General features: G+C 46.3%; 3 protein-coding genes and 3 non-coding genes across 6 annotated transcripts; 3 read left to right on the forward strand and 3 right to left on the reverse strand.

Annotated features, from left to right (window-relative positions):
* The first annotated feature begins 26,301 nt into the window (after positions 1 to 26,301).
* LOC146187313 (venom allergen 5-like) lies at positions 26,302 to 85,495 on the forward strand. The gene is made up of 9 exons (XM_084608188.1): positions 26,302 to 26,408; positions 27,417 to 27,636; positions 43,156 to 43,243; positions 47,158 to 47,327; positions 56,591 to 56,688; positions 60,706 to 60,830; positions 63,334 to 63,471; positions 72,108 to 72,382; positions 85,409 to 85,495. The coding sequence occupies exons 1-9, from the start codon at positions 26,302 to 26,304 to the stop codon at positions 85,493 to 85,495; spliced, it is 1,308 nt and encodes a 435-aa protein (XP_084464314.1).
* On the reverse strand, positions 34,614 to 34,685 carry TRNAC-GCA (transfer RNA cysteine (anticodon GCA)). The gene has a single exon. It is a non-coding gene; the product is annotated as a tRNA-Cys (tRNA).
* On the forward strand, positions 52,459 to 52,530 carry TRNAC-GCA (transfer RNA cysteine (anticodon GCA)). Its single transcript has one exon. It is a non-coding gene; the product is annotated as a tRNA-Cys (tRNA).
* LOC146187316 (uncharacterized) lies at positions 76,035 to 77,589 on the reverse strand. Its single transcript, XM_084605767.1, has one exon. The coding sequence runs from the start codon at positions 77,540 to 77,542 to the stop codon at positions 76,058 to 76,060; it is 1,485 nt and encodes a 494-aa protein (XP_084461893.1). The 5' UTR covers positions 77,543 to 77,589; the 3' UTR covers positions 76,035 to 76,057.
* An 11,082-nt stretch (positions 85,496 to 96,577) lies between the features above and the next one.
* Positions 96,578 to 102,384, reverse strand: LOC146187317 (uncharacterized). The gene is made up of 5 exons (XM_084608189.1): positions 102,142 to 102,384; positions 100,456 to 101,083; positions 98,222 to 98,911; positions 97,569 to 98,107; positions 96,578 to 97,510 (listed from the first exon to the last, which is right to left on the reverse strand). Exons 1-5 carry the CDS (start codon positions 102,382 to 102,384, stop codon positions 96,578 to 96,580), a joined length of 3,033 nt encoding a protein of 1,010 aa, XP_084464315.1.
* A 30,203-nt stretch (positions 102,385 to 132,587) lies between these two features.
* Positions 132,588 to 132,659, forward strand: TRNAC-GCA (transfer RNA cysteine (anticodon GCA)). Its single transcript has one exon. It is a non-coding gene; the product is annotated as a tRNA-Cys (tRNA).
* Positions 132,660 to 144,179: the final 11,520 nt, after the last annotated feature.

The raw sequence follows: 144,179 nt of genomic DNA on the forward strand, positions 1-144,179 counted from the left end.
TAGTCATGATCCGTCACCAGCCATAGTACGAAGAAAGAAATCCGTCTTTGAACCAGCTAAATTCTTTCTATCCAAGAGCTGGCCGACCATTACGAATGATTCCTTAAGTGACATAAATATCATAACTGCTGTCTAGAGCGAGAGAGAGCACGGCGTTTTATTCAGACCAGCGGATGAAGGAGCTCCGGCGTTCCGTCGCATGGGACGGACGCCGTGGGGCCCCGCCTCAGAAAAAAATTATAGGGTAGACACTGTATATTAATCTCCTTATACTTTTGGTTCAAGATGCAACAAATAAGGTCTACAGTGTACGTTAATTGCTATATAAACTTTTTATTTACAAAGACAGTTCGACACGCTTGCCATAGAGGGCTGCTTTCGATGTATGTCTAATCAATGAGCAAGACGCTGCGCAGTCATCTGTCATGATGACAATTAAGTCTGAAATTCGCTCTGTGCAGTTTGAAAATACGTTATTTGTTTCGTGAGCATTAGTCATTGTCCCTATAGACACGGTCCCATATCATCACCTATATGTATTCGAATTGCATTTGCCATCCTACAATTTAATCTTTTAAGAGCCTTGTTTCTTAAAGCGGTGGTAAAATACAACGCATTCTTTCATACATTGAATAGTCGCCCGCGAAAAATATTACTTTTTATAACATTTATATTACACAGTCCCAGCATGAGTGAATAAATGAAACTTTTATTGTAAGGAAAGCGATGTCTCTTTCTTGGTCGCTGTTCGGGAATTAGAAGGGATAAAGTTGAAGGGGAAGAAGCTACTTCTTCTCGGCACTTCACATCCTTCAGATCTTCGCGCCATAAGTGGTAGGCCTTTCCCTTACACTACACAAACCAGGACGTTTTCATACCACATGCCGCCATGGTACTTTGCGCCGTGGTGTTAGACCGGGTATGATGTACTAGGGTAGACATGTCGTCATGTGACATGTGCTGGATTTTGCGTTTTTGTAGTGAAAAATATGTGCAACTCTATATAAGATGTTGTAGGCCCATTCTACACGGCTTTTGACTGTGGTGCGTCTGTTTTGCATCAGGGCTTCATGTCTCCCGAGAAACCGCTTGTGAAGTATATTCGCCGTGTTCGCTGCGTTTGCCATTACTTGGTTTAGAAAGATCTCTTGTGATTGAGTGAATTCACCCTTCCCTGCCTTGGTGTTGCTTTGGTTAGATTACGCCTGCTCTCTTTTATTTTAGTGCACCAGTGTTCTGACCAGGAGAGTCTTCAGTGAGCATTCTTCGGATGGGATCTTCTTATCTAGGGTTAGACAGGGAGTTGAGGTGAGGGCCGTTGTACCTGTGATAAAGACACTTGCTTGCGTAGCGGTATTTCGTCAATCCGTGCCTGTTGTAGTCCTGGTGTTCATATCATTTGAATTTTCCTTCGTGAGTTTAGCTATCACCTCAACCTTTCCCTGGTGCCATGGTAACTGTTTCCTCCGTCGTTGATGCCCTGGTGATCAAGAACCCCTTGTGATCAAATTTCCGGAGCCCTCCAGTACGGCGTCTCTCATAGCCTGAGTCGCATTGGGACGTCAAACTCCATAAACAAATCAAAACTAAACCATATTTCCTTATTATCAGTAGTATTAATCAATGTTGCCAGGTATAATGCTGCAGGCCTACCGTATTTATCTCAGTAATTTGTGGCAATAAAGGCTATCTTTATTATTATTACATCAGCAACCCATACGGTCGTTTTTATTTTGCTACTTAATTCAGCTCCATTTCACCTCATCGACGATGCTGCATTGTTAACGTCTTTATTATACTTGCAAACGGTTCGAGTACCAAGCCAGCTCATTTTCATGGCAACTTATACCTCTGTCACACGAGCAAATTTAATGTCATTCGTATCGAATGAGATTAGCATCTAATGTCATTATTCCCCGGCTACACAAGAAAATTAAGTTTCATTAGGTTCGAGTGAAGTTCTTCATCGAATGAGTTTGGGGAACTCATTCGCGTTCGATTGCGAACCGAATGTGTTCTCTTGACACCAGATATGCAGCAGAAACAAGTAACGCAACAACATATTCTGCGCACAGTGAAATTAAAAAATTATATTTCTACAGTTTTGTTTTAAAACTTGTTAATTTTGGTGTAAAATTATTCGCACTGCAGGCTCTCGCGGAACGGCATTACTCTCGGTCACAGCAGTGGTCCAGTCATGGCAGCGACTCACGATCATTTTGGGCTCTTCGTTCTTTGGTGGCCGCATTTCCCCGTATTTATCTCGGAACTATTTAAAGTTGTGCCTGAGCTTCTCACAGTTTGGACGTCAATTACATGCTCTACGTGTCTCCGAGCGTCTCCGCACTGTGTATCCGCGCTCCGCGGTATTCAGCCATATTGTTTGTTTACATTATCAAATTTGTGGGTGACTCGATACTTGGCTTGGATTTGTATGGCTAAAGTGCTACAGCACAGCCAAAAGTAATGTTTTTCGCTTGAATTATCGTACAGAAATGTTTTGATCAGCTTTAAAATGTTACACAGTGATTTCAAACGCCTTTTATGCGCACTGATGTTCTTTACTGCCCTTAAGAGGGCAGTATTTTTTATAGCTGATCGTAATTGCCACCATTTGCGAATGACATTATATTTTACCGTGTAGCACCGAAAGAAACCGAATGACATTGGATGCATCGAATGGCATTCGATTCGAATCACATTAAATCTGCTCGTGTGACAGAGGTATAAGCTTGGTGCGATAGCCCTGAAAAGAGAGCGTGAATAACAGCCTGAATCCCACTGGAAAGCCAACTTATGTACCTTCTTTAACTGAAGGGTTGAATGGGCATATTAAAGCCTTTAATGCCTCATCGTTGTCGACAGAAGGTCGTCAGCCGAAAGTTGTCTGCAGAGGTGTCACGCTTTCGAGAGCGATAGTTAAAAATAAATTAATAAACCTTATCTCCACTGGAAACCGAACCTCCCTGCGACACGACCCGGATTTTTTTCTTTATTGCATGGAAGTACTTCGAGCCATTTCAACCAGGTCGCATTCCTCAACCTGCCATGCACAGTTACACCGGCATCGAGCGCTTACGTCCCGGATCGTGAAATGCTCTTCATAATTCCTCTTGTCTACCGTGAGGGTGATAGTGGGATTCCGCGAGTGACAGATACTGCGCCTTTTCTTTCCTGTAAACGAATTATAGAACGCCGCGGTGAACTTTGATGCGTTCAATGAAATTCTGGTTGTGTTCGACAAGGGGCGCGCGATGTACCGTCACGACAGGTCATGACGACCCCAGGCGATTCATGCATATACGAAGCTGACCCTGCCGGGAGTCCGATCCAGGCGTCCGTGAGGCGCCTTTCATTTTCCGTTTCCTAGAACGCCGCACCACACAGAAGCATACAAAAGCAGACCCAGATGTTTAGGAGGCGTTAGTACAGCAGACAGCAGCGGCGTTTCAAATTTACAGGATAGAAAAGGCGCAGTATCTGTCACAATTCTACGCGGACACGTGTGCCATGCCGTAAAGGAAGGGAGGAAGGTGGGAGTGAAAGAAGAGAACGAGATTGAGGTGCCGTAGTGGAGTGCTGCGATCCTCCGCACTATAATGGTTTTCGCCTTATCGCGCACACACTCTAGAATTTATTTACAAGTGAGCGTGATAGCGACTTTCGCTTTAAGAGAGTGGCTTAATAAAATTCGACAGTCTGTCGCCAAGTTTTGAAGTCTTTAACTACAGAAAAGAAGAAAAACAATAATTAATTTTCTTTCCAAGTGGTGCATAAAATTCAGAAAAATGCGATCGTAAATATAATGTTAAGTATTACTGAAGGCAACGACAAATTATAAAAAAAAAAATTAAAGGGCTAATATCCTATGCTCACGAATACTTATAATCCCTGGTGTGATCCCCTGTAAAGAAGATAACGAGGATGGGCCATCGGCCAGGGTAAGCCTACTTTGAGTCTCTTTTTCCTTCGGTGAACGACGCCGCAGAACCTTGTTTAGGTGACGTGCACACCGGCGCCTAATATACGCTCTTAGATTAGAGCACCGCTTGCTGCGAGGCATTTCTTGCAGCGCGCGGCGAACCAGTTTGTGCTCAGGTAGGACGTCTGCCGCATGGGACATTGCATGCTCTCGCTATTTTGCACCCCAGACTATTCTACGGCGGGGTCGAACACGTGCCTGTTCTCGCTCTGTATCCAGCGAGTGAGAAAAATGATCTGACGCCGTATTACACGACTCTGCTTGTGTTTATGTGTGTCCGCGTGTGGGCTGGAAGGGTGGGAAGGGGGCCAAGAACGTTTACACGAGATGCGATGCAAAAATAACAACCGGCTACTTAAAAAAAAGCATCGATGATATCCTCCTGCTGATAAGCACCCCAGCCTCGCCGGGCCGGGGAAAAGTTGTAAGACTGGTTGTTGCCGTATGATGCACACGAGCATTTTGCAGCCGTAGGTCCAGCAGTGATTCTTCTGTATGTTTTTTTTTTCACTTTCTCTGCTGCGGATCTCGTGCCCGAAGAAATATGCAACAAGTCTAATGACGTATATTATGCACGCGCTACAGAAAACGTGTTTAAATCAAAACTGTACAAAGGCTTTCCTAGTAGCATGCGAGAAGCTCGGGAGCTATATGGCCGCCGATAGTAGATATATGGTTTAATCAAATCAACCAACTTGGAATGTTCTCAGAGTTCCGCTATAGTTACGCAGTTCTTGAAGTGTTGACTTCTTGTTAGCACGTCCTGTACACTCTGAGTTTAGAATTGCGCTTAGGCTGCGTAGGTGACGCGTTTCTTTTTGATTCTGCACAATACAAATATGCATTATGATGTGTGCGGGTCAGGTAAGGCTAGTTCTGTCAAAAGCATTCCACAAAACATACTGTAAAAAAAAGAAACAAGGGCAACACCAATGCAAACGAGAAGGGCGCTTCTCTCAATATACATAACAAGAATTCTGTCTGAGTTACATATTTGTGGTGAAAACACTGATAACGTTACATGCCTCTATTCAAAACGTCCTTTATGCGCAACTCGTTTGTTTGCACTCAGTACAAACCAACTTGCCCAACAACACATCCTGCTGAACAGCCTTTGCAAAACAGATCCACGGTTGTTAACTTTTTTTTTATATTGGCAATGAAAGTATGCATTGCTGTTAACTGCGGCGATAACTATAATGAACGCCAGTGTGGACAGCACAATGGTTGAGAAGGTGTTCGTCTTGAAGTAGCCAGGCTTGCGTGGCTGCGTCAAAGTGTGCCACCTGGAAAAATCATTTCCTTAGAACCGAGAGCGTGGGAACGTGATTCGCTATGCGAGGCATGTGCCTCTTTGCTCGTTGCTTCTATAGATATAATTATGAATCTGCATTATTGTTTGTTGCAGACGAATCAAACGAAACATGCATTTGTTTCTTCTGATGCATATATTGCGGGGCGGGGGGTCAGGAGTGTCCATTTTCCATGAGTAGAATATGCATTTACAAACACCGACAACTCTTTCGCTTTTATTGCTTCAGATGGCCAGTAAGTAAGGCTGAGCACGATTTGAGGGAATGTAGTTCTCTTGGGGCTTGGGATCTGCTATAGAATACAAGCTTCGCAGAAAGCAAGAAAGCGCTTGATGAGCTGTAAAATGCAGCAAGGAAGCTTTTGGCATAGGCACTACATTGGGCCTTCAAGAACACCGTTCAGCGTGTATGACTTACTCCGCCTGTTGAAGTTTTGCCTTTTTGTTTTGAAAGGAGGCTTGAAAACGCAGCAGTTTGGCACAACAATCGCAGCACCTGTTTCCGTAGTATGGGGTAACATTGCATTAGAAGCCACCGAGTGTGCACCCGTCTTTATACATTCAAAGCAACAATGAAAATACTCATCCGCTACAGAGGCAATGGTTTCAGCATTCTCATGACACTGCATGTAGTGACGTACAGCTTTTCCCAATGTAATAAGAATGAAAAGCTGATCATGTAATGTGGCCTCGTCACGTCACACAACCCGCTGACCAATGATTGCGCGTCCATATCAGAGGGATGCTTACAATAAATTATTTAAATGCAGGCAACATGAACGCCAACGCCGTATTTTCTGCAGAACGGGGCTCTTAACGATGTCGCAATAATAAATCATAAATGTATCGGAAACCGGCTCACTAGGACTTCAGCTTTTAGTCAGCATTCTATTGGACATGGGAAAATCGCCGCTGCTAATGTGACAAAATGAGGCAAGATCTAACGGACAACAGACCACTGGGCATATTTGCAGGCTTGGTTGTAGTATCATAATACCAGAGAAATCAAGCTAACGATTATTCCGTACACTGAAACGAGCGAGGTGCTTTCACGAATTGTCTATGCAGATTGCTGACGTGCCTGTGAGAAAGTTAACGCAACAGTTTGTCTGATTAAAAGGCCGTCTACAACGCTCAAGATACCGTAGCGTGCTGTACAATGTGCAAGATACCTTGTCAAGTCAGCGACGCTGCGTCTACATCTGTGAAGCTGTAATGGAACTTTTAATCAAAGTTCAAACAGCCGCAATATATCACAGGAATGGCTGCTATGGCATCTAATGCTTTGGCTGAGTGAAGTGAACTAGCAGGCCACATCGCGAAAATCAGTTGTCGTTGATGTTGCATTCGTCAGTGAAGCCGTAAGGGAAATTTTGATCAAGGTTCAAAGAACCCCAAAATATTGCAAAAACAGCCGCTCTGACATCTAATTCTTTGACTGAACACACCGAACGCATCACTCATTGGCACAAATTATTACTGACAAAGAAAGAAGTTATAATTTGCGCTTCTATTATCTTACGTACACTTTTAGCATACGTCCGTACGCTACCACGTTACCGCAAGCTTCCACCTCCAAGTGGCTGCTCGAGTTGGTAGGTACTGCCAATCCGGGCAGCCCCTTTGAGGTGGGAGGGTGAGATGTGCTCCCGTGACGTCACACAGCCCGTCGACCAATCAGCGCCGGGTCATGTAAATGCCAACTACAACACAGGATACCGCGCTGCGTGGCTTTTCGCTCGCAAAGCTTGCACCAGATTTTAAGGAGAGCGGGGCCTTTTACGCTGTCACGTTAAACGCGAAGCATAACAGGAAACTTAGCACGAGACATCATCATCATCAGCCTGACTATACCCACTGCAGGGCGAAGGCCTCTCCCATATTTCTCCACTTTACCCGGTTTTGTGCTAGCTGCATCCATTTGACCCCTGCGAACTTCTTAACCTCATACGCCCACCTAACTTTCTGCCGCCCCCTGCTACGCTTTCCTTCCGTTGGAATCCAGATTGTTACCCTAAGCGACCATCGGTTATCCTCTCTTCGCACTACATGTCCTGCCCATGCCCATTTCTTCTTCTTGATTTCCACTAGAATGTCAGTAACTTGAGTTATTTCGCTGACACACTCTGCACGTTTCTTATGTCTTAATGTTACCCCTACCATTTTTCGTTCCATAACCTTCTGCGTTGTCCTCAACTTAAGTAGAACCCTCTTCGTTAGCACGAGGCACATCATGTGAAAAGCTTCCAGAGAGCATACAGTCGCTCTATGCGCAGTTCGGACCGTCCTTTGCGCGCTCCATGTTGGAACGGTCTTCGCCATTCGGTGAATAGTTTCGTGTTTTAAAGGGACCAATGCGGCCCCCAAAACGTCGTGTACCTTTTGACCTGCGTTTGCGAGAGTGTCTTTCTTCCTTGCAACAAATCAGGGATGTCTAATGTATGAGACGCATTGTCACCACATGGTTTAAATGAGCTAATAATTCTCTCCGAGATCTTTGTTGAACCGTACGAACTCATCATTCCTTTTTTTTTGGATATGCATAGTTCAATATTTACGGGCGTCTAAAAGAATGCTTTTGCGGTGATTATGTTTCCATCTCTGCTTTCCACCTTTTTTTTTTTCTTTTTTTGTGCACTCTCATTCTGGTCATGCTGTAAATAAGTAACCCACTTATGCACGCAGACACGGGGTGGTGGTTTGAGATCTTTCCAGCGCTGAGGACGCGTGATCACGAGTTCAGTGGATGGTCGCGGAAAGTAAACCTCGAAGAACGTGAGAATGGAAATTGCCCATATGCTGAGGTATACGGGCAGCATAGCTTGCGAACGCAGTGAATAAGGCACGGTCGTTCTATTTACTTTTATTATGCTACACCGCTACAAGCCGTGTTATCCAGAAAATCCGGCGCAGACGCTGAGCACCGCCTCACATCCTTAAAGTGTTCCTCCCATTTTTTTTTTTATTAGCGAAAGTATTTCAAACATACCTTGAAATGGCGCCGCCGGGATAGTGCAGTGGTTACGGCGCTCGACTACTGTTCCCAAGGACGCGGGATCGAATCCCGGCCTCGGCGGCCGCTCTTCGATGGTGGCGAAAAGCAAGGTACCCGTGTGCTGTGCGATGTCAGTGCACTTAAAGAACCCCAGGTGGTCGAAATTTCCGGAGTCCTCCACTACGGCGTCTCTCATAACCTGAGTCGCTTTGGGACGTTAAACCCCACAAAACCAAACCAAACCATGCTTTCAAACGCAACGCTAAATAATGGCCAGGCCACAACCTTTCATAAATGGAAATGTGTGAAACACGAAGCTCAACGACGGACCCGGCACAATTTGTCAAATTCATGACCTGCTCGAACGCAAATTCACGACAAGCACGGCGTATGTTTACATTCGTAGCACTAATCTAGGTCATAATCAAGCCTTGTGATTGTATGATTTTATCTCAGGCCAGTTTATGCGTGCACTGAGTGGCAGTGATTTTTTTTATGATCCAGCTCACTCTATCATGAACGCACATAAGTAGGGCGCAACCAGGATCGCATATCTTGCGCATTTTGCGCGATTCCTTATTTCTGGAAATTGTGTCTTCTCGGTACATAGTATCTCGTCAAAAACTAACAAGCCCACGTATTGTTATGGCTGCGCCAATTCGTCATATGAGTACGCGCCCAATGTTCGATGAATTATTGCCTCGAGATAGCGGCACCAGGCCTTCGTTCATGTGCGACGAAAAAAAGCTAGGAAAAAAGAAATATAGGCCAGTGATTGTCACGTAGGGGTCAGGGTGACTTGCTACGGCTAGACAAGATGTGTGCTTCCCCACTGCAAGAATTGAAACGGGGCCAGAGAACCTGAAACTGATATCCCAGTTTAGCCAGCCCCGTCGCCAGACTGCGTCGAATCGCTGGCTCCGGCTTCGGGTCGACTGATTGGGTTTCGAGGCTAAGTAAAGGAAAGGAAGACCAGCTCCTCTGTTGATACAACAAAACAACAAATGTAGATTTTTGTTCTTCGCTATCTTTGTTTTCGGCAACGCTGACAGATTTGGCATGGTCGGTGCTTCAGTACAGCAGCGTATACATGCGCTCAGTGCTGACGTTAATCAGCCATCAAGCCAGAAAGCAAACGATAAAATCTCGCCCATGATATGCGATGTGGTCCGCCCTCCCCAATTCTTTCCATGTCCCTGCGTACACGTGAGTGGCACGTGGAGTAATTTCTTGTGCCACTCACGGACCAATTCGTCATAACTCCTCGAGACCATTAAAGTTGAAATAGGTCACGGTGAGTGAAATAGAACGGTGCAGGGGGTTCGTGCGCCGTCAAAATGTTGTACCGACCAAGAAAAGAATTCGGTTTGGCTCCTTCATCACACATAGACCACTACAAACTGATAATAATTGAAAGAGGGGTACTGAAAAACTTCGTTAGGAAAACGCATACTTGCCTTTAAGTAGGCATTCTCTCCTCGGTTGGTTTGGCTTGGATTATGTGCTTTAACTAAGGCTATGATAGACGCCGTATAGTGGAGGACTCCGGAAATTTGGACCACCTGGGGTTCTTTAACGTGCACTGATAACGCACAGCACACGGGCACCTTCCTTTTCGCCTCCATCGAAAAACAGCCGCCGAGGCCGGGATTCGATCCCGCATCCTTGGGAGCAGTAGTCGAGCGCCGGAACCACTGCGCCACCCCGGCGGGATATTTTGATTGGTTCCAAGCTGGTGATGTCGCATCCTATTTGACAGATGTTATTTTCTGAGCTACTTTTTTTTTTTTCTGCACAACAGCGCCATCGTGTTTTTGATGCTAATGAGCCTTTTAAGGCTTTCGACTTAAAACAGCCGTGCAAAACATTTCAAGTTCACTTCGAGCGGTGCACGCAACCCTTGCATAAGCAATACGTGCGCTAGTTAAGAACACAACACATAGGAACGGAAAGCTGGGCTCGCCGATAAATCCAAAGCTTTAGCGCTGACAGTAGTTTCCTAAGCGAATATACAGCGCGAGATTTAAAGCCAGCAAATTCTGCTGTTGCCGCGTAATTAATACTTTTATTTGCATTTTCAGATATGAATACCGCGGCTCGAATCACTCATAAACAGTTTATTAAACGGCTCATAAATGCTTTTGCAAAGTGTGTTATTTCGGATGACCTGTCACTGGTCGTCCAGTAATAAACGAATGAAAACCATACCTCGCTGGTCGGTTCGGAAAAATAACTTTAGATGCGCCGATGTCAACAATGCCGAGCCACAGTTACGAGTCTTGCATTCAGGGACCACAAGATAAGAGTCGCCACCCTCAAGCCCCCATGAGCTCACAAGATACAATAAACACACAACAGAGTTCAGACTAATGACGCAGCGAACGACATTTGTTGAAGGGCAAGCGAACTTTTATTTCTTAGCGCTGAAAAGACGAGAATGGCGGATACACTATATGAACACTATGGGCAGCTGTCCTCTGTATACTAGCAGAAGAGGCTTCTTACATGGGTATTCGTGGCAGTATGTCGATTTTCATGTGCCAGCCATTTTAGGCTTATATTTGTTTTCATCTGGCGATGCAGCACTTCCTCTCCTTCACTGGCCCTTTATTTATTTACTAATTTATTTGTTTGTTTATTTATTTTACCTCAAATGCCATGGTTGGGGTATTACATGGAGAGTGGCTTGTTACAGTTCTCTCATGAGTCTTTCAATGCATACGTTGAAGTGTGCTGGATGGACATGTTGAACTGCGTCGGAAGAAAGGTGATTCCGTTCCATTGTTGTCTGGACGAAGACATTGTCCAGATGCGCAGTGGTATTCGCAGATGGTGGATATACTGTTTTATTTTGATAAAGTTCATAGGATAGGCGGTGACAAGGCATGGTGACACAGTTTTCAAGTGATGAGTGCTGAAACTTCAGGAAAAGACATAGCTGGGCTTTTCACGACGCGATTCGAGGGAATGAAGATCAGATTTCGTCTTCATATCAGGGGCACTTGAATAAAATGAGTAGTCTGAATGAACCTTGCTGTACAATTCTGGATGGATTCGAGGGGGAAGGGAAAGCTATACTAGTGAGGGTCCCAAAGTGCGCATGCGTATTCCAGTTTGGGACGAACAAGCTTTAAATAGGTCCCAGAAAGCATTCATCTGAATTTTTTTGTGTGATCCAAGCATGTATGCTTCTTGCTGCATCCAAGGTCCTTTGATACAATTGAGGACCCTGCTTCCAGACCTTGCCTGGAAGTGGACCAAATCTGGAAGCTGACCAGGCTTAGAAGCTGGCAAGATTTGGAAACTGGCCAGACTTAAAGGCGGACCAGGACTGTTGGCTGCTCAGGCCCGGCATCTAATAGGCCTTCAGGGCTTCTGCGTCTAGCCGTCTTTTTCCCACGGCCGCATGATGACAGCACTGCTCTGAAACCCTGTTTACCCACAAAGTTCTCGGATAAGACAGTTAACAATGAATGGAAGTCACAGAGCCTGAACTGATCCCTTCGTACCCCTTCGTGCAGAAGCTACTCCGTGTCTCCTTTCGAGGTCATGCAATGTCTCCGGTTTCGAGGCCCAGTATACACATGCATGGTTGACTTGTAATAAACAAAAGCAAGGTCTCCATATAGGCACGCACACTGTTGCCGCCTCAGCCCGCAAGTGCCGTGCGCCAGCAGCAGCTGCAAGCCAGTCTGCCTTGACTGGAAAAGCAACGTAACCGTAGAAGCCGACAACATGACAACAACACGATAGCGCGCTATCACGTACGCCTTGCCGGCGAGACGTGTGTGTACTACGCCACGCCGGGCACGTTTTAGTCTCGCGTCGTTTCCACTCGGAAAAAAGCCGGCCACGAAAGCGCGCTGATCGCGAAAAAGTGTTGTAGCTTCCATTTGGAGGAGATTCCTGGACCGCCGACAGAAAGGGCTATGGCGCGCTGTTCTGACCTAGGAGCGGACGTCGCTCGCCAATCGTTTGACGCTGTTTCACTTCAGATTGTCTTTTTTTAAATTATTTTAAGGCATGCGAGGAGGAGGCTCATCATTAGGCTCATCCCTTTTTTCTCACTGATCACTATTAATTGATATTGAACACGATGTTTAACCGCAAAAACCCAAAAGGGCAAACTTGTATTTGACCATTGCAGTGAGATGAGGGTATCGCTTGTAACGCAGATTATACCTCAAGACGTTTTCTACATAGCGACATGGCGTCATTGAACTGACGTAAAGTTGGCACTAAGGCATCAAGCCGCTACCCACGCTAATGACGTCGCGCTGAACTGCTGTAGCGTATAGGGTGCATCGACGCAGCGGCGCTGGCCATCGAGGCACCTTACTGTTGCGTGTTTCAAGTGGCACTTGTGAGGTTGGATGAATGGTCTCGGGGCAGGGGCTTAATGACGGAAAGCAGGACGATTACAGATGCGTAAACGCTGAACATGTTTTTTTTTTTAACTTTACTTCCCTGAGATGCCACAACAGCAAGGAGATTGAGAAAATACTCTAGTAATTAGTTAAGTACCTAGACATCCATTGAACATGCATCAAAGTATCCATGTACATTTTAGACTAAACATTATCCCTATTCAAAAGAATGTATATATCCATAAACATTTTGGAATAAACACTTACTTGCGGGAAAAAAATCAAGATTGTAATCACAATAGGTCACAGTTTGTAATAATTGCGCCTTAATTAAGCAGTATACTAATATAAGTAAAAACTAACAAGCGTACAGCCACAAGAAATAAGAGCGACCAAATAGCACATAGGAAGTATTATCGACTTTGTGTTCAGTCAGTAAAATAACAATATCGGGTCATGAGCTGGTAGCAATGCCTGTGTTTAAATTGTTCCATTGTCGTCGTAGTTCACGTAAGTAATGAAGGAGTGTCGGTACAAAATGGGGACTGTAATTTAGAGCAAGCGGGAAAATTCTGAAATGCTGGCCTGTCTACGATATATATTATCATATATTATCTTTGGAACCAGAAATTTCAGCGTGTTCTGAAAATTTTCCCGGGAAGTCTAGTTAACCTGCCTTAAATATACACTCGAATGTCTTCTCTACTCCCTCGTGATTTTTGTGAGCTTAGTGAGTATCACACGTGCATACGCGCTTGTGCTGAAATATTTGTGCCAGTGCACTTTGAGCTTTTTCTGCTAAAGTGCCTCGTGTGCGTGCTTCCGCGTTTGTGCCGGCATGTGTGTTTAGTAACAAGTGGTGCGTATACAAGACATATGCGGCACATTGCGTTTGACAAGTGTGCATGGTCTCCTCAAGTGCGCGAGTATCCACACGTGTATGTGGTTTTCTGGTGAGTGTTCTTGCGTTTGTGCTGGCATGTGAGAGTGCAGAGTTCTTTGCAATTGGTGGCGGTGTTTGTTCAGTGACAAGTGGTGTGTGTCCAAGACATGTGCGACATGTTGCGTTTCACGAGTTCGCTAAGTGTGTGCATGGAGTCCTTAACAGCTCGGACCACAAGTGAAACCTCACTGTGGTCATCATCACCCTTCATTCACACCCTAACTCTCCTTTAACTTCCTCTTCCTTCCTGCTCCAGTATGTAGTAGCAAGCCAGGGCCTCTTTACCACCGGTCGACCTCTCCACCTTTTTTTATGAAATTACTCTCTCTCTCTCTTTCTCTCTCTCTCTCTCGTGACCTGCATAATGAAGGAAAACCAATATTCGCCGGCGCAATCTAGGGAGAATGTGAAGAAAACTATGTTCTTCACATTCACAACACCTTCGAAGAGATCAAAGAAGCCCAACTGGTCACGCGGATAGCCAGGCTCCAGCAGACTCCTACGGGGCGCTCGCTTCTTAGGCGACTGGGGCTAGGTGCAACTGCGGAAATCGAGAATCGTACTGCGAGCATACCGGACGCAATTCGCCAGACGCTAAAGGTTAGCGTCTTCCCCGGAATATGGACCCCAACTTGCATGTGGCCCGTAGGGCAGCCCGGGCGAAGTATGTACAACTAAATTTAGCTACAAGATCCACAACGGTATACACGGACGCGGCTCCGTATACAGGAAGCTCCCATAATAGCGCAGTGGCGGTAGCTATTGATTCCAACCTAAAGGAACTAGCTAGCGCCTCAGTCAGGGAATGCACGGTAACCGAAGGGGAGGAGCTGGCCGTTGCTCTTGCGGTGGTAGCCGGTGTATCGAAGCAACACGTCCCTTACCATTCTTACAGATTCTAGAGAAGCGTGCCGTAACTACATGAACGGCCGCATAGGTCGCGCCGCGCTCAGGCTCCTCCAGAGCGCGACCCCATCAAATGTCAAACACAACATCTACTGGGTGCCAGGAGACACCGACATAGTGGGGAACGGACGCGCCGATCAGGTAGCTCGAGGGTACACTAGCCGAGCTTCCTCCCAATCGGACGATCTACCCGAGTGAGTCGGCCCTACGTACTCAGATATTCTAAATTACTATAAGGGGGCACGGATCCGCTATCCGCCGCCTCATCGGGATCTAAAACAACAAGAGGCAGTGTACTGGCGAAGACTGCAGACAGGAACATTCCCTAACGTGCATATCCTAAACAAAATTTACCCGTCACAATATCGGGACACCTGCCCATGGTGTGGTAGCACACCTTCGTCATACCACATCACGTGGCAATGCAGAAATAACGACAGCTTTCGTAAAGACCCGAGTGCAGAACAGTGGGAGAGCCGGCTCTCCAGCGGCGATTTGGATTGCCAACTAGGTCTAATCCAGCACGCCCAGCGAGCAGCGAAGCTCAGCGGAGCCCTGGAATAGGGGCACCGACCCTGTGAGAAGGCGGAAGATGGAACTCTTCTGCTACTAGCACAAGACCCTCCTAGAGAAACTAACGTATTTCCTATCCTATCCTATCCCATCCTATGTGAGCAAAAAAACTTATTTTTTAACCGGTGTTAAATTGTGTTAATTCTTTAACGAAGGATATGCAGTCGCCCACGGAACATAGTAGAAGCCAGTAATATAGAAATAAGTTCGGACCAATTCTCCATCGACTTCCCTTCGAGTTCTGTAGGCGATAAAAGTGGAAGCCCGCGTGGCAAAGAGATCTCCTGAAGATCCTTTTTATGCCGAAGTTTTAACAATTATGTATAATGGAAAGCCGGGCTCATTGATACATGATTATATGAAAAAACGCAGTGTCAAAGGAAGGGGTACGTGAACAAGATCCAGCACGGTCGGTCCCGTGTTAACTTGTAAACTAAACCCAGTTTTTACGCCTTGAATTCAGGATGAGAAACCGCACAGCTCTATATGAAGGGCGCCACTACTCACGATTTTTTTTCTTCAGTCGTATATATGTTACGTGATGTATATACATGAGGCCATGTGAGCGTTCCCCACAAAGTTGTGGCCCATATTACGTGACTCTGTCTTACGGCGTAAAGAAGAGACAATCAGTGCACAGTGTTGGGAAAAAGAAAAGAAGTGCATATTGAAATTTTGGTGCCCAAGCCGCACCATACATGCACTGGGATGGCAAGGTGTTCGTAAACGCGTGTCGGAATGTCAACACACGGTTGGTTGGTTGGTTGGTTCATAGGAAGGGAAAGGCGCAGTATCTGTCACACTTGCTCTGTGGACACCTGAACCGCGCCGTAAGGGAAGGGATGAAGGTGGGAGTTAAAGTGGATAGAGAGAAAGGGGAGCCGTAGTGGAGGGCTACGGAGTAATTTCGACCACCTGGGGATCTTTAACGTGCGCTGACATCGCACAGCACACGGACGCCACTTCGTTTCGCCTCCATCGAAACGCAGCCGCCGAGGCCGGAATTCGATCCCGGGAACTCCGGCACAGTAGTCGGGCGTCTTACCACTGCACCACCCCGGCGGAGTTTTCACTTTTTGTTTTTGTCGTGTGTCGCTTCTGCAACGAAAAAAAATAAGGTGTGCTCAACCTTTATTGCTGCTAGCTCGTTTCGAGGTGTTTTTCACAGTTTCGAGGACAATTTTTTTACCCAGCAGTTTTTGCATCATTCAGATTTGATGCAAACAAAGAGAGAGAAAAAAAGAGTGATGCCAAGGCATATCCAAGGCAGTAGTGGTACTTCAGTTGGTTCATTTGGCCTGTTTGCATTCATGTCGAAGGGGCCAATGTTAAAGCTGCTATTGCGAAGCTTGGGTGCTCCCTCGGCTTCTTCACATATTGGTATACCTGTGGCCTACAGGGCACTATGAACGAACATAAGTGTATGTTTCCACTATAGATATGTAATTTAAATTATATCTTCGCATGTAATGTGAGTGTCAGCTTCTACGCAAGAATTTAATCGTATGTGATAACGTGTTTGCGAATATTTGGTGTCCGCAATTTTATTTCGAAGAAGGGATATGCCATTTATTGTGCGTGTGTTTGTGTGAATCATTTTGAGAAGTATTCTGTTTTAAGTTTGCTACATTTGTGTTAAGATATTTTTACCTATTATAGAAAAGTATTAGGTAAAAAAATTATTCGGTTGCAGCGATGACTCTTCATTATGCTGTATGCTTGGTGGAAATGCTTTGGAAGTTGGAGCTAAGGGCACATTTTTATAGGCACGCGTTGTTTTTTTCTGCATTAATAGTGCTGTGGAGGGATTAGAAAGCGGCGATTTTAACCATACAACATAACAATAAACATGTGAGTCAAACATTGTAAAGAACTATAGCGTCCAACGAACGACACACAAAGAGAAGGACGCGCAGCAAGGCGCTGCACTGGAAAGGGAGTTTTCAGGGTGACAGCACCCACACGATTATCAGAGACAATCAGAAACCTTGCTTGTGCTTCGCTGGTTCTCATAGCAACTGCAATGCCAGTCGTCTACTCATTGCAGTGGGTATATGGTGACGACCCGCTCTCCCAATCGCCTCTGGTGCGACATTTGCACAAACGGCATCACTAATGAACCTCCATGTGGCGTCTGATTATCCCCTTCTTATTAAAGCTTGGGCGCAGATGTTCGTCATGCAGCTTTCCGATGGGGTCATAGCATTTCACTTCTCAATTAGCATCCATCTGCTGGTGAAGTTGGCGGTTAGGTCGCGATAGCGGTTCGAACTAACGGTATGTGTACCTCTGAGCCGGGCAATAAAACACTGCTAAACTGTGTGCTAGGCTCTCAAAGGCAAACCGCCACCGGCTAGATTTTATTAAAAAAAAAAAAATATCTCATCCTTGTGCATCCCAAGCGGCTCATTACACACAGGGTAACGCTTAGAGATTATAGTAATAAATTCGAATTCTTACTCATACAAAATCAAGGTCGTCGTGCTGACGCATGTGGGACACTTATGAACCTGTAGAGATCGCCAGGCAGGGGCGACCGCAGCCACATTTATTTGAGGAGAAGCTGAAGAGGTGACGACGGCAGCCGAAGCGAAGGTCGCGAGCATTCCTTAGCTCTCGTGCCGGCGCCGCTTCCTTCTCTTCGGCACGTGCCGGACGCATGCCACGCGAGTCGCAACAGGGCTCTTCCCCTAGACGATAATTCGAAAAAAAAAAGAAAAAGGAAAAGAAACTCGCAGTCTAAGCAAAAGGCACTGCTCTAAAAAAAAAAAAAAACTACCAAGAAGGCTATACACATAAGTGCATGTTAAGTTCGTGTCCAATTCGTAGTCCAAGGGGCAAGCAGGTTTCATCAATGGCTGTTTAGGAGGTCGCGGCTGAGTGTTATCGGTGTTATTGCTGAGTAACGTAGCGGTAGAGGAAGCGGGACTGTTGAGGAGAGTGCGGCAGCACCTTGAATCCTCCGCTTATCAGAACTGAAGTTGTGACTGGAAAAGTTAGGACGCTGCGCGCGTATCCAAGATCTGATACAATTCAGCAGGCTGTGTCTCCCATGGAAGTTTGGTACGCTGAGTCGCTTCCGCCTGCTGCGAAGGTCGGCTGAAAAAGACTGATTCTGAACGGGGCGGGCTAGTTGCAAGTTTACCAGGGTGTCGGTGGTGCATGCGACGGCGCTGAAGGCAGGCTTTGTGCTCACAACTGCCCGAATGGATGCTGCAAAGCACTGCGGCGAGCCAGTTTTGGGGAGGGAAGGTGACGAAGAGCTATGTACCGTCCTAAGATTGCAGTACGAGAGAGCAAAATTAACCGTGATGAAGACAGCGATGTACGTACGCACGGGTCACTTGTGGTAGGCATAAGCTGACATGTTGCTGCCTGATAGGGTCTTGGAAAAGCGGGAGGTGCACAACAAAGGCAAAATGAGTGGTCATAGGCTCTGTGACACGAACCAGAGATGTTGCGTCGCATAGCGCGTGGTGTTCGAGTGAGGTGGCTGCGGAGCCCAGTGATGCGCAATCGCGATGGAGGGTGATTGCAGACGATGAGCAGAACGCTTGGTGCGAGAAATCGAGGCACGTGCTGAAGTCCGGTGCTGCTGCCTCACACGACTCGCATGGCAGCACTTGAATGATGGCAAAACTTGCCACTTGTATAATGGGAGTGTAAGTGACAGCACAGGAGGACTGAACAGCTGAGGCTGCGCTTACTGTGTCGTAGACGATAGATACGTGTGGGAGAGTAGCCAGGCCGGACGCGCTAGGCAGGAGTTGCAGGGAGCTGTCCGGAGACAGCTGCGGCGTGCTGTGTCCCGAGAATGCAGCTGTAGACGGGAGTGATGCTGGTGAAGTTGCGGATGCTGGCGGCGGCGATAGCAGGTCTACCGCGTCGTAGAGCGGCAGAGGGCAGTAGCTTTCGCTGAAGTACGCCAGGACGGCAGCACGCAGCTCATCGTATGGCCGGCAACTCGAGGCAGGGCAGGCAAGCCGGCAGATGATGTCAGGTGGCAAGATTTCGGAGAGGACTGCGTGCTGTTACTACTGGATAATGATGCAGTTCTTGTACATCGCAGCCTCCAGTTGAGCGAACCACACGCCGACGTTTGCAGGCCGGAAAATTGGAAGCGGCGGGTCGAAAGCCGGGCATTATCCTAGGATGCCACCGGGGTGAAGCCACGGTGCTCCGGGTCACCACAAATGTAGAGATCGCCAGGCAGGCGCGACCGCGGCCACATTTATTTGAGGAGAAGCTGAAGATGGTGACGACGGCAGCGTCCGACCGAGGCGAAGGTCGCGAGCGTTCCTAAGTTCTCGTGCCGGCACTGCTTCCTTCTCTTCGGCACGTGCCGGACACAAGCCACGCGAGTCGCTACAAACCCTTTCTAGTCGACCGTTCACAAAACGTAGCTGAACATTGTTGAGGTTCACGCAGAGGGCGTTCGCCGTTCCTACATTTGGCTGTCGCAATGCTTGCCCTTTACTCTACATTTAAGGGCTGAAAGTGACCTGGCGTATCTACAGCCTTCCCTCTTTGTGGTGGATAGTTCTCTTTAAACGGGTAATTTGTTTCTCGCTATTGTAACAGGTGCTCGGCACATATTAGAAGAAATATTCTGAATCACTCTTTCCTTTTCAACTGCTCATGCATGTTTTTCTGCCACCATTTCGGTTCCCGCCAAATGTTTTGGTGCCAACTGCATTGCTCTCACCATTGCTGTGATTTGTGCCTTTTGTTTCCAGCCCTTAGTTTTCTGTGAAAAGGAAACTAAAATGTTGGAATGAACTAAAACATAAGCTCAGCTGAAGCACCAAGACAAGCCAGGAACAAACGAAATCATGACACGTAAAAAAAGAAGAAAAGCGATCGACGCATGCGTTAGCAGCCCATTGACTCTGCACGAAAAGGAATTTGCTTTGTTTTTGCAACTTCTATAGATGAACTGCTAGCAAGTGTTTTCCAGCGCGCTTGACATGCAAAAGAGCATCTTTTCCGAAATTTTCCTGTGTCCTTTCCTTTGTGTGTCGTCCTTGTGTACAGGCCCTTTCTACCGATTTGCCTATAGACTGCAGCCATGAAATTAGGAGACGCCTGCTTCTGGGAAAGAGAGCGCCATGGTTAGCCTTGACCGCCTAGTAAAGAGCAGAGACATTAGTCTGTCAACCAAGATCTGTATAACTCGTGCTATGGTCTTTCCAGTTGTGATGTATGGATGCGAGAGCTGGACTGTGAAGAAGACTGACCGCCGAAGAATTGACGCGTTTGAATTGTGGTGCTGGCGGAGTCTCTTGAGAGTTCCTTGGACTGCCAGAAGATCAAATCAGTTAATATTGTCGACCATAAACCCAGACTGCTCATTGGAGGGTCAAACTCTAAAGTTAAAGCTCAGATACTTTGGTCATCTGATGAGAAGAGAGGAGTCACTGGAGAAAGATTTGATGTTGGGAAAGGTTGAGGGTCACCGGAGAAGGGGTAGGCAGCGAACTCGATGGTTAGATGGCATCCTCGAGGCGCTGCAGATGAAGTTATGTGATGTTAGGAAGATAGTGAGAGACCGGAAAGCGTGGCGTGACATGGTCTATAGGGTCACGAAGAGTCGGACACGACTGAACGACTGAACGGAACTGTAAACGATCAGTTCTGCTAACGTTGGTATAAGAGGTATCGATTAGGCGGCTTTGTTCCCGATTATAAACTCTCCACAAGCGTCCAATTGCAATGGGTCAATAATAATAATTGATATTATTATTGACGCATTGCAATGGGAAGTAGAATTACTGAGCTAGAAAAACATGTATTCTCTGTGTTGCACAATATTGTGAAATGGGCTGCACCTTACTAGTGTGAGTTTTCTGGCATTACATGGCGCACAGGGCGCTCATTTAAAGGCCGGTTCTCTCGACCCCCCCCCCCCCCCACTCCCCCACCCCTGTACCGTGTTAAACACTTCTATAGATACAGACATAACACTGTGTGGTGTGAGTCCAGATCAATAAATTCTTGCACTGTTCACTGTACAGTCGAGCGCGATTTGAAGGTTATCGTGCGAGCGTCGACCAGCCTAGCACTCCAGGCACCTGGCGGCCAGGTTTGGAACAGGAAAAATCATGATTTCGCAATCTTCTCTCCCTCGTTCGCTGTTCCGTATAACAGCCATCACCCCCGCGACAAACTCACCACCCTTTCTCTCTATTCTAAGCTTTCCATTTGTTGCGACAAAGTGTCCAATTTCAGATAATACTGAAGACTACGTCATGCGCACAACAATCAATGCCTGTTCGCAGAATCAAAAGAAAAAGAAAAGGAAGTGATGTCCCAGCAAGGTGTGAAGGCTGCTGAAGAAACAGCAAAAAAAGCGGGGGAAGCTGGCTTGATACCTCACTCGCCTCGGCAATGAAATCTGGGCCATGGAGCTGTTCATGTTCCCGGTCGATGCTCGCGTGATAACCTTCAAATCGCGCTCGACTGTACAATATAACAGTTGCGACGAGGAAGTCGGTGTTCTTAGAAATAGGGTTCACGTTAACGCTGTTATGCTGAGCAGACAGATCTTCTCGTAAACACCTAAGTGTGTAAAGCTACACGTATGGGACGAAATAAATATTTTCCCACAACTTAGCCACGCACTCCAAAATTGTTGAATGTGGGTGTTTTTCAGTAAGCGGCCATCCTGTAAGTCTACGGCAAATAACGAAACGGAGAAATTGTCAAAGCGTTTATTATAACGCCACTTTTTCGATGGAGGCGCAAAGAAAGATGTCTGTGTGCTGTTCGTTGTCAGTGCAGATTAAAGAATCCCAGGGAAAGGAATTTCCTGAGCCCTTCACCGCGGCGTCTCTCACAGCCTGACTCTCACTGGGACGTTACTCCCATATACTAAACCAAGCCAAACCATTAATCTTTTTGTTTCCCCTTCAGAAGTGCATGCCCGTGTCATCCTGTTACGCTACTCAAATATAAACAGATTCAACCTTGCCAGCTTTTAATGCGTCTGCTTACGTTGACTCCACATCATTCCTCTGTTCTGTTTGTTTATTCCCTCTACTTCTCAGCTGCTGCCTTCGTCAGCGGCGTCCCACGCTCCTTGCACATTTCATTCGCATAAAAATATAGCAGGTCGTTTGAATTTATTTTATACTCCTGCGTTGGCCTGCTTCCTTGTGTTTCCATTTCTCATCACGCAGCACAAAGTCGTAACGTGTAACGGGCTCTTGGTGACCTTGTCGACCTGCAGACTGCATGAATGTTGTTTCGTTTATTATCTACCGGGAAGAGCTACGATATCTGCTCCCTGGACAATGTAGAGAGGGGCACAAGTTCAGTCGTCTAACCGAATCGGCTATTTATTTGACATCTCTAAAAGATAGAAAACGTCTCTTCTCATTGAGATATTTTCGTGCAGCCACAACAAGCGGCAACCCTTTGTTTCGCAACCAAGTCTGTTCACAACAGCTCTATCTGGCAGCAGCCCAAGGCGGACAGATAAGGCGCTGATATCTATCTGATGCACAATGCCAAAGAGACTCAGCTATCTTTGAATCGTAAATGCAGCATCGGGGTATTGCAGTCGATCGCTGAGTGAACAAGATGCTTTACTTTCTACGTTCAACCATGCATTGCTGATGAAGGCATCGAAATGCTCGAGCTTTCCGTGTTTAACAGCACGAAACAAGTCAGCGCAAGAAGTTGGCGCGTTTGTTTCTTGCCTTCTGGCACTCTTGTTCATGGCGCTTAATGGTGTCTCGTTGATCTGTGAATCGTTTCAATCAATCGGTCAACTTCGATTTTCGCCGGAAAGGAAGGTAGAGGACGTCCCAAGAGGAATCTCCATAGATGTTGGGCTTTTTATATAGCAGTGGCTGCAGTGATACCGAGGAAAAAACAACAGCACGAACTTTGCCGCCCTACTTAGGTTTAATAAGTTTGCCTCGAAATCCTAAGAAGAAAGAAATCTATACACGAACCCTCCCGCGTAATGTGAATTGATTGCAACATATTGATTGAGCATTGCCCATTGTACGATAGTGTAGCATCGAAATTTCGCCCGAATCACATCCACAACTGCGCATTAATGAGTAGCTAGGCATAAAAAGCACTCGCCGCATGCATGAAGGGAGGCTTCGTGTATATTCAAACAACCATTTTGCGTTACATGGGTGGCATAAATTGTCTCTGATGCTGTAACCATTTTCTCTGCGAGTGTTCTTTCGCTAGAGCAGGGGTTCTCAAGCTGGATTCCGTGGAACCCAGTGGTTCTGTGAGCTGTTGCTGCGAATTCTGCGAACTTTTGCGGCACTGCTCCAACCCCCTCAACTTTACCTGTCACAACACCGGCACGTGTCTGCCTTCTTTGTCCGATATCATTCGTCTTGTGCCCTGAACATCGTGGCCTATAGTTACGTACAAAACACACTTTAAAAGGTTGCCTTCTTGTACTGATAGTAATAAAAGTTGGATCGGCGCTGCTCTTAGGGGCAGTTTTATGAAACGATACATTTTCATCGACGGAAAACCGGTATGTGAAAAGTTGACAAAGGTGGGGTGCTTCCTTTTTCTTTTTTTGCTACCTGAGCGGAGCAGTTGACTTCTGCACTCGAGTTATTTTCTGTTTCATGCTGGGCTCCCTCTCACATGACCTGCTTTTGTTGGCTAATGGCAGATTCCAGTGGGCGGGCAGGAGCACTCAAGAGCACTCTCAAAAGTGCTCTCACAAGAGCGAACACCTCTAATGGAAGGAAAAGTACTGGGCCATTTTCATCCAGTGGCAGCTCAGACATGGTTTCGCTGCGTCGAGAGCAGTCGAAACTACTCCGGTCTGCTTCTCCTTCAAACGCGAGTGTGAAGTCACACGACGTTAAACGTCGTAGTTTGGATGTTTTCCCTGTCTTTCTTATTTTTTGTTAGCAGCCGCAAAGTGGTGGTCATCGGCAGGCTCTGCGCTTAGTATCCCGCTGAGACTACTGCCTCGGCTAACACTGAAGCCGTGGAATAAGCTTCAGCGTCTCAGCCAGGATAACCGGGCAGAACGAAGGTTAGCGTCTCGAAGGCAATTACTTCGGTCACGCTATAAAGCTGTGCTTAACCGATACGAGGATAATGATAGGAAAATTAACAAGCATGCTCACGTGATCGCTGCTATCGGAGCACGGCATTTGTTCTAGTGGCAGAATATCACACCCTCGCTCGGCGTGCGGCCGAGGTAGATCTATGTAGTACACTCTTGACGAAGGCTCCATAGATGTTGGAAACGTACAGTTTCTAAGCCTTGCATAACGGCTCATGGACGCCCTAAGTGCTGACGGGGCCAGACAATATGGTTTGGTTTTGTTTCTGGTTTAACGTTCCAATCCTACTCGAGCTAGGAGAGACGCCGTAGTGGAGGGCTTCGGAAATTTCGACCACCTGGGGTTCTTTAACGTGCGCTGACATCGCAGAGTACACGGGCGCCTTGCTTCTCGTGTCGGGCGCCTTAACGGGGACAGTTTATCACCCGATGTTGAATGACGTCACGTGTAAGTATGCTATGGGCGCGAATCATAAAATGACATTTTTCTGGATCCACCTTGCGTATTTACGAAATCGCAATTTTCTGGGGCGGGGCTTCCAGCGCTCGAGAGCTTTCGCTATTCAAATGTGCTAGAGTTGGCAATCCAGAAAATTTGGGTGATAAAGACTGCCCGTAGATTTGCCGTTCTACGTGCTAACACCCCGAAGGCTTATTCCGCCATTGCTGCATGCTTATTGTTTTGTTTTTTTTTCTATACAACGTTTGGCACTTATGAAACTCAAACTCGTGGAAAATCTACGGGCTAATAAGACTGGGAAGCATCTATGTTCTAAATAGCAATGACTGAGGAGCAGCTAGTGAGCAAGACGAAAAACTCTCAACCGGCGCATTTTCAGATAAACTAGTTATCTATCCCGAGAGAACCAGAACAGTCACTGAGACGGCAGCGATAAGAAACTAATTCGCTGCATGCTTCGCAAGCACTTCAGCAAGACCTCTACAGCCGGGCTGACAAGGCAGAGTTATAAGGAGAAACCAATAAATCATCTTAATATATATATATATATATATATATATATATATATATATATATATATATATATATATATATATATATATATATATATATATATATATATATATGGAAGGCAGACGCAACATCTTTAGGAAACCACTTACATGATCCACAAAATGAAGTATTTTACATTCAATCTTGTTTTGTTGGAGCACGGACATATAATTAGTAGTTTAATATTTTTCTAAGAATGTTAGGCCACCAGCCTGTGTCTATGCTGCAGTCGAGCTAAACCGCTTTTGCCTCCAGCCTTTTCTATATTATAAATTGGCCTTTGTGGAAAGGGACTTTTCCTCCTTGCTCGGCGTCTTCTCCCCTCCTCACCAGTAGAATGCGCCATAAGGGAATGGAAGTGTATTCTTGCCTTCAGAGTTTCATCCATCGCCGCTTATCCGGGACTGCAGCTGAACGTCTCACAGGGATTTCACGATGTCTTTTTTATTTTTTTTTTTGGGGGGGAGGGGGGGAGGGAAGGGGGCTATTTCCTACCGGTCGTGGTTATTTCTGAGCCTCTTTCTATATTCCTAACCAGCGACTAGATAACAGGATGAAAAAACAACATTTATTTTGGTTGTTTGCTGCTTTGTTTCATGCGGCAAATTGTTTCCCAAAAAGTAAACCGTAACTAGTCAAGAGAATCAGATAACGAATCATGTCTTTATAGTGGGTATTTATAGCTTAGGTATGACGTACCCGATGTACTTGTCGTACAGCCTGCGATCACTTATAACCTTACAAGCGCCACCCAAACACTAACTATGCAAAATAGGTCCACACAAACCGCAAGGTATGCAGGCCAGTCGTTAGAGCGAAGCGCACTTGTTTGGCGTCAAGGAAACTTGCACACGTCATGCGATGAGATTGATTGTTGGGTAAGAAGACGCATTCTGAAATTCTAAGATTATAAAATGCAGTCTCTAGGAACTTTTAGCGTTATCCGTTGGCTTTTTCACGCAATACTAACGGGTGTATATCAGCCACGTTATTCCAGCGAACTTGCTAAGTTTGGTGTTTTACCTACCTTCCAGCGCAAACTTCGGCTTACTAACTGATTTCACGAAAGAGAATGTTAAGAGTGTATGCGTACCGACGACTCTATCATCCTCACAGGCGTCGGGGCAGTGGTTGCCGACCTCCCTGCACCCCAATGGCGGCATGGGCAGCGGCGTGGCTCTGCCTGGTGTCGACCGCCTGGCTCTCGGCGGACGCGGCCGAAGCGTACTTGGCCTCGCTCTTGCTGCCCAGCCCTGATGGGTACGGCTCGCCGCCTCCATTTCTCTTTTTTTTTCGGGTGGGGGGGGGGGGGGGGGGGGGGAATGTAACACCGTAAAGTGACATCTGCTACAAGGGACTCTGTGGTGAAGACATGGACTACTTTGTATCCAGATCCACAGGGGTTCTTTAACGTGACCTGACACTGTGCAGTACGCGCACGAGTGCCTTGTGTTTCGCGAGTGCCTTGTGTTTCAAGAAGATCCCCAGTTCTCTCTCGGTGGCAGTTGATAACGGCCTCTGCGAAGAAGCTGTTCTACTAACTGATCAAACTAGGGCTGACAGCAGCTGACAGGGCAAGGTATAATTTAACTATCACCGATTCCAGGCGGGAGATGATTTTATCCAGTGGAATAAGGGTAACGTCAAAGAGCAACTAATTTTGTCGTTAAATAAATATATCCATACAGGGTACGTGCAGACCGCAAATCCGGACCACGAAAGTAAAATACTTAGAAGGATGAGAATGGGATATAATGAATATCGCAGCATGTTTTCAGGCCATGAGTAGTAGTAGTCCGGTGTTCGCCTTGAGCAAAACATGACGGTATTTTCTTTCTAGTGCTAGCCTATGGGGCAAATTTTGAAGCTATACAAGTGCGGAGGTTTAACTCTAATTAAAACTGGTTATAACGAGCGGAAGGGGTGGCCTAGCTATCTCTGGAGATCCAGAATGGCGGGGTATCACTGCGATAGAGACGAAAATTAAGGCGCCCGTGTACTGTTCGATCTCGGTGCCAGTTAATTAACTATACGGCGTATCTCATAACATGGGTCGCTTTAGAAAGTTATACTCCGTAAATCAAATCAAGAATTAAAGAGCACCACAGAGCACCGACACAAATTTGACGCACACAGCAGATACTTTCATGGAATACATGCTGGAGGTCTTCAATGCGCGTACTGCACTTGTGCGCTAACCCATTGCGAAGTGACCGATATCGTGTGGAGAAGATAATCGTTTCTGTTCTGCACGGTCTATGCACACAGCGACGTGGACTCGGCGGCCTGTCCGGACCTGTACCGGCGCTATAGCCGGCGGCATACACAGTGCCTCCGTCCGCCGTCCCAGTGTCGACCGTTGCAGCAGGGCGTCTCCGAGGCCGACAAGCGGCTCATCCTGGACCAGCACAACGCGTTCCGCAACCGACTCGCCTCGGGAGCTGAGGGCGCCAGCGGACTCCCCGCCGCAGCCAACATGATGTACCTGGTGAGGTTTATTCACGGAACGTCATCAGCTAAAAGCACGCTGATCCACGCGTGTAAAAAAAAATGTTTTAGAACCCGCTTATTTACGCTAGAAGGCGAACGACTGCAGAGGAGGCGTGTCAGAATTTGAATTTCTCCCAGTGCCGTTCTTGAACGATAGCCTTTGATTTAGTAACTGCTTGGTAATCCTGTAATCTACGGCGGAGCGGGGCAAGTACTTTACGCTAAAGTACAGCAGGGTGTCTGATCGAGATGTCTTTACACTAGGAACTCAGTGGCATGATGGCAGTGCCTTCCCACACCGCGGTGCGTGTAGAGAAAGCGATAAATTCTGCCATTTAACGAAAATTTCGCGCGGCTTCAGCCGCTGGCTGCTGCAGTGCATTGACGGAGTGTTACAATTTTAAAGCTTCATGGTCGCACAGTTAATTGCGGTTTGGCCGCATAGAGAGCTGTAGGCCGAAGATGTACAAAGCCCAAGTCGGTTTCGCTGCGCCTATTGAGAAGACCGTTTTAGTGCGTTTGAAGCAGCGGTTGCAGCTCTGAGACCAACCAAGACTTTCCAATGCATCAAAAGTGTGCAAGTATACGGAGTGAAGGTCGAATAACTCCAGGGAAGACGGAACACTACTGTCAGTAAATGTCTGCAACCAATGATGACAACAAAAGAGAACATCAAGGTCATCTATAAGGTAATCTATGAAGTCATCTATGGGGCAGTTTTAATAGTTTCGATTCCATTTTATGGGTTTAATGCCCTAAAACACTTCCGACTATGAGGTACACTACTTGCTTGTGAGCCATTTTGCATGGCATTTACAAAACTTCCGAAACTCATCACCTCTATAGGAGGTATGAGAGGGATCATTCGCCAATCTACATAACTTTGTGTCTTAACAGCTACCTTGAGTGCCTGATATAACGACCTAAATGCGAACCCTGTGGTCTGGGAATCATTGACGGATCCTGTACATGTATATCGCATAGTAGGCGGTCTCCTTGAATTTCGCCTCCTTCGAAAAGCGGCCGCCGCGGCCAAGATCGAACTTGGACATTTCGGCTGTCGAGAATTGAGCTACCACGACGCGACTGTACTGTGGCTATCTTCAAAAGGTACCACTGCGTCCGAGCGCATTAACCCCCATGGCAGTAGGTTGTTGTCAATTGTAGTCGGCTGTAGAAGTATGGCAGACAGTTGGACGATTAAGGGCATGCTCTGCATTGAAATGGAATTAAGACAACGCATGAAAGTTTCTTGCGCTGGACCCATATCTACGATCTTCTCGCGTTCGTTATGTTCGTGATGTATAAACCATAAACAACAGGGGCAACAAATATACGTGCTTCGTTGCACGTTCCCTTCAATACTATTTATGGACTCCTAGTGTATTTCCGCTTTTACGTGGTAGCGTTAGGGCCTCGTGTCAAGGAAAAGCCGGGGTCGGCGTTATTGTTTTCTGTTGTTGTAATGCAAAAATAAACGGCGGCATGCGGCTTCTACAAGAAAACCCGCGATCGTACTGCGCTGCCGCACTACAGATGACACGCATACAGTTTAAAAGATAGACCTATAGTCCATGCTTTGACTGCGGGCTAATGAATAGAGTTTATGGAGTTTAACGTCCCAAAGTCACTCGGCTATAAGTGACGCTGTATTGGAAGGCTATGAAAATTCCGGCCACCCGGGATTCTTTAACGTGCACTGACATCACAGGGCACTGACATCACATGGGCGCCTTGCTTTTCGCCTCCATTGAAAAGCGGCCGTCACGGCCGGCATTCGATCTCGCATCTTTGGGCATAGCACTCAAAAGCTCCAACCACAGCGCCATCGCGGTAGAGCACGCGGTTAGTGGACAGCTGTGTCTTTACAGAGGAAATTCGCGGAATGAACAGGCCGTGGCGCTATTGCGTCTACTCCAAAGGCGAAGCTTGAGGGTCCCCCAATTTTAGTTTTGTATCCTTGTTTAACGCTTTTAATAAACTCTTGTGCATTAGGAGTCTCATTGGGAGGAAAGGGCGACGTCTCCCCAAAAGTGGCGTCGTAAAACTGCCTGCAAAAACTGGCATATTCCTCAGAACGTGGCGCCATAGCGCCGGCTGCCAAAAGTGTCGTAATCGTCAACAAATTAAACTCAGCCTTATGCATGGTATGAAGGCGATAGCGGCCTGTGCTCGCAGATGATGTAGTGACAAAAGGAAGGACGAAAGCAAAATGGTCGGACCTGCAACACGGCTCTGGTTGAGTCTCCACCACTGCCCCGTGCGGACAGAAGGGAGTTGAAATAGATGTGATAAAAGGGAATCAAATAGGAGATGCGCGTCGCAACAGAAATTGTCTTCCCAGCAGTGAGTACCCCGGCTTTAGCGAGATATCTCGATGATGCCATCTGTTGAAGCAGCAGCATACATCAGGTCGCGAATATCTTAGTGGTCACCGCATGCCACCGCCGCTGTGCCGCGTCCGGCAAAGAGTATAAATATGCAGCAGGGGCACTTTTCTACACCCTTATTTACTACTCTCATTGTTAACTAACTGAACGCGTACTCATTTGCATACAGTCGTAACATACTACTTTATGTCCCACACAGCAAGACGTGTATATCGCTATTTTTTAACCGTTTACAGATGGTTATTTGAAACCCCAAGGGGAATACGTCGGTGCAGTCTGTGCGAGTAGATTCTACAGCAAGGCGGACATTACGAACGTGATAAAGCTCAGTGAGTAAATAATAATTAATTAAAATTACCTTATCAACTTGCCTACTTTTCATTTCAAGGGCCAACATTTTGTGTTGAAAACGAAGCCCGTAAACATAAAAGTGAGTCCAACATTTAAGTTTGCTTTATCGCCAATGTATTTCGAAATATTTAATGCCATATAATGCCCATTTAAAGGCTCAACACAATATGAAGAAATCGAACCCTGTGAATATAGAAGCTTAGTACAATTTTTAAATTTTCTTTATCGGCTTTTTATTTCGGAATATATAACGTCAAAAATACGCATTTTAAGCTTGTAATGTTGGCTTCCCGCAAAGCACATATTTAAAATGACGTCTCAGGGCCTGCTGTGTTAACTGCTTCCACGGCAAGAAATAGACGTTCGTATTTACTGCATTAGACATGCGAACGACGACATTTTCGCATTGCGGTGTGCATTGCGGTGTGCATTGGTGTGCATTGCGGGAAGACAACTTTACGAACTAAATATTGCTTAGAAAATTCCAAACTGCAGCCAATTTCCTGTTGGGGCCTTCTGTTTCTTAATACATGACTGACCGCTAAATCAAAAGTAAAAAAATTTAATTTGTTAATTTTACATGTTTCACCACTCAGCTCTGTCACGTACATAACTTACTTCTCGCTGTAAAATCCACCTGCACAGACCACACCGACCTCTCCCAAGCAGGGTTTAAAGTAACGATCTCTAAACAATTAAAAAAACGCCCAGTAAAGACTGTCCCTTGCTCCGAAATCGTACGTTTTCTCATTTACTTAGTGGCCTATAATCGATATCGTGTCAGGCTCGCAAAGGAAAGGTAAGGTCGTGGGTGCGAATCCCACCTAAAAATGTTAAAGGGACAGAACACTGGAATTTAGGTCTCAATTTTTTTCCGCCGCAATGGGAAGATTGATGTCTCAAGTGTTCGATTCCATAGCGGTTTTGATAGAAACACTGTAGAAAAGTTTTACGAGAATGTTTCGATCATAGCATGCGCCCGCTTTTATGTAGTCTTATGCTGGAAACCATGAGCAGCGACCGCGATGACGTCTGGTGGCCGACAAAAAAGACGTACCAAAAATAAATGTAAATTTCACTCTCCAGGCAGTAATTCATTTCTTTTTTTGCTTAGAGTAACGCCCTTTTCAGTTTCACACTCAATGCTGTTACGGAACAATAACGTACGCCTCGTCGACGAAAGTTTTACTGGGTACTATCATTGCTTCATTCACGGAATATATGGATGGAATGGATGGAATACAGGAGCGTCCCCTTTAAAACGGGGTGGTAGCAGTAGCTATCATGCTCATTTTTCTCCCTATATCTTAATTATTGATTTAGAATGGTTAACTAAACCATCATTCTATTTAATAAATTTTTGTTCCTACAATACTAACATTATGTCACTCCTCTGCTTTTAAGCCACCAATCTTCCAGTCATTTTTTGCTAGTTTCCACCGCCGGTTTATTCACCCGGCCACTGTTATCTTTAAACCCCAGAGGTTCAGGAACAGTGATTGCGCCTGCATCAACTTCCGGATGGATACCATTACATTCGAGTATAATATGGTCAATTGTTTCACTGGAGTTTCCACGTACAGCACATGCGTCATCTCCATTGTTAAACTTCTTTTTGTAGCTGCATGTTCTAAGGCACCCTGATCTAGCTTCAAAAAGTAGGGCACTGCCTCTTGAGTTATCAAAGAAATCTGCCTTCCTGATCTGCATTTTCCACTTTCGGTGTAATTCCACGATCTGTTTCTTTTCCATCGAATTTATCCAATTTTTACCTTCTGTGTTTTTCACCTGTTGCTTAATGCTCTTTATTTCTCCGTCCTTGTGACTAGCATATACTTGCTAGTTAGTTTCCTAGTTCTTTTCCTCCATTGTGAGTCAACGCTTTTTAAGTAGAGGTATTTAAATACTTTAGCTGCCCATCTGTTACTGTCCAATTTCATTAGGCGTTCCTCATATAATATTTTACTCTGAGCTTCCCGTACTTCGAAAGATGCCCAGCCCATATCTCCCTGTACCGCCTCATTTGTAGTTTTGCCGTGGACACCTAGCGCTAATCGTCCAACGGATCCAATCGTCCAATTCTAAACAATGTGGCGCCATCTAGTGGCAAAACGTGAAAGTATGCCAGAGAGCGCAAAATATAATGAAATATGCCAAGCACTCCCAGAAGAAAAAAGAAGTGTGCACTTGTGTTAATCGGCGATATTTTGCTGACATCTAGTCACGTGGGAGACTACACCGAAAGTTATAGGGTTTTTCCGCCAGATAGCGCCTCAGTTGTTTTTATTTGATTTTCAATGGCAAATTAAAATTATAAAGCCTCTTTTCTTCGATATTGGAGTGCTCGATGTGTACTATATGAAGAAAGGTCTTTTCGTCTCCTCCATAATCTCATGACTTACTTTGGACAGCGTTCTGTCCCTTTAGTAAAACTAATTTGACACAGTTAAACCATCTGGGACATAAGGAGACCTCTATTTCGCATTTTCGCGCATTTGTTTCGCATTATTCCACGTGACGACACATTTAACCTGATGGCTGTTGGGTGTTTGAAATTCCCGCGCGAGGTCATCTGGCTGTGATGTCATGACGCTGTCCACCATTCAGAATTATGAGCGCACAGTTAACTACGCTGACGGTGACGACGCTGGCTTTTCTGCGATACGGGGTGGTTACGCTGTCGCCTAAGAAGTGGTGCCATGAAACTAGCTGCCACAATCAATTGAAAATATTAGTTGAAGTGAATCTACATTGAATTAAATTTAAAGTCAGCTACCGACTCTCACCGCTGGCATGCAGTTCAGCTGAAGGAAATCCACTTATGGCAGGGTTTCTGGTAGGTAACATGTTCAACAAAACTTGAAGTTGGGCTAGATGGTGCATTGTAAATTGACTGAAGATAAAGCGCACGGGAAGACACACACAAGAGAAGAAGACAACAGGACACGCGCGTGTCCTGTGTCTTCTTCTCTTGTGTGTGTCTTCCCGTGCGCTTTATCTTCAGTCAATTTAACATGTTCAAGCTCTGATTGGCTACCATGGTGGGATGGCGTGAGACCATTCCTCGTGGCAAAGTTCGCAGGTGCTGAGAGCAGTAGCAATAGTCTCGATTCGAGGCTCCTTAGAAGTATTTGAATAAAACAATTTTTGAATAAAAGTTTAATATATTTAAATAAAAAAGTGGTAAAGAGTTTAAAATAATTTAGAGAGGCGATAGCGGGCAAGTGATCTGCAAAAAAAAAAAACATATAACAGCAACATTGCTTCTAATGCAGCCGCGTTCCACCCTTCCGGTGACTTAAGCGCCCCATGATTTTGTTCCGCTACTGCTTCCGTTAGCAAGCCCCACAATGATTGGCAGGTTATATTGCATCATAAGATTATTTTATGTCAAGACAGGCTAGCCACAGTGGACCATTTTCAGCCGTAGCTATTTCTATTTTTGCAGTGAAGGGCATTAGCTGTTTTAAACATGAAAAAAAAAAAAAGGTTTGCTACGGCACACGTGCTCAGCGCCAATTAAATTACTCGCTTACGACGTCAGCTCTCCTTTTTTAACAACTTCATTGTTGAGAACAAAAGGTGATCCATGTGGCACATAGTACGGCCAAAAATATGTTTCAAGTCATTTGACGTAGCTACACGTGGATATCAAGCGCTAGCTCATTAAACATTAATTTTGAACGCACAGCTCGATGATAACATTACAGTGTAAGTTTGGCAACTTGGAATCGTTTTTTCTTTTTAATTTTATGATGTTCTGATCACGGGATATTCATGAGGTCCGTGGTAGGCAAACTGCCTCGATTAACGCTCAGGCAAACACATGTTCTAATGGTAATGCCAAGAGTCGATTGCAGCATCACCCCAAACGCGCTGAGTGTGCGCAGTAGAACTAACGCCTAAAACGTCAAATCACCGGAGTGCGGTTGTTTTCTCTACATAAGCAAAATCAAAGGTGGGCGCAAAAGGCAGGCGCCTATCCTGGAAAGTGTGTCGTGAGCAGCACGCTAAGCGAGCGGCTGAGCGAAATCGGGGAGGAAACCAGAATCTGGAGAATGTCGGTACTTCAGTGATTAAGGGTCTCATTAGAAGTAACTCGATCTACAGCGCTTTTCCTGATGTAGGGAGTACATTCAGTCATGTGCATTTGACCATGTGTTCAAAGCATTGGCTATTACGACACGAAAGTAGTTACTAGAAAAAAAATATTGTATTGAAGAAAAATAAAAAAAGGGGGCACCCGGGTTTGAACCGGGGACCTCTCGATCTGCAGTCGAATGCTCTACCACTGAGCTATACCCCCGAGCGATGAAGTGCTTTTAAAACAGCGCACACATCTTTAGTCCCGCGATATTTTTTGTGAAAGTTATTTAGATCTTCCTAGCGCCGTCGATGAAGCCGAATCCTTAACAATAGCAACTTTCATTCCGAAAACACGGCTACCATAAGTATTGAGATTTCGCAGATTTTATGTAAGAGCGTGGGGCTCCATCTGGACTCAGTGGGGAAATGGATAGGCATGGCTACGCAACGGTGCACCATTCCGCAATGGCACTGCGGAATATGAATGACAGTGCATTGTATTAGTACATTGGACATGTCTAGGAGATTTCATGGCCTTTCCGAAATTCGACCTCGGAATGACCTTGGCCGAATTTGAGCGTCGATAAGTCTAGTTGGGCTCGGGTGAGAATTGGCTTGGCCTATGCCCAAAATTAGGTTAGGGTGTTGTCGACAGTGCCTTGGTTCACTCCGAAATTGAACTTGGCCTGTCTCCAAACTTGGATGACCCGCCCCCAAAATTCGATCGTGCCGCTCAAGTTGACAACTGAGGTGTTCAAAGCCGACTTCGTGCACTCCCAAAATGGAATTGCCTACCCAAAAATTTGACCGGCCCATAGCCAAAATTGACTTTTTTCAATTTGAAAATACAGTTGAACCCCATCCACAACTGAACTGGCCCTCTACCAAAATGCATTTGGCCCGCTCCCTAAATTTCATTCGACATACTCAACAATTGTGTGGATCCCTGTCCTGATTCGACTTGGCCCATCCCCATAATTACGTTGGAAAGTCCTTAAATGTGCATGCGCAGTCGATATTTGGACGCTTTCCAGTATATTTGGTCAGCCTCAACAATTGGTCCCTAGACCCCCAAAACTTGACTTCGTCCAACTTTCACCAAATATACTGTAATAGAAGAGACATCCGTCATTTCCATCATTTCACCAAAATTGGTGTGCAACCTAATGTGACTATGGTCATCGCAGTGGTGCCTTCCGAATTTAGGTAAGCCAACCCCGAAATTTCGCTAACTGGAAGGACTTCAAAAACTTCACTTGGTCTGAACATGAGCAACAACGGAGTTGATGAACATAATCCGACTGTGTCCAAATGAGTGGTAGCTTCCAAATTTAGGTGTGGCCCCCAAAAATTTGGCTGCTTTAACCTCAAATTTTAATTCGTTCAAATTTCACCAAAATCGGTGTGCAACCTAATGTGACCTAGGCCATCTCAGTGGTGTGCCTTCCGAATTTAGGTAGGCCAAGCCCTAAATTTCGCCCACCGGAAGGACTTCCATAATTTCATTTAGTCTGAATTTAAGCAACATTGAAGTTCAACCTAATTCGACTGTGCCCAAATGAGTGGTGACCTCCAAATGTAAGTGGGCCGCATCCAAAATTTGGTCCTTGGACTCTCAAAATTTGATTCGTCCAAAGTTCACCGAAATCGGTATTAAACCTAATGTGACTATGGTCATCTCAGTGGTGCCTTCTGAATTTAGGTAGGCCAATTCACCGCAATTTCGTCTATCGGAAGGACTGTCAAAACTGCACTCCGTCTTAATTTGAGCAGAATTGGAGTTTGACCTATGACTAAATGAGTAGTGACCTCCAAATGTTAGTGGGCCACCCCCAATATTTGGTTCTTGTAACCCCAAAATTTGATTCGTCCCAATTACACCGAAATCGGTGCGCAACATGATGTGACTATGGTCATCTCAGTGGTGCCTTCCGAATTTAGGTAGGCCAGCCCCGAAATTTCGCCCACGGGATGGACTTGCAGAATATCACTTCGTGCGAATTTGAGCAACATTGCAGTTCAACCTATTTCAGCTATGTCCAAATAAATGATGACTTTCACATTTAGGTGGACCACCTCCAAAATTTGGTCCCTGGATCCTCAAAGTGTGACTGCACCCAAATTTCAACGAAAGCGGCGTGCAACCTAATGTGACTATTGTCAACTCAGTAGTGCCTTCCGAATTAGGCGAACTCCAAAATTTGGCCCCCCGGACTTCCAATACTTGTCTTTGTCTGAATTTGGCCAAAATTGGAGTTGGACCTAATTGAAATATGTCCAAATGAGTGATAGCTTCCACATTTAGGTGCGCCATCCCCAAAATTGGTCCTTGGACCGCCAAAGTTTGATTCGTCCAAATTTTTCCGAACTCGGTCTGCAACCTAATCTGACTTTGGCCATCTCAGTGGTGTCTTCCGAATTTAGGTAGGCCAGCCCCGAAATTTCGCCCACAGGATGGACTTCCTGAATATCACTTCGTGTAAATTTGAGCAACATTGCAGTTCAACCTATTTCGACTATGTCCAAATGAGTGGTGACTTCCAGATTTAGGTGGACCACCCCCAAATTTTGGTCCCTGGACTCCCAAAATTGGACCGCGTCCAATTTTCAACCGAATCGGTGTGTAACCTAATGTGACTATGGCCAACTCAGTCGTGCCATCAGAAATAGGCCAGCTCCAAAATTTGGCCCACCGGGCTTCCAAAACTTGCCTTCTTCTTTATTTGAGAAAAATTGGAGTTCGACCTAATTAGACTAAGTCCAAATGAGTGGTAGTTTCCAAATTTAGGTGTGCCACCCTCAAAATTTGGTGCCTGGACCCAAAAATTTGATTCGTCCAAAGTTCATCAAAATCGGTGTACAACCTAATTTGACTGGCTAATCTGTGGCGCCTTCCAAATTTAGGTAGGCCACCATTGATATTTCGCCCATCGGAAAGACTCAAAATTGCACTTCGTCTTAATTTGAGCAAAATTGGAGTTCAACCTAATACCACTATGCCAAAATTAGGGGTGACCTTCAAATTTAGGTGGGTCACCTCCAAATTTTGGTCCTTGGACCCTCAAAAGTTGATTCGTCCAAAGTTCACCGAAATTTGTGTGAAACCTAATGTGACTGTGTCCATCTCAGTGGTGCCTTCCAAATTTAGGCAGGCCAACCCCGAAATTTCGCCCATGGGCTGGACTTCCAGAATATCACTTCGTGTGAATTTGAACATTGAAGTTCAACCTGATTCTATTATGTCCAAATGAGTGGGGACTTCCAAATTTAGGTGGACCACCCCCAAAATTTCGTCCCTGGACCCCCAAAATTTGACTGCGTTCAAAGTTCAACAAAATTGGTGCACAACCTAATGTGACTATGGCCAACTCAGTGTTGCCTTCCGAATTAGGCCAAGTTCAACATTTGGCCCACCGGAGTTCCGAAACTTGCCTTCGTCTGAATTTGAGCAAAGTTGGAGTACAACCTAATTTGACTATGCGCAAATTAGTGGTGAATTTTAAATTTATATAGGCCACTCTCTAATTTCAACCTATTGAACCCCCAAATTTCATCTCGTCCAAATTTGACCAACACTGTTGTCCAACCTAATTTGACTATGGCCAACTTGGTCGCAATTTCCAACTTTTGGTAGACCAACTCCAAAACTTGGCATGCTTACACATTCTCCGCGCGTAGGAGGCTATGCACCCGTGGAATCTTTATTGGACTCAATGTGCCCGCAGCACAAAATTCTGGCAATAAAACGCCTCAAACCTAATAAATTGTTTTGAATTTTGCACAGCTGCTAGCTCTAACTAGTAAGCGCTGTTCTGTGAGGATGTCGAAAAGCGTGGGAGGTTCAAACAGTTTGTATAGAAAAAAAAAAAAAAAAACGGGGGGGGGGGGGGGGGGGGGGGGGCCTCCAAGTTTCGAATTTTGCAAAGCACGTTGTTCTTATATTTATTAGTTCTTGTTATTCTGGTTCAATGAAAAGAGAAAACAAAACAGATCTGTGAAATGTAGTGTTACATATCAATTTTTACAAAAATGGCGCTGCACGTGGTCAACGTAATACTGATACAGCCTGAAAACTCTTTGAAAGCTCTCGTGAGCACACACTGGAAGGGCCACCTTACTTATCGCGCATAGCGCCTTTAAGCTCATTTTCGCTCTTCAAAACCTCTTCACTGATATATGAGGGCTACATCGAGGAAATTTCGTTCCCCACGTGCAAAAATCTGGAATATATCAAAAAGAAAAGAAATGCAGGATTAACTCACAACGGCGATTATTTTAGGTGTGTAACAGCGACAGCTTTGCAGTTAGGTAAATAAAAGAAACTAAGAAAATTATTTGGCCTCGGAAATGAAGGGTTTCTTTTTTTTATTCACATAAATTACTCTTCATTTATGAGCACACTGCTGACTTGAGGTACAACAATGCTTAACACCGACACGGTAAGCAATATCCCGCGTTAGGCATGGTGGCGGTGAGATGGTTGTCTGTCATCCTTGAGTGCACAGTAGCATTACTTCCTTCCAATGAAGAGATGAGGTGCTTGCAGAAGTATATGGCTCCAAACATGAGAATGATTCGTGATCGCAGATGTCTGCGAAATACAAGAAAATGAAACCACTTCTTATGTGACAGCTCAGCGACCGGGTCATTTTTCTCCTTCAAGAAGCTGTTAATGTCCTCTCTAAGGTCCAAACATCATTTCAGCGTGGTTCCTCGGCTCAACCAGTGAACATTCATGTAGTACAACATCTCTTGATTGCAGTCTTTCTCTTATAGAGGTTAAGTGGCAGCGGTTGAGGGCTCTTGAACGAATGAAGTTCACTGCGCTAAACACGCTCTCATGACAGATTTCATATTCAGTGTACATCTTGCTGCATAGTGCTTGTTCATATAATCTGCAATACACCACCCTAAACTGTTCAGTGACGCCCTTCAAGTTTTCTTCTCAAGCATATTAGAAAACTGTTCCTGCTTTCAATTATTAATGGAGCACCGTCGGTCGCCAGACACACCACCTGTATCAACGTGGGGCATTCAACAGCTCCCAATGACGCGGGATCGAATCCCGGCCTCGGCAGCCGCTTTTCGATGGAGGCGAAAAGCAAGGCGCCCGTGTGCTGTGCGATGTCAGTGCACGTTAAAGAACCTCAGGTGGTCGAAATTTTCGGAGTCCTCCACTACGGCGTCTCTCATAGCCTGAGTTGGTTTGGGACGTTAAGCCCCACAAACCAAACCAAACCAAACCATCAACAGCTTCTTCAAACACCAAAACGATGTCCAATCTTAAAGTGGGCCCTTTAATCTGGATTATGTCCTGTAATTCACCTCTTACGTTGAGATTTTCGCCTACGCCTTTAATGACGAAGGCGCACGGTGCGTTATCTGTAATGTCGTTGCTTTCGTCAATGGCAAAAGGAACAGGCCTCGAAGTACCGAAATCGTTTAAATGAGGCGGTTTGAATGTCGTGGCGGATCAGCTGTTCCTCTTCACAGCTGTATAGGGTAAACGGCCTTTTTGAAATTTATTTTCATGCTGGAACATATAGCTCCGGTCAGGAAAGCAGTTTCTCATAAATAACATCTAGGTGAAAGGTTTTGCATATTTTGCAGTTATATATGAGAAAACAATGAAGCTTGCTTTCACCGTTTTTTCCGCTGTTTTGGCAGATGTTTGGAAAAAGGTTTGCTGTTTTTCGAATAACGCGAATCAGTTAATACACCACGCTCGTCACGCAACGTGTCTTTGCAATTAATGCGCACCGTACTTGTCATGGCAACCGGACATGTGGAGGCGTCGCAGGTTGTACTACATTGACACAAACACTGTCTGAAGGCACATAGAACGCATGACAGGTTACCGCAACTCAGTTAAGAAATACGGCTGTTCCCGTCGAGGTGGAAAATATCGCTTTTTATCTTTAACATTTCGGTTCCTTGAAGCCTTCGACAGATACATCCTACTGCTTAATGCCGAAAAGACAATCGAATTAAGTTGAGATATACGTGGAAGAGGTGAAATATAAGTCAGAGCGGGCTGTTAAGCGTGGCACCCGATATGGTTACGTCACTTATATAGTTTCGCAAACACTGTTTCAAGAAGTGAGAAAAATGATGGCGGACACTTAAGCTCCGCCTTTCAATGTATGACGCGATAGCGTAGGCGACCACTCGACATATAAAGCCCCGCTTTAACCAAGCCGTGGAAACGTGGGAGTGCCCCGGGAGACGGGTGACGGGTCAATTTACAGATTACGCATACATGTTTCCGGTTCAATGAAACGAATTACAGTAATTTGGAACTCCGTAAAAATGTATTGCAGTAAGAGGTCCCAAAGTAATACTGTTTGGGGAATTCCAATTTAAACTGCAAGATAACAAGTACACAAGAGAGGCATAATATTTGCAAAAATAGGCAAATTGAAAGTTTTATTATATAATATGGTAATGAGTCAGTTACACAATTCTTAACGGTGGTAGAATATTTCAGACACAAATTAGAGCTCGCAGCGGTAGGATGACAAAAAAAAAAGCAATAACGAGGAAAGTTTAAATCTAGAAAAATACAACATTACAAATGAGAGGGATGACTATGAACCTTCACTGGTTAAGAATCTAAGATATAAAAGAATAAGGGAAGTTCATATACGGCGTGAAATTGGTTGAGTTTAAAAAAATAAGCGCTTTGTTTTTTGAGAAAGGTTTTCCCTTTCGCTTGAGGCAGCATTAAGGTACGTGTTGTTGCTATTAGCACGGAAAGACGCTGAGAAACAAAGAATAGCAATGTGCCATTATGGACGCGGAACATTTAAGGCCTATCCTCTGCTTCAGTATATGTTTATCGACAAAACTTCAGGTTTGTGTAAAGAGGCGAAAGTGTGACAATACCAGAGTGTAAGGACAGTGTTGTGACAGCAGAGCGACCTCAGAATTCTGCATGGCATTTTCGTGAGAAGGTCTTTCGTTTAAAGCTTCCGCCTTAAAGGAATTGAAAGGGTGGGGGTGTTGAAAGTGGCACACAGTGCCTTGTTTGATTGAGCGGCATTCTTATTGGTTTCTAAAATTTTTAGACTCAGAAGTAGGCAACTGATGTCAAATGTTCTTGGGCATCCCTTTTAACTTGAGCCAATATCGGTGTGATGTCTGTGGTTTAATGTCAGCCAATAAAGATGATCTAGAGGCATCTGCAGTGAGTATACTGCTTGAAACTAGCAGCCGAATTCACAGTGCTAGAATCACTCGCAGAAAGCATTGAACGGTTTCAATATGTAAACTATGCGTAAAACTGTTCGCGCACGCTCGACTTAAGCTCAATTCCAAAGCTTCTTGCGCCATGAAACAGAATAGCACGTTTAAACGGGCGATTTGTGCTCAAATACTGAGGTGTGATTGTATCTCGGTGGCACGGTTCATAGTCTCCCAGACGTGTTGGCCTTTCATGAATTCGGAGAGGGATCTGAATCGCCAATTAGAATGTTTGAGAGTTTGTTCTTTACAAGTCGGAATAGCATACTCAATGTACACGATCACTATATATAAGCGACCTGCAGTGCCCGGAATACGCTGCAATCGTTCCGATGCGCATCTAAGCATACAGTGCTCTTTCTCTTCTGTAGCCTCGTTGGCTGCAGGAGGGTAAAGGCACAATTATTTCATGCTTGTCATCTTATTGTTCCAGGCCGCCCTTAGTTTTCGCAGTGCTGCACTCAGATTTCGAAAGGGCGGCGTACAGTCTGTGGAAGCTCGCATACATGTAGTTTTGACAGAACGCGTAAACCTTTATCTACAAGCGTGAGTTCTGCAAAATACTCACTACTTACGTATCTAAAAAGGGTAACTCGGCTCGCTATGTTTCGGCACTGCGATAAACAGAGACTTTCATCGCAGATTGCGTATATCGATCGCAATAACCGAGATGCTGGCTTGAAAGGTGTATTTTCCACTGAGTCAGGCAGGTGTTGACATGGTTGGATGGCCGGATAAATCTCTTTATTTGCTTCCAAAAGACTAAGTTGCCGTGAGCGCAGCTTCAGCGGTGTTCACCAGTCGTCCCTGGCTTTTTTTTTTTTTTTTTGGTCATAGCTGCACATAATGGTAACTCCCTGATCATGGGGCGTATATCTGTGATTCGGTCCCTCTGATTACAATGAGGGCTGAATATACCACTGATGTAATATAGGCGGTGTGGGCAGCACAGGTGTTTGTATCTGCCGAAGCGCACGTTCCTCGGCTTTAGTTCGCGGTCGGGTAAACTCACCTAGTCCCCCTGTGTAGACCCAGTTGATCCCCGTATACGCCGCTGTGCTGAAGTCGGCTGCATCTGAATCCTTCTCCATTTCTATCAGAAGAAGAGGGGGGGGGGGGAGGGGGGCTACAATCGGGTGATGTTTGATTCGGTTCAGAAGTGCCCGATCCATGAGGTAAAAATTAACATCGATGCATTACTTCATCAGCGTTGGTTCACAACATAAGCGCCTGACTCTTAGAAGCGTCGCGCTTACAAATAACAGAGCATCTTTCATGCACGTTGCACTAATTCCAGAACTTTTTTCCTCACCTTTGCCTGTCACGAGCTAACGTATGGTTTTAACATCTTCATATGTTGCGTCCTTTCCTACTCCTAGTCACTTTCTTTTATAAAGCCTTGTGACTACTGAACTGTTGCGTCCACCTTTCTTTCTCCGCTTTCGCAGGAGTGGAATGACGAGCTGGCGACCATAGCTCAGAAGCTCGCCAGCATGTGCTCCACCAAAACGGACTGCGCGGACTGCAGACGTGTCGGTGAGCGACTGTGTCAATATGACAACTCTTTTATGCGAAATAAATGAACGGATTGTTGACATGTGTCAACCAGACGATATAGTTTTACCTCATCTGCCATGGAACTGATCTCTCTCTCTTGGGCGTCACTGTTCTTCGACCTTATTGATTTGACTTGAAGCTGAGGAACATTCCTCCATGCAGTGTTCCTCCGCCATGCAGGAGGAACACTCGTAAATGTGTCTATGTGGGTCTTCTCGGGCTCCATCATGCTAACTGTGCTTGACACGAAAGAATTTAATTTAGTGCCACACAATGAGCTCCTTGATTGTTTTATTTCGTGAGAACCTTTGCACGTCCGGTAATGTGATGTGGCATGAAATGGTTGGTCATTTCAGTCTTTTTATGATTTCTCAAATATTACCTAAACTCTACTACTGTAAGTTTTTCGCAGGAACGTTCAAAATACCTCTCCATCAGTTCAAAATTACTTCGTTCAAGACGTTCAAAATTTCTTCTTAAGTCAGAATTTCTTTCCAATTTGCAAATTAGTCAATTAGTTTGTTGCCCCACATTTGCAACACATTGCAAAGTACGCAAGCGGGGGTTAGAAATTAAGACAACTGCAGCCGGACTCTCGGCAGATTATTTATGGACAGTTTTTTTTTTTTTTGATGCTGTGAATCCCATCAGGGATTGTAACAGGAAAGGCTGTGAGCATATTATACTAAAGCATAAAAGCATACACAATAATACATGGTGTAGAGTTTTACATGCAGCGTACAACAATCGAATAACACAGATAATATTCCTTATATTAATTACATGATTACGGATGATACAGCGAGGAGATCAGTATTAGTTGTAATTGACAGTCAAGGCACAATCAAGGTTTAAAATACTAAAAAAGGAGAAAATCGACTATAATGAATTCACAACTTGAATTAGGCCCAACAAGCAAGTAAAAATATCAAGAGAACAAGGAAGCATAAAAATAAGGAATTCAATTGTTACTGCAATGGGTATAATTCATCTGCAACAAGGGAACAAAACTCAGCTAAGGACGTGCTGTTAGTAATGCGCGTGGGTAGATTTTTCCATCCTCGTGTTGCCCTTGGAAAAAATGAGTATTTGAAAATATCAGTATGAAATGAGAATTCGCCTAATGTGTGCGTAAGGTTATGACGGGTTAATCTGTTCGAGGACGTCGGCATGTACTTTGTAATAGGCAGTTTTAGTTGATTGTGTATTATCTGGTATATGATTTTAAGTCTTGCAAGATAGGCTCTGTTTTCTAAGGTTAGTAGTTATGCACGTTTAAGTAATTCTGTTGGTGAGTCTGTAATGGAGTGCTTATTGTATATAAATCTTAGTGCCTTTCTTTGTACTGCCTCCCGATTTTTAATCAGCTGTTTAGTAAACGGGAACCAAACTTTATTAGCGTACTCTAGTACCGGTCTGACAAGTGTTTTATATGCAAGTAACTTTGTTTCAGGTGGTGCTAGTTTAAGACGCCTGTTATTAAAGAATAGCTGTTTTAGGGCGGTTGACGGGATGTTAACGTGAGAGTTCCACCGGAAGTAAGAAGTTAGTGTCACACTAAGATACTTGTTCTTATGAACAGATCCAAGGGGAATGTTGTTAGGGTGTACTGAAATGCTGATGAATGCTTTTTTCTTGTTATAGATAAAAGAACAGACTTTTTTAAATTGATATTCATTTGCCAGTCCTGGTGCCACTGATATACTGCTGTTATGGCGTTTAAAGTTAGATGATCATCAATGGAGTTAATTTCCTGATAGAGAACGCAATCATCAGCAAAAAGTTTAATATTATGTGAAGCGTAAGCTGGTAAGTCATTTATAAAAATTAAGAATAATACTGGAGCTAGGACACTTCCTTGGGGTACACCTGATGAAACAGTAGTTAAAGCGGATTTCTCGTTGTTACTTTCAACCAGTTGTGTGCGATTACTAAGATAATGTTTAATCCAATCTAGAACAGGACCAGTTCCCAAAGTTAGCTCAAGTTTTACAAGAAGTTTTGTGTGTGATAAGCTGTCAAATGCTTTAGAAAAGTCTAGAAATATGAGGTCTATTTGTTTCTGGTTATCAATGCTCAAGGATATATCATGTGTTAATTCAATTAACTGAGTAATGGTGGAAAGGCCCTTAGGAAAACCATGTTAGCAGGGAGTTAAAATATCATTTACTTCTAGGAAGGCATTTATGTGTTTCAAGATAGCTCTAGTAGCTTGCATACTGTGCTGGTTAATGATATTGGTTTGAAATTCGAGGGGTCAGATTTATTCCCCGATTTGTGTGCTGGGGTCATTTTTGCTGATTTCCATTCCCTGGGAAGGGTGCAAGTAAATAATGATTTGGTAAAGAGTAGAACAAGGAATTTAGCCACCCACTCAGCATATCGATGCAGAAATATGTTAGGAATGTTATCTGGCCCTGGTCCTTTCTTAGTGTCTAAATTTAGTAATAGATTTAATACTCCAGTTTCTGTTATAATTATAGGTTCCAACTTCATACCTGTTCTAGAGTTCATTGTGGGCAGTTTTCCATTATCACTTGTAAAAATGGAGCAAAAGTAGTTGTTCAGAGTAATCGCAGTGCGTTTGTTATCTTCGGTAGATGTTTGTCTTTCATCTCGTTTTTTAGGGTTTAAATAACGCCAGAATTTTTGGGGAGCATTCCTCAGGAAATTGGGAAGTGTTTTTGTAAAGTAGTATGGGGGGGGGGGGGATTGAATGACGACAGTTCATGAGACAGTGTATCAATGATGCTTGTATCGTCAGCTCTGCTGTAGTCTTTGTATGTTTTTGTTGATTGTGAAGTTAGCGAATCGTGATATGGTACCGCACATAATACTAGTGCGTGGTCCGACAGGCCAGATGACACTTCGATATTAGCTTTATGACTGGGAAAATGGTCACTTAGAAATACTAGATCTAAAATGTCACAGCTGGATCCTTGCACGCGAGTGGGTTCAGTTACTATCTGGAATAATATGTAGGAATAATAAATGCTAATTATGCGGATTGCTTAAAAGAAGGGCGACAACTAATGAACGGCAAAAAAAAGGTGCGACTTTAAAGAAAAACTGTGAAAATAAAATTAGAACGACGAGAAAAATTTTCATAAAGACGTCTTCAGCTTATCCTTGAAGGCATGTAACGATGACAACGTTTTTCGAAAATGAAGGCACCAATGTTTCAAAGCATTTTCTTTCCAGCCTTCATTAAAGACACTGATTGAAGCGAGCCTGTCCGTCAAACATTCGCAAGTCGCAAATGAAAATGACTCTGCGTAAATTATGGCGTCATAAAATGTTCCTACTGTAAACAATTTTTTAACATGTCCACGAAGCAAAAATGTATTCATTGTATTTAGAGTGGTTACCAAGGAAGCAAACTGTTAGGTCAAATTTGAAAAATGGTGAGTCTTAGGAAAGATAAGGGAAATCGTCCATAAAAAGAAAGTGAATATCCTATCTGGAATTTATTTCGCGTGTATCGAAAAACCCGAATTTATCTCCCAGTCGGTAGAAAACTACTTTCTTAGCTGGTCCCTTTCTTGCGAATACCAGGAAAGGCTCAAGGGAACGAAAGTTTAGCGAGTAAAACATGAAGCAAGGAGATCCTAGTGTGAAAACTTCCCATTCATCATTTATTTACCTTCATTGTGCCATATGAACTTTTCTTACTTTGTATAGCTTGCAGACAACTATGACGACCGTCACATAGCTTTCAGTAAAGTATAAAGATTTCTGTCGTCTGCCATTAAGATCATACCGACTCACTTCCGTGTTCCTGTGACCGCAAAGCCCGTTTTGAGCAGTTTTAAATGCGAAAGATAAGTTTTCAGCAACCACGACGTATTAATGGGCGTTACTGCTTATGTGTGGGTTATGGTCCGTGCCACCAGAGAGCTTCACCGTGGGCCAGAACATCTGCAACTACAAGATCCGCTCCGAGACAAGGCCGCCGAACTATTGGAGGTCCACCGTGGCCTACTGGTACGAAGGCATCAAGCAGTTCCCGCCGGCAGCCATATCTCCCTACATCTACCGGCAGTACTACGGCACCTTCAGCCAGGTACGCGTCGGGATTACGAATTCGGGATTCACTGTCTGTAATGCGCACTGCACTGCCTGAGGGCATCACCCTTACGACTAGCTTCGCCATGGTAAAAAACCGTCCAAATGCATTGACATGCTGGAGTGAAGCTTTGTCTAATGCTCTATTATCGAAGACGTGTTTCTTATTTCTGGTCCAGGGTGATTTACTGATGTTTTTTCTGCGAGTATAATCGTACATGCTAAATGCCCAAGGCATTCTGAAGTTGTTCACCTAAATTCGTCTTGTTGTCAGTGGTGCCGAAAAATTACAGAAGGCTAAGCAGCTGAAATTTCCAGCATGAGGCAAGAAGAAGTTTGCTAAGCGTGCACTGTCCGTGAACAAAAAGAAAGCCCTGTCATCACACTATTCGGGATAAAAAATGATGTTGCAAATGCGAAATCACGACCCCTGACCTCAAGTCTCTTCTTTGAAAGTCGAAACACGGAACCGCTGTACTGGACATTTCCGAGCAGGTCGGTAAGTTTAGTGCAAGCAGCTATTGCAGGAATTTATTCTCTATAGTGTATGTAAAACGTTTTAGCGACGGCTGAAGAAATGTGCGATGGGGAACCAACGCGTGAGGCAGAGCTGAAGACGACACTGACGCCGAAAGTTCACAAGTCAGCGCATCGCTAGGAAGGTTGGCAGTGCGGCGTCAATGTAAGAAGATAGTTCGATACGGACGACAGATAACAAAATCAAAGAAAGACAAAGAAAGGACGGAAACAAAGGCCTTTTCATGAAGTATTTACTGGCTCATTGAACCCACGCATTGCCATTATGATGCACAAACTGCCGTTATCTTCTAGACGGCAATATATAGGGGGAAGCGAGCGATCGTTAAGTGTTTGTCTAAAAAAAAAAACAAACACAAGTATTCACTAAAATACGATCTTCACATTCGTCTTCGTTTACTGCCGCAAGCGTTATCCGGTGTTCTCATTCGTGTATCATCTTCAGTCGCAAGCACCACTTGGCACTTGAAATATTTGTCACTTGCTGCCTTTTCCATTTTATACTTTGTACTCTCATTTTCACTAATATTTATATTGAGTGTTCTTAACGTATGCTTTTTCAATAAAATTTTTTGCTATACTCATCGCGGTTGCATAGTACCCTCCGCTTCTTCTCTGTCGTCCAGTTCTTCTCGTCTCCTAGGTTCTTCTCGCCTCGCTGTTGGATAACGCTCAGTATGTGTATGCACGGGTGGTGATGGATTTGGCCACTGTCGACATGTTTCTGAATTCTACTATTGAAGTAATAAACACAGAAAAGGTTTAAAAGAGATTCTTTATGGTCATGGGCTTGAATAAAATGGCGGCCGTATATTTGAATTGGTCACCTGGAATTCTCTTTTCCAATTTCGTCGTTGCCATCTCACCCTACATCATCGTCTCCAAATATATGTAATTTCCTTACTCTTCCATCGTATGAAATAAAGTTTTAGCTGTATTTATGTGTTTGTGTTACTTTGGCTACGTTATTCAAGTCTGTTATAATAATGTTATGGATTGGGTACAACTTAAGTAAGCAAAATTAACCTCCCCTTGTACGTCACCTTCTTGAATGGAAGTCCTTGCTCTCATTAGAAAATCAGTTATATATCGCCGCCTTTTTTTGCCTTTGGTAGCGTAGACTCCAAAACAAGCGTGCTTGCGTACTCGTCCGTTATGCCTGACGACATGCTTACAAAGTCTTTCGTGTGTCATGCTGCGCGCACACAAGCTTTTCTCGCGAGCGATCATACTTTGATTACATAACTTTCTCATTTTCGCGCCACGTGTCTTACCGCTGCCCGATCCGGTGCTACACGTCTTGAATGGCACTGCCGCTTTGGGAGCTGCATTCTCCTTTGGAATTGGCGCTGAGCATGCTTCGCAGCACACCTTACCGCACTTCTTGGTCACTGCTCTCGCTCAACGGACACGCATTTGTGCGTTTCCATTGTGTGGTCATGCCTGTGATTTCGCTCTCCTCATTGTTGAACGCGTTCAAGTATTAAAAAATGTTCTCTGTTGTTGCGGCCCATGCGTCAGCTGCCTGTTGGTTTCATAGTCGTCTTCATTGTCTAAGACGCAACATCATTTAATGTGATTAGTTTTGTCTCCTATTGCACTATCTTTAATTTCAATTCAAGCGATCTGATATGATTCTCAAACGCCGACTGAGATAAAGCATTACTGGGACCTCATACCAGGCTACCTGTAAACACCATTTCAACTCCTTTTGCTCCATTCATTTTGCTTCAAATTTTCTCCTCCCAGTTCCCTTAGCAATAATTCTCAAATCCCCAGTGCTTTAATATCACACGTGCCAACCAGAGATCCAACGGGTACCTGCCTAGCTACCGAAGCCTTGTTGCGTTGCTGTCGGTGCTCCGGCTGTAATAGATTACACTGGAAGGCTACCAGACCTCATGGTAGGCTTTCAAGCCACTGCCTTCCCCGCTCATTGTTCTCGTTTCACCTCGGTGAAGTTTTCCCCATCAGCCCAAACAGACCCAGTCAGCTGCGCGACTGACACATTTCTAACGTGGTTTCTATGATGATCATGATGATGATATTAATAATAATAATAATAAGAATAATAATAACAATAATAATCCTGTAATCCTTTGCCACGGGTATAAGGGTAAATACAAACTGGAGTGCAGCCAATATGGCGACAAAGACGACGCCGTCGATGACATCTGGGACTGCCCGACCGATCCTCCCGCCCCCATATAATCGCCCCAAAGGCTCGCTCACGCGGGCCCGTGAAAGGACTTGCTACTCAGCTCCGACTTGGAAACCCAAGGTCACGACGAGAGCCCAACAGAACTCCGCCAGTCTACGCTGACGGCCATCTAGCAAGCCAAAGACCCCCCAACCCGTTAAACCGACAATAAATGTTTCCCAATTCAGTTATTATCGCCGCCGACACCCGCTATTCGGGACAGGGTATACATTACTCTCTGCTGGCGCCACCGAAGCGCCTCTAGACTGCGATGATGGTTTATTGCGTTTAATACGGCAAACCAACCTAGACTATGCAGGATGACGTAGTGGAGGACTCAGGATAATATTGACCTGCGTGGGCTCTTAACGTGCACTGACATCGCACAGACAGCGGGGCGTTTTGCATTTCCCCTCCATCGAAACGCAGCTGCCGCGGTCGGGTTTCAACACAGATCTCCTGCCTCAGTAGTCGATTGCTATAATCATTTAGTCATCGCGGAGAGGCGCACACTGCTATCGGTCAGTGCTCCTGCGGCCTCCTCGCCTCCTCTTGAATAAGAGAGCTGCCAAAAGCCCCACCCAGATGGTTCCGATGCGGTAGCTTTAGCACAACACTTTTTAAACAGAAAAAAAAAATGAAAGCCTGCGAAATTTAAAACTTTCCAAATGAAAGCGCTAGCACCAGCTGTAGCACCCGAAGGACGAGGCGCCGTCAGCCGCAATCCGCAAACCTCGCAGCCCGCAGCACACAAAGCTCGAATCAAGCGGCGCTTTGATAGGCCGTGGGTAAGCGGGGTCGGAACGCAGTGCATTCGAACCCTCAGAGCACGCAGTCACGTGGCACTATTAGCGCTAAAGCACTGACACTATCATCGGAACTGAAAAAAAAAAAATGGTTGTGGTTTAGCTTTGCTTAATACGAGTACAGGTATGTCGCGATTGCTTCACGCGCATTTACCTTGACCTTTGACATGTGACCTTGACCTTTGACCTTTGACTTTTAACATGACTGTGGTTCAGGACCTGGGATACACACTGCGATCTGAGACACACGAAACACGGCGAAGTCCAGCTTCACATAGCGGACTGAAGATCGCTTCAAAAATTAGAGGTCCCTGCAGAAACCACAATGAGAGAATGAGAAAGCATTAGATTTGGCCGACCATTTTGTAATCCTTACTTTTTTTGCTTTGTAATGTTTATTTTTATTTTATATTATGTTACTTTTTATACATTGCTTTGTATAGTGATGCTATTTTATTTACTTTTTAATGCTTATTTCTGTTTTGTTTATTGCTTTTCATTTTAGTGTTTTCATTTACCGGTGCAATTCCTTGTGAAGACTAATTATTACTATTATATTATTAATTACCCTCATCACTAATAATTATGATGTATTTTTACACAGTGCTTTCATTAGTAACTGGCTTGCAGCAATGTTTGTTTACACGAAATAAAAGGCCAGCAGATGTCACACTTTCTCTGTTGGTACCTGGGCCCGTATTCCGAGTTTGTGTAGTTATCGAAGTGTCGCTATCTCACTTGACCTAGAGTCATCTAATTGGAAGAAACACCCGAACATGATGATGCCACCTCTTCCGGTTCCGTATTGGCAACACCCGGTTCCGGCGTTTTGACCAATCGGATGTCTAGAGGTCGCTTGAGATAGCAACACTTTGATAACAACGCAAACTCGGAGTACGGGCCCTGAACCTGATATTTTGCGTCCACTTTTTGAGACCCCGTTTGGCCTTACTAACATGGCCTATTAAGCTCTCGCCTGAAAATCCTCGCTCTACGACGCGAACCGTTTTGTAGCCACTGAAGCGGTGAAGGGGACGACGGCATGCATAACAATTATACCCATATGGTAGGGATTCGAGCCGACTACATATTTACCTCAATCTAATTTGGTGCAATAAAGGCGTTTAACACTGTAGCAAACTCTTTGCCAGTCTCTCATTGCAAAAGTTCCAAACAAAGCCGCGACGACCGGTCCTTTCGCATATGTTATTCGGTAAACTTCTAAAACTTATTCGCGGGCTATCATTTGCGCCGAATAAATGGGGCTACGGTAAAGCTATTTCATCCGAAGCCTCTCGATGGGCGATCTTTCGTGGAGCTCCGCAACCTTGGAATTTATGTCACAGCATTTAAAGCTGTGTTTAAAATTTTGTTAATGTGTGCTAATTATTCAAGGAGACAGAACAAATAGAAAATCTGGTCGACAGAACAAAAAGAAAATCTGATCGACACTCTAAATAACCATAACAGCGTTTATTTTATCTCACTGCAGAAGGTCAATGAAGTGTCTTTCATTTTAATTACGATATGTCGAGGCTACATGCTCCTGTTTTGAATACGGTCTAATTAGAGTTGCGGGCGTGTTCGGGGGTATAGCTCAGTGGTAGAGCATTCGACTGCAGATCGAGAGGTCCCCGGTTCAAACCCGGGTGCCCCCTCTTTTTTTTTTTTTTTGAGATGGCGCATGCATTTTTTATATAGCTACAGAACTGATAGTATTGTTGCAATATGCCAAAACAAGAAATTTTCGTTTGCCTTTGTCAGGCAGGACTGTTTGTGAGTGCACTTACAGTGTCACCGGTGCGCTGTACGTTAACTTATGCCTTTCATTTTGCCAAATTGTTAAAGAAAAAACCTTCTCGCAAATTTTTTTAAGCATTCTGCTATGTCCTAGTATGGCCGACATTCACTCTAATGTTGTTCCTCTTAATTCGGCGGCCAGCGATAGGGCAGCAAAACGGCGAAGCGTAAAATTTTGGCGTTAAATAAGTCTGCCCACTTGGACCGAAAAAGCGGCTAGATCAATGCATTTCCTGCATGATAGCGGAAAGCGTCTTAGCCTACGCCAATACACCAAACTGTTTTTAACATTCACGCCTACTGACTCGATAACGTGCAAGCCACAAATTGAGAGCACTGGAACAGAAATACTAGCAGCACTATTCTCTGATAAGCCTATATATAGTCTTATCTGCGCGATAGGCGCTTGCCCAGTGTGAGTTGGACGGCTGAGATGATCAGCGGCGTGCACGCTACATCTGTGTTAAACACAAAGCAACAATTGCGCTCGCAACTTCGTGACAGCTGCCGGCGCCTAGATTAAAAAATTAAAAAAAAAATGCTGCTGACAATAAAATACGCGTTCCAAACGCGATGATGGCTGGTGCCCTTTTATGATATCGGAGAGCGTGAAATCGCTCCCGCGTCATCGCTACTAGCTAGGCTCCTGCATAGGGATCTTGACCGTGTGTTTTTGCAAAACTATCGACATGGCCGAGTTGTAAAAGCGAGCTCTGTCCGGGTGATTCATTTCGGTTTTAAAACGTATGAGATGCACTTGCGTGCAGTTAGCGGAGGTACTTTGAACAGCAAGGCGGATATCATGAGCGTTTCAGAGCATTATTATTATCGGACGATAAAATAAGTACTATTACATTTCCTAATTTTGTGTTATTTTGTAAAAGGAAATAATTGAGAAATCGAAGGCCGTCATTATCCGAAGTGAGCCTTATATATTAAGCTTTCTTAGTCGTCAAGGTGGCTGAAAATCTCGAGCGTCAAATTTGCTCATCTGGAAGCTCACTGAGTTGACTTCCGCGTATCATACATATATAAAATAATATGGTTGCATGTGATATTGTCATCAATATCTTGTTAACGTTTCTGTATAACCAAATTCTCAAATGGCGTCTGTATTTCATAAACAAAAAAGGAATTGATGCCATATTTTGAATGCACAATGCATGCACGCCAGCTCCACGGGCTTTCAGATGCGCTTTCTTGACGGTCTTTACTTCGGGCCACGTCGCTGGTTGACACAAATTTGAAACAATCCTACCTTTGACGTTGACAGCAATCAGTTTGGCGATATAATATTTCAATTTAATTTAGGCGACAAAGGTTAATTGGGCACTTGTAGTTAAATATTTAGTAATTCAGTCGGATAACATGCACGATATCCTCATTGCTGGCAAAACGAAGTGCACTGATCGTACTGAGGTATCTCTACTACTTTCAAGGCGAATGCCTTTCTTGGCACATGGTCAAAATCTCGCGGGCGCAAGATGTGTTCTTGTCCAGTGTTCCTGCCATCTCCGTGGCAACGTAGGGGGCGCGAAGACGAGCTGTGCTGGGCTGCACCGCCAATCTCACACTTGGAACTACAGAATATTATAGTTCACTATATTTCGAATGGACGCATGACAAGGAAGCCACGCGACAGGCGCGACCGCGTATCGTCCCATCTCACATTTGCAGGACCACTTCAGCCAATGAATGCCAGCAATGATAATAAAATTGGTTTGGTTTGGTTTGTGGGGTTTAACGTCCCAAAGCGACTCAGGCTATGAGAGACGCCGTAGTGGAGGACTCCGGAAATTTCGACCACCTGGTGTTCTTTAACGTGCACTCACATCGCACAGCACACGGGCGCCTGGCTTTTCGCCTCCATCGAAAAGCGGCCGCCGAGGCCGGGATTCGATACCACGTCCTTGGGAACAGTGGTCGAGCGCCCTAACCACTGCGCTACCCCGGCGGGGCAAATAATAATTGGTTGTCAGGAAAGGAAAGGAAAGGTGAGAGTGAAAGCAGAAAAAGAGAAATGGGTGCCCTAGTGCAAGGCTGCGGAGTAATTTTGACCACCTGGTGATTTTCAATGTGCACTGACTCCCCTGATGGGGCTGGGACAGGTAGGTCACCGCCGCTCGCGGCAGGGGCTAGCCTGCCACCGAATTTTTATCTGTTGTAGGCTGTCATTGCACCCGCCACCGCTTCGGTGGTGGACGACGGCTGTTGTTGCGGCGCGCGCTTTCTCTCCCTCTTTCTTTTCTTTCTTCACTATTTTCCTATTTCTGTCTTTTCACTTTCACTCCCATCTTTCTCCCTTCCCTTACGGCGCGGTTGCGGCGTCCACAGGAAAAAAAGTGAGACAGTTACTGCGCCTTTCCCTTCCTATAAATAAATCAGTTTTTTTTTTCTCTTCTGTCTGCACGAGGCAGGGAGGTGGCTCAGCTACAGAGCCAGTATCAGGCCCATGCATTTTCTGTTCCTTCTTCCTACTGCCACAACAACAACAACAACAACAACAATAACAACAACAACAACAACAACAACAACAACAACAACAACAACAACAACAACAACAACAACAACAACAACAACAACAACAACAACAACAACAACAACAACAGACATCGCACAGCACACGGGCGGTTCTTCGTTTCGACTCCATATACAAACGCAGCCTCCGGCGGTCGGAACAAGAAAAGAAAATTTACACTGTACAGCACCAGCCCTGGCCTTGCTAGCAAAAGTTATACAAGAGGCGCGCGATGTACCTTATGCAACAACGCTCAGGCCTTCGCATTGCTCCAGTGCAGATTCTGCAGTGCTCTCGCAATTTTTTAAGGTGAATGTTTTTCTGTGCTCATAGAACGAAATCCCGTGTACGAGAATTGTGCGCAGGATCTATGCATGGAATCTGGTCATCGGATCTGTGCGCTGATGTGTCACTTGTCCATCATCCTGATGACATCAGAAAAAATATGTCTCCACCTGGAATCGAACCTCCATCCCTAGGATCACCAGCCGAACCATTTACCCACTGCGCCACGCCCGAGATTTTTTCTTCTTCATTACCAGTCACATCAGTATAGAACAATAAAACAGAAAACAAGATACATTTCCTTTTTGTAACTTAGCAGACACACTGGTAATAAAAGAAAAGCAATGTTGCGCGAAAACTCATGTATTAGGAATAAAATTGTTTGAGGGGAGCCAGCTGGTCAAACGCTGGTGACCAGTCTGGAGGCACACTTAGTGATTTCAAAAGCATCACGGAAGTAACGTCTTAGAGAGGGTTAAGAAAATGCCAATTCGTTCTTCAGCGAAAATTTTCTTCTTCCAGCTTCACACTAACACGTCGTCGGTTGAGCCCTCGCTGGAAGAAAAGGCGATTTTTGTAGCATGGACTGTAAATTGCTTGATCTGTCGTAAACCTGAAACAATAAAGCACATCTTTCTGGAATGTTGGAATGCAGTATATTTTTGGGATATACCGCAGAGAACTCTAAAAAAAGACCTCCCTTTAACGTGTTTCAGTATCGGCTTTTTTTTTTTTTTTTTTTTTTGCCGGTATGAACCAGTAGGTTCTGTACCGTATGACTTGATCATGCTGGTCTGCATGCACATTTATGGAATACGAAGAAGGCAGTTCGTATTGAAGCTTTGTATTTCAGGCCTGCTAGGCAGCATTTCATTGAGCATATTATGTACTTTCATAAGGCGTCACGCCCGGGATCGTAAGACGCACACCACAATTCTCCTTGTCTACTGTGAGGTGATATTACCGATTAGAATGACGTTGCATTTAGTTGATAATGACAATGAGAGCAAAAGCACAGATATATAAGCAGCGAAGTCAATCGCTGGTATATACACTTGCGTTGCAGAACTGTGTTAGAGAAACATGAATGCCTTATTTTTTGTTTACTGCCGCAGATGGTGTGGGCTAAGACGTGGTCTATCGGCTGCGGATACTCGCTCTTCACCAGGGGACACTGGTTCGTCCAATCCTATGTCTGCAATTATGGCCCAGCGTGAGTGCACTACGTCGGGCTGTTAAAAAAAAAAAAAAAAACAGGCACGAGTCACCTGCGTGAAAGTATCAATTAAGGGCGCTTCATGGACTGTGCCCTCTTCTAGCATTCGATTCAAATGCCTTTATGAGTGAGAGTGAGCTGCATGCACTCTGCCGTCCTCTTCGCAGTAGCGATATTTATTAGCATTTTATGTGAGAACCTTGGCGGACGTTAATCTTGTAGTGCTTCTTTACATAGCCTTATTAGTGTGTACGAGATTAAAAATCGCATTTACGCAAGCCCTGCGTATGAGCCAGCAATCTTGCTCGGTGATTTATCTCACAACTTCTTTGTGCAAACATCCTTCTAGTCTGTAATTCTGTCTGTTCCCACTTCACCATATACGAAACGTAATGTAGTACAGCACATATATGCATCGATTTTTCAATAGAAAATGTCAGAAAGTTTGACTCCGCCAGCCAATGCAGTATCGTGCGAAGCGTCCTATCTCGACTGTCCATCCGCATTTAAAGACTTTCCAGTTCAATTTTGGTGGCAGTCCACACAAATTTTGGGGGTGAGTCACGTCGGTCTAGAACGTGAGTCAACTCAATCTTACAAATGCCCGAACTCATTTCGCAGATTGCGCACCCAAATTTTGAGGGTGGGTAGCCTCAGGTGGGCAACCCCCAGAGGGTGGACGTCTGTCACACTTAAAGCATCTTAACAGGGGAATGCGCTAGCGGCCTGTTTCGATCTATGCGCTGGATGGAGGTTGATGAAGACGACGAAGTGCACGCACAGAGCGAGAGTTTCCTTCTCTCTTCCCTAGCAATTATTTTATATTTGGCAATGTGAATATACATCTCTAAAAATCTCTTTGCACCCTAATTCTCGGCTGATCACCCTGTGCGGGTATGTGTCATCAGTTTAGATGTCAACAACAACAAGCAGCACGGCAAAAGCAGCACGGCAGTTCTATTCCGCTCTCTATCAGGCTCCACTTCAAAAACACGGCTACTTTCCCATTTGAAACTTCCTCCTATTCAGTTCACTTATCAGGGGCTCTTTTGGATAAGATTGAACTTAATGCTGCGCTTAAGTCCTACATACATAGAAATCGTAGCCTAGGTTCAGACGGCCTGACTACTGCGTTTTATGCCAAGTATTGGGGTTCGCTCGGGAAGCCTTTCACCCTACTTGTGAACAGGCTTCTGAGTGAGGGAATGCTTTCAGATACTCAAAGGGAAGGGCTGATAACTCCCTTGTAAAGGTGAGTTGACACGCACTGGCCTGCGAGCCTGGCGTCCCACCACGCTCCCTAACGTCGACTACATAGATAAGTGCCTATCCTCTCGGTTAACTTCGTTCCTTCAAGATATTATTGGTCCTTATCAGGCTTTTTGTGTTCAGGGTCACTCTCCTCAGCTCCACGGTTTCGCCCTCAGAGACATTTCTTTGGGCTCAAGGCAGAAATCTTTCGGGTATCATCTGTTCTTTTGATCAGGAAAAAGCATTCGATGTGGTTAGCCATCCATACTTATTCCAAGTCCTCTAGGAAACTGGTATAGACTGACTTGAAGCACATAGAGTTCTATATTCCAGGCCAGGTTCAGCCGCTACTGTGTTAGGTCGTACCTCAGAGGCTTTCGACGTGGGCCGTGGAGATCGGCAGGGATGTTCCCTATCACCTGCTCTCTACGGTCTTGCGTTTTAACCTGTTTTGCAAGGCTCTCTCGGGACAGTCAGATATCTTCTTTTCCATTACCATTAGGTTCTCCGTCAGCTCCCATCTTACCTGTGCAGGTGACATAACCATTCTCGTCCCGGATGATGCTTCTGTCTCCTCCATTCTGGATGTCGGAGATGAACTGTAAGGCGGTTGGGGCTAAAGTCAAAAGGTTGAAGAGGGCCACCCTCTATTTTGGTTGTGCACCATCCAGTCCTCAGCCTGCTCAGGGTTTTCGCGTGAAGGCTGATGTCCGCCTCAGTTTTTACTTCACATCAGGTTTTTCAGGCAGAAATTGGTCCTCTGCTCAAGAGAAAATCGAATCATATGGAGCAAGAGGGCTTTTGTGTCCGGTCACGGCTCGGCCCTTATCACGCGGCCCATCCTGTACTCGGTGCTGACCTATGTCGCCGGCATAACACATCTCTCGGCACGGACGAAGCTCTGTCTGGAGCTGATCCTTTACCATTTATTGTGAAGTTGAGCTCCAGACAAGGCCAAAAGAACTGTGGGGAAGCTGCTTAGGAATAGGCGAGGCCTCGCCATCCCCGACCTGGGCATCGTAGCCTCGGCCTTGTGCGTCAGGTTGACCCAAGTGGCAATGAGCTCGGACATGCCTTGACTCGAAGCCTGACTTCGTTTTTCCTAAGTACTCGTATCCGCCTCTTTGTCCAGAGCACTTATTCTCATTGCGTGCCACAGCCGGGCTCTCCATCGCCCTTTTACGCGCCTGCCTTGAGCGCCTTCGTAAGGTTGAGGCGGACGTCTATGTGGTTTCGGTTCCCTTCAAGAAATTGGTCAGCCTCTTAACTTCAAGTCATCCTCCTCACTTCCGCTAGTATGATCTTGTTAATGCAGGCCCAGCTGGCGCTACATCACGACGGATGTTTTGTAAGCATGTATCGCTTCACCAGGGGAGTCCTCCCCGTTAAGGCTCCAGCGTTTACATGGCCCAGCTTGCGACCAACTTGTTCGTTTTGTCATAGTAGAGAGGACACTGCACATGGTGTCGCAGTGAATTCTTCCTGAACTGCTTCTCCGTCGTGTAGCTGACCTCTTCCGGCTCCCGAGTATACTGTATCAGGCTCTGCGATACTTGAATCCGTTGCCAGATGCAGCCGTTAACAGTTCATCCTCCGGTTCGTGGAATACACTTACCAAGTATAGCTGGCACGCGGCGCGACCGCATACAGCAGCTGGGTTCCGGGCTTCAATTAAGTAACTGCAAAGATGCTGAAAGATGTTGGTTCCACTTGCAGCGTAAACGTCTCATTCTCGGCGAGTGGAGGTTCTCCGAGATTTGGTGTCGGTCGTCTGGGAATTTTCGGTTACCGGTGGAACACTTTCTGTGTAAATATGATTCCATTACAAGGAACGGTCGTCCTTGGTGACATATGTTGTGTGGTCATGAAGGTCACCTCGTTGGCTCAATGCCACGAGGGCGCTGCAGGCCGTTTTCGCGTTTGATGCAGCCCACTCCTGTGGTGGCATCGCGCGGCGGCCCCTTCTCCGGGTAAGGCCATCTCGAGTAAAGAAAAAAACGCTCCCCCAGACCCCACTTGGCCATGGAGGGGGAGGGCTACCGGAAGTGTTGAAAAGGTTATGATGGGCTGATGGGTTATGTGAGACTCTGGGGAACGGTACTTTTGGGTGCCAAGGTGCTGAAAGAGCAACGGTAGCGGCAACGGTAGTGGCAACGGTAGCTGTTCGGATTAGCGAAGGAAGGCGGATTCTCCCAACACCAAACGGCGGAAGATAAAAGAACGGCGGCTCCAGGCTTCTCCTGGGACTAAGGCAAGGAATGCGGAACGAAAGCGTTTGCTACGACGCAATGCTTCGCCTGGGACGAAAGCAAGGCCATGTTGGCAGTCATTGGCAGTTCAAGTGGCGCGGCCAAGGCTTTTGCCTAGTGCACTTTAGGCTGCCAAAGTGCCCCCATAGTTTTTATCCTTCGACTTTTGCTATGGTGTTGCTTTGTTAGGCTGTGCATGTCATTTCAAGGTCAGATCTCACAAATGGCTGTGATTATGAAGATTTAGTAGTGAAGTAGTGTTTTCGCAATAAACAAGTAGGCTTCTCAGGATTGAATAAAAAGTAATAAATGCGTCTGAAGGTTCGCGTCAGATCAGTCGGCCAGAAGGAAACGTCCCGGTCCGATCACATACGCATGCAAAATAAGTGTTGCTTCTGTGTGCACATTTTCAATCGTCTTTCTAACAATAAATAGCGTAATCGCACAGCGTAGACAGCTTTGCACGGTTATCAAATAATCGGGGTCCTCACTGATTGGTACTGGGATCATGCAGGGGCAACTACTTGAACAGCCGCGTGTACCTGCCCGGACAGCCATGCTCCCGCTGCCCACCCGGGACACGGTGCGTGGGCAACAGCACCTTCGGCAGACACGACGCCGCGTTCGGGGCCCTCTGCAGTAAGCACCGCTCTATCTCACATAAAGGCATCCATCGTGCATGCAGTCTTGGTCAAAAGTATTGTCTTTTCTGCTTCGTATACCAGAGCGCATGTAGCTCTTCTGATGCTCCGAATATCTTTTGTCGAGGAAAACTGTGGTGCTTACGTTTCAATGTCTTCTGTTGTTTAGCGGCACATAAGTGGTCCATGGCAAAATAACCGATGGTCGCTAGAAGTAACAGATTGAATTCAGATGGAAGCCGAAAGCAACAGGGAGCGGAAGGACACGGATGACGTTAGGACGTTTGCGGGCATCACCTGGCCTCAGCTGGAACAGGGCCCGGGTTAGTTCGGGAGGTATGAAAGATGCATTTGCTCTGCAGTGGATGTAGACAAACTGGTGATTATGAAGTGCTCCAATTTCAGTCCATAGGCAGATGTTTTATACCGCAGCATGAAGAGTCTTCACCCTGTGTATACGTGGTGTTACAACTAGGTTTTCTTATCGTCTCCCCTAGAGGCGTTTGCAGAACCACCATAAGGCGTGTCAACACCGTAGGCCCTTGCTATAGAAGTCAGGTGACTCCAGCAAAGTATAACTAGCAACCTATTATTTAAAAAGTTATTTTGAAATACGTCATGGGCCTGAAAACCGTACAAAAATATTCATAAAAGGAGTACGTCACCGAAAAACGCGGAGACTAACGAAAAGGGTTCTACTTAAGTTGAGGACAACGCAGAGGGCTATGGAACGAAAAATGGTAGAGTAACGTTACGAGATAGGAAGCGTGCAAAGCGGGACAGAGAAATAGCTCAAGTTGCTGACATTCTAGTGGGAATAAAGGCGAAGAAATGGGCCTGGGCAGGACATGTAGTGCAAAGAGAGGATAACCGATGGTCGCATAGAGTCACAATCTAGATTCCAAGGGAAGGAAAGCGCAGCAGGGGGCGGCACAAAGTTAGGTGGGCGGATGAGGTTAAGAGGTTCGCCGTGGTCAAGTGGATGCTGCTAGCACAGGACCGGGTTAATTGAAGTAATATGGGAGAGGCCTTCACCTTAGAGTGGGTATAGTCCGATGATGATGATTACGTTGCCCCGAGTACATAAAGAACTCATTACTACTTAGCTAAACCCCCACTACTTCGCTTTTCTTAGCGGGCTCTTCGTTGACAATGTGGGGTCGTAGCGCAGCCAAGTAGCGATGTCGAGCTCCTCGCTACCGGCGGTGCCTTCCCACAGACACAGGATGTGGACTACAGAAGGAAGGCGGCAGCAGCACTTTCGAACAGCCTCTGCGCATCCTTGTTAACCCCGAAGCGACAACTATTATGGTTAAGCCTCTTGATAAGCAGCCCTCGTTATTTGTACCAGTTTCCGGTCTGCTACAACGAACTAATCTGGCAGCGTCGATCTTCTATGATCACATTCGGGTCTATATTACAGTGTCACGACAGATACGCCTGTTAGGTGTGCGGCGCCATTCTTTGTGAACTCCATAGATTTTGAATAAAGAGTGTTTGAAAGACAGAATAAGGGGAATTACTTTCTGGACATCCCTCGAAGCTAGGACACCTGTTATAAATATAAAGACGGTCTAAATAGCAGCTCATGTCATCGAGCCCTCTGCTTAAAACTGCATTGGAAGGGGGACATGACGTTACTCGAGCGCAAAAGTGGAGAGAACTAAAAAAAGGAGCGAGAAATAGCGGGCGCAGATTAGTTTTCTGCATCGTTTTGTACGAAGAAGAACAATTGGAACAATTGTTTTAATGGTTATTCCGTTTTTCTAAGTTTATCACAGAGACCTTATATAAAATTATTTGTATTTGTATTTATGCAGCCTCACGGGGGAGATGGCGTCGGTCACACACACTACAAAAGACTGTAACTGTTCAGCTAAGGTATTCAAAGTTACGCTATTAAGGACCTCATAGGCCACACCATAAGCTCTGCAGTGCAAGAGGCTTCGCGTAAGGACTCTTGGCCGACATAATATTAAAGTGCTATTTCAAGCTTCCTCAATTTTTTCCTTTTGTCCCCCTTCTTTTCTTCCTTTTTCTTGTTTTTTTTTCTTCTTTTCTTTCTTTATTTTAAACTGGATAAAGCGCCGTGCTGCTCTCGCCATTGGTGGATTTCAGCCAGTTACGAAGAGGTAACATAAGCTGCAACAGAGTGAGAAGAGCCTAATGACAGAGGCATAAAAGAAACGTCGTTTTGACGTCAAATTCTTCGTTATTGACGCCCTGATTCGGACTGCTCAGACGTAGATCGCACATGGAAGTCTGATTTGCACGAAAGAGCAATTCACGAATGTGCTGCGTGTCGGGTAGACAGGCAAGAACCACACCTTGTTAAGCACGGCCGCTTTGCAGCGGACGACTTCTGGGCAACGTGATTCGATGCAGCACATTCGTCGCTGGCAACGGTGGCCCATTTGACAGCGAAACTGTCTTGCCAGAAAGCTGTCAGTGTCAAAAGGTGCATCGCCATTACCCGTCTCTATTCTACGCTTCGTCCTCAGAGTCAGAGAGTGCTGATGGACCTCAGGTGGCGCTACCGTCGGGCACCATCTTCTACTGCAACTTCCACAAAGCCCGCCTCGACTGTCCCATCAAGGAGGAACCCTACGGGAGCTTCCAAGTGCGTCGCCTCATCGGCGGTAAGCCGGCTGTGGTCGCGAAGTTAGATGTGGCTCAGTAGAAAAACGTATTGTTTAACTGTGGTAAACCTATGTCATCTACCGTGGCAACAGCACTGATAGAATATGGGAGTGGTGTTTTTGCAGTCGACGAGCTTTTTTATTGTTACTGCACATGGTTACGTGGCTGTGACAATGCCGTGATCACAAAAGAACACACAGGCGTAGAAGCACTGAAATTTACTCTTTATTGGACTAACTTGCACCCTCAAAAACAGAAAATAACTGAACAAAATAACTGCGGCGAAGACAGCAGCAAACGTTCTCGCTGGTCGTCGAAATACAAATGCCTGTCGCACCCGTCAACGCTCAATTTAAAAGGTGGCGAAGAAAGATGGAGATAAAACCGCAACGGTGACTGCCCTGGAACATTGTAGAAACACGCCCGCGGCTGCAATCTTTCGTGATCCCGAAGCACCTTCTGCAACAAAGGAAATGATAAAGTCGATTCTTGCGACAAAGATCACGAACAAACAAAGAGTACATAATCTATCCGTACACTACAATCCCGGTGATAAGGCTGCAAGCCGGCGGCTTTCGAAAAATAACAAATAAAGATCTGAAAGATTCGCGGCAGTATCTATAATGTCGATTATTAAATCTGTGGGGCACTGCTTGAATGTAATTTCAAGAAAGTGGTTGCTGGCGTGTGCTTTAGCTCCCCTGAGACGCATCCTTTTGCGATAGCTTTCATGACTGCTTGAATAAGATCATGGTTCGCTATCTCAACGCACAAGTCATACTCGTGGCCGAATTCAATTATTCCAGCGTTGTTTGATCGAACACGTGCCCTTATTCTAATCCATTGACAGCTGAAGCCGACCAATTTATCATCATCTGCATAAATTTCAGTTTAGCATATATTGTCACTTTACACACATTTCCTCTTCGCCTCTTGGTTTAGTTACTAACATTATCTAAGGTTTCAAATCACTAGTAATACATATTCCCGGGCTGAGTGATCACGTTATCTTGCATTTCCTGCTCGATTTATTGCATGCACCTTCATCGAAACTCTCCAAGGAAAATTACCGCGGTAATTTTCTTTTGTTATAGTTGCGACTATAACAAAGCTGATTTTCTAGCCATTAATACTTAATGTGGCTCCTTTTTAGATTTTTTTTTCTTACCAGGTTATCTCGAGCGCTCAAAAAAAACAGACTGGTGCTTATACCTAAATATAGTGTCCCGAACTGACCTATATTCACTCTTCGGCGATTGTACTCCAATAGTCATTCACCATGGTGCAACAGATATTTGTACTGATTTCGCGCAAAACAAATATTTTTTCGATTAGCTAAATATGCAATAAAACCTGCTCACATCAAGAAATACAAAACAGATTATTCAACATATCCCTAAATATTAAAATTTACTAAAGGCACCTTCTTTAAAGTAACCATCCCGAACATTCTAAAGACTAACCCAAGGCGCTTTTGGAACATGATAAAACATAATAACACCAGTGAGGTGTCGTTACTTGCACCCACCAACGATCCTGCTCCCTACCACCTCTGTGCTACTATACTAAATCATAGTTTCGTCAAGTCGTTTTCTTCTTCATCGAATATTATCCAACGTACCGATCTCCGATTGTACTATCATTCCTCGATGGATTCCGCCACGTTCGACTCGTAAGGCGTCATAGCGTTTATCGATAATTTGAAACTAGCGTCTTCTAACGGAATTGATTGCATAAATGGCAATATTTTACAGAATCCCAGAGAACATACTACTATAATCCTGAAATGCTTAGTTTCATAATCGTATCATCATGGCATACTACCGATGAAGGAAAGCTGTAGTCATACAAGTACATAAAGCCGAAAACAAACAGAATCTATCCAGCTATCGATCAGTATCTCTCACATCAATACTATGCTAAATAATGAAACATAATATTTACTCACCTTGCAATTTTCATCATAATTACAATTTCTTCTAACAAAGTATGGCTTCCGAAAGCTTTCGCAGGTCACACTGACTACTTTCTTTTACTAGCGACTTCTGCTTCCACCTGGACCACCCCTTTTCACCTGATTGCACAGTTATCGTCACATGTTTGCTTCAAAAGCAATGGCCACAGTTCACCATTCACTATTTAATTCTTGCCTCAAATACTGCAATTTAGTTAACATCAGAAGGAAACCAAAAAAAGTTACATATCGTACAAAAAATCTTTTTAAGGATAATCGAAAATATCCCAGAACGTACAACACACTCTAACTTTTTTCCTAAGCATAAAATACTTCCGAATAATAAACTGTAATGCCGCCCTTTAAAACGCGAGATTACTAATAGCAAGTTTTTTTTTTCATAACCTGGCTAACACTGAACTCGACTAAAGAGTTTACGAAACAAGAAACAATAAGTGGCATAATAAAGCGTACAGAACAAAATACGGCTGTCAAACATTGGAAAATACACTGCCACGTCTCATGAATTCCCTTCATTTCAGTAATGCCCCACTAGAGAATACCGCTCCTACAAGAAACTGAATATTTCCTACTGAATGACAGTCCATTCTGTTTCTAAAGGAAAGTAAAAATTCCCCATGCTGATTTTATTTTGCATGTGAAAAAATTATGTATGGGGTTCTACTATTGTTTTTGAGAGAAATACCTGTCATGTGCTTATGCAGTTTTCTGTGATACATATATTGTCTTTTTCCAAATATGATGTACTACCAAAGTCAACGGCTAGATGCCTGTGGCTTTGTCAAGCTGCCCAAGAGGCAGCTTTTACAGTAGGCACCTTGCCACCACGTACTTTGTGGTGGTGAAAAATAGACCTAATGTTGCCTTTGTTAGAGCATTTGATAAAATTAATCACTCATTACTTTTGTATACATTAATTATTCTTTACGCTGCAATTGCTAATTCTACCTATGCATTTCTTTGTTCTCGTGCTCATTGCGTCACTACTGATGCCACTAATTCCAATACTGTGCCATTCGGCATTGGTGTTCCTAAAGAATCATTACTTTTCCCCCTACCCTGCTATTCCTAACCGATATAAAATACGTGTTACTATTGCCTCCAGAAGTTATTTATTTGCTGATGATTTTGTGATTTGTCATAAATGTTTTATTTATTTCGGACATACTGCTAGCCTCTTTCGAGGCTGTTGCAAGACTAAAGTGTATCATTATGGTTATAATCACGTCACGCTTTATACAAGTGCTAAAGAAATCATGCACAACGGAGATAGCTTTTGAAATAAGCAATCGCCATTTTTGGTAATAATAACGTCTATGATGGGGGGGAGGGGGGGGTGGTATACAATGCAAAATGGGTAAAAATGATACAAAATGTATTGACAAGTAGCACAGAAATGCTAGCCTTGGATTTAAATAAATGACTACGGCAAGCTAGAGAGAATACTGTTTAAAGATTCAAAACTAACAACATCCTCAGGTATACAAGTTCCATTTCCTTAATCACATGCGGAAAAAATGAACAACGAAAGGTGTAGCTATGAAATTTATAGTCAACTCAATCCTGTGAATGTTTGGTTCCGGCTTTTCTTTTAGGTACAGAAACTAAGTGAAACGTAGAATCTATTCTTTTAAAGCATCATTTATCAGAAGACGATGAGCTTAAGGCGCGAAGTTTGGGAGTGGTTACTAATAGTAGCCAGGTTCGCATTGTTTAAAAGTTTATTTTAGGAGGCACTACGGTGAAATCTTATTGCCTTCCGCTAGGCACTTTCTGACTTACTTATATGCATTGCTGTGTATGCGGAAACCAACACAAAAGGTCGTAATCGAGCACATACCGGAGAAGAAAACAATATACTAGCAAATTGGTGTCAGCGGACGGGGACGGATTCGAACTCTTAAGGAAAATATTGTATATGAGTTTGTGTTTATTTAGTTTTAGATAAGGAAATATATTAGTCCGAGATATTTGTAAACTTTAACTGCTTTTATTGATTTTTCGACAAAGTCATAAAAACGGATGAGATTCAAAGCCATCTGCCACTCGCGACACCATTTTGCTATTTGATCAACTGCCTCGTTTATATTTACCTTAACATGTGACTTAATTAATTTCACAATAAATAATGCAATAGTTCGCCAAGATTCGGACTGTTTGGTTAATATTTAATGTTAGGTCGTTAATTATAAAGAAGAAAGATAGGCACTAATACCGTTACATGGGTTACGCATGGCAATAACATGCTGCGATGCATGACTGTTATATCACGCGTAATGGTAGTGGTGAGAAAGATAATATTTTGTGCAGTTTGTTACTTTATTACAGCCAAGGATATGATGAAGCTTAAACACCAGTTTCGGGTGCAATTCGCGATCAAACGCTTTTGGTAAGTCATACAATAAGACGTCAACCTGGCTGCGTTTGTCAAGAGCCGATGAGAGATCGTCTTGTTTCTAATAGCTCAGTTCTGGTTGGTATTTTTTCCTTAATCTTTACCTAAAGGCATGTTGGTTATGACTGAGTAGTTTTTCTTTTTTATAAGGGAATGTTAAAATGTGCTGCAGAACGATATGTTCAAGAATATATCTTCAGTACCGCACATGGTAAATGAAATACGGCAATATCTAGACGTATTCGTGGCGCCTCCAGATTCATGAACGAGAACAATTTTCGCGATTTTCCAGTTTCTCGGTGGTTCTGCGTTTTCAAGAGGCTTCTTATAAACCAGAAACAATTATTTTGATACCCACATCGCATATTGTTTGAGGAATGAACCTTGAACATTATCAGGGCCACTAGATTTCTTTTCTTCAACCTTATGAAGAGGAGCGAACTTCCTGATTCACTTATGGTTAGTTCGTCCTGTTTGGTTGTAATCTTTAAGTGCGAAAACTGTTTGAATATACTGATTAAATTTATTAGCCTTCCTTAAGGCTTTATGCGGTGGTGCATGACTTTCTCTGTGTTCTCGAAAGTTCACATACCAGCTAAATGTTTCTGAAGCAGTTTTTATGAAGTTGGTAAGAATAATACTTGTATACTTATGCTGTGTAGATTTATTTGCTTGCTTTAGATCATATGAGAGATTGCGAATCTGTTCAGTATGTGTTGCCAGCGATATGCATCGTGTCAGTTTTCTCACTCGTGAATGTTCGCGCCTCATATGTGCGATGTCCCGTGTTATCTAAGGATTAAGCTTATTTACAGTTTTACTCGTGCCCTAATATTAATTGATAGGCAGCATTGATTTCAGCATTGATGCTGAAACGTCAACCATGGATCATCACATGACACCGATGGGTCAGCATGCATGGCAGCAAAGCCTGTATAGAATCAGTCAAATACATCAAGGACGCGAACATCATCAGCATTTTTTTTTTCAAACGTGAAATCGTTATTGATTTTTGTTTTTAATGAGGTGGAGCAGTCGCCGATACGGAACAAATGGTTGCTTTGTGATCAGATATTCCTTCATGTATTGCCTGTGAAAACGCACTCAAAAAAGATGTTATTCATGAATGGTAAATAAAGGATACTGTTGTTCGCCGCTATAACACAGGTGCGTTTCCGCACGATTTTTAAGGCCGAAAACAAACGCAACGTCAAAAAGCGCTTGCGCACTGCTTTGGTCGGTGGGTACCGTATCTAGATTTTCACGCTATTTACTTGGAAGATTAAAATCTCCATTAGCATTTTTGTTTTTATTGGTTAATGTAACATTGCATGTATTCTGACAGAGAGAGCAAGGCTTCTACACTGCTGCTTAGTGGTCGATACAATGCGACAATTTAAACCGGAGTGTCATTAGCACGACTCTTGTACCAAACTGCCTCTGTCCCATCGACATCCGCTAAGGGGATAATATATATGCTCCTTAATTAAAATTATGATATCACCACCAAGAGAATGCCCGTCTTCGTGCAAGATAAGATAACCTGGTGGAAAGTCGATACTTGCGAAGACAGTCACGGTTCAGTTGTGGTGACTACATTTGGACGGTATTCAAAAAGAAACGCTTCTAGCTTCACTACTTTATTTACTGTACTCCTAGCGTTCAAGTTTTCTATGACTATTCGTCTGGATCGGTCATTTCGTTGTCACTCTTGTGAGTGGACGCGTTTTTGATGAGGATATTTTTTGTTCTTTAATAGCATCCCACGATTCCAGCTGTCCATTAATCTTAACTTTGTCATACACGTATGAAACTTTGTTGCGCTTGTATCGATTAGACTTGCAGCTATCCCACAGCATGTTCCTGATGCTGCGTTCTGACTGGAAAAAGTCTTCTTTGACCGAAAAATTCGCGGTCTTAAGCTTTTCACCACCGTTTATAATCTTCGTTTTATCTCTATAGTCGAGTATATACAGTTAGAAGACGACAGAACGCGTTTTGTTTTTCCGCCTTGCTCCCAGGTGATGCTGTCTACGCCAAGTTTATCTTGAATGATGTTAACGGTTACTACTTCCAAGGCCTTCAGTAGTCGCGTCATCATATTCTGTTGTGCCAAATACGTTCAGATTCGACCGCCTACTTCTGTTTTGGATGTCATCTCCCTTACGTTCCGCATACGTTACGCTCCTTTAAAGGTGTTCAATTTTCCCCATTCTTAACCCTGACTTCGAGCTGCGCAAGTGTCCAACTTATTGTTGACGGCTTGCAAAGACTTGTGTATTTTCTTATTTTCGCTGTTTACAGCTTTAAGGTCGGCAGCCATACATCGAAGTTCAGCTAAGACTTCCTGCATGCTAGAGCCATGATTGTTTTCTATGTCCCCAGCAAGCATCAAAAGACGTTTCAAGGATAGGGCATACCTCTGAAGGGCCATCTACACCTGGCACGATCACGGCAGCACCATATGAAACGGGCCGTCACTACGAAAGCTTTCGCCAAAACGTTTGCTGAGCTCACCTGGAGCAGAAAGACGACTGATTGGGGGACGCGTGTTATGGTGGCTATAGCGCGTTTTCGCTCCTGTGCCGCCATGCCTAATGGCATGGTTGAGTGCGCTCATAAAGGAAGGAAAGTACTTAGGAGAGGCCCTGACATCACTTTTTTGAAGCCGCCATGGCCGCGCTGCCGCGCCGCGACCGGACGCTGCAATGTCTCTCCTCCTCTTTTACCCTCCGCATTTTCTATCTCCGCGACGCACACGTACCTCAGGCCCTTAGCAACGCTGTTGCTAGTGGCCTGAGGTTTCATAGCAACAGCGCTGCCGTTGCTAATGGCCCGACTTGGCTAACCCTAAATTTTGACGTTACCTCCGCCACACTTTCTCCAATGTAAGGGCTTCTCCTAAGTTGTTTCCTTCTTCCATGAGGGCGCTACACGCTTTAATAGCGTATGCTGTCGATGCCATTGTGGATGCGCGGTATTCGTTGGAAGAACCCACGTGGGCTTCACGGTGCCTCGTTCTCTAGACTGCCTCGTGGTAGTGTGCAGCAGTCTACGCGTGCCGCTTCATTCCTGGGCGGGGTGTAGAGATAAACTGGGTAGCCCACGCTTGTGCCGCAGATATCAGCCAGCACCAAATCGGGAAGAGCCTGGAGCAGGAAGGCGAATGGATGGGTGATGCGAAAGTTCACTTCGGTGCCGCTGTGCCCAATAACTAAAGGTTCCGATATTCAGTCTCTCCAGTTCGATCTAAATAATGTACTTGATTGCTGTCATGTTTGGAAAATGCAACTAAAAAATAAAATGAAAGTCTGTGAGGAAGACAGAAAAGGGGAGCTTTCGGAACTTCAGAGGTGAAAAACTAAAATTAGGTGAGGAAGGTAAACATATGGCTAACTTACAGTGCACAATTCAGCCGCGCTGTCAGGTAAGGAATCAAGAATTTAGTGGACGAAGCGAAAGAGAAGCATGGATGGTCTTCAACTGTCTTTTCTTTTTTGGTGGCTTATAGTGTGTGGCTTTAAAAGAATATTACACCTAATTTTTGTGTTCGTGTTTTAATATTTGTAAGAATGTGTAATAAATTTTTGTACACAGGTCCCCCGTGATACACGCCCACGACCGCTGAGTAATTTATCGCCTATTTCAGTTTCGCTTTCAACAACAGTGTGTTGGCTGTGTCGTCAAGGTTAAGTCTATGTCACACGAGGGATGAGAAAAATAGCGATATTATCCTTCCTTAGTAGTGTGAATATATTACAACATTAAAGCCAGCCTGCCTCCAGAACAGGAACCAGAATAAGTTAAGAGTCAGCCATATATCGCCGTTTTCTCACCCAGCGCGTTGTCTATCTTGATGTGACATCACAGCCATCTGTCGCTGAAACCAAAGCTTGTGAGAAAAAAAAAATTAACTTGAATACTACTTAGCGGTCATAGGCAAACAGCACCTGGTACTCAATATCCAGGAATGTCTTATGCATCGTTAAGAAGAAGAAGAAAGCCACAAGAATTTGATGTCTGTACCCTCTTAACGTCCCAACGCTGCACATAGAAGGGCTGAAGCCGGTCACACGCCCAGGGGCGCATGGATGGTCCCTATAAGATATTGGGTGTCGCGGCACAACCAGCCTGGGCACACAATTGAACGCAAGTCTTGAGAGTAAGGTGCACCCGCCAGTTCTGCTTACCGCAGCTACACAGAGGCCGGCTCAGATAGTGTTTCTTATCGGGTCGTTCCTTCCCGCACCGCACATCCTAATAAGGGGGTGGCTACCTGACCACCACCGTGGGTGCGAACGAGACGGCGGCCGTCACCTTGGACCGCGTGCTGGCCGTGCCCAGGAATGAGTCGACCTCGTGCTGCCTACGCTTTCGGTTCCGCAAGGGTCCCTTCCGTGACGGCGCGGACGGGTCTGCAGAGTTGCACGTGCGACTGCATGTGCTGGACCGGAACTTGATCAGGAGCAGTGCCCTGACGCGTGACTATTCCCACTGGACTCCCTACAGCATCACCATCAACAGGCCCATTCAGGTGCAGGTCAGTGAATAAAGAAGCGTATGTTCATACTGAAGCTCGAACTTAATTATGCGCGTAGCAGGTTCCGTTACTCCTTTTGACCCGGTCCTAGGACAAGATGCCAGTCACAGAGTGTTCATGCCTTCGTATAAGTGGCTCAGTCGAGCATGCGCTCACCAAACCTCGCAGTTTATTGAGGTACCTAGTTATCTTATACCCCTTTACACGGTCATTTTCAAAGGCGATTGAGTCGATAGCCTTCGAGATTTTCAATTGCGATCATACTCGGAGTTGTGCCGCTGCTATACGGCAAAACTTCAAGGCTATTAAATAGTTCTCGAGTTTGTCGCCAAAAGTTTGTGCCGTCACTATCTTTGATTTCGGTTTTGCTTAAAGAACTAAAATCTCTCTATAAATGCAAAATAAAATATAATTGTTATCTTTTTCTTTTTGGTAACTGCAGGTGTTTAGTTGTTATTCAAGGACAACTTTTTTTTTTACCTCTTTGATGTTCATACGGCTGTGCTTTTCATTGTGGTTGCTTTTCTCGGCGGCGCATGTTACAGTGATAGAGAGTATATGAATAATGCGGCTTAAAAAAGAGCGATGCTATTTAAAATTATTACGTATATTAATATTGTAGCGTGTGCAACAGCAGCCGCTAGGCGGCTGCTCATCGAGAGTCTCGTGCGCGTACTCGAAGAAGTGGCCCCGTGGCGTTCGAGAAGAAGCTGGAGTCTGCTGCTGTCCCTCAGTGTTCAGTTCAGTTCAGTTTATTACCTTAAGGACCCCCGTGGGGGTATTACTTAAGGGGTGGATTATACAAAAAAAAATAAGTACAATGGTTGCCATGTGGGTTCAACATACAATATGATCTGTTAGTGCTTTGGAAAAGTTGGATGGGCAGGTGATAGCGGCGATGCTGTGGGAAAGGCCGTTCCAATCTAATGCTGCTCGGGGGAAGAAGGAGGCAGCGAACGTGGTCGTATGGGTCCGAGGCCGGGCAACTTGAAGAATGTGACCAGTGCGATGCGATATGCGAGCTGGTGATGTGATATAGCCTGCGTAACCGTGGGTGCTGTAAAAGAACTTATGAAACAGGTTTAGGCTGGCAATGCGGCGACGAATAACAAGGGTTGATAAGGCGGATTCTGCTTTTAAAGACGACACGCTGGCTTGGTATGAATAGGTATTGTGGATGAATCTAGCGGCACGGTTCTGGACAGATTCGAGGGCATTTATGAGGTATATTTGATGTGGATTCCATATGGGGGATGGATATTCTAGTTTCGGTATGATTAGCGATTGGTAAGCCAGGAGTTTAACTTGTTGGGGAGCGTGACGTAAGTGGCGTTTCAAAAAACCTAGTGTTTTATTCGCGGATGATATTACATTAGAAATATGTGTGCGCCAAGATAAATCATGAGATAGCGTGACTCCTAAGTACTTAAATGACTTAACTGCTTCTATTGGGATTTGAGCTATATTGTAAGAAAAAATAAATGGTTTAGTGCGACGGGTGAAGGATACAATCTTGCATTTCTGAGGGTTAAGTGTCATCATCCACAGGTCGCTCCATTTCTGAACGTTAGTTAGGTCAGTCTGGAGGGCTTCTTGGTGGGAAGAGTTATTAATAGTACGATAAATGACGCAATCATCTGCGAACATACGAATGTGACATGATACGTGAAGGGGCAAGTCATTAATGTATATTAAGAATAATAACGGTTCGAGCACTGATCCTTGGGGGACGCCTGAGGTTACTGGAATGTAATCAGAAAATTCGTTATTAACTATGACTAATTGGGTTCGATTTGTTAAAAATTCCTTAATCCAGTTTAGAATGCTAGGGTGAATATTTAGGTAAGAGAGCTTAAGTAGTAATCTCTGGTGTGGTACTTTGTCAAAGGCTTTTGCGTAATCTAGAAAAATAGCATCAGTCTGTTGGTTGCAGTCAAGGTTGGCATGTAAGTCATGAACAAATGTAGCCAGTTGTGTCTCACAGGAAAGGTTTTTACGGAAGCCATGTTGTGATGAATGAAAGAAATTGTTGGAATCGAGAAAGTTCATGACTTGAGAATAAATTACATGATCCATGATTTTACAAGGAATGCTTGTTAGGGAAATGGGTCGATAATTTAAGGGCGAGTTTTTATTACCGGACTTGAAGATTGGGACGACCTTTCCCACTTTCCAGTCATGCGGTATGTTACCTGAAGAGAAAGACTGAGAGTACAATAGTGATAAGTAGGCCGCGGAAATGTGCTTAGTATTTTTCAGAAATTTCGAGTTAATTTCATCGATCCCGGCTGATGACGTTAGCTTGATGTTTTCGATACGAGATGATATACCATCTGCGAAGAAAGAAACTGGATCCATTGTTGACGCTGTGATGGAACTTATGAAGGCGTTAGCAGGTAAATCACACTCTTTCGCAAAAACAGTTGAAAAGGCTCTATTGAAAATGTCAGCACATTCACAATCGCTGATGGTTTGACCCATATCGTTAGTAAGAACAATTGTACGTGTATCCTTCGGGTTTACTACGTGCCAGAATTTTTTAGGGTTGTTTATGAGCATTTTTGGCAAGTCAGAGTGGAAAAAGGTGTGTTTTGCGTTGCGGATAGCAGCAAGGTAATCAGCTTCGGCAGTGTAGTACTTTTCCCATGATGCTTGGCTTCCGCTTTGCTGCCCGATAGTGACGCTTTTTCTTGTTTTCCAGGCGTTTCAGGGCCGTAGTAAGCCACGGTTTTTGCTGGTTAGCACGGAAACTAGCTACCGGAATGTACTTGTTTGTTAGTTCGTGAACTTTGTCCCTGAAAATCGTCCAATTTTCGTTAAGAGACTTTGTGTGGAAATCGGTTTCATAAGTTGTAAAAAAAGCAGTTCTTCATTTATTGCTTGAAAATCACCTCTTTCATAAAGACGAATTGTTTTCCTGGAAACTTGACGAAGCATGGGTGTAAAACTGAAGGTAGCATGAATGACTTTATGATCACTTATTTCCCTTAGGTATGTAATACTTGTTGCGCTATCAGGGCTGTTGGTTAATATCAGATCTAGAGTGTTGGCGGAATTCTGCGCAATGCGCGTTGGCTCTAATATTAGCTGGGTAAGGTTGAAGTTAAGACAGACCTGGACAAAATTTTTTGCTTCTGAAGAATTTGTCATGGAGGTGTAGTTACGCCAGTCAATAGTGGGAAAATTGAAATCACCAAAAAGAACAATATCTGCGTTAGGATACGATGATATCAGTTCACTCAGCACATTGTTTAGTTTGTAGGAAAAGTCCGGATCATTTTGCGGTGGCCTGTAACAGACTCCTACCAGCACAGTTCGGGGGGCAGCGTGGCAGAGCAGCCATAGCAGTTCTAAGTTAGAATCTACATTGATTAAGGATGCTGAAAACTGCTGATGTACGGCTATGAGCACGCCACCGCCACGGGCTATTTCCCGGTCTTTACGGTAAACTTTAAAGTTGGGCAGCGCAGCTAAAATTTCAGTATCACTGATATGGTCTGTTAACCACGTTTCTGTAAGAATGAGAAGGGTGCTGTTGGTTGATAAGACAAGACTAGATACGATTTCCCGTTTCGGTAAAAAGCTTCGTATGTTAGTAAATACTGCAGATAAGGTAAGATTAGTTCGGGGGGTGTGCTGTCGAGGAGTTGCTTTAGAGCGAGCAGAGTGTGATTGCTATGGCACTTCTTTTACCGTTTCCGTCAAGTCGTCGAATATATACTGCTTGGGGCCTATGTACAGTGTTTTAAAGCGCAGTGCGTACTTATCAGATGTTTCTTTCGCGAAACGTAGTAAATGTTTGCGTGCCTTACGGACAGAATGTGAAAAGTCTTCTCCTATGCTGTAGTCGGTGTCTTTTAGTTTCCGGGCGTTTTTTAGGATGGATTCTTTTGTCTTATGGAAAGTGAATTTAACGATAATGGGTCGACATCGTTCACTTGAGTGACGGCCAAGACGATGTGCTCTTTCTATTTCTTTTGGGTCTATGGTGATGTCCAAATTTTCACTGCAAAGGCGGGTGACCAGTTCTTCAGACTCAGAGGACGTTTCCTTTGAGCTAGTATCAGGTAAGCCATAAAATAGCAGGTTGTTACGGCGCGACCGGTTTTCGGCATCGTCTACTCTGGATTCGAGGTTACTGATTTGGCTCGCCGACTTGGCGGCATCAGTCTTAATGGATTCAACTTCTGTTTTAAGTGATGCGAGGTCCTGATAGGGGGTTTCTAATTCGGTAATGCGCTTACTTAATTCGGTGATCGATTTGTCTGTCGCTACTAACCTGCTGCTGAGGTCTTTTACTTCGCTGATTAACGTGCTTTGGCCCGATGTTAGTTTCTGTAGTTCTGCAAGTATGGCGGCAGTGTCAGGACCAGGGTTACTTTCTATGTCACCGGATTGCATAAGCAACGAATGGACAACAGCAAAGCATTCAACGACAATACAAGTACAACACTGCGGGCTCGGCAGCTGAATTAAGAAGTAGTTGCTCGATTTCTTTGCAAAAAGAGAGTATGATTTTCTAACCTGCATGGCGAAGACAAGAGGGTTACTTGTCCGCGCAGTGGCACAGCTGCCGAGCCCACAAGGCGCCGCGGTCCACGGGCGATCTTTTATAGGTGGCGAAAAACATGATGTCTGCGGCGATTGTATTTCCCACGACGAACGGATGGTCCCAGAGCCAGGTGGTGGTGAAATCCAGGTAAACGTGACGTCAGCCGCTGTTACGGAATTGGTATCAGCTTCATGACTGCCGTAGTGATGACGATAACGTGGCCGCACGTCAACGCAGGCAGCAGCCAGAACAGGCAACAGCACATGTGTGAACACAGGAAGGAGCACCTGCATGGCGAAGACAAGAGGGTTACTCGTCCGCGCAGTGGCACAGCTGCCGAGCCCACAAGGCGCCGCGGTCCACGGGCGATCTTTTATAGGTGGCGAAAAACATGATGTCTGCGGCGATTGTATTTCCCACGACGAACGGATGGTCCCAGAGCCAGGTGGTGGCGAAATCCAGGTAAACGTGACGTCAGCCGCTGTTACGGAATTGGTATCAGCTTCATGACTGCCGTAGTGATGACGATAACGTGGCCGCACGTCAACGCAGGCAGCAGCCAGAACAGGCAACAGCACATGTGTGAACACAGGAAGGAGCACCTGCATGGCGAAGACAAGAGGGTTACTCGTCCGCGCAGTGGCACAGCTGCCGAGCCCACCTGTCTCTGGACCTGCTCTTTTATGCTTACTAAGTCAACCCCCTATTAAAACCAACCTTCTGGTTACGGGCCTGAACGGCTACGTGACACTGGTGGAGGTGAGGCCTTGAATCACATGTCTCGGGCCTCTCGCAGCCGCTCATCGAGTCCCAACCGGCTTCCGCTCGTGTCGACACCCGTTCATCGCTGCAGCCGTCACTTCCGAGGTCTGGCGCCGGAATTCGCTCCTCTACCTGAACCGACACCGGCTGACCAGCAGTTCGAGGCTTCTGTAATGGCACAGGCAAGTCAGCATCAGTTGCTGCTTCAGCAGCCTCGTACGCCCCCCAGTTTCCATGGCGCTACTGTGGAAGATGTCGACGACTGGATCGACCAGTTCGAGCGAGTGGCACAGTTCAATCAGTGGAGCCCTGCTCAAAAGCTGCGCAATGTATATTTCGCCCTTGAAGACTGCGCAAAAACGGGATATGAGAATAGGGAAGCCAGTCTTCAAAGCTGGGATTCCTTTCGCCAGCAGCTGCGGGACACTTTTGCTAGCCATGACCGCCGTGATCGCGCACGCCGCCTCCTAGAAGCTCGTGTGCAACTACCTAATGAGAGCGTGGTCATGTTCGCTGAGGACGTGACCCGTCTCTGCCGACGGGCTGATCCCGACATGACAGAATCAGCGAAGTTGCGCCACCTGATGCAGGGCGTAAAAGAACCCCTCTTCGCTGGTCTGGTTCGCAGTCCACCCCAAACCGTCGCGGACTTCATCAATGAAGCTACCCTCATTGAGCGAGCCCTGCAGCAACGATACCGGCACACGGAGTCTGCCTGTCGTCAACCCTTCAGCAGTGTGGCCACATTGAACGGGTCCACTGAAGATCACTCTCTGCGTGAGCTGATCCGCGAGGTAGTTCGCGAGGAGCTCCTCAAGTTCAGTCTTGGATCACCTAACCCGACTGCCGCGGCTGTCACCGAAGCCGTGCGTGACGAAATCTGTCAAACATTTTCACCACCTGAGCCACTGTTGGAGCCACGTTCTATGAACTACGCAGCGGCTCTTCGTCGGCCTGCAGTGCCTCCTGCACAACAGCTTCGTTTCGAAGCACAGCCGCCGCCCACTCTAGTCACCGTTCTACCAACCTTCCTACCAGCCGTCAACCCAGCAGAGCCTCATCATGCAGCCGTCCGCTCCTCAGCCACTATCCTACCAGCCTCCCTACCTGCCGCCATCCCAGCAGAGCCCCGTCATGCAGCAACCGGTTCGGAAGGCAGACGTCTGACGCACTCCTCGACAACGGCCGCTGTGCTACCACTGCGGAGAACCCGGCCACTTGTACAGTCGTTGTCCATACCGTGAACTCGGTCTTCGGGGTTTTGCTCGTGATTCCCCGCGTCCCCGGGTCAGCGAACGCCCTCCAGAAATCGAAGAATATCTGGCAACCCGTGCAACCTCTTCGAGCGACAGTACACAGTCTTCTCCCGTGCGCTACTCGTCACCCGGCCGCCATGAGTTTAATCATGTGCCGAGGCGCCGGTCGCCAAGCCCACACCGGGGAAACTGAAGGCGGCGACCTCAGGGGGCAGGTTGCTGACGAACGGAATCGATGTCCCGAAGACCCTCCCGTGACGACTCAGCCCGATGCTGTGACTACGATGCCTCCACCGCCCCATGAACCTGAAACTCCCAGTCAACCTCAAGCCGATCACGTTGTTAGCGCCGACCTTTCCGTTCTCGTTGACGGACACCCAGTAACCGCTTTGGTAGACACCGGAGCAGACTTTTCACTAATAAGCAAGAATTTCGCAGATCGGCTCTCCAAGGTGAAAATTGAATGGCTGGGGCCGCAAATTCGTACTGCTGGCGGTCACCTCATGACGCCGATCAGACGATGCACTGCCAGAGTAACCATCGCCGATTCAGCCTTTGTAGCCGCTTTTGTTATCCTGCCGCACTGCTGCAACGACCTCATACTCGGCATGGACTTTTTACGTGAGCATGGGGCCATTATTAATGTTCCTCGCCGTACTGTAACGTTTTCGACGCCTGCAACGACGACCGCTGACTCCGAACGACGCCACGCACCTTTACGCATCGTTGACGCGGATGTATCCATGCCGCCACGTTCGTCTGCTCTCGTCCCAGTCAGGTGCGACGACCAGTCCTGTGCTGCCGGTGTTGCCGAACAGAACACAGAGCTTCGTTACATCATGGAGTCTGTGTTGCACGCGGCATAGTTCATCTGACTAATGGTCTAGCTCACGTGCTGATTACGAACTTCGGAAACGAACGGCAACGCATCGCTAAAGGCACCACGGTAGCTTACTTTGAAGGTGTCGCAGAAGCTGCCCACGACTGCTTTGTTCTTGAGACCAACACGTCTGCCAGCCAAACGCCCAATTTCGACCCTGATGTGAATCCCGCTATATCACCGGCAGAGAAGGAAAGACTCGTCGGGCTACTCTTTCAATTCCAAGACTGCTTCTCATCCGCCTCCGCGGTTAAACAGACGCCCTTGACCAAGCACCGCATAATAACCGACGACCGCACCCGACCAGTCCGACAGAACCCCTACCGAGTGTCACCGCGGGAACGCGATGTCATTGCTCAACAGGTCGACGAGATGTTAAATGACGGTGTCATACAGCCATCGAGGAGTCCCTGGGCTTCGCCTGTTGTCCTCGTTAAGAATAAAGACGAAGTTTAAGGTTCTGTGTGGACTACCGTAAGCTCAATCAGGTCACAAAAAGAGACGTCTACCCGCTGCCACGCATTGATGACTCATTAGACCGGCTGCGCCACGCGCGCTACTTTTCATCGTTTGATCTTAAGAGCGGTTACTGGCAGATCGAAGTCGATGAACGTGATCGCGAGAAGACAGCGTTTGTCACGCCCGATGGACTTTATGAATTCAAAGTCCTACCTTTCGGATTGTGCTCCGCTCCAGCGACATTTCGGCGAATGATGGACGCAGTTCTATCTGGTCTTAAATGGCAGATGTGTCTAGTCTACCTGGACGACGTTGTTGTGTTTTCACCAACGTTCGAGGAACACCTCCAACGTCTCTCCCGCTGTGCTACGGGCTATCAGATCTGCCAGCCTCACGTTAAAACCACAAAAGTGTCACTTTGGCTATGACGAGCTCCTGTTCTTGGGCCACGTCGTCAGCCATCGAGGAGTTCGTCCCGATCCCGCTAAAACAACAGCCGTCACCAAATTCCCCACTCCATGTAACAAGAAGACAGTTCGCCGTTTCTTGGGCCTCTGCGCCTATTACCGCAGATTTATTGAAAACATTTCACGCACTGCCGCTCCTTTGACGCGTCTCACCCGGGATGATGTCACCTTCACCTGGACGGACGAACAGCAAAAGGCATTCGACGAGTTACGGCACCGCTTGCAGACAACACCTGTGCTTGCCCATTTCGATGCGAATGCCGAGACTCTGGTCCACACAGATGCCAGCAACGTGGGGCTAGGCGCTCTACTCGTCCAGTGGCAAGACGGTGCCGAGCGAGTTATCGCATACGCCAGCCGGACTTTGTCCCGTGCCGAATCGAACTATTCCACCACCGAAAAAGAATGTCTGGCTGTTGTATGGGCGGTGATAAAATTTCGACCCTATCTTTATGGCCGGCACTCTCGGGTTGTGAGTTACCACCACTCTCCGTGCTGGTTAACGAACTTGCGAGACCCCTCCGGACGCCTTGCATGATGGAGCTTACGTATACAGGAGTTCGACATGACCATCGTGTATAAGTCTGGACGTCAGCACAACGACGCTGACTGCTTGTCCCGTTCACCTGTCGAGGCTGCGCGGGAAGACGAAGAACCAGACTTTCCCCTTATCGCAGCCGTCGACGCGCTCACTGTTTCGCAGCAGCAACGTAACGATCCGGCTCTCTCACCACTTATCGATTTTCTGGAAGCGCGCACTACAGAAGTTCCCCGTCTCTTCGCCAGAACGCATTCATCGTTTTGCATGCGAAACAATGTCTTATACAAGATCAACTTCGCTCCGACGGGAAGAGATTACCTCCTCGTCGTACCACAGTCTCTTCGCGAAGAAATCTTACAGGCTTGTCAGGACGAACCCACCGCGGGTCACCTGGGGTATGCTCGAACTCTGGCCCGAATTAAGAAGAGTTATTACTGGCCAAACCTTGCGGCCGCAGTACGACATTACGTGAGAACATGCCATGATTGCCAGCGACGGAAAACACCGCCTGTGAAACCGGCCGGTTTACTGCATCCTGTTCAATTGCCAAGGTTCCCCTTCGAGCAAGTTGACATGGATCTGTTGGGTCCTTTTCCAATTTCTGATTCCGGCAACAGGTGGATAATTGTCGCTACAGATTACCTCACGCGTTACGCTAAAACGAAGGCCCTCCAGCGTGGTACGGCAATCGAGGCAGCATCGAACGCATAGTCCTGAGGCACGGCGCCCCGACAGTTATAATAACGGACCGAGGCACTGCTTTCACTGCCAAGCTACTGGAATCTGTCATGCAGCTAAGCGGCACTACCCATCGCAGGTCAACCGCCTACCATCCACAAACTAATGGCTTGACAGAACGTCTGAACAAAACTCTCGCCGACATGATGTCCATGTACGTGGATGTTGAACATCGGTCTTGGGATGACGTCCTCCCATACGTCACGTTTGCGTACAACACGGCGCAGCAGGAAACAACGCAAATGACGCCGTTCTGCTTATTGTATGGCCGCGAAGTTTCGACAATGCTCGAAGCCATGTTGCCCCACGACGGCCGTGGCCTCGAAGTTGGCGCCGAGGAGTTCACTCAACGCTCAGAAGAATCGCGACAGCTGGCGAGGGCACGCATCCGGAACCAGCAAGGCCGAGACGCCCAGCGTTACGATCACCGCCACCGTGTAGTGACTTTCGCACCGGGCGACAGAGTGTGGCTCTGGACTCCGATTCGACGTCGGGGACTATCTGAAAAACTTTTGAAACAGTACTTTGGGCCATACAAAGTGCTCCGTCAGCTCAGCGACGTCACGTACGAAGTGCTTCCGGACGGCTTTTCTTCTACTCGTCGCCAGCAGAAATCCGAGGTTGTCCATGTCGTGCGCATGAAGTCGTACTTTTCGCGAGAAAATTAGCGCACCGCCTAACGCATGTTTCTTGCTTTATTTTTTTCTCTCTGCTTTCGAATTCATCAAGTTGACATTTATTTTTTTAGAGAGGGGGGTAATGTGGCGTGTGCAACAGCAGCCGCTAGGCGGCTGCTCATCGAGAGTCTCGTGCGCGGACTCGAAGAAGTGGTCCCGTGGCGTTCGAGAAGAAGCTGAAGTCTGCTGCTGTCACTCAGTGCTCTCTGGACCTGCTCTTCTGTGCTTACTAAGTCAACCCTCTATTAAAACCAACCTTCTGGTTACGGGCCTGAACGGCTACGTGGCAATATTCCACCGTGTGAAGTAAATATATAAAATAATAACGCTTGTTCACGTTTTTGTATCGTAAACGCGCTGTGCACGTGCGTGCGTGACGCTCATCGGGGTCAACGCTAGCAACCTTGCGCGATGTTCGAAGGCCTTTGAGATCTCGATAGAGTTCTAAGCTCTTCCGTTGACTCGATTAACAATCGACTCAGTGGTCATTGAAAACGCCCGTGTGGCAGCTTTCGAAGGCTTTCGAATCGATAGACAGTCGACTCGAGGGCCCTCGAAATGCCCGTGTGACAGCGGTATCATACTTAAGGCGTCCAATCCTGCCTTGTTTACTTCTATCCGCACGTTCCATGAAAGCTTGCAATATATTCCTTTACGAATTTTCCGCAACCTATATCGCTCCTCTGCATTCTAGGCGCTATCGGCACCCGCTTTCACACACGCTGTGCTAATGAATGATTATTCCGTCTTAGTAATCTAGTCAACCTTGAGACATTTTTGAAAGCATTCATCCAACGTCGTTTTCATTTCGATTTTCCTTTTTATCAGTAGCTCTCGCCATACTATCTGCTCTGCAAGCTGTCCTGCTTAGCTGCATGCTCCAGACAGGCAGTGGTCATGAGTTGTAATCCCGGACCAGGACAAATGTTTCTTCAACTGCGAATTGTTTGTAAAAAACTGTATAGCTTTTTTGTAATGGATGTGCTTGAATTATGATGAGTGATAATAATGCCTTATTACAAATCTAGTTGACCTTGGCGATTTCCCTAAATGCTGGAACGACTTAGTTCGCACAGGGGACTACGGTGAAGGATTTTTCAAGACGAACCTCTTTTTTCTTAGGATACTCCCTACTTTCCTTAACACCGTCCCCCAAATTGCGGATGAGACCCGACCTCTCCGAAGCACTGCTAATTTTAAGCTCTGGGGTCAGGCAACTTTGTCGCCTGTACTTCGCAATTGACGGACCCCGACAGCTGTCAACGTCATGCGCTCATTTAGCTCGGCATCAGGTGTTAGCAGCTAGTGTCGTGCCATTGGACACGGACCGCATCACCGCATGAAGGTCGACTGAAATGATAGTGACCTGGCCTGTCCCTCACTTCGTACATGCCTCGTACCTCGTTATTTATGTAAATTGCCCTAAGCCTGCTGCGACACCGGCGGTTCGGGCAGGACACTCATTTTCATTTTTTTTTCTGCAACCCAACCCATGACCTTCACCTCACCTTTTCCATGGAAAAGCTTGAAAGCAGCGAAGTTTAAGTCTGCGTCATAGCTCCGACTATAACCTTGCCCAGCTTTGCAAAAAAAAAAAAAAAAAGAAACCCGCTCGCTGACGTAAAGTACTAGTAAGCTTCCACAGTCATATCTTTTATTAATCTGAAATGGCAAGCGCACGGGATCAGGGAAATGAAATAGAAAAAGACAGGACGAGCGCTGTCCTATCGTTCTCTCTGTTTATATTTCTTTGCCCCATCCTATGCGCTAATCTTTTTTTTTTAATATTATTATTAGGCATGACATCATTTTTGTCGTGCCGTTCCTTCCTGTTGAGGTAGTTTACAAAATATACCAGTGTTCTCTTATTTGTAAGGTTCATTCCCTGAATGTTTTCTGCCTGCCGTTCGTGGCGTATTGTGGATCCTCTTAATGCACGCTCTGGGCCGCTCAATTTGCCCACGTTACAAAAGCTTTGCCCTCTTCTTCCCCGCCACAAGCTTTCGCTCGTAATTCGCTCGGCGCAGGTAGCGCCATCTCACGAGTCGGTTTCTGGATTCAAAGTACGCGCGAAGTTTGAACTTCCGCCTTCATAGGTTATAAAAACACATGCTTGCGAAGGAAACGCTTGTACACATAGTTTACAAGTTCAATAGAAAGCGCGCATTGGAACTCGTATTAGTATAAAAACATTCCTTAAATTTGGCTGATGAATTTTCAAAATAATACTAAGTTGAACGGCTTTCCTTTCCTCATAACTGAAGTAACCTGATCTGACTCTTCTATGTTCCCTTAATCTCGAAATCTTCTCTGCTAGGCTAACAAGTAGCCAAGGGCTACCTGTTTTCGGCACCAAAGGATTACCGGTTCTTAATATTCGGTCTAGCCAGGTAGCATAATACGTGTTCTCTGTAATTCCGCAACGTCTTGGTAACAGCTCAATATTCGTGGGATACTTACAGAGTGTCAGAGCTAAGAAGAGCGCCTCTAAGTGAGAAGCACGTGCTTTCGGTTGCGCCCCGCGTGGTCGTGTATTCGTAGACTACGATGCGGGAAGCGTGTTTGGTGATACACTACGCTGCTTTTGCATGCTGTAATATATTTTGCTGCTGCGCTCTGTACACTATACGTACACATGCAGGGGGCCTGTGCGCGTAAAATATGCGCACGAAACCACGTGTGATGTCTTCGCAGCTGACACTGGAGCTGAGAGTGGATGCGCACAGCGCCCCGCAGTATTTCGACCTGACCGATGTCCTGCTCGTCAGGGGACCCTGCTGACGGAGTGCCGAGCGGCCGAGAGACTCTACAGACGGTTCCGTGTGCAGCGCCAAGCCCTGCGCAGCCTTCTGACTTCGTAGTTAGCTAATGAACAGTTCATCAATTAATGACGGATATTCTCATAGCTCATGTAGAGCGAAACCCATGTCAGGGAAAAAGATTTAAATGCGGAGACGATGTACGGCCTCAAGTTCAGTGCACGCGTTGCGAGAAATCTGCATACACATGCATACACGAATTCACGCACTGATGCAATTATCGGCTTCCACACGCAATCATAAATATAGATGTGAGCATTAAATTAAACAAGTCTCGCCTGCCGTAACCATGGTCTTAATTAAGAGGTGCAAGAGTATAGATTTTGAATTATCGGGCGTGTATCCCTCCTCCCCTCTTTTCATTCTATCCGCGTTTTACACAGCATATTCCTTGAGTACAATGCGGCTTTCGTGTGCTTGCACGGACCGGAATAGTATATCCTTTACACTCAGCGGATGAATGGAGTCTTTTACTGGCAGCTGTGTATGCTTCTTCTTCTTCTTCATCATCATCATCATCATCATCATCATCATCAGCCTGACTATACCCACTGCAGGGCGAAGGCCTCTCCCATATTTCTCCACTTAACCCGGTTCTGTGCTAGCTACATCCACTTGACCCCCGCGAACTTCTTAACCTCATCTGCCCACCTAACTTTCTGCCGCCCCCTGCTACGCTTTCCTTCTTTTGGAATCCAGTTTGTTACCCTAAGCGACCATCGGTTATCCTCTCTTCGCACTACATGTCCTGCCCATGCCCATTTCTAATTAATTTCCACTAGAATGTCGGTAACTTGAGTTATTTCTCTGACCCACTCTGCCCGCTTCCTATCTCTTAATGTTGCCCCTACCATTTTTCATTCCATAGCCCTCTGGGTTGTCCTCAACTTAAGTAGAACTTTCTTGGTTAGCTTCCACGTTTCAGCCCCATAGGGGAGTACAGGTAAGATGCAACTGTTATATACTTTCCTCTTTAGCGATACCGGTAAGCTGCTAGTCATAATCTGTGAGTGCTTGCCAAATGCGCTCCACCCCAATCTTATTCTTCTTGTTATTTCCTTTTCATGGTCCGGATCTGCGGTTACTACCTGTCCTAAGTAGACATATTCGCCTACTACTTCCAGTACTTCGCTACCCAATGTAAACTGCTGTTCCTTCCCGAGGCTGTTGAACATTACCTTAGTCTTTTGCATATTGATTTCCAAGCCTACCTTTCTACTTTTCCTGTCTAGGTCATCAATCATTCATTATTTGCAGTTCATCCCCCGAGTTGCTTAGCAAGACAATGTCATCAGCAAATCGCAGATTACTGAGGTATTCTCCATCTACCCTTATCCCTAACTGCTCCCATTCCAAGTCTCTGAATACTTCCTCTAAGCAAGCTGTGAATAGTACTGGGGAGATTGTGTCTCCTTGCCTAACACCTTTCTTTATGGGAATTTTGTTACTTTATTTATGCAGAATTATGGTTGCTGTGCAGCCACTATATATATCTTCCAGCACTTTCACGTACGGCTCGTCTACCCCCTGATTTCGCAATGCCTGCATCACCGCCGATGTTTCAACTGAGTCAAATGCTTTTTCGTAATCAATGAATGCTATGTATAAGGGCTGGCTATATTCCGACATTTTTCTATTACCTGATTGATGGTATGGATATGATCGATAGTAGAGTACCGTTTAGGAAAACCTGCTTTATTCTTTGCTTAATTGCAGTCTAAGGTTGTCCGGATTCTATTAGCGATTACCTTAGTAAATACCTTATACGTAACAGACAGTAAGCTAGCTGATTGGTCTGTAATTTTTATGGTCCTTAGAGTCCCCTTTCTTATGAATGGGGATAATGTTTGCATTCTTTCATGGTTCCGGTACCATCGAAGACCCCAGGCACTGCGTATACAGGGTGGCCAGTTTTTCTAGCACGATATCCCCCCCCCCCCCCCCCCCGTCTTTTAGCAAATCTGTAGTTATCTGATCCTCTCCAGTTGATTTCCCCCTTTTCATAGTTTCTAATGCTTTCTTGACCTCGTCCTTCGTCACTGGTGGAACGTCTGACTGTTTTCCCCGCCGACAATCTCGTTATGGTCCTGACTACTTTGGCTGCTGTAGACATCTGTATAGAACTCCTCGGCTACTTTGACTATCTTGTCGATACTCGTGATGACGTTGCCCGCCTTGTCCCTTATCGCATACAGCTGGTCTTTGCCTATGCCCAATTTCTTCTTTATCACTTTAAGGCTTCAACTGTTCTTTACAGCAGGCTCAATTTTCTCCATGTTATACTTCCTTATATCAGCCACCTTGCGCTTATTGATTAGCTTTGATATCTCGGCCAATTCGATCTGGTCTGTTGGATTGGAAGCTTTCATACTCTGGCGTTTCTTAATCAAATCTTTCGTCTCCTTAGACAGCTTACCGGTATCCTCTCTAACTATCCTACCGCCTACTTCTACCGCACACTCAGTAATGATATCTCTGAAGTTATTGTTCATCGCTTCTAGGGTAATGTCGTCATCCTCGGTTAGAGCTGAGTATCTATTCTGTAGCGAGATCCTGAATTCTTCTGCCCTCCCCCTCACCGCTAATTCGTTGATGGGTTTCTTTCCTACTAATCTGTTGCGTACCTTTTCCAGATTTAGGCTAATGGGACCTCACCATCCTGTGGTCACTGCATCGCACTTTCCCGATTACCTCTACATCTTGCATAATGGCGGGGGTGTAACACATTATGCAGTCAATTTCATTTTTAGTCTTCCAGTTAGGACTTTTCCATGTCCGTTTCCGGTTCTTCCGTTTGCTCTTATTCATGAAGGTATTCATGATTCTTAAGGTATTGCGCTCTGCAAACTCAACTAGTAACTTCCCCTGCTATTCCTAGAACCAATGCCATAGTCACCTACTGCCTGGTCTCCTGCCTGTTTTTTCCCTACGTTTGCATTATAGTCGCCCATTAGTACAGTATACTGCGTCTTTACTTTTCGCATTGCCGATTCTACATCTTCGTAGAAGCATTCAACTGCCTGGTCATCATAACTACATGTAGGTGCATAGGCCTGTACAACCTTCGGTTTATACCGCTTATTAATCCTATTTACGATGACTGCCACCCTCTCATTAATACTATTCGCAACTTTCACGGGCTATAGGCGGCGCCACTGGAAATCCAATATGGCTGCTCTTGAGGGGATCCGGCTGTAACGCTTCAAGTGCGTTGTGCTGGGCCGCTGGGCTACGTTTCCTGAAGCTGCATTAAAATATTCGCGCGAGTGTTATGTGGTACGAAGGTATGGGCGGTATTGTCAGTCAGCATATGCAAGCCCTTTGTGAGCATGCGTTGCATGGGTGCGATACAAAGGACCCCTAGAGTGTGGCTGATCAGGTATGTGAAACATCCTATACTGCTGACTGTGTTGTGCGAAAGTACGAAAGGTTCCCAGGTGACCCTAATCGCGCCACTAAGTGCTACAGAGAAACGTTCGACAGAGACAGAATAAACAGGAATATAGATAAAACCTTCAACTTTTATCCAGGGATCATGGGCACTCGCGAACTGCAGCATTTCAAGAAGTCGTGCTGTGTATTCACGCGCGTAGCACAGGCATGCCGAGCGGCCAACCCCGAATTTTATGTGGCCAAATTTTTTCCTTCACTTCAAAATATACGGCGTCGCATCGAAGTACCTACTACCCTGTTTGGGCACAAGAAAACATCACTACAAGGTAATAATGATGGTATACTGTGATCAGTTTAATCAACCTGTTTTATTTTTTATTTTTATTATTTTTTTTTTTTTGCAGCACCTCTGACAGGCAGTGATTTTGACTTTCGCAAGTGATAACCCAGTGCTGACACACATTTTTTCGGGAACAGTTACTTGAAAAGCAAGACAGTTAGAGTGCCGGCTTTGAGAACAGTCCGAATATGGACTGCGAGTGTATGCTCTGTAACGTTCAATACAAGCTCCTAATCTAGCGTTCATCTAAAAGCTGCTGATTGTAAACACTGCATTCACTCAACCGGGTAGGAAACAAACATTCTTAATTTCTCAAACATGTGTGGGCCATGAATTGGTCGGCAGTCAAAAATGTTATCACGTATGGCTCGCAACGTACGCCAGTCTAACTTCTCACATTAGAAATGCGCACCGAAAACCGTTATAGCTTTAGTCGCAGTCTTTTTTTTTTTTTTTTTTTTGCGAAACTTGGTTCTGCTCAGAGGTTAGAGCGGCAAGGAAAAACGAGTCCCATGCATAACACCAGAAATGAGATAGCTACGCCGCTCATACTGTCACTAAAGGGTGTTTCTTCGTCAACCAGGATTTATCACGATGCTTTTCACGATAGAGTGACCGACTTGATCTTACCGAGATCTGAACTTATCCTCTCCTTCCGGGGCATATAATCTGGAGGCAACGTGTGCAAGTTTATCCCGCCTTTGACCGCGTAGTCAGAAGACATCGGTGTATGGAAGATTCGACTGCTTTTATGTTTTCCCCTCGTACTACGTGCCCCACACACCAAAATAAAAGTTATATTGTATTAATCTATTGTCATGGCTGCGAGCCAAAGTCAACTCGAAAAGCAGTTACACACTACAGGAGCTGCAGTATCGAGCTCCACGTAAAGAATTTTCGCGGGAGACGCAGCAGCAAGCTGGAGGAGCGCGAGCTGTTTTCCGAGTATCCCCCCAAGGGCGGTACCGGAAGCGGCCGCGTGGTGGCGGCACTGTACGTGAAAGTTGCGAATAGAATTCATCTATATTACCCGCTATATACTTATTGACAAGGAAACCTGTTTCTAGTTGTCGCCTCTCTGGTAAGCCTCGATAACACAGTAAATGCCCATCATTCAGTAAAGTATATGCCTCATTTGGCCTCCTAACCTCACCACGCTCTATGACATCCCATTTCATACCTTCTAGTTCCTCTAACAGCACTGCTAAACTAGCTTCACTAGCTAGGGTTCTAACCTTAACGTTGCCAGGGTCAGTTTCCAATGGCGGCTTGTCCAGCGGAGCCAGAAGTTCTTAGCATCCCCTGCTGCGTCACAGGTCTGACCGCCGCCGTGGACAGTTGTTCCGCAGCCGCTGGTGACTGAGGGCCGGGGTTTTATGGAGCTTATTATAGGAGGTTGTGGCCAATTACTGCACCAGGATGGCCAACTCCTGTTCTGGTGAGGGAGTGCGTTGCCGGAGGTGTGCACCGGCATCAGGTCGCACCCCAAACCTGTTTATGCAATTCCATCGACACGCGGATTGTTTTTTTTAATCCGGTGGAGAACTGCGCGGCACCGGGATTTGAACCCCGGTCCTCTTTTCATGCGAGGCGGATGTTCTAGCGCTACGCCACTGCTGCACCTACCGCTGTATGCTTCACCTGCGACATAATCTTACTTTTGCATGTGACGTCAAGCCTAATTAAACGCAACTCCTGTTTAAGGTCAATGATCTTGTAGCAAGGGCCTGGCCGTTTGCTTCCGCTCCCTGCATGATGGACAGGGAGAAGTGACGGTTTTTGAAGCGAACTTCACTACCCTTGCCAGACCACAGCTTCGCGTGGATCCACATAGCCTAGTTCTGCGCATGCGCGTGACGTCGCAGCCAAGGCCAACTCGTCAAGTTCTGCCAGCGTTTTCTAGCAACGCTTAACAGGTGCGCGACTCCTCCTCATTGAAAAAAAAAATAGAAATGATTCCCAGCCTAGCTCTTTAACCAACTGCGCCACACCCGTGATCGTGACCAGTCGATATAGACAAAGAAGCGGACAGTGGCGTGGCTAGGAGCGCTCGCGCTATAGGCCCAGTCCATTTACCATTTTGTTCGTCCTCTCGAACTGAGAAAAAAAAAGGAGAGGGAGCTCGGACCAGCAAAAGCTTTGCCTGGCTCAAAACCAATTAAAAGTAAATAAAAGGAAGCAGAAGCTCGAGATGAAAAAACTTTTTTGAAAAGCGAACGAAGGTATAAAAAAAAAACGAGATCCATGTCGCAAGGTGGTCCAGGCTGGCTTAAGGAAGAATAACAGAAAAAACCAGAAGGTAGCATCAAGACCTGCAAATGAAGGCCCAGCTCGGAAGAGGATAATGTGTGGTGTCAATGGACAGAAGGTGACGTATTGGTGTGTCCGAAAAAATTAGGCCAATAGGGTGATTAGGTAATTAATTATAGGCAAAAATTTAAACGTAAGGGGGAAACTAGTCTCATTAACCAATGGCTTGGCACCACACTTGAATGTTCAGTTCAGTTCAGGCGTTCAGTCGTGTCCGACTCTTCGTGACCCTATGGACCATGTCACGCCACGCTTTCCGGTCTCTCACTATCTTCTTAACATCACATAGCTTCATCTGCAATGCCTCGAGAATGCCATCTAACCATCGCGTTCGCTGCCTACCCCTTCTCCGGCGACCCTCAACCTTTCCCAACATCAAATCTTTCTCCAGCGACTCCTCTCGTCTCATCAGATGACCAAAGTAGCTGAGCTTTAACTTTAGAATTTGACCCTCCAATGAGCAGTCAGGGTTTATGGTCAACAATATCGACTGATTTGATCTTCTGGCAGTCCAAGGAACTCTTAAGAGTCTTCGCCAGCACCACAATTCAAACGCGTCAATTCTTCGGCGGTCAGCCTTTTTCACAGTCCAACTCTCGCATCCATACATCACAACTGGAAAGACCATAGCACGGGTTATACGGATCTTGGTTGGCAGACTAATGTCTCTGCTCTTTACTAGACGGTCAATGCTAACCATTGCTCTCTTTCCCAGAAGCAGGCGTCTCCTAATTTCATGGCTGCAGTCTCCTTCCGAGGTAATCTTGGCGCCCAAGAACAGAAAGTCTGTCACAGCTTCCACTTCTTGTCCATTGATGCTCCAGGACTTGATAGGGCAAGACGCCATGATCTTCGTCTTTTTAATATTCAGTTTAAGCCCAAACTTCTCACTCTCTTCTTGTACGCGCATCAGAAGTCTCTTGAGTTCCACTTCACTTTCTGCCATTAAAGTGGTATCATCCGCATATCTAAGGTTGTTGATACGTTTTCCAGCAATCTTCACTCCAGCTGAAGACTCGTCCAGACCGGCCTTTCTCATGATGCACTCTGCATATAGGTTAAATAGGCAGGGCGACAGTATGCAGCCTTGCCTCACCCCTTTCTCAATCGGAAACAAATCAGTAAGACCATGCCCAGTTCTGACTGTGGCCTCTTGCCCTTCATAAAGGTTCCTGAGGAGACAGATGAGGTGAATTGGAACTCCCATCTCTTGGAGAGCTTGCCACAATCTGCTGTGATCTACGCAGTCAAACGCTTTCGCATAATCAATAAAGCAGAAGTAAATGGGTTTCTGGAACTCTCTTGCTTTTTCCATGATCCAGCGAAGGTTGGCAATTTGGTCTCTAGTTCCTCTGCCCTTGCGAAACCCAGCTTGCACGTCCGGAAGCTCCCGATCCACATACTGCTGCAGCCTACCTTGCAGGATTTTTAACATCACCTTGCTAGCATGCGAAATAAGTGCGATCGTGCGGTAGTTGGAACAATCTTTGGCACTGCCTTTCTTTGGAATGGGGATGTAAACTGACCTCTTCCAATCCTGTGGCCACTGCAGGGTTGTCCAAATCTTTTGACATAATGTATGCAGTGTGTTAACAGCGTCGTGGTTGAGGTTTTGAAGCAACTCAGCTGGAATACCATCAATTCCGCTAGCTTTGTTCTTAGCAAGGCTGGTTAAGGCCCATTCAACTTCACTCTTCAGGATGCCCGGCTCGAGATCAGTAATCACAACCGTCCTATGTTGGGTTTGCACATCCGGGTCCTTCTTGTACAGTTCTTCTGTGTATTCCTGCCACCTCTTCTTTATCTCTGAGGCTTCAGTGAGGTCCTTGCCTCGTTTGTCCTTTATCACGCCCAGCTTAGCACAGAAGCTTCCTTTGATATCTTTGATTGTCTTATACAGAGCTCTTGTGTTCCTGAATTGGCTGTTGTCCTCAACTGCTTGACACTGTATGTTCAGGAAGGCATTCTTATCTCTCCTTGCTATTTTCTGAAAATCCGCATTGAGAACCTTGTATCTTTCTCTTTCCCCCATACCTTTTGCCATCCTCCTTTCCTCAGCTATTTGCAAAGCCTCCTCAGATAACCAGTTTGCTTTTTTGCATTTCTTTTGCTTTGGAACTACCTTAGTAGCAACTTCTTGTATTATATCACGAACATCAGTCCACATCTCTTCGGGCTCTTTGTCTTCTAGATATAATTCTTGAAATCGATTCCTCACTTCCACAGCATATTCTAATGGAATCTGATCCAGATCATACCTGAAAGGCCTTCTAGTTTTCTGCGTTTTCCTCAATCGAAGCTTAATTTTGGCAACAAGAAGCTGATGATCGGTGCCACAATCGGCCCCAGGCCTAGTTTTTACTGCTTGTATAGCGCTTCTCCATCTCTGCCGGCAAATAATATAATCGATCTGATTCCTGTACAGACCGTCCGGTGAAATCCCTGTGTACAGGCGCCTCTTGTGCTGTTGAAAATGAGTATTCGCTATGGTCAGGTTGTTTTCTTGACAGAACTCTACTAGCCTCTGCCCAGCTTCATTTGGCTCACCAAGACCGAACTTGCCTGTAATTCCGGATATTACTTCACTCCCGACCTTAGCATTCCAGTCTCCTATGAGAAAAACGACGTCTGATGATGGGGTGCGGTCTAAAAGGCATTGTAGGTCCGCATAAAATCTCTCAACGTCAGCTTCTTCAGCAGCAGTGGTCGGTGCATAGACTTGGATAACTGTTATGTTGAAAGGGTGACCTTGGATCCGAAGTGAAATCATTCGGTCGTTTTTGGGGTTATACCCTAGCACTGCTTTGCCCATTCTTCTATTTACTATGAGAGCGACCCCATTCCTTCTCTTGGATTCGTGCCCACAATAAAAGACATAATGGTCGCCGGAGTTAAATTCTCCCATTCCGGTCCACTTGAGCTCGCTGATACCCAAGATATCAATGTTCAATCTGTCCATTTCTCGCTTGACGATATCCAGTTTACCTTGAGTCATAGATCTTACATTCCATGTTGCTATGTGATATATCTCCTTGCAACATCGGACTTTCCGGTCGCTTCCCGACACATCCACAACTGAGCGTCCTTTTGGCTTTAGCCCAGCCGCTTCATTCGTCCTGGAGCTACTAGGAATCGCCCTTTGTTCATCCCCAGTAACATGTGGGACGCCTTCCAACCTGGGGGGCTCATCTTCCGGCGTCATATCGATAATGGTATTGTGACTGGCCATAGGGTTTTCTTGGCAGGAAATACTGGAGTGGGTTGCCATTACCTTCTCCAGTGAATCACATTTTGTCAGAACTCTCTGCCGTGACCTGTCTATCTTGGGTGGCCCTAGACAGCAGAGCTCACGACTTCATCGAGTTTCGCAAGCCCCTCCGCCACGACAAGGCAGTGATCCAAGAAGGGGACACTTGAATGTATCAAATACTAAAATAGTGTTGTGTTCGAAGTTGTCTGTTATATTAATCGTTGTTGTCGTCGTGTCTGCGTTGAGATAATTTGGTCACAGAATAAAACTCCTGTGAAACTTAAACTAATTTAATGGCTAAATGGAGAAAATTTTATAGAAATTCAGACTGACGACCGTTTCCTTCGGCGTCTTACAAGCTACTGTCCGAGGACGGTTGGCCATGCTTCCCTCTCCAGGCATTCACTTGTTCCTCTTTTTCTTTAGGGGGCCCTCCGCTTGCGTGGACCCTTGGAGCCTGGCAGTCGCAGCGCTCGTTCGGCGGTGTCGATAATAGAGGAATCCTCCTCGCGTCCCCGGTGCTGGCCCGCAGCCCCCTCGTAAGCTCGAATTTCAGGGCAGGCGGGCGTCCGCGTCTTGTTAGGCCCATCGCTGTGCCCGCTAGGCTTCTAAGAACATCTGCCGACATGTGGTGCAGGCCCGCCGAGTTTCGTGAATTATGGCCCCGGCTGTGTCTTCGACGGCGCCAGTGGTGCGGGAGGGACGCTTTCAGGGGCGACGAGGCGCTGGTCGACTTGCCGGCAGTGGCAAGAAGCAGCGGTGCCATTTCCGAAAAGGGCACTGCGGCGCGTACACACACACACACACACACACACACACACACACACACACACACACACACACACACACACACACACACACACACACACACACACACACACACACACACACACACACACACACACACACACACACACACACACACACACACACACACACACACACACACACACACACACACACACACACACACACACACACACACACACACACACACACACACACGCACACACACACACACACACACACACACACACACACACACACACACACACACACACACACACACACACACACACACACACACACACACACACACACACACACACACACACACACACACACACACACACACACGCACGCACACACACACACACACACTCGGGTGGCGGCTCGGCCGGCGATCAGGGGAACAAAGCAGCCGTCTCCTGACACGTCCCTCTGATCTGGTTTTTGTCCGTTTTTGTCCCCGACACATTCCCCCCCGAAATGACGAAGTCATTTGTTAGTCGGAGATTTCCAGAGGGTAGAGCAACTGAATTGGACGGCGAAGTCTGGTCCCCCCTGGCAGTCGGACTTCAAAAGGTGTTGTTCGGCTGTCTCTTCCCGTGAATGCCCTTTCGATTATTCCCAGCATCCACATTTGCCGCGGATGTAGGGCTTCTTTCAGGAGGACAACGTCTCCAATTTTAACTTGCTTTCCCCGTTGAGCTCCTTTGGAATGGGTCAGCTGCAGCTCCTTTAAGTACTCAGTGCACCAGCGTCTCCAAAACCCTTGCAATGCTTTGTTGCGAGTTGAAATCATTTGTCGCAGGTGGTTACAGGACAGGGCAGAGATTTCCTTTCTTAGCAGCTCCGGAAGAGAGGTCAGTCGTCTTCCAGTAAGAAACACAGCGGGACAGAGCGGTTCAGGTTCGATCGGCTCTGTGTAAGCATGAGTAAGTGGTCGGGAGTTCAGCACCCCTTCCACTTCAGCCAGCGTAGTTGACATTTCCTCGAACGTCAAGCAACTCGTTCCTAGCGTCTTCTTTAAAGGCTTGCTTCGTTAGTCCGACAAGACGCTCGTAGAAGCCGCCCCACCATGGTCCGCGTTCCACAATAAATTTCCATTGAACACAAGAGTTTATAAGGTGATCTTGTACAGGGTCACCTCGCATCACATCCCAGAGGCAGCCCAAATCCCTGTTGACCTTCTTGAACGTGAAGGCATTATCACTGGAGATGGTGCTCGTAAGTCCTCGTTTGGCAGCGAATCGGCGAAACGCGAGCAGAAACGAGCCTGCCGACATGTCGGCAACCAGCTCCAGATGGATGGCTCGAGTCACCGCGCAGGTGAACAGCGCTACATAGCACTTCGTAGGCGAGAGCCCTTTGACGACACGTGGTCCGGCAAAGTCGACGCCCGTCACCTGAAAGGGTTGGGCTTCTGTTATGCGGTCTGTTGGCAGCGGTGCTGTCACTTCGTTTGCCGGCTGTACGTTGAACCGCTGGCACGTTACGCATTCTTTTACAATTCTTTTCACCAGCTGCCTTGCTCCGATCACGAGATATCTTTCTCTGAGCTGCGTAAGCGTGTGGCGTATCCCTCCGTGCAACACTTTGAGGTGGCAGCAGTGGGCAAGCAGCTTCGCTAGGTGGCTTCGCTTTGGTATGACTACGGGATGTTTGGAGTCATAGCTCAAGTGGCTCCGTTGTAGCCGTCCGTCAATCCTCAGAACTCCATTTTCGTCCACCACAAGAGAAGCATTTCTGAGCGGAGAGTCGTTGGGCACTGCTTTCTGATTTCGAATGCTGTGCAATTCCTTTGAAAAGCCTTCTCTCTGATCATTCCGTATCCAAGATAGTTCGGCCCGATCTAGCTCTTCGGGGGTGAGGGGTCCGGCTTCATCGCTTCGTCGTCTTGCCTTAAAGATGAAACGAAGCACCCAAGCCATGACTCTTCATTAATGCAAGCGCGGTCACCTGAGACGTCATGGCTGGCAGTGCCTTGGTTGGCTGCCTGCTCTCTAATTCCTTGTCCGTGAAGGTTGCCTGCACCAGTCCATTTGGCCACTCGCTTTCATGTGCGCAGAGCCACTTGGGTCCCGTCCACCATATCTCACTAGTCGCAAGGCAGGAAACTGTGACGCCACGCGTCAGGAGATCCGCACGGTTCTCTTTACCCGGGCAGTGCCTCCATTCATAGCATCCGGTGCTTTGCTGTATCTCACGGACGCGATTTCGCACGAACTGCTGCCAGCGCTCAGTGTCACCTCGAATCCAATGGAGAGCGATCGCGGAATCGGTCCAAGGAGTAACGCAATCAGGGTGCTTCCTGAGCGTCTTTACTATGTAGCTGCACAATCGAGCTGCAAGCAAACATGCCATCAACTCCAGCCTTGCTAGCGTGAGTTCTTTAAGTGGAGCCACCCTCGATTTGCTCATTACAATCGTTGAAGTTAGACCGCCTTCCGAAGCAATGGTGAGGTAGGCGACCGCCCCATAGGCCGCGGGACTAGCGTCTGCAAAGATGTGCAGGTGCGTTTTTGTAGCCGGTCCACTGAAGTCCGCTTCGTAGTACCGTGGTACCTGTATCTCAGGAAGATGTTTTAATTCACAGTACCAGGTTTCCTAGCCTTCAGCTATGTCGTTTGGTAGGGCATCGTCCCATTCGACGTTCTGGCGCCACAGCTGCTGAAACAGGATCTTAGCTCGTACGATAAAGGGTGACAGCCATCCCAGTGGGTCATAGATCCGTGCGGTAGTTTGCAGCATGGAACGTTTGGTGTCTGTATCCATTGTTTTGGAGCTTGCGACACATGGCGCAAAGGTCAGGCGGTCGGTAATGGGGTCCCAGGTCAGTCGCAGCACTTTCAGCACCCCTGAGAGGAATCCTAGAGACTTATTTTTGGTGCCGTCTTGCCCAAATAGCCGGCGTAGCCTTTCGTTATTCGACGACCACCTGTGCAACTTCATCGAGGCGGAGTGGAAGATCGCATTGGCTTCGTTGTAGAGCTTCAGAGCCCCTTCTTCGTCATCTGCACCGGTTAGTAGGTCGTCTACATAAAGGCTTTGCTGCAGCTGGCTGGCAGTGTGGGGAAACTCTTCCTCGCAAGCTTTCAAGTGGTGCTGAAGGGTAGCGGAGAGCAGAAACGGGCTTGCGGTGGTTCCAAATGGTACTCGCTTCATGCGCCACGTTTCAATGGGAGGCAACGAAGTGCCGGCCTGAGGAGTCTCTCGGAACCAAAAAAATCGCAGAGCATCTCTGCCTTGCTCCCACACTCCAATTTGTAGAAAGGCCTGCTCAATGTCCACGACGAACTCAACTAGATATTTGCGGAAATCAAGCAAAAGCCCGTCGTGGTCTGCCGTTAAGTAGGGTCCTGTTTCAAGGTTGTCATTAAGAGTCTTTGTACTTTTAGCGTGGGAAGAAGCGTCAAATACAACTCTCAATTTTCTGGAATCACGGAGCACTGCTTGATGAGGCATGTGGTAAACGCAGTGGTTGCGGTCGGCCTTTTCTTCTACGCGTTCTGCCATGTCCAGAATACCGTACTGCCTGATCACCGCGTCGTATTCTTCGAGAAGGTCAGGAGCCCTTTTGAGTCGGTTCGCCAATTGATTGAGACGCTTCAGAGCAATTTCTCGGTTATCCTCAAGCGAAATCTCGGATTTCCAAGGCAACGCAACCTCATAGCGGTTACCGACTCGCTTGAGGTTGTCCTCAAAGAACTATAGAGCTTGACATATTTTGTCGTTCTTCTCGACCTCCTTTACTCCAATTGATTCCAAATCTCAAAATTTGGTCAGAATATCTGTCGTCTACCTCTCGATTACAGATGTTCGTAGTGTCACGGTTTGGAATCAGTGGGTCTGCTCGACATCGAACAGTCCAGCCCGCTGATGTTTCCACTGCTCTCAGTCGGTTTCCTAATTTGACTGATCTACCTGTGGTGAAGTCCCATATGTGGTCAGATCCAATAAGCATATCAACACATTCTGTCCCGTTGTTGTTTGAGAATTCGGCCGATTCGTAACCAAGGCACTTTAGTCGTTTCATTATTCTCTCTGGTGGTGAGGAAATAGGTTGATCGCAGATGGTCTCTGTTTCCAGTACTTCGAGTTCCCGCTCGTCTCCGCGGTTAGTCTTTAGTATAACCTTTACTCTTCGGAACTCGCGTTCGTCTTGGTGGCCTCCGAACACACCGACGGTCAACCTCTCATGCCCGAGAAGCGTACATCCCAGTTTCCGCGAGGTGTCAACTGTGATGTAAGAGCGCTGACTTCCTCCGTCGAACAGAACTCGTACCTGAGCCTTGCAAGTCTCTCCACCACATAATGCAGTTGCGGTCTGCAGCAAAACGTTTTTTTTTGGAAGTAGAGCCGTTGCCCGTTGTAGTAGTTTTGAGGCTCACTTGCGCGTTCGTTACGGTGCGGTTCGGTTCAGGTGGTCTGTTACCGGTGTACGAAGGGTCGCACATCGTGCTGGCATGCTTCTTGCGACATTTGTTGCACGGCAGGCATACGCGGCATGCTCGTGACTGATGTCCACATTTAGTGCACTTGAAATATCGGCCGGACGACCGCAGAAGTTTTTTCTTCTTTCCCAAAGGTTTTGCGGCGTCACAGTTCTGCGTTTTGTGCTCGTTGGAACCGCAGAAAAAGCAGGTCAATGGGGTAGCGTTTTGATGTAGCATCGCAGCCGATCGGACATGCCTGTCATGCGTTTCCCCATGCAGCTTCAAATTGTCTTTAAGGCCTTCTTTAGGTTGTTGCTCGAGGTCCATGCTTTGTAATGCATTTAAATTCTCCCGACTTTCGACTTCTACTGTCAGAAAGGAGAGTAGCTTTAAATGGGAAGAAACCGTACCTTGGCCGCTTTCGTTAGCTAGGTGTGACGACGCATCGGAGAAGGAGCTCTGTTCGCAGGCGAGGCTGTCGGTGTCCACGACACACTTTCGGCTGAAGTCCAACAGGATGTCACGTGGCATCGCTCTTTGCACGATCGGTATTAGCATCGAGCTGTTGGACTCCAGCTTTTGTCCGAGCGTCTCGAGGCCTTTGATGTGTGCCGCCAAGGTGTCGTAGAGACGGCGAAGACCACGGATATCGTCTGATGAGCGCACGGGCTTCAAATCGATCAGCCTCTTGAGATGTTCCTGAACCAGAATCTCCTCGTTGCCAAACCGTTTCTTGAGCAGCTGGATGGCATCGTTGTAACACCTTGCGGTCGGTGGAAGACCAGCGAGTGCCGCTGCCGCGTCGCCCGTGACTGATGCTCGCAGGTAGGGAAATCTGTCGATGTCAGACAAATCTTCGTTTTTATCCACTACCTGCTCGAACACTTCCCAAAAGGGTTGCCAGTCAGAGCGCCGTCCTGTGAATTTCATTAGGTCGATCTTCGGCAGCTTTACTGTTGTCTTCACAGATGTGGCCATTTGGGAGGCTGGCGTGGTAGTTTGAACGGTAATGCCACTGCCCGCCGATTCCACGGCAGCCTGCGTTGATAACAAACCACTATCCACCTGAAGCTTTAGTCCAGCGAGGCAGGTTATGATCCGGTCTTGATATTCAAATACTTGCTCGTAGTCGTTTTCTGCGTCATCTTCCGGTTGGTTGGTTGGTTGGTTGGTTGGTTCATGGGAAGGGAAAGGCGCAGTATCTGTCACACTTGCTCTGTGGACACCTGAACCGCGCCGTAAGGGAAGGGATAAAGGTGGGAGTGAAAGTGGATAGAGAGAAAGGGGGGCCGTAGTGGAGGGCTACGGAGTAATTTCGACCACCTGGGGATCTTTAACGTGCGCTGACATCGCACAGCACACGGACGCCACTTCGTTTCGCCTCCATCGAAACGCAGCCGCCGAGGCTGCGTTTCGATGGAGGCGTTCAATTTCCGTGTTGACAGTATCAGGTTGTTGCTCCAGCTTGCTGAGTCTAGCATGCAGCAACGTAGCTTCAGTAGTTGTTAGTGACGTTTGCCGCTCGTTGAATTCGTTGATGACCCTTGTAACTTGCGAGCGCAAAACCTTCCGTTTCTTTAAAAGGCGTTCCATTTTCTTCGCAATTAGTTAGTCAATAATTAAGCTCACCGGATCGATGACATCGGTAGTTGTGACCAATCGTTGTCGAGACGTTCCTGGCGTGGATGCGTTGAGGTGAGCGTTGAAAGAAAGCGTTGAGCTCACAAATCCACGACAGATTGCATTCCCGGGTTTCGGCACCAAACCTTTTGTCTGTTATATTAATCGTGGTTGTCGTCGTGTCTGCGTTCAGATAATTTGGTCACAGAATAAAACTCCGGTGAAACTTAACAAACTGATTTAATGGCTACATAGAAGAAACTATACAGAAATTCAGACTGACGACCGTTTCCTTCGGCGTCTTACAAGCTACTGTCCGAGGACGGTTGGCCGTGCTTCCCTCTCCAGGCATTCACTTGTTCCTCTTTTTCTTTAGGAGGCCCCCCGCTTGCGTGGACCCTTGGAGCCTGGCAGTCGCGGCGCTCGTTCGGCGGTGTCGATAATAGAGGAATCCTCCTCCCGTCCCCGGTGCTGGCCCGCAGCCCCTTCTTAAGCTCGAATTTCAGGGCAGGCGGGCGTCCGTGTCTTGTTAGGCCCATCGCTGTGCCCGCTAGGTTTCCAAGAACATCTTCTGCCGACATGTGGTGCAGGCCCGCCGAGTTTCGTGAATTATGGCCCCGACTGTGTCTTCGACGGCGCCAGTGGTGCGGGAGGGACGCTTTCAGGGGCGACGAGGCGCTGGTCGACTTGCCGGCAGTGGCAAGAAGCAGCGGTGCCATTTCCGAAAAAGGCACTGCGGCGCGTACACACACACACACACACACACACACACACACACACACACACACACACACACACACACACACACACACACACACACACACACACACACACACACACACACACACACACACACACACACACACACACACACACACACACACACACACACACACACACACACACACACACACACACACACACACACACACACACACACACACACACGCACGCACGCACGCACGCACGCACGCACGCACGCACGCACGCACGCACGCACGCACGCACGCACGCACGCACGCACGCACACACACACACACACACACACACACACACACACACACACACACACACACACACACACACACACACACACACACACACACACACACACACACACACACACACACACACACACACACACACACACACACACACACACACACACACACACACACACACACACACACACACACACACACACACACACACACACACACACACTGTTACGACCAAGCATCCGCAATTGCGCGCTCTATTGTTCGCCTGTGGGCATGGAAAAGTTTTGTGAATATGTGGTGATGGTCCATTGGCTCTAAGTGAGCCTGTTTCCAGGAAACCTGTTTTGTAAGCATGTTTTGCTTTGTGGACAACCTGCAAATGCCAAATTGGCCCTGTCAAGAGAACGTCTGGAAAAACACAAAGAAACGTCCCCCTGCGGGAAATAGCAGGAAGTGCTTTCTTTTGTTCACCCTTCCAGTCGAGAAGTGCTATCCTCCAGTGATGAATGCCTCCTATCCAAAGGAGACGACAGAGTGACATGTCCGCTGACGTGCAGGACAAGAGAAGAGCATGACTCATACGGCCATTAAGTGATTTCCCGGGAATGCAGGAAAGATTTGCAATTGTCGAAAAGGGACCATGTTGGGAGCCCTATGCGGCGCCACGTGCACTCGGGTTTCTGAGAAGTAAAACCCCCAGAACCAGCCTGTGGTTTCTTTGCTGAAGAATAGAAATGTACCTCCTCTCCTCGCCGTTCCCAAGCTTTTCCCGCCAACAAGTGATCACGCCCAACGAATGAATGCCGGACCAGTCAGTGCTTCAGACCATCAGTGCAGTGATGTGTTCGATTGGATGCCGATACCTGAGGGGCGTGCCCTGGATTTGGTTGGTCAGCATCTTCAGAGAGGGGCTGGACATAGGGGGTTTTTAAGGACGCTGCAGAGCACGAAATGGCGCTCTGAGCCCTGGGTAAACGGCTCATCCAGTCGCTTCTCGCTATGAACTCTTAACGCTTGCCATTTTGCTGATGTACCCTTCTTTTTCGTGTAAATAATCTTGTAAATAAGTTTCTCAAAGTGCCATTAAACCTGCTTGTACATATTTCACCAACTTCGAAGATTCAATCCTTCTTCAACCCCGAGTCTCTGCACGCTACCAAGTGAAGGCCGGGTCGACATAGCCCCAGCGTCACGACAACTGGTGGCAGCGGTGGGATCTGAATCTGCAAGCCCCAACACTGGTGACCAGCGTTGGGATCTGAATCCCAAGCCACAACATCTGATGACTGGAGGTGGGATCTGAATCTACAAGCCACAACATCTGGTGATTGGAGGTGGATCAGAATCTGCAAGCCACAACATCTAGTGATCGGAGGTGGCATCTCAAGCAACAAGCAGGAGCAACAATCGGCCAACAAGAGGGCAGCTCGGAACATCGATCGCATGTGTGGGTGAGTGCTTGGCTTTTCTTCTGATGTGGACCAGGTTCTAGAACAGGGTTAGATTTTAGAACTGGTAAAGAGAGTGTGGAAACGCCTTTAGGTTTGGTAGTTTGCACTGTTGTTTTGGAAGTAGCCGGCACTCGGAGCGATCATGGACCTACAAAAGCTGCAGAAACCGGAACTGTTGCAATTGTGTGAGGAATTGGGAATTGATACAAGTGGTTTGGCACGAAAACCTTTGATTATAAAGGCAATCACAGATTTGGGAGCCGATGATGAGGAGCTCAGTGAAGCATGGAACCTCATCGGTCAAAAAAAGGAACAGCTCAGACAGCAGAAGGAGCGGGAAAAAGAGCAGAAAGAGCGGGAAAAAGAGGAAAAGAGGCGTGAGCGTGAACTTGAGAGGGAAAAAGAGGAAAGGGAGCGCGAACGTGAGTGGGAAAAAGAGGAAAAGAAGCGTGAAAGAGAAGCAAAAAAGCTGGACCAAGAAATTGAGCTCCGGAAATTAGAACTAGAGTTGAGCAAGAGGTCGGGCAATTGTCCCCAGCTAGCGGTACCTCTTCTCAACAAGGAGGCAGATTTCAAGATGTCAAAGTACATGCAGCCATATGTGATATCAGGGGATATCGGTCTGTATCTGGTTAACTTTGAGCGAACCTGCGAAAAACTGTCCTTCCAGCGAGACACGTGGTCTCAGAGATTATTGACGGTTCTGCCCTGCGAGGCAGCGGAGGTTGTCGCGCGGCTAAGCAAGGAGGACGCGGACAACTACGAGAAGGTCAAAGCTTGCCTTCTGAGAAAGTATAGGCTTAGCGCCGAGGCGTTCAGACAACGTTTTCGGAAAGCTACTAAGTCCAGGGACGAGAGTTACCCTGAATTCCTGTACAATTTAAGAGTTAATTTGGGCGAGTGGCTAAAGAGCACAGATTCCTACAGTGATAGGGACGCTGTAGTCGAGCAAATTCTTTTGGAGCAGTTTTATAACTGCCTCCCAGAAAAAGAAAGAAATTGGTTACAGGACCGAGGCGAAATTAAGTCGGCAACTGAAGCTGCCGAACTTATTGAGGAGTATGCTTCGCGCCGACAATTCAGCAACCCAGCAGTGGATAGGCCCCGCAATCCCAAGTTCAGTATGAAAAACCGTCAGGAAAGGCACTTTGCTAGAGTTGGAAACGAAGAAATGAAGGTTTCTTCAGGCAAATTCCCTAGAAAGGACGGCAGTGAGAAAAGTGGGGAAGTGACCAACGTGCAGAACACAAAGAATAAGCTTGAGGCTAGGAAGCCGCTCACATGCTTTAGGTGTAATGAGCAGGGTCACATTGCCGTCAACTGCCGGAAAGAAAAGATTGCTTTCTCGTATGTCAGGGACTGCGATGAAAATATGCAGCTTTTAGAACCCTACCTGCATGACCTAGTAGTCAACGGGAAGCCTTGCAAGGTACTGCGCGATTCGGCCGCAACGATGGATGTTGTCCATCCGGCGTATGTATCGCCTTCCGACTATACAGGACAGTGTGCATGGATCCGACAGGTAGTTGAGGAACAGAGTGTGTGCTTGCCGATCGCGAACGTGGTCATCGAGGGCCCTTTCGGCGAATTAACAACCGAGGCTGCCGTTTCAGGAAAGCTTCCTAAGTGCTATCCGTATTTGTTCTCCAACAAATCGGACATGCTGCTGCGAAAGAGGGGCATCCTTTTCGGAGACAGAGTTGTGCAAGCCTTAACACGTTCAAAGGCGCGAGAACTAGCTACACTGCTCATTCCAGAAAAATCCACAGCGGAGGAAACGGCAGTTAAAACAATGGTAAATGCGGAAGATAGCAGGTCAGAAAACTTTGAGAGCGAGGCATCTCAGATAAGTCAACTTGAAAGTGAGCTTGATGAGACGCGGAATGAGGACGTTCTTGAGAGTAACCTCTTGCCGCCAGTGTCTAGTAATCTCACGAGACTTTTAAGTGGAACCCGAGAGGACTTAGCTATAGAGCAAGCCAATGATCCCAATATACAGGAGATAAGGGAGCGCCACCGCGCCACTAAGACAGCAAACAATATTTCTTTCGAGATGAGAAAGGGAGTGCTGTATCGCTTATTCAAGGATAAGCGCGGAGTAGAGCGGGACCAATTAGTCGTTCCCCAAAAGTACCGCGGAGACTTACTGCGACTTTCCCATGGCAGCTCGTGGTCATGTCACCTTGGAATAAAGAAAACAAAGCAGAGGCTGTTGCAAGAATACTATTGGCCTGGATGTTTTAAGGACACGGAAAATTTTGTACGGTCATGCGACACGTGCCAGCGGGTTGGAAAGGCGCAAGATAAGTGGAAAGCTCCGATGGTGTTAGTACCAATCATTACCGAGCCGTTTCACCGGTTAGTAATAGATATAGTTGGGCCACTTCCTGTGACCGAGTCAGGGTACCGTTATATCCTCACTATGTTATGCCCAGCCACAAAGTTTCCAGAGGCTGTTCCGCTGCGCGAGGTGACGTCCGAGAGTGTAGTGGATTCGCTGCTGTCAGTGTTTGCACGAGTTGGATTCCCTTCCGAGGTACAAAGTGATCAGGGTAGCGTTTTCACGAGTGTCCTCACCACCTCATTTCTCGAGCGATGCGGCATTAAGGTAGTGCATAGCTCGATCCATCATCCGCAGAGCAACAGCGTAGAAAGATGGCACTCTGTTCTCAAACGAGTCCTGAGGGGACTGTGCTATGAAAACAAGCGCGAATGGGATACCTGCCTGCCTGCAGCGCTTTTCGCTTTGCGGTCAGTGCCGCACGAATCCACTGGATTTAGCCCAGCCGAGTTGGTGTACGGAAGGTCACTGCGCTCACCTTTGCGAATGGTGCGCGAAGCCTGGGAGGGGCGCGGAGAAGACCCAACAGTAGTAGAATTCATTCTGAACCTCTTGAATCGCTTACATAACACTAAGGAACTCGTTGAGGCCAGCATGAAGTCAGCCCAGGCTCGTTCCAAGGTGTACTATGATAAGACAGCCCGTCAAAGGACGTTTTGTATCGGGGACCAGGTGATGTTGCTGAGAAGTTCAAGGCAGAATAAGCTCGAAGTACAGTGGGAAGGACCGGCTGAAGTCGTTGCAAAGCTTTCTAACACTAACTACGCAGTGAAAATTCCCGGTAGGCGTAAAGAAGTGCGCATTTATCATTGCAATCTTATGAAGCCTTATGTGCAGAGGGAAGCCGTGGTAAATCTAACGTTAAACCTTCCCGAGGAGATGGGGGACAACTTGATTTGCCTCAGCGGAAAAGGAAGCAACGCTCAGGAGCTTCTCAAAAAGACGGAGCAGAGAGGAGAACTAAAGAAATCCCAGCTGTCCGATCTGGGCGAGATAATAACAGAGTTTGAGGCCTGCTTCGTGGACAGGCCAGGCAGAACTGATTTGACTGAGCACGATATTGAGCTGACTTCAGACGTGCCAGTGCGAACAAGGTGCTACCGATTTTCTCCAAGGCAAAGAGAAATTCTGGATAGGGAAGTAACTCGCATGCTGGAATTGGGAGTAATAAAACCCTCGGAAAGCGATTATGCTTCGCCTATGATCTTAGTAGAAGCTCCAGGTAAAGACCCTAGGCCTGTGGTAGACTACCGAAAGCTAAATTCTCTCACCAGGGATCAAGTGTATCCTATTCCGAATATTGAGGAGAGAGTAGAACAGGTCAGTAGAGCGGCATATGTGACTACGCTGGACCTTACTCGAGGATACTGGCAAGTACCGCTCACTGAACGCGCCAGCAGATACGCGGCTTTCGTCACTCCGACGGGCAGCTACCAGCCAACAATGATGAGTTTCGGGCTCAAAAATGCTCCATTTTGTTTTTCCCGACTCATGGATAGGGTTTTAAAGGGGTGTGAAACATTCGCGGTGCCTTATTTAGACGACATTGCGGTTTTTTCCGACTCATGGGCGGACCATATGGTACATCTAAGAGCTGTACTGAGCCTTTTGCGTCAAGCTGGACTAACCGTAAAGGCCGAGAAATGTTGCCTGGCAAGGGCGACCGTGGACTACTTGGGTCACAATGTAGGTCAAGGTTTCAGGAAACCCAGCGAGATTAAGATTTCTGCGGTAGCAGACTACCCGCGGCCGAGCACGAAGACGGAAATTCGAGCATTCCTGGGTCTGACTGGGTACTACAATCACTACATCCCTAACTATTCAGCTTTGGCTAGCCCTCTGACCGACGCTCTCCGCAAGACAGAACCGACAAATGTAGTCTGGGACGAACAAAAGGAAGCCTCCTTCGTAAACCTGAAGGCTGTGCTGATTAGCCGTCCGGTATTGCGAGCTCCAGACTATGGCCGAGAATTCACGGTCCAGTGTGATGCCAGTGATCGAGGGTTAGGTGCTGTTCTCTGCCAGAGAGATGACGACGGTAATGAGCACCCCGTGCTCTACTTGAGCAGAAAACTGAGTTCTAGAGAGAGGGCTTATTGCGCGTCAGAGAAGGAATGCGCTTGCATTGTATGGGCCATTCAAAAATTGCAGTGCTATCTTGGAGGGGCCAAATTCACCGTAGAGACGGACCATTGTCCCCTGGCTTGGCTGCAAACTGCGACATCGAAGAACAGTCGCCTTCTTAGGTGGAGCTTGATTTTACAGCAGTACAATTTTGAAATAAGATACAAAAAGGGGAAGTTAAATGGGAATGCGGACGCGCTTAGCCGCTCTTTCTAAGCGGTCCGAGATGTTCCTCACCATGTATCCAAATTGATAATCAGGTTTTTTTTTTTTTTTTTTCGTGCGCTTGAATATAGATGACTATGTAAAGCAGCACGTTTGGTTTTCGAGGCATACGTGGGTCCTGAACGTCTTGAGAGTGGGCTTTTCTCGAACAACAATGGCAGTTTTCTTTTGACCTGGTCTCTTCAGACGGGAGCCGAGTGCTTGCTTCGACATGTGGTTGAGTTTCAGATAGCTCAAGCAATTTGGCCTACAACAATCAAGACAACGCGACAAGCAACAGCGAGCTTCAAGCGTTCACGTGCAGGCCATTAAGTCGTCTCTTCATGCAGCAGCTGCGGCTGCTGCCCTCCGAGTCTCTTCTGGCGGGGGAGGAGGCTGTTACGACCAAGCATCCGCAATTGCGCGCTCTATTGTTCGCCTGTGGGCATGGAAAAGTTTTGTGAATATGTGGTGATGGTCCATTGGCTCTAAGTGAGCCTGTTTCCAGGAAACCTGTTTTGTAAGCATGTTTTGCTTTGTGGACAACCTGCAAATGCCAAATTGGCCCTGTCAAGAGAACGTCTGGAAAAACACAAAGAAACGTCCCCCTGCGGGAAATAGCAGGAAGTGCTTTCTTTTGTTCACCCTTCCAGTCGAGAAGTGCTATCCTCCAGTGATGAATGCCTCCTATCCAAAGGAGACGACAGAGTGACATGTCCGCTGACGTGCAGGACAAGAGAAGAGCATGACTCATACGGCCATTAAGTGATTTCCCGGGAATGCAGGAAAGATTTGCAATTGTCGAAAAGGGACCATGTTGGGAGCCCTATGCGGCGCCACGTGCACTCGGGTTTCTGAGAAGTAAAACCCCCAGAACCAGCCTGTGGTTTCTTTGCTGAAGAATAGAAATGTACCTCCTCTCCTCGCCGTTCCCAAGCTTTTCCCGCCAACAAGTGATCACGCCCAACGAATGAATGCCGGACCAGTCAGTGCTTCAGACCATCAGTGCAGTGATGTGTTCGATTGGATGCCGATACCTGAGGGGCGTGCCCTGGATTTGGTTGGTCAGCATCTTCAGAGAGGGGCTGGACATAGGGGGTTTTTAAGGACGCTGCAGAGCACGAAATGGCGCTCTGAGCCCTGGGTAAACGGCTCATCCAGTCGCTTCTCGCTATGAACTCTTAACGCTTGCCATTTTGCTGATGTACCCTTCTTTTTCGTGTAAATAATCTTGTAAATAAGTTTCTCAAAGTGCCATTAAACCTGCTTGTACATATTTCACCAACTTCGAAGATTCAATCCTTCTTCAACCCCGAGTCTCTGCACGCTACCAAGTGAAGGCCGGGTCGACATAGCCCCAGCGTCACGACAACACACACACACACACACACCCGCGAGTGGCCGCTCGGCCGGCGATCAGGGGAACAAAACAGCCGTCTCCTGACACGTCCCTCTGATCTGGTTTTTGTCCCCGACTGAAGTGCTGTGTCCTCGTACGTGGAGCAATGCGCGTTAATGGACAGGCTCCGGCACCCTCTTCGCGCTTCGCCGGGACACGGCCGGTCTCGAGGGAGAGCGCGCACTCTTTCTTACGGCCTTCTCAATCGCCGCGGGAACAATGGGAACGTTTCTCCTTGAGTCACGCTCTTCGCCGCCGCAAGGGGCGCGACCTGTTCACTGTTCGCTCCGCGTCTGCTTCATCGGCGGCGAGTGGCTTTTGCCTGGTTTCCGCGCTGTCGCTCGCGGGTTTCGTGGTGAGTGCAGCCCCAACATGAAAGAACACAGAAGGTAGATACTGCAGCGTCATGTCGTCAGCGTACTACACACGTGAACGGAGTCTTTATACAAAAAACAGTGTCGCTCAGCAAGCATTCGACAAGCATATGACATACATTGCGGCATGGTAGCTACTTTTGTCCCTTTTAACCCGAATATTTCCCAAGCCTGTACAAGATTAAGAATTAAACAAAAAAAAAACTGAATGAGCAGTGATCGCATCGAAGCTTCTTCAAGGCTAACATGACAGCAACTCGTCTGCAACAGCAAAACCGTCTTTCTGCGCTAGATGCGAAACCATCCATGTAGCACCGAAGATGAAAATAATTTCATAAAAATGTAATGTAAATTGCAGAATGCTTGCATGATATAAATTGTTAGTATACAGTCAGAGTAAATGTTGTAAGGTTGAGTTTTAAATGTTATAATTCATATATGTATTAGCAAATGTGTTGTAATATAATCTTTATTTTATTTCCAAATTAACGTTCTTTTAATGAAATTTTTTCATGGTATTAAGCTTATTATGAAAACAATATAAATGTTTTGATATTCATGACACCGCTTGTGCTGGAAGTGGTAAAAAGAGGCCAATAAATGACGCAGGTGATACTTGATGCAGTGGCTTGCAAAGAGTTCACCTGCTATATCGAAAGTATGCAAGAAATATCTAAAGCGTTAAAGAAGGACACTCTCACTGAAGACACATTTAAAGCCCTACAGCGACCCCATTGAGGCCCTCTTTGGGAAAGTAAGGAAGGAAACGACGTGCGGAAGGAAACGACATGCTAGATGCGAGGGCCATAACAGCTAGCGGCATTTAACTTCATTTTCAAGACGGAGGTTTCATCTGAAAACAAAAGGAAGGCACCTTGCATCGATGCCAAAAAAATCATTTCTGCCATGCCGCAATCAGTAACCGAGGAACTGAAGGAAGTGATGGCATCTCCTGCCATCCCATTGCCCACTGTCACATATTCCGGTTTATCTTACATCGCTGGTTATATCGTTGAGTTAATCAACTTCGGGGGTGACGCTTTCGCTATTCTTCTCGAAACTAGCGAAAGAAGCAGCCCCATGTAGACTCTTCTACGAGGACAATATTCTAGTGGACGGCGTTATCCGAAACCAGAGCTTGTGGCCCTATTGGGCAATTTTTTTTTGAAAAAGCTGCCGTGTACCTACTACACACATGTTCTCGAAGTACTTAAGATCCTGATTCAATCAGCACTTGAGAATTCACCATTGAGTTACCCGGAAGGAATTGACAACAGCCATGTTATAAGGTCCGCTTCCAGTATCTGAAAAATTTTTCGGAATCCTTCTTGTCAATTATTTATGCCTAGAAAGTGACAGACAAGAACGAGAGGCCAATTCCTTATGTGCACAATCCATGCAGGATTATTTTGAGACTGCAAAGTTTCTAGCCGCAAGTCGCATTTTGATGAATTGATGAATAGGCAGTACAATGTGTAACTTTGAAGGTCCATATTTTTTTTAGTGTTTGCCGCTCTTTTCAATTTTGCATAACTGTTTATGCCCATTTCCTTGATTAAAAGTTATTGTTTATCTATGTATTAAACAGACTACGTCTCTCATACATGTGTGCTCGGGCAGAGGCATATTTTTTATTACTTTTGGGTAGTCTTACCATAATATATGTCATACATGTCCGTCAATCGCGAGACTACATATACATCTTCGATCTTTCAACCGACCGATGTATTTTGAACGAAGTTAGAACAGCCCACTCCCCTAGACAACTGAAATTTTAACTATATGCGTAAATGTTTGTTCCTTACTCTGAATCTGAGACGCGCCATGAATTTTCGCCGGTCCTCTTTTGATCTGAACGAAAACGGTAGCGGTTGACAGAATCTCCACCCAACAGTTCACCATGCACTCACGTCAGGTCGCGCTACATCTGCTTAAAACATTCAAATGCACATTGCATAGCCTGGTAAATTTATTTTTGTACAAAACTTAGGGTTAAAAAATGTTGAAGTGTACCCGAAGCTTCATTAGACCGTGCACGGCCGCACTGACGAAGGCGCGCGCGCGTGAGCGGATTGTTGACTATTTTATTCCTCGTACACGATAAATGTTCGATGCTGATTACGGCCTTTGTATAAATCATAAGGGGCGAAATGTCAGGACCTGCCGGTTGCAACTGACGCGGGCGAAGCTAAAAGCGAGCGCGCGTTTCCCTTGCGCGTGAACGGCTGTAGCGGAGGAGCAGCAGTGGGGCGGTGGCAACCCCACAGTGGCGCGGCGGGCGGTAGAAACAGACCTATTGGAGAGGCCGTAAGAGAAGAGAAATGCGCTCTCCCTAGAGACCGGCCATGGCCGGAAGAACTCGCCTCCCCACCCGATCAGGAACCCGATTTTAATCCAGCCTACACCTTCAAATATATCACGATGTACTATCAGAATTGTCATCGCCTTTACCCCAGCCCATGTAAAGGCCTCAAAAGGCAGATGAGCGGCTGCTTCTCCGCCTTTTCACCAATACATTGCAGTGCCCGGCAGCACTAAAACATTTTGACCCCTGTTTTAGTTGCAGCTGCCCACACTGTGAAGCAGTGTCTTCTGACATCTATCACATGGTGTGGGCCTGCCCCTCTAATCCGGCTGTTCCCCCATCCCCAACCCAACCCGGGAGGACTGGGAGGCGATCCTGCTCGGCTGCCACGACTTACAGGCCCAACAAGCCTTAGTCGGCCGCGCCCGGGCGGCGGCAACCGCCACTGGGGTCCCATACTAGGGACCTCCACCTAGTGCTTGTAAGGACCGGTCCCATATGGGCCGCTACAAACATACCTTTAGGCCCTTGTATAGGTAATAAATGTTCTTACCACCACCACCTGCCTGCCCGCAGCGGGACGCCCCCACGGCGGGTTCCCCCTCAGTTCAGTTCAGTCGTTCAGTCGTGTCCGACTCTTCGTGACCCTATAGACCATGTCACGCCACGCTTTCCGGTCTCTCACTATCTTCCTAACATCACATAACTTCATCTGCAGTGCCTCGAGGATGCCATCTAACCATCGCGTTCGCTGCCTACCCCTTCTCCGGCGACCCTCAACCTTTCCCAACATCAAATCTTTTTCCAGCGACTCCTCTCTTCTCGTCAGATGACCAAAGTAGCTGAGCTGTAACTTTACAATTTGACCCTTCAATGAGCAGTCAGGGTTTATAGTCGACAATATCGACTAATTTGATCTTCTGGCAGTCCAAGGAACTCTCAAGAGTCTTCGCCAGCACCACAATTCAAACGCGTCAATTCTTCGGTGGTCAGCCTTTTTCACAGCCCAACTCTCGCATCCATACATCACAACTGGAAAGACCATAGCACGAGTTATACGGATCTTGGTTGGCAGACTAATGTCTCTTCTCTTTATTAGGCGGTCAAGGCTAACAATTGCTCTCTTTCCCAGAAGCAGGCGTCTCCTAATTTCATGGCTGCAGTCTCCTTCCGAGGTAATCTTGGAGTCCAAGAAGAGAAAATCTGTCACAGCTTCCACTTCTTGTCCATTCATGCTCCAGGACTTGATAGGGCAAGGCGCCATAATCTTTGTCTTTTTAATGTTCAGTTTAAGCCCAAACTTCTCACTGTCTTTTTGTACGCGCATCAGAAGTCTCTTGAGTTCCCCTTCACTTTCTGCCATTAAAGTGGTATCATCCGCATATCTAAGGTTTAATTTTTCCAGCAATCTTCACTCCAGCTGAAGACTCGTCCAGATCGGCCTTCCTCATGATGCACTCTGCATATAGGTTAAATAAGCAGGGTTACAGTATGCAGCCTTGCCTCACTCCTTTCTCAATCGGAAACCAATAAGTAAGACCATGCCCAGTTCTGACTGTGACCTCTTGTCCTTCATACAGGTTCCTGAGGAGACAGATGAGGTGAATTGGAACTCCCATCTCTTGGAGAGCTTGCCACAATCTGCTGTGATCTACGCAGTCAAACGCTTTCGCATAATCAATAAAGCAGAAGTAGATGGGTTTCTGGAACTCTCTTGCTTTTTCCATGATCCAGCGAAGGTCGGTAATTTGGTCTCTAGTTCCTCTGCCCTTGCGAAACCCAGCTTGCACGTCCGGAAGCTCCCGATCCACATACTGCTGCAGCCTTCCTTGGAGGATTTTCAACATCACCTTGCTAGCCTGCGAAATAAGTGCTATCGTGCGGTGGTTGGAACAATCTTTGGCACTGCCTTTCTTTGGAATGGGGATGTAAACTGACCTCCTCCAATCCTGTGGCCACTGCCGGGTTGTCCAAATCTTCTGACATAATGCATGCAGAATGTTACCAGCGTCATGGTTGAGGTTTTGGAGCAACTCAGCTGGAATGCCATCAATTCCGCTAGCTTTGTTCTTAGCAAGGCTGGCTAGGGCCCATTCAACTTCGCTCTTCAGGATGCCCGGCACGAGATCAGTAATAACAGCCTTCTTAAGTTGGGTTTGCACATCCGGATCCTTCTTGTACAGTTCTTCTGTGTATTCCTGCCACCTCTTCGTTATCTCTGAGGCTTCAGTGAGGTCCCTGCCTCCTTTGTCCTTTATCACGCCCAGCTTAGCACAGAAGCTTCCTTTGATATCTTTGATTGTCTTATACAGAGCTCTTGTGTTCCTTAATTGGCTGTTGTCCTCAACTGCTTGGCACTGTATGTTCAGGAAGGTATTCTTATCTCTCCTTGCTATTTTCTGAAAATCCGCATTGAGAACCTTGTATCTTTCTCTTTCCCCCATAACTTTTGCCATCCTCCTTTCCTCAGCTATTTGCAAAGCCTCTTCTGATAACCAGTTTGCTTTCTTGCATTTCTTTTGCTTTGGAACTACCTTAGTAGCAACTTCTTGTATTATATCACGAACATCAGTCCACATCTCTTCGGGCTCTCTGTCTTCTAGATCTAATTCTTGAAATCGATTCCTCACTTCCACAGCATATTCTAATGGAATTTGATCCAGATCACACCTGAAAGGCCTTCTAGTTTTCTGCGTTTTCCTCAATCGAAGCTTAATTTTGGGAACAAGAAGCTGATGATCGGTGCCACAGCGGCCCCAGGCCTTGTTTTTACTGCTTGTATAGCGCTTCTCCATCTCTGCCGGCCAAGAATATAATCGATCTGATTCCTGTACAGACCATCCGGTGAAGTCCATGTGTACAGGCGCCTCTTGTGCTGTTGAAAATGAGTATTCGCTATGGTTAGGTTGTTTTGTTGACAAAACTCTACTAGCCTCTGCCCAGCTTCATTTTGCTCGCCAAGACCGAACTTGCCTATAATTCCGGATATTTCTTCACTCCCGACCTTAGCTTTCCAGTCTCCTATGAGAAAAACGACGTCTGATGATGGGGCATAGGAAAGGATATAAAAAGGGCATAGGAAAGGATTGGCGCCGTTTGAAAGTTCCAAAGACTAAAAGAGTTAACTAAGTCAGTCAATTAGGGTGACGTCAAGGATGTGATGTCACACAACCGAAAGTAGAGCCGGAAAAGGGCATATGAATGGATTGGTGCGCAATTTCAAAGTACCAAAGACTAAAATGGGTAAACAAGAAGTGAATTAAGCAACTATACAAGCAACCACAAGCAACCAACAGCAGCATCCGTGCTTTCGCATTACTCATATGCAGATTCTGCAGTGCTCTTTAATTTTTTTTCTCAGTGAAAATATCGGGAAGGCCCTCAGATGTCAGTCGACAAAGAAACTTGTGAGACTGCATCTGTAATTTAGATAAGCTGCACATCTGATTGTCGGACCTGTGCCAGAGAACCGTCCCACATAGTGGCATTCCTGACGGCCAAAAAAAGTATGTCTTCGCCGATTACACCCCAAAACATCATATTAAAATGAAGTAATGGTGATCACCAAGCAGGACGTCCTCCCACATGACCTTATCGTTCATGACTCAGGACAAACACTTCTCACTGGAACAGGGACCAGTTGGCACACGTTGAAAGAGAGAAGTCAAACAGCGTTACGGAAGAGCGTCACAGCGCTCCGGAAACATCGCGCGTGTTTGTCCTCTCTCATCAGCAGCGCTGTTTTACTTCTGCATTTCTCACTATTTTGAGTGTCTCTTACATTCGTACAACGTTTTTCAGATAAGCAGCATGCCTGCGCACCATTCTTTACAAGATGCCCCACGTGGGCTGGCCAAGATTTCGAAAATCAAAGGCGCTTCGAATGCGTATTGAACTGGGCGCATGCGTGATGCAGGCGCTATAGCCTAGGGTGTCTCAAGCTGTCTTTTTTTTCTTCTGTCAACTAGCTGAATAATTAGTTTAATTATTCAACTACTCCAAAATTCGCTGTTGACTCCAAGTGTGATTCAGAAATTTGTACAACGCCTTCAGAATGTAGTTATCAAACTGTTTCCTGTACGATATCTCCTACGTATCCTTGTTTCCGCGCTTCAAAGAGAGCCTGCGAAATATGAAACTGCACGACGGGGCGCTTGCGCACGGATTTTGCGCTGCAGGCGTACGATGAACGAAGAGCCAGCTGCAGCATAACTACGGCCGCTGCGAATTGTGACAGCCGACAGGGCATTAACCTGGTTAGGGGTATCTTGGCTTCTTTATTTTGACGCAAAACAGCGTAAATGAATCACCAAGACTGCCTTTTAGGTTTGCGGTCAGTGAAAACGACTCTTGGTAGCTTGTTACCTGTCGGCATCTATACAGAAGCAGACAAAAGCGCTCGAAGTGCTTGATTAATTTGTGACTAAATATACAAAAGACGTTGTCACTTTCCTCGAAGATGAAGCTCCCATAAGGTATATATTTTCATTGGATACTGAAGATTTATTTTATGTTGTGCCACATAGACTTATTCACTTCTGTTAGGGGTATCGTAGAAGAGAAGAGCGCAGTTGAATTTCGGAACCCGTCAGCCATGTCACTTCAGAGATTTATGCGACTACTGGATATTTACCTTAATGTAAGCATCTCTTTTGAGGTAATGTGTTGTCGGCAAAGACATGGACCAGCCTGGGGTCCTGCGTCGCCCCCAGCTTCTGTCGACCGCGTTCTTGAGCATGCTTTTAACGCAAAAAGGATACTGATATTTGGAAAAAAAATTTCGCACTTTTTAAAAAGCAGCATATGAGTTACTTTACTTTGAGGAGAATCGAAGGGGCTTGGTCTTCACACATAAGCTCCGTTTTGGGATTCATTGCAATGTTTAGTCATTAACTTTAATTTAGAGGAGCATAATGAGTGTTGGGAATATGCACCACTCTCTAAGAAGGAGCCCTTGCCCTATGAGTCGGCACACTCAGAGACTGTAAGGAAACCATTGCCAGCCTTTGCATTGTCTGTTCTCGTGAGGTCGTGCCCTCATGCCATGCAGTCAAGCTTCGATAAGCAGGTAGAAAGACTGCTTTCAGCACTGTTCCTCTGCGCTGTCATCACGTCGGTTGCCGATGCCCTGGTCAAGATAATCAAACAGAACATGTTTGGGAAGCAATTAATGCGAGCGGAGGAGGTTACGTTAAAATCTGAATTAGTGCTGTATGTTCAGAAGATCGTCGACTATGTTAAAAAGTGGCAAATAGACACGGTGTACCTGCCGTATTTCCCGCTCCCAAAACGCTTGCCCAATTATACTTGTGTATCGCGCGCGATGCAAATAACTGCAAGAAAAGCCATAACTAGCAGTTATTTCATGCTGCTTCCAGGTCATGTACGAAATTCCTTTGACGTATGGGAAGGCTTACATAGGCCAGACGGGGCGGTGTGTTAACGACAGTGAAGTAGAACTTGTTGCTGGGCTAGTTGGTTCATGATCGTACGGGGGAAAGTAAGCGCAAACAAAGAGACAAACACAAGAAAGGAGACAAGACAACGCGCTACTGGCAACTGATTCTTTTATTGAAATCGACACAATATATAGGGACCTAGCGCGTTGCCAGTAGCGCGTTGTCTTGTCTCCTCTCTTGTGTTTGTCTCTTTGTTTGCGCTTACTTTCCCCCGTACGAACGACAGTGAAGCAGAACATTTACCCTCGTTAAAGGAAAAAGGAGGAATGAATGTCATCTTTGCGCCCATTGCAGAAGGCTTGAGCCGCGGCGTCACAATATATATATTGTGAAGAGGAAGAAGTGCACAAGGAACATGCCAGTCAGTGGCATCGTGATCGCTGCGCGTGCTGGATCTGACTGTGTTCGCTGCCGCTGTGTTCGCCGCTGATCTGCTCAGTCCTGCTGATCAAGTCCTGTTGATCTGCTGAATAAACCCCCCATTCTTACATTTGGTGGAGCTGCCGGTCAAGATCTATCCTCCCGCCCTGGAACTGCGCAGCCGTACATTACCACCTCCCGCGATGCCTGAGGACTTCAACCACCAAGCCGTACAAGTTGGCTCGGCCATCATCTGTCCCGGCTCCCTCCGCCAGCGAGACCCCGCCATCTTCAGCGGCACTGACGACAACGATGTCGAGGACTGGCTCACTTCCTATGAACGAGTGAGCGTTTACAACAAATGGGACGCGGAAATAAAGTTAAGCAACGTCATTTTCTATCTCACCGGCGTAGCAAACCTATGGTTTCGAAACCATGAAGCGGACATTCCATCATGGTCCGCGTTTAAAGCCAGCTTCTCTGAAGTTTTCGGCCGACCAGCTGTGAAGAAACTCCGAGCTGAACAGCGCTTGCATACGCGGTCCCAGCAAGTTGGCGAAAATTTCACGAGCTATATCGAGGACGTCGTCGACTTGTGCAAGCGCGTTAACCCACACATGTTAGAGGCCGAGAAGATCAAGCACATTCTGCAAGGCATCGATGGCGATGCCTTTCAGATGCTGTCGGCTCGAGATATCCGCACCGTCGCGGAACTGGTCACACTGTGTCAAAGTTATGATGAACTGCGGAAACAATGGGCCATAACTCGTGCGAACACCATGCACTCTGAGTCCCTTGCTGGCCTGACAGATGCAGGCGAACATTCTGCGCTCCTGCCACAAATTAAGAGCTTCATTCGGGAAGAAGTTGCTCGACAGCTCTCCCTTATATCCTGCCATCAAGAACCTTCCTCACACCTAGCTCCCAGTTTGCGCCACATTATTCAAGAACAGGTAGCTGAATCTCTTCCTCCAGCCCCTCAACCCATGCCTGTTACAGCACCGTTAACATATGCGGCTGTTGTGGCCCGACCGCCACCTACATATGCTCCACCGCCACCAGCCTACGTTCAGCCGCCTCCTGCGCCTGCGCGAGAACCTGCGCAGTTTATGCGACCGGCTCCAAGACCACGTAATCAATGGCGAACGACGGATAACCGGCCAATTTGTTATACTTGCGGGCTTGCTGGACACATTTCTCGTTATTGCCGCAACCGTCTCCCGGTGTCGGCACCACCTACTCATGGTTCTGCATACTGGTCTCCGACGCCTCAGTATTCCGCGCCTACTGAGCCTCCAGCCCGCCCTCAGTTCTCCCCAGACCGCTCAGCCATGTCCGACCGCCGTTCACCGTCGCCGCGACGCCGCTCTATCTCTCCGATGCGACGTTGACAGAACGCTTCACATGAGGAAAACTAGAGGCCACAGTTCCTGAGGCGAGAACTGTGACCCAGTCGAACTTCCCAAGTCCTCATCTGTCGCCGACAAACCTAGTTGAAGTTTTCGTCGAGGGTGTTGCTGTCATGGCTCTAATTGACACTGGTGCTGCGATTTCGGTAATGGACGCAAAACTATGTCGCACTTTAAAGAAAGTGAAGACGCCAATTGCGGAACTTTTGTTGCGAACGGCCAGCGCTCAGCATATCAAGCCTTTAGCAGCGTGCACCGCTCGAGTAGTTATCCAGAATCCCCTTTATACGATTAAGTTCGTCGTGCTGCCAAGTTGCTCGCACGCTGTAATTTTAGGCTGGGATTTCCTGTCGCGTCATGCTGCTATTATCGATTGTGCTCGAGCTGAAGTGGGGTTCTCGACTGTGCACGATGCCTTACCAGACGCTGATCAATCAAATTCCGGTGCTAAAGCCCTCGTCGCCGAAGTTATCGACCTTCCTTCCTGCTCTTCAGTGCTTGTTCGTGTCGCTTGTGCATCTATTAGCGATGACACCGTTCTATTCACACCAGCCCTTCACACCCCCTTACAGCTGAGGTCGCGAGCCTTTCCCCTTCCGACGATTCCCCGCCATCGCTTCACATCAATGACATGCCGTCAGCGCAGCGGCAAGATCCTTGGATAAACTCTATCCTCGATTTTATCTCCAATCCTACAGCTGCTTCTCCATCGCGTGCTCTCAGCCGCCATGATTCCCACTTCGCCATTCGTGATAACCTCCTCTACCGCCGCGTCTACTGTGCAGATGGCCGCAAGTGGTTGCTAGTTATTCCCTGGCAGCTACGTTCGCAAATTTGTGACTATTTCCACGCTGACCCACAATCCGGTCACGCGGGCGTCTTCAAGACATACACTCGTCTCCGGCTGCGTTACTACTGGCGGGGTATGTACACCTTTGTACTCAAGTACGCTCGCTCGTGCCTCACCTGTCAACGTCGCAAGCCATCTCTTCAACGTTCTGCTGGAGAGTTGCTGCCGTTACCCAGCCCACCACGTCCTTTCGACCGCGTCGGCATTGATTTGTACGGGCCGCTTCACTACACTGCGGCGGCAACCGCTGGGCTATCGTAGCCGTTGATCATCTGACGAGGTATGCAGAAACCGCCGCACTTCCATCTGTCACACCGTCAGAAGTAGCTTCCTTCATTTTGCAGCGATTTGTTCTATGCCATGGCGCACCTCGAGAGCTGCTCAGCGACAGAGGACGCGTTTTCTTGAGTGACGTTGTGAAAGCCTTGCTCACCAAGTGCAACATTATTCATAGAACCACCTCCGCCTATCATCCCCAGACTAATGGCCTCACTGAGCGTTTCAATCGTACCCTTGGCGACATGCTCTCTATGTACGTCTCCTCCAACCACTCAAACTGGGACCTAGTCCTTTCGTATGTCACGTACGCATACAATACCGCAACGCAGTCTACTACTGGCTTCTCTCCTTTTTTTCTCCTCTACGGACGTCACCCCTCTGCTACAATCGACACCATACTCCCGTATCAGCCAGACATATCAGAGTATACACCTGCGTCTCAAGCAGCCCAGCATGCGGAAGACTGTCGACAAATCGCCCGCGCATTCACGGCTAACACCCAGTACCGCCATAAACCCAACCATGACAGCCAACACTCGACACCGCACTTCTCGTCTGGCGCTCTTGTGTGGCTATGGATACCTTCCGATGCCCCTGGACTGTCTTCAAAATTTCTTGCTAAATACCATGGCCCATACCGTGTTCTGGAGCGCACCTCTCCGGTTAATCATGTGGTGGAACCTGTTATGCCGTCCCATGATCTACGCCGGCGCGGACGCGAGATTGTTCACGTCCAGCGCCTAAAACCCTATTACGACCCTGCCGTCTTGCTCCCGCCGTAAGTCGCCAGGATGTCTCCTCTTCGTCTCGCGGGTAATTGTGCAGAGGAAGAAGTGCACAAGGAACATGCTAGTCAGTGGCATCGTGATCACTGCGCGTGCTGGATCTGACTGTGTTCGCCGCTGATCTGCTCAGTCCTGCTGATCAAGTGCTGTTGATCTGCTGAATAAACCCCCCATTCTTACATTATATATATTGTGAGCTTTCTGTGGACCTTCTTTCATTTGTACATGCCATGAACTTCTTCTTTCATTTGTACATACCATCATCATCGTCCCGCGGCGCCGGCTACGGCGCGCGCCTGGGTTCGTGATCGGATTAAAATGCTAGACAAGGCTTCGGTGTCCTTGCCGTCACGACCTCGCCGTCTCGACCTAGCCTTCTTTTACAAGTGGTGGAGGTGAACTTTGATCCCCTTGCTGCCTCGGGCCCTGCCTCTCGCTGGAGCTACGTTCCGGTCGCCGTTTCGCAACTGCCACCATCGCTATGTTATACCGACAGTACCCACGAACAGGCCGAACCCTCTACCTCGGCTGCACCACCCTCTCCGACTGTGCCCACATGACAGCGCAACCCGCCGCTGTTCGCTGGTCGTCTCGATGAAAACGTCGATGACTGGCTTGACACCTGTGAACGCTGCAGTGCCTACAACCGGTGGGACGATGCTCTGAAATTTCTCAACGTCTCTTTCTACCTTATTGAGGTCGCCAGGAATTGGTTCATCAACCACGAGCCCCACACAACAAACTGGCCCACCTTCAAACAGCAGTTCCGACAGTACTTCGCCGACCCGGCAGTTCGGACTGAGATCGTGAAGACCAAGCTCGCTTCATGCCTTCAAGGTCCTGATGAGTCATATGCGTCTTACATAGAGGCCATACTTGCACTCTGCCGGCGTATTAGTCCCTCCATGGCGGAACCTGAACGAGTACACCACGTCTTGAAAGGAATCAATTCTATGGTGTATAACATCCTAGTTGCTCAGAATCCTTCAACTATTGATTCCATTATTACGACCTGCCAACGCATCGACCAGCTGCAGTCCTCCCGATTGCAGCCCGCCAACGCTACTGGCCCGACCTATGCTGATCTCGATCTGCGGGTACTTATTCGAGCCATCATCCGCGAAGAGCTCCAGGCCCTCAAGCCTGTCTGTCGACACGGGTGCGATCACTCTTCCGTAACATCTAATGACGCCGGTCTCCGCAGCATCATCAAAGAAGAGCTGGCAATAATCACCCAACCTATGGCATCTGACCCTCCGGCACCCCGCCTAGTACCGACTTACGCGCACATCGCAGCATCTCCCCCTCCTTTGGTTCCCCCGCCCCGACCGGCACCAACCTACAATCACGTCAATGCAATAGCGACGGCTCAACCTGCACCACCCTATTACGCACATTGGCGCCTCTCCCGACCAATTTGCTATTACTGTGGCATTAGAGGACATATATCACGCTTCTGTCGTCGCCGCCTCCAGAACGAGCGCCGTGGTTACGATACCTTCCAAAGTGACATGCCTTCAACGCCATATTATCAACGCCGGTTTATTCTAAGTCCACCTCGAAGATCATGCCCACCTTCAGAATCCTCGTCTGAGCCTAGTGGAACCCATGCATCCCGACGTCGGTCCCTATCCCCATACCACCGCTCAGTTTCCCCTCTCCGACCCGCAACAACTCTCCCTGTCCGCCATCTGGAAAACTAAGCGTTGCAGTTTCCGGAGGTAAAACTACATTCTGCAAACTTACCAAAAGTCCTCCAGATTGCCCGTATAATGTGATTTCTGTTTTCGCTGAAGGATAACCGGTCGAAGCATTGATTGATACAGGAGCTGCAGTTTCTGTCATTCACGCTGATTTGTGCTACCGTTTGCGAAAAGTGACGACACCATATGATGAGCCTGAACTCCGCGGAGCCAATGACGTCCCTTTGCGCCCTTTAGCAAAGTGCACCGTACGAGTTGTTACTGACGGCGTCCGCTATCATGTGCAGTTTGCTGTGCTCTCACCATGTGCTCATCTGATGATTTTTAGATGGGATTTTTTGTCAGCTGCTTCGGCGTTAATTTCTTGTGGCGACCGTGTTATCCATTCGACAGACAGCGATTTTTCATCTGAAGTTTCTGAACGACATCATCCCCTCGTGGCCGCCGCTGATACTGTTTTACCTCCTCAGTGCGCAAAACTGCTTACTGTTTTTTCTGACCACATCACTGACGGGGACGTACACATCGCACCATCTTACCGTCATCTTGCACGCGGTATCGCCTTCCCGTCTAGTCTTGTGAGGTTCTGCAAAGGCTCAGCGACAGTAGCGGCCACTAACACTTCACGTGAATCCCTCGTGCTCCCAAAAGGAACTTCTCTCCCCTGCATCGTGGATGTTCAACCTTTGTCCTTGATGGTGTTTACCGCCCCTCTGCCTCATCACCGTGTTTTGCCAGACGTCTCTCTTTCTGTTCTCACAAAGACTATTAATCCTAACCTCACGCCGAACTAACGCCAAGGACTGCTGACATTGTTTCGACACCACCAAGCCATTTTTGATGTCACTTCCCGAACACTGGGACGGACTAGTGTTGCACACCATCGGATCATTACTGAAGGTATACTCTATCGTTCGCCGACGGCCTTATCGGGTTTCCCTCTCTGAACGAAAAGTAATTGAAGAAAATGTAAATGACATGCTCCATCGCTATATTATTCGTCCCTCGACAAGCCCATGGTCCTCCCCAGTAGTGTTAGTTAAAAAACAAGGACGGCTCGGTACGCTTTTGTGTTGATTACCGCGCACTCAACAAAATTACCCGCAAAGATGTATACCCAATGCCAAGAATTGATGACGCCCTTGACTCCCTCCAAGGCGCCGAATATTTCTCGACTTTGGACCTCCGCTCAGGTTATTGGCAAATACCTATGCACGAGGACGATAAAGAAAAAAACGCTTTCGCAACTCCCGATGGCCTTTACGAATTTAATGTTATGCCTTTCGGACTTTGTAACGCACCAGCGACATTGGAAAGAATGATCGATACTGTGCTTCGTGGCCTAAAATAGAGAACCTGTTTATGTTACTTGGATGACATTGTCATCTTTTCGTCAACATTTAACGATCTCACGCGCCTGAATGAGGTTCTCACGTGTCTCGCTTTAGCGGGCCTTCAGCTCAACGCCAAGAAGTGCCACTTTGCACATAAGGAAATTAAAATATTGGGACAAGTCAGCCATGACGGCATCCGTCCAGGCCCTGAAAAATTCATCGCGGTCTTGAACTTTGCTCGTCCACAACGGACTACAGAATTGCGCAGTTTTCTCGGCCTGGCGTCTTATTTCCGGCGTTTTATAAGGCATTTTGCAAGTATTGACGCTCCATGTCATGAACTACTTAAAGCACGCAGCCCTTTCGTGTGGACTGAACAGTGCGAAGCTGCTTTTAATAACCTGAAGCACGCCCTCACATCAGACCCTGTTCTTGGCCACTTCAGTGACAGCGCTCCACCCATCCTGCACACTGATGCCAGTAGTCTCGGTCTTGGCGCTGTACTTATGCAGCGCGATGCAACTTCACGTGAGAGAGTGATTGCCTTCGCCAGTCGGACTATGACTCCAGCTGAGAAAAACTACACCATTACCGAGCAGGAGTGCCTTGCCGTCGTCTGGGCTGTCCGAAAGTTTCGCCCTTACCTATACGGTCGGCACTGCACAGTTGTGACCGATCACCATGCTCTTTGCTGGTTGTCTTCGCTCAAAAATTTGACAGGCCGACTTGGCCGTTGGATTCTACGCCTGCAAGTACAATTTCGACGTCACTTATAAATCGGGTCGCCAACACCAAGACGCTGACGCTCTTTCTCGCTGTCCACTTTCGGAATCGGCTTGCTGTTTTTCTTCCCAATGCATTTCCACCTATGACCACAGCCGACCATCTCTTTCCCCGACGTATATCACAACAGTTTCATTTGACGACTCTGAGAACAAACACGCTCTCCGCTCACAGCAATTAGCCGATGCCTACTGCCGTCCCATCATCGACCGCCTTATTGGCTCTTCGGACCCACCCAATGCTCGGCTTCGCCGACAACTTCGCAATTTTAAGCTCGAAGATGGCATCCTACTCCGCTTCGTGTATTGCCCTGATGGAACTCGCTGGATCCCAGTCGTGCCGCGTGTTTCGCCCACGTATACTGGCCGCTCTCCACGATGACGCTACTGCAGGTCACCTTGGTGTTGACAAAACCTACGACCGCGTGAAAAAACGATGCTTTTGGCCTGGCCTATCTTCCTGCGTTGCCAAATATGTCGTATCCTGCCCTCTGTGCCAACGTCGCAAACGGCCGACGTCTTCGCCCGCTGGCCTTCTCCTGTTCCCTGTCCCGCCACGCCATTCGACGTAGTCGGCATCGACTTATATGGTCCCCTACCTCTCTCCGATGGGGGTAACCATTGGATTATGACAGCTGTCGACCACCTTACACGCTACGCTGAGACAGCACCTGTACCGACCGGTTCCGCTCAAGAAGTAGCAAATTTCTTTTTGCGATCAATTGTATTGCGTCATGGCGCTCCTCGGGTGCTCCTAAGTGACCGCGGGATGGCCTTCTTATCGACAGTCGTTGCCGAAGTTCTTTACGCGTCATCCACCCTTCATAAGACAACCTCGAGCTACCATCCCCAGACTAACGGGCTGACTGAGCGATTTCACCGCACCTTACCGGATATGATCTCCATGTACATCACACCGGATCATCGAAATTGTGACACTATTCTACCAGCCGTCACTTTCGCCTATAACACAGCAGTACAGCGGACTACCGGTTATTCTCCATTTTTCCTCGTTTATCGCCGTCCTCCCACTACAATTCTCGACGCTTCCTTCTTCTCTACGCCCGACTACTCCACATCAGTACCTCCTACCCAGTTCTTATCTCGTGTGGCCAGATGCCGTCATCTTGCCCGCCTCAACACAGCAGCGTGGCAGGAAGACCTCAAGAGTCGCTACGAGTCTACCCATCGCGTGGTCCCTCATACACCACTGCGCACCCCTGGCCTTAGTGACAAATTCCACCACCGCTACCTTGGTCCCTACGAGATCATCAGCCAAACTTCTCCAGTTAACTACAAAGCCACGCCTGTTGATCCCCCAGCTGATCGACGCCACCGTGGAGCTGAAATTGTTCATGTTTCTCGCTTGAAACCGTTTGTGCGCCGCGGTAGATTGGTTAGTTAGGAGCGGCCAGGCTGGCCGCTTCCGACCCCCCGGGCAGATTGTGTGAGCCTTCTGTGGACCTTATTTAATTTGTACATGCCATGATATTCTTTCATTTGTACATACCATCATCATCGTCCCGCTGCGCCGGCTCCGGCGCGCGCCTGGGTTCGAGATCGGATTAAAACGCTAGACAAGGCTTCGCTGTGCTTGCCGTTACGACCTCGCCGTCTCGACCTAGCCTTCTTTTGCAATATATATATATATATATATATATATATATATATATATATATATATATATATATATATATATATTGCTGTGTGGATACGAATACTCCCAGATGATATTTTTGCGGCTGCCCATTGTCCTCTTTGCCCACGGGAAAAACAGGTGTCATGTTTGAGGACAGTAATCTTGAAAATAAATAATTACTTTTACTGCATTATGTCAGTAAATAAATTACCAGCCGAGAAATGTAATGTATTACATTCCAAATCAACAGCACAATTGCATTGATTTAATTTATGGAGACTCAATTAGTGCCGGCCCCTCCGCGGTAGCGCAGTAAGAGTTCCGACTACTGTAGCGGAGTAGCCAGGTTAGAACCCGGCCAACGGCTGCTCCATTTCGGTGGAAGAGAAACAGTGCGGCGTCTGTGTGCTTTGCGATGTCTGTGCACATTAAAGAACCCAAGGTGGTCGAAATTTCTGAAGCCCTCCACTACGGCGTCTCTTATAGCCTGAGTTGCTTTGGGGTGTTAAACCCTTCAAACCAGACCAATCAATTAGTGCCATTTCTGGTTTGAAACAGTAGCAGATGAATTTCCGGCACTCCTCAGGGTACACCGCATCTTTTGAAAAAGGCGAATCGGCTTTAATTAGTCCTGTCGGCGAAGTAAGGCCTATAAGAGTAAAGCCCGGTGGTGATATTGTTCGTGTAGCCAACAGTCGAAAAGAAAGATATTCGACGGACGCATGCAGTCATAAGGCAGTGATTTATGATCGTGATTCAGCGCACAAAAATTTGGTGACATGGTTTATAATGCGGAACTGCATATTGTATACTTAACTGAATTTGAACTACCTTGATACCTCGATGGCTTAAATCGTACGATGGGTTCAGTGTGAAAGTTGTTTTTCACCGCCTAACGAAGGCTATGTGAGCTAGAGTGCACAATGAGGTGTAGAAAAAGGAAAGGAAAACCGATTTATGGAAGTGTGTCTCCTCGCTTGTTCCATGCAGCGCTTTAGGAAGCGCCTCTGTAGATCGTGTATTTGAGGAAAAGAAGTGAAGGTTTGGCTTCCACCTAAAGGAACACGAGCGCAAGTGTTCATTTTCCAGTCCTCGCATATTCACCCCTCATTGTCAGACACAAGCGCCAGCTCCTGTGCGAGTCAGTTCGTTTGCTGCTATTTCCTACTAAATATTCTTGTACTATCATTTTCGCCATATAAGTTACGTTCTTTGAATTAAACTGCTCATTTTCTCGTCGGCGTAATACGTACCCGCCTGCTTTTTTCTGTCGTCGTGTTTAATTCGTAATAACAGATCGAGCTGCGCTCGCCCTATCTTGGTCCTGAATTTAGCTCAATATGTGCATGTATGGCAGTTGATGAATAATGCTCCCGCTTGCGTGTTTAGCAACGCCGTAAAGGATCTCACCTTTAACGCGCCAATAAAATGTCGACAGTGTTACAATGCGCCTTGTGTGCTGTGCTCTTTTAATGCATTACCTTTCAAACTAACAACAAAAGTTAAAACATTCAGCTAGAATAATCACTGGCCGCAGTTGACAAATCTGCAAAAAGCTATAAGTCAGCTTAACTGCAAAGGTTTCTTTTTTTTTTTTCAACCAAAAAACCTGTTTCCGTGTTTGCACTTATCGGTATAGTACCAGAATAAGGGATTAGCGCAAAAAGACAAAAAGGTCAAGTACATTCTTTTCCGAAAAGAAGAATGTTTGTAAAAATTTCATACAAAATATTTTTTCCTCAAATTTTATTCAAATTTAATTTCACTTTTCGCACACTATTGAGTTCGAATGAAATGTTTTAAAGTTTAAATTTCGTTTCAACTTACCCTCCCAATAACCATTCGCTCAGCTAGGAAATCAGTAGTTTAACTTGGTTGTTACACCAATAACTCACACGAAGGTACCTTCCACTCGGTGCAGTTATGTTGGTCAATTTCTCACCCGAGAAAAATTTTCCGACTGGCCCAGAAAAAATTTGGGTGCCACCATCGACCTGCGCGCGGTCCAATGTACTTGGATTTTATTAAATTTGGCTCATTTCGGACGAGTTCAAGTGGGTGCTGTTCATTATACTTGGATATCAATTTTGGCCTAATTTTGCCGACTTCAATTTTCGGTTTACGTGGGTCACATTATGTGGTAGCCCAGGCCAAACTTGGTTGTTACTATCGGCCGCACTGGGCAAGGTCCGCTGTATTTGAATATAATGTTTGGTCCAATTTGGCAGAGGTGAACTTTCGGGTCACCAATCTTTTTTTTTCTTCGGAAGGGGGTTGGGGGTGGGGTGGGGGAGCGAGAGCCATACTGCGAGACTTACCGTTTCCTTGGCAGCGCCTCGCTATACAGCTGCTCCCGAGCAAGTCAAGGTTTACACGGATATCGCAGTTACTGCCGAATTAACACTGAATAAAATCTTTTTGCAACAGCTGCGACGTAGGGCAACTGTGCAAGCAAGAAATTAAAATGAAAGCGATAGAAAGAGCCAGCTGTATTCGCCATAACGAAAAGCGAGAAGAAGCAGGCCTAAGATCAACGTTAAAGAAGTTATTAGCGCAGGAGAGTAAGGAGCCGGGGGTTTACAAAGAGGACATCAGAAAGATAAAAAAGAAAATAGAATTATTAGATGAGGATCGATATCGAGGAGCGCTCGTTCGCGCCAGGGCCGAAAGATGGGTCGCCGGCGAGACGCCTACTAAGTGCGCTCTGGGTCTTGAAAAAGCACAGGCTCATCGAAATGACATAACTGAAGTAGAATGGAACGGAAGCCTCTCGTGACAGATAAGAACGACATTGCACGTGCGTTCTTCGACTATTATCAGGAGCTGTTTGCTTTTCGGGACATGAAGTTGGAGACGTTTAAGCAGGTGTTTCTTTCCTCCTTGCCACGACTGGATGCCACCACAAAAGAAAAGTTAGAGCAGCCGATTTACGAGGAAGAGGTTGAACGTGCCATTGATAATCTGAACCCAGGAAAGTCGCCTGGGCCGGATGGTTTGAGCGCAGCCTTTTATAAAGCATTCAAGCTAGATCTGTCCCCATTGTTAGCTGCAGTATTTAACGATGCCTATGAACTTGGTGCACTCCCTCCTTCGTTCGCATCCTCACACACAGTGGTAATTCCTAAGTCAAACCAAACTAAGAAACTAAACTTTGTGACGTCATACAGGCCTATTTCTTTAACAAATGTGGATTACAAAATACTGATGAAAGTTCTGGTAGCCAGGCTACAGACAGTGATAAGACATATCGTTGGCTCCCACCAGACGTGTGGTATAAAGGGCCGGTCCATTACAACAAATATTCATAAGGCGAGGTGCGTGCTGGGATGTTGTGACGTTGCTTGCGCGAGGGTCGCGCTTCTTCAGCTCGACCTAGAAAAGGCGTTTGACTGTGTTCCACATGATGCATTGTTTGCAATATTGGATTATATCAATGTCGGTTCTATTATCAGAGAGGGCGTAGCCCTGGCGTACCGAAACTGCACAACGCGATTGATTGTTAATAAAATATTAGGGGAACCCATAAATGTGCGGCGTTCGGTACGTCAGGGTTGTCCCCTCAGCCCTCTTCTATTCTGCATTTATATCTAAACTATATGCCTGTCTATTATGCAAAATCCATCTGTTCAGGGCTTTCAACTGTACATGTCTGAGGTCAAACTTTTGGCGTACGCTGATGATGTGGCAGTGTTTTGTGCGAACAAAGAAAGTATTTGCGCCGCCGTTGAAGTTGTTAAAGATTTTAGTGCGACCACAGGAAGTCCAGTAAACTGGGGAAAGTGTCTTGGCTTATGGCACGGGGCGTGGACATCAACGTCTGACTTTTTTGCCAACGTTACATGGGTTACAACACCCGTGAAGTATTTAGGCGTACCTCCAGAATTCTATGAAGACAGCAAACCATTTTGGCGCGCCCAAGTTCAGGAAATACTGGAGAAGGCTGACAAGTGGAAAGGAGTGCCGCTGTCTATATTTGCACCAGCCACTGAGTGTAATCTATTTTTTGTTGCCAAGGTGTGGTACGTCATGCAAGCACTTCATTGTTCTAGGTTGAGTGCTCAAAAGCTACACCGAATCTTTGCTGTGTTTGTATGGGCATCAAGCTGGGAACGATGTAGTCGGGATAACCTGTTCCGGCCAATTAAAGACGGAGGTCTCGGGCTTGCTCACTTATTTGTGCGCCAGCTTGTAAACAGATTTATTTTCTTTCGCGGCGTTACCGACCCCTTTTTGCGCACTGTGTGCCAAGTGAGGCTCGCACGGGCGTTGCCCAATTTCGTTGTTGCTACGGAAAGCATGTCAGGGCGTCTTTCTAGTTTTTTCAAAGAGGTTGTCAGCTGTGTTAAAATTCTGTCAGCTCGCTTCTCGACAGAATACTTAAGTTCAGTGAAAAAGAAGAACCTGTATAAAGCTGTTTGTGACGACTTCTTCTCTGTTCCTGTGTACAGAGCCTTGTATAGCGGCCGTCTAGGTCAAGACGTACTGAAGCGTGTCAAAAGAATGCCAGTTTCTCCTGGGGTAAAGACGTTTTTCTTTAAGTTACATACAGGAACATTATCGATACAAACGTTTTTTGAAAGCAAGGGTTTTTATCTGCCATGGGGTTCACTTTGCTTAATATGTAAACCGCCAGAGACAATAGACCATGTATTTCTGCACTGTCGGGAGGGCGTCTATTTTTGGAATGTGCTGCAACGAACTGTTAAAAAAAAATTACCATTAGACTCATACCGGATTAGATTCCTGCCAACTGAAAATAATGATGGGATTCCACTTGATACGGTTATGCTAATAGGCCTGCACACTCTATGGCGGTCCAGAATGGCGGGTTTTCACTGTGACCCTGACGCCCGCCCTGCAAGGCTCTACTTTCGCGAGAGTATACACGCATTGGTTGAAATGCACAAATTGAAGACCACTGAGCTAGACTGGATTTCAAGAGTCGAACCACTATGCGAGCTGAAGGAATTTTAACTTTACAAAGGCAACTCGTATGAGCCTGCAGGCTTCTGTATTAAGTGTCATTCTTGTGGTAACCGCTCTGCTGTGAGCATTCTGTTTGTAGCGCGTTTTTGTTGGTTTTGTTTTGTGTTGGTGATGACCGGCAATAAAGAAAAAAAAAAAGGGGTATAAATCAGTGGTAGAGCATTCGACTGCAGATCGAGAGGTCCCCGGTTCAAACCCGGGTGCCCCTTTAGTTTATAAATATTTATCAGTGTCTTTTTGTTTTGGTGGTATGTCGTCACCGGAAAATTCGTGGCTACTTCAGTTACGTGGTCGCTGGAACTGGGAGTAAGTGCTACCTTGGCGTAATGAGGACGCTGACTTTATATAGCCTGACAGTACCAGCAATCTCCACCGCGGCCCCGGTTCAAATACGGAAGCATTCTTGGCTAATGACTGTTGCGAACAGAGCGGCCCTCTCCAACTGTGAATCACCAATTGCAAGGGTAATATATCAGTTGATAAAGGAAATAATTTAATTAGTAGGCATAATTATTTAGTCACTGAAGCGTTTAAATGATTTGTCATTTATTTAATTGAACGAATTAGGCGTCGTACGGAGCGTGTCTACACGAAATAACCAGGTAATTTGATTAAATTTGGTGTCACTCAAACCCGAGTATGACAAATTCATTGGGGACCTCCAGATTTCTATGGGCCGCGCCTCACATTCGGCCCTCTGAGCCCCCATAATTTGATCTCATCAGAGTTGGACCAAAGTCGAAGTCTAAACTAATTCGAGTGTGGCCAATTCAGTGGGGATCTCTAAGTCGGGATTGCTCACTCCCAAAATTTGGCCCCTTGGACACCCAAAATTTGACCTCGTCAGAATGTGACCAAAATTGATGCCTAAACTAATTCGAGTATGGCCAATTCAGTGGGCATCTCTAAGTCGTGATTGCTTTCCCCAAAATTTGGCCCCTTGGACACCCAAAATTTGACCTCCTCAGAATGTGACCAAAATTGATGTCTAAACTAATTCGAGTATGGCCAATTGAGTGGGGAACTCTAAGTCGGGATTGCTCACTCCCACAATCTGGCCCCTCGGACACCGAAAATTTGACCTCGTCAGAATGTGACTAAAATTGATGTCTAAACTAATTCGAGTATGACCAATTCAGTGGGGATCTCTAAGTCGGGATTGCTCACTCCCAAAAATTGGCCCCTTGGACACCCACATCTGACCTCGTCAGAATGTGACCAAAATTGATGTCTTATCTAAATCGAGTATGGCCAATTCAGTTGGGATCTCTAAGTAGGGATTGCTCACTCCCAAAATGTGGCCCCTTGGACACCCAAAATTCCACCTCGTCAAAATGTGATCAAACGAGATGTCTAAACTAATTCGAGTATGGCCAATTCAGTGGGGATCCCTAAGTCGAGATTGCTCACTCCCAAAAATTGGCCCCTTGGACACCCACATCTGACCTCGTCAGAATGTGACCAAAATTGATGTCTTATCTAAATCGAGTATGGCCAATTCAGTTGGGATCTCTAAGTAGGGATTGCTCACTCCCAAAATTTGGCCCCTTAGACACCCAAAATTTGACCTCGTCAGAATGTGACCAAAATTGATGCCTAAACTAATACGAGTAAAGCAAATTCAGTTGCGATATATAAATCGGGATTGCTCACTCCCAAAATTTGGCCCCTTGGACACCCAAAATTTGACCTCGTCAGAATGTGACCAAAATTGATGCCTAAACTAATACGAGTAAAGCAAATTCAGTTGGGATATACAAATCGGGATTGCTCACTCGCAAAATTTCGTCCCTTGGACACCGAATATTCGACCTTGTCAGAATGTGACTAAAAGCGATGTCTAAACTAATTCGAGTATGGCCAATTAAGTGGTGATCTCTAATTCAGCATTGCTCACTCCCAAAATTTGGCCCCTTGGACACTTAAAAATTGACCTCATCAGAATGTGACCGAAACTGATGTCTAAACTAATTCGAGTATGGCCAATTCAGTGGGGATCTCTAAGTCGGGATTTCTCATACCCAAAAATTGGGCCCTTGGAGACCCAAAATTTGATCTCATCAGAATGTGACCAAAATTGATGTCTAAACTAATCCGAGTATGGCGAATTTAGTGGGGATCTCTAAATCGGGATTGCTTACTCGCAAAATTTCGTCCCTTGGACACCGAAAATTTGACCTCGTCAGAATGTGACTAAAAGCGATGTCTAAACTAATTCGAGTATGGCCAATTAAGTGGTGATCTCTAATTCGGCATTGCTCACTCCCAAAATATGGCCCCTTGGACACCCAAAATTTGACCTCGTCAGAATGTGACCAAAATAGATGTCTAAACTAATTCGAGTATGGCAATTCAGTGGGGATCTCTAGCCGGGATTGCTCACTCCCAAAATTTGGCCCCTTGGGCACTCAAAAATTGATCTCATCAGAATGTGACCAAAAGTTATGTCTAAACTAATTTGAGTATGGCCAATTTAGTTGGCATCTCTAAGTAGGGATTCCTCACTCCGAAAATTTTGGCACCTTGGACACCCGAAATTATACCTCATTAGAATGTGACCAAAAGTGATATCTAATGGAATTCGAGTATGGCCATTTCAGTGGGGATCTCTAAATCGGGATATCTCACACCCAAACTTTCTCCGCTTGGATACCAAAAATATGACCTCGTCAGAATGTGACCAAAATTGATGTCTAAACTAATTTGAGTGTGGCCAATTCAGTGGGGATCTCTAAATCGAGATATCTCACTCCCAAAATTTTGCCCCTTGGACACCGAAAATTTGAACTTGTCAGAATGTGACTAAAAGTGATGTCTAAACTAATTCGAGTATGGCCGATTCAGTGGGGATCTCTAAGTCAGGATTGGTCACTCCCAAAATTTGGCCCCTTGTACACCGAACATTTGACCTCATCAGAATGTGACCAAAATTGATGTCTAAACTAATTCGAGTATGGCCATTTCAGTGGGGATCTCTAGCCGGGATTGCTCACTCCCAAAATTTGGCCCGTTGGACACCCAAAATTTGACCTCATCAGAATGTGAACAAAATTGATGTCTAAAACTAATTCGCGTATGGCCAATTCAGTGGGGATCTCCAGTCGGGATTGCTCACTCCCAAAATTTCGCCCCTTGGGCACCGACAATTTGACCTCATCAGAATGTGACTAAAATTGATGTCTGAACTTATTCGAGTGCGGCCAATGCAGTGGGGATCTCTAAATCGGGATGTCTCACTCCCAAAAACTGGCCCCTTTGATACCCACATCTGACCTCGTCAGAATGTGACCAAAATTGATGTCTTATCTAATTCGAGTATGGCCAATTCAGTTGGGACCTCTAAGTCGGGATTGCTCACTCCCAAAATTTGGCTCCTTGGACACCCAAAATTTGACCTCGTCAGAATGTGACCAAAATTGATGCCTAAACTAATACGAGTAAAGCAAATTCAGTTGGGATATATAAATCGGCTTGCTCATTCCCAAAATTGGCCCCTTGGACACCCGAAATTTGACCTCGTCAGAATGTGACAGAAATTGATGTCTAAACTAAATCGAGTATGCCCAGTTCAGTGGGGATGTCTACGTCAGGATTTCTCACTCCCAAAATTTGGCCCCTTGGACACCCAAAATTTCATCTCATCAGAATGTGAACAAAATTGATGTCTAAAACTAATTCGCGTATGGCCAATTCAGTGGGGATCTGCAGTCGGGATTGATCACTCCCAAAATTTGGCCCGTTGGACACCGACAATTTGACCTCATCAGAATGTGACTAAAATTGATGTCTGAACTTATTCGAGTGCAGCCAATTCAGTGGGGATCTCTAAATCGGGATATCTCACTCCCAAAAACTGGCCCCTTGGACACCCACGTCTGACCTCGTCAGTATGTGACCAAAATTGATGTCTTATCTAATTCGAGTATGGCCAATTCAGTTGGGATCTCTAAGTCGGGATTGCTCACTCCCAAAATTTGGCCCCTTGGACACCCAAAATTTGACCTCGTCAGAATGTGACCAAAATTGATGCCTAAACTAATACGAGTAAAGCAAATTCAGTTGGGATATATAAATCGGATTGATCACTAACAAAATTGGCCCCTTGGAACCCGAAATTTGACCTCGTCAGAATGTGACCAAAATTGATGTCTAAACTAAATCGAGTATGCCCAATTCAGTGGGGATGTCTACGTCAGGATTGCTCACTCCCAAAATTTGGCCCCTTGGAAACCCAAAATTTGATCTCATCAGAATGTGACCAAAATTGATGTCTAAATAAATTCGAGTGTGGCCAATTCATGGGAATATCTAAGTCGGGATTGCTCATTCCAAAATTTGGCCCCTTGGACACCTAAAATTTGACCTCATCAGAATGTGACCATAATTGATGTCTAAACTAATGCGAGTATGGCGAATTTAGTGGGGATCTCTAAATCGGGATTGCTCACAAGCAAAATTTCGTCCCTAGGACACCGAAAATTTGACCTCGTCAGAATGTGACTAAAAGCGATGACTAAACTTATTCGAGTATGGGCAATTAAGTGGTGATCTCTAATTCGGCATTGCTCACTCCCAAAATTTGGCCCATTGGACACCCAAAATTTGACCTTGTCAGAATGTGACCAAAATTGATGTCTAAGCTAATTCGATTATGGCCAATTCAGTGGGGATCTCTAAGTCGGGATTGCTCATACCCAAAAATTGGCCCCTTGGACACCTAAAATTTGACCTTGTCAGATTGTGACTAAAAGTGATGTCCAAACTAATTCGAGTACGGCCAATTCAGTGGTGATCTATAAGTTGGGATTGCTCACTCCGAAAATTTGGCCACTTGGACACCCTACATTTGACCTTGTCAGAAATTGATGTCTAAACTAATTCGAGTATGTTCAATTAGGTGGTGATCTCTAAGCCGGGTTTGCTCACTCCCAAATGTTGGCCCCTTGGACCCTCAAAATTTGACCTTGTCAGAAGGTGGCCAAAATTGATGTCTAAACTAATTCGAGTATGGCCTATTCAGTGGGGATCTCTAGCCGGGATTGCTCACTCCCAAAATTTGGCCCCTTGGACACCTAAAAATTGACCTCATGAGAATGTGACCGAAATTGATGTCTAAACTAATTCGAGTATGGCCAGTTCAGTGGGGATCTCTATGCCAGGATTCCTCAATCGCAAAATTTCGCCCTTTGGACGCCGAATTTGATCTCGTCAGAATGTGACTTAAAGTGATGTCTAAATTAATTTGAGTATGGCCGATTTAGTGGGGATCTCAAGTCGGGATTGATGATTCCCAAAATTTGGCCCCTTGGACAGCAACAATTTGACCTCGTTAGAATGTGACCAAAATTGATGTCTAAATTAATTCGAGTATGGCCCATTAGTGGTGATCTCTAAATCGCGATTGCTCACTCCCAGATTTGCCCCTTGGACACCGAAAATTCTACCTCGTCAGAATGTCACTAAAATTGATGTCCAAACTAATTCGAGTAAATGAATTTAGTGGGGATCTCTATGTCGGGATTGCTCACTCCCAAAATTTGGCCCCTTGGACACCTAAAATTTGACCTCGCAGAATGTGACCAAAATTGATGTCTAAACTAATTCGCGTATGGCCAATTCAGTGGGGATCTCCAGTCGGGATTGCTCACTCCCGAAATTTGGCCCCTTGGACACCGACAATTTGACCTCATCAGAATGTGACTAAAATTGATGTCTGAACTTATTCGAGTGGGGCCAATTCAGTGGGGATCTCTTAATCGGGATATCTCACTCCCAAAAATTGGCCCCTTGGACACCCACATCTGACCTCGTCAGATTGTGACCAAAATTGATGTCTTATCTAATTCGAGTATGGCCAATTCAGTTGGGATCTCTAAGTCGGGATTGCTCGCTCCCAAAATTTGGTCCCTTGGACAGCCAAAATTTGACCTCGTCAGAATGTGACCAAAATTGATGCCTAAACTAATACGAGTAAAGCAAATTCAGTTGGGATATATAAATCGGATTGCTCAATCCCAAAATTGGCCCCTTGGACACCCGAAATTTGACCTCGTCAGAATGTGACCAAAATTGATGTCAAAACTAAATCGAGTATGCCCAATTCAGTGGGGATGTCTACGTCAGGATTGCTCACTCCCAAAATTTGGCCCCTTGGACACCCAAAATTTGATTTCATCAGAATGTGACCAAAATTGATGTTTAAATAAATTCGAGTATGGTCAATTCATGGGAATCTCTAAGTCGGGATTGCTCACTCCCAAAAGTTGGACCCTTGGACACCCACAATTTGACATCATCAGAATGTGACCAAAATTGATGTCTAAACTAATTCGAGTATGGCCAATTCAGTAGGCATCTCTAAGTCGGGATTGCTTACTCCAAAAATTTGGCCCTTTGAAAACCTAAAATTTGACCTCATCAGATTGTGACCAAAATTGATGTCTAAACTAATTCGAGTATGGCGAATTCAGCGGGGATCTCTAAATCGCAACTGCTCACTCCAAAAACGTGGCCCATTGGAAACCGAAAATTTGACCTTGTCAGAATGTGACTAAACTGATGTCTAAACCGATTCGAGTATGGCCAGTTCAGTGGAGATATCTAAACCGGGATAGCTCACTCACAAAATTTGGCTCCTTGGACCCCCCAAAAAGTTGACCTCATCTGAATGTGACCAAAATTGATGTTTAAACTAATCCGAGTATGGCGAATTTTTTGGGGATCTCTAAATCGGGATTGCTCACTCCCAAATTTGGCCCCTTGGACACCCACAATTTGACCTCGTCAGAATGTGACCAAAATTGATGTCTAAACTAATTCGAGTATGGCCAATTCAGTAGGCATCTCTAAGTCGGGATTGCTTACTCCAAAATTTTGGCCCCTTGGACACCTAAAATTTGACCTCATCAGAATGTGACCGTAATTGATGTCTAAACTAATCCGAGTATGGCGAATTTAGTGGGGATCTCTAAATTGGGATTGCTCACTCGCAAAATTTCGTCCCTTGGACACCGAAAATTTGACCTCGTCAGAATGTGACTAAAAGCGATGTCTAAACTAATTCGAGTATGGCCAATTAAGTGGTGATCTCTAATTCGGCATTGCTCACTCCCAAAATGTGGCCCCTTGGACACCCAAAATTTGACCTTGTCAGAATGTGACCAAAATTGATGTCTAAACTAATTCGAGAATGGCAATTCAGTGGGGATCTCTAGCCGGGATTGCTCACTCCCAAAATTTGGCCCGTTGGACACCCAAAATTTGACCTCATCAGAATGTGAACAAAATTGATGTCTAAAACTAATTCGCGTATGGCCAATTCAATGGGGATCTCCAGTCGGGATTGCTCACTCCCAAAATTTGGCCCCTTGGGCACCGACAATTTGACCTCATCAGAATGTGACTAAAATTGATGTCTGAACTTATTCGAGTGCAGCCAATGCAGTGGGGATCTCTAAATCGGGATATCTCACTCCCAAAAACTGGCCCCTTGGATACCCACATCTGACCTTGTCAGAATGTGACCAAAATTGATGCCTAAACTAATACGAGTAAAGCAAATTCAGTTGGGATATATAAATCGGCTTGCTCACTCCCAAAATTGGCCCCTTGGACACCCGAAATTTGACCTCGTCAGAATGTGACAGAAATTGATGTCTAAACTAAATCGAGTATGCCCAATTCAGTGGGGATGTCTACGTCAGGATTTCTCACTCCCAAAATTTGGCCCCTTGGACACCCAAAATTTGATCTCATCAGAATGTGACCAAAATTGATGTCTAAACTAATTCGAGTATGGCCATTTCAGTGGGGATCTCTAGCCGGGATTGCTCACTCCCAAAATTTGGCCCGTTGGACACCCAAAATTTGACCTCATCAGAATGTGAACAAAATTGATGTCTAAAACTAATTCGCGTATGGCCAATTCGGTGGGGATCTCCAGTCGGGATTGATCACTCCCAAAATTTGGCCCCTTGGACACCGACAATTTGACCTCATCAGAATGTGACGAAAATTGATGTCTGAACTTATTCGAGTGCAGCCAATTCAGTGGGGATCTCTAAATCGGGATATCTCACTTTTAAAAACTGGCCCCTTGGACACCCACATCTGACCTCGTCAGAATGTGACCAAAATTGATGTCTTATCTAATTCGAGTATGGCCAATTCAGTTGGGATCTCTAAGTCGGGATTGCTCGCTCCCAAAATTTGGTCCCTTGGACACCCAAAATTTGACCTCGTCAGAATGTGACCAAATTGATGCCTAAACTAATACGAGTAAAGCAAATTCAGTTGGGATATATAAATCGGATTGATCACTCCCAAAATTGGCCCCTTGGACACCCGAAATTTGACCTCGTCAGAATGTGACCAAAATTGATGTCTAAACTAAATCGAGTATGCCCAATTCAGTGGGGATGTCTATGTCAGGATTGCTCACTCCCAAAATTTGGCCCCTTGGACACCCAAAATTTGATCTCATCAGAATGTGACCAAAATAGATGTCTAAATAAATGCGAGTATGGCCAATTCATGGGAATCTCTAAGTCGGGATTGCTCATTCCAAAATTTGGCCCCTTGGACACCTAAAATTTGACCTCATCAGAATGTGACCATAATTGATGTCTAAACTAATGCGAGTATGGCGAATTTAGTGGGGATCTCTAAATCGGGATTGCTCACAAGCAAAATTTCGTCCCTTGGACACGGAAAATTTGACCTTGTCAGAATGTGACTAAAAGCGATGACTAAACTTATTCGAGTATGGGCAATTAAGTGGTGATCTCTAATTCGGCATTGCTCACTACCAAAATTTGGCCCCTTGGACACCCAAAATTTGACCTTGTCAGAATGTGACCAAAATTGATGTCTAAAGTAATTCGAATATGGCCAATTCAGTGGGATCTCCAGTCGGGATTGCTCACTCCCAAAATTTGGCCCCTTGGACACCGACAATTTGACCTCATCAGAATGTGACTAAAATTGATGCTAAACTAATTCGAGTGTGGCCAATGCAGTGGGGATCTCTAAATCGGGATATCTCACTCCCAAAATTTCGCCCCTTGGACACCGAAAACTTGACCTTGTCAGAATGTGACTAAAAGTGATGTCTAAACTAATTCGAGTTTGGCCAATTCAGTGGGGATCTCTAAGTCGGGATTGCTCACTCCCAAAATTTGGCCCCTTGGACACCGAACATTTGACCTCATGAGAATGTGACCAAAATTGATGTCTAAACTAATTCGAGTATGGCCATTTCAGTGGGGATCTCTAGCCGGGATTGCTCACTCCCAAAATTTGGCCCCTTAGACACTTAAAAATTGACCACATCAGAACGTGACCGAAATTGATGTCTAAACTAATTCGAGTATGGATAGTTCAGTGGGGATCTCTATGCCAGGATTCCTCAATCGCAAAATTTCGCCCTTTGGACACCGAATTTGATCTCGTCAGAATGCGACTTAAAGTGATGTCTAAATTAATTCGAGTATGGCCAATTAGTGGTGATCTCTAAGTCAGGATTGCTCACTCCCAAAATTTGGCTCCTTGGATACCCAAAATTTGACCTCATCAGAATGTGAACAAAATTGATGTCTAAAACTAATTCGCGTATGGCCAATTCAGTGGGGATCTCCAGTCGGGATTGCTCACTCCCAAAATTTGGCCCCTTGGACACCGACAATTTGACCTCATCAGAATGTGACTAAAATTGATGTCTGAACTTATTCGAGTGCGGCCAATTCAGTGGGGATCTCTAAATCGGGATATCTCACTCCCAAAAATTGGCCCCTTGGACACCCACATCTGACCTCGTCAGAATGTGACCAAAATTGATGTCTTATCTAATTCGAGTATGGTCAATTCAGTTGGGATCTCTAAGTCGGGATTGCTCGCTCCCAAAATTTGGTCCCTTGGACACCCAAAATGTGACCTCGTCAGAATGTGACCAAAATTGATGCCTAAACTAATACGAGTAAAGCAAATTCAGTTGGGATATATAAATCGGATTGCTCACTCCCAAAATTGGCCCCTTGGACACCCGAAATTTGACCTCGTCAGAATGTGACCAAAATTGATGTCAAAACTAAATCGAGTATGCCCAATTCAGTGGGGATGTCTACGTCAGGATTGCTCACTCCCAAAATTTGGCCCATTGGACACCCAAAATTTGATCTCATCAGAATGTGACCAAAATTGATGTTTAAATAAATTCGAGTATGGCCAATTCATGGGAATCTCTGAGTCGGGATTGCTCACTCCCAAAATTTGGCCCCTTGGACACCCACAATTTGACATCATCAGAATGTGACCAAAATTGATGTCTAAACTAATTCGAGTATGGCCAATTCAGTAGGCATCTCTAAGTCGGGATTGCTTACTCCAAAAATTTGGCCCTTTGAAAACCTAAAATTTGACCTCATCAGATTGTGACCAAAATTGATGTCTAAACTAATTCGAGTATGGCGAATTCAGTGGGGATCTCTAAATCGCAATTGCTCACTCCCAAAACGTGGCCCATTGGAAACCGAAAATTTGACCTTGTCAGAATGTGACTAAATTGATGTCTAAACCGATTCGAGTATGACCAGTTCAGTGGAGATATCTAAATCGGGATAGCTCACTCAAAAAATTTGGCTCCTTGGACCCCCCAAAAAGTTGACCTCATCTGAATGTGACCAAAATTGATGTTTAAACTAATCCCAGTATGGCGAATTTAGTGGGGATCTCTAAATCGGGATTGCTCACTCCCAAATTTGGCCCCTTGGACACCCACAATTTAACCTCGTCAGAATGTGACCAAAATTGACATCTAAACTAATTCGAGTATGGCCAATTCAGTAGGCATCTCTAAGTCGGGATTGCTTACTCCAAAATTTTGGCCCCTTGGACACCTAAAATTTGACCTCATCAGAATGTGACCATAATTGATGTCTAAACTAATCCGAGTATGGCCAATTCAGTTGGGATCTCTAAGTCGGGATTGCTCACTCCCAAAATTTGGCCCCTTGGACACCCAAAATTTGACCTCGTCAGAATGTGACCAAAATTGATGCCTAAACTAATACGAGTAAAGCAAATTCTGTTGGGATATATAAATCGGCTTGCTCACTCCCAAAATTGGCCCCTTGGACACCCGAAATTTGACCTCATCAGAATGTGACAGAAATTGATGTCTAAACTAAATCGAGTATGCCCAATTCAGTGGGGATGTCTACGTCAGGATTTCTCACTCCCAAAATTTGGCCCCTTGGACACCCAAAATTTGATCTCATCAGAATGTGACCAAAATTGATGTCTAAACTAATTCGAGTATGGCCATTTCAGTGGGGATCTCTAGCCGGGATTGCTCACTCCCAAAATTTGGCCCGTTGGACACCCAAAATTTGACCTCATCAGAATGTGAACAAAATTGATGTCTAAAACTAAATCGCGTATGGCCAATTCAGTGGGGATCTCCAGTCGGGATTGATCACTCCCAAAATTTGGCCCCTTGGACACCGACAATTTGATTTCATCAGAATGTGACTAAAATTGATGTCTGAACTTATTCGAGTGCAGCCAATTCAGTGGGGATCTCTAAATCGGGATATCTCACTTTTAAAAACTGGCCCCTTGGACACCCACATCTGACCTCGTCAGAATGTGACCAAAATTGATATGTTATCTAATTCGAGTATGGCCAATTCAGTTGGGATCTCTTAGTCGGGATTGCTCGCTCCCAAAATTTG

Source organism: Amblyomma maculatum, chromosome 6 (genome assembly GCF_055883805.1).
Source record: "Amblyomma maculatum isolate TAMU_Amacu chromosome 6, ASM5588380v1, whole genome shotgun sequence".
NCBI lineage: Eukaryota > Metazoa > Arthropoda > Arachnida > Ixodida > Ixodidae > Amblyomma > Amblyomma maculatum.

What these genes read in the sequence shown, in the direction of transcription:
- LOC146187313 (XM_084608188.1), top strand. Translation starts at nt 26,302, where the DNA reads ATGGCGGCATGGGCAGCGGCGTGGCTCTGCCTGGTGTCGACCGCCTGG. An exon ending in CAGCCAACATGATGTACCTG is followed by an intron (nt 27,637 to 43,155) that starts GTGAGGTTTATT and finishes CCGCTTTCGCAG; the next exon opens with GAGTGGAATGACGAGCTGGC. An exon ending in ACTACGGCACCTTCAGCCAG is followed by an intron (nt 47,328 to 56,590) that starts GTACGCGTCGGG and finishes TTACTGCCGCAG; the next exon opens with ATGGTGTGGGCTAAGACGTG.
- LOC146187316 (XM_084605767.1), bottom strand. Translation starts at nt 77,542, where the DNA reads ATGCAGGTGCTCCTTCCTGTGTTCACACATGTGCTGTTGCCTGTTCTG.
- LOC146187317 (XM_084608189.1), bottom strand. Translation starts at nt 102,384, where the DNA reads ATGGCACCGCTGCTTCTTGCCACTGCCGGCAAGTCGACCAGCGCCTCG. An exon ending in ACCAAACGACATAGCTGAAG is followed by an intron (nt 98,108 to 98,221) that starts GCTAGGAAACCT and finishes ACATCTTTGCAG; the next exon opens with ACGCTAGTCCCGCGGCCTAT. An exon ending in TGCCAGCCATGACGTCTCAG is followed by an intron (nt 97,511 to 97,568) that starts GTGACCGCGCTT and finishes TTCATCTTTAAG; the next exon opens with GCAAGACGACGAAGCGATGA.